We start from the raw sequence: 144,179 nt of genomic DNA on the forward strand, positions 1-144,179 counted from the left end.
AAATGGAAGATTAGATCCTATTCTAACTTTAGGAATTATCAAATTTGTATTCAATTTTTATTTTATTATTCTTAGTAATTATCATTTTTATCTTAATTGTCATTTTTGTCCTGATTTCTTATTGAATGTAATTTCTGTAGGCCTTTTGGCCAAAGAAAATTATGAGATTTCAATAAAAAATAATTTGTAATATCATTTTGAATAGTATTACTGTGATGCATGAATAATTGAACAATAGTATTTATGTTATGTCATACCTAGTGTAATGTACACATTGAATAAACATCCTAGGATAGATGATGTTACAGATGCCTACCTTTGGCATTATAGGCTAGGTCATATTAACAAGAATAAGATAAACAGGTAAATTCAAGGGAAAATCCTTGAAGATAATGATTATGAATCATTACCTATCTGTGAGTCTTATCTACTTGATAAGATGACCAAGTTACCTTTTACTGAAAAAGATAAATGAGCCAATCATGTTCTGGATTTTGTACATACTGATGTATGTGGACCATGAGCACAAGTGCCAAAGGTGGGTATCACTATTTTATTACGTTCACAGATGATCTATCTAGATATGAGTACGTTTACTTAATGAAACATAATTTGAATCATTTGAAATGTTCAAACAATTTCGTAGTGAGGTAGAGAAATAAACTAGAAAGAGCATTAAAACTCTTCTATCTGATCGATGAGGTAAATATCTTTCTAGTGAGTTTCTAACATATCTAGAAGAGAATAAGATTCTCTCACAGCGGACACCTCTTGGAATGCCACAGCAAAATGATGTATTGAAAAGGAGAAATCGAAGCATGTTGGATATGGTTCCATCCATGATAGACTTTTCTAATACGACGATCTTCTTTTGGGGAGATGCACTTGAGTCAGCATGCTATGTACTTAATAGAATTTTGAATAAATCTATGAGCAAAACACCACATGAGATGTGGACGGGACGTAAGCCAGTGCTCTCTCACCTAAGGGTTTGCTGGTGTCCAACTTATGCCAAACATTGAAAACAGACAAGCTTGGAACTAGGTCTGATAAATGTATTTTCATAGGATATCCAAAAGAAACTAAAAAATATTATTTCTATCTTACAGATGAATAAAAGGTGTTCGTCAGCTTTAGGACTGTCTTTATAGAAAAAAAATTCTTTGGGGAAGAAATTAATGCCTCTAAGATTGAACTTGATAAAGTTTAATAGATAGAATAGACACAATCTAGTAAACCCATAGAATCGAATTTGATAGGATCAAATTCGAATCCTGTTGTAGAGGCACCATTAAGGAGATCCGATTGAGTATCGCATCAATCGGATAGATACTACAGTTTCTTGATCCAGAACGATGATCCTATTAAACTTGATGAGAATAATAACATCCGATCACCTATATGGATGCAATGCAGAGGTCCGACTTTAATAAATGGCTTGAAGCTATGAAGTTTGAAATAGAGTCCATGAAGGTCAATGATGTATGGACATTAGTTGATCCATCTGAAGGGATCAAATTCATAAGGTGTAAGTGGATCTTCAAAAAAAAGAGGAGCACAGATGAAAAGATGGAGACCTATAAAGCCCGTCTGATTGTCAAGAATTATCATCAGTGGTATGGTATTAACTATGATAAAATATTTTTCTCCTATGGCAATACTCAAATCAACTCGGATTATGCTTGCGATAGCAGCACATGTGGACTATAAAATCTAATAAATAGATGTAAAAATAGTTTTTCTAAATAGAAAATTGAAAAAAGAAGTGTATATGATACGGTTTGAATATTTCACATCTACAGATGAGTCTAAGGTGGGCAAGCTTCAGAGATCTATCTATGAATTGAAGTAGGCATCTAGGAGTTGAAATATGCATTTTAATAAGGTGATCAGAATGTATGGCTTTGTTAGAAATGAAGAAGAATCCTACACTTACAAATAGGTTAACAATTTTGTGGTTGTATTTCTTATTTTGTATGTGGATGATATTCTTTTAATCGAAAATGACGTCTCTGCATTATAGAGAATAAAAGTTTGGTTATCATCTCAGTTCTCTATGAAGGACTTGCGAGAAGTGTCCTACATCCTAGGGATGAAGATCTATCGAGATAAATCAAAGAGGATACTCAGATTGTCTCAGTCCACATACATAGAAATCATGCTGAAGCGATTCAGCATGAAAAATTCAAGAAAGACTATCTACCAATAGTCCATGGAATTTTTCTTTCGAAAAGAGAATGTCCGATAACTCCTCAAGAAAGAGAGCATATGAATAGAATTTCATATGCTTCGATAGTAGGTTCTATAATATATACCATGACATGTATGAAACTAGACATAACATTCTCACTAGGAGTAGTGAGCAGATACCAATCTGATCTAGGAGAAAATCACCGAAAGGTTGTAAAGATCATCCTTAAGTATTTAAGAAATACTAAGGATCAGTGGCTCATTTATGAAAAATTTGACTTGAAACTAGTGGGGTTCATCGACTATAGCTTTCAGTTAGACCATGACGATAGCAAAAGCATGTCAGGATACATGTTTACCCTCAACGGTGGAGCAATCTACTGAAAAAATTTCAAGCAGCACACCATAGTCGACTTTGTTTGCAAGGTGGAGCATATCGCGGCATCTGATGCTGTGAAGGAAGCTATGTGGTTGTGAAAGTTCATCGATGAGCTCGGAGTGACACCCTCCATTAATGGCCTGTCTTGTTGTACTGCGACTGTATGGAGCCATTGCTCAAGCCAAGGAGCTAAAGTCTCATCACCGTACTAGCATATTTTGCACCGCTACCACCTTATCTAAGAGATCATAGATCAAGGTGACGTCGACCTTCAGAAGATCGACAGAAAGAAGAATCTGACCAACCCATTTACTAAAATCCTTGGAGTCAAGGAGTTCGATGATCATAAGTCAAAGATGGGTATATAATACGGTATCAATTGGCTTTAGTCCAAGTGAGAGTTGTTGGAAATTATGTCCTAAAATCAATCGTCAGTCGGTTGACGGTTGTACTCATATTTGTACATTATATATAAATTTTTATTAATAAATATTATTTGGCCTTTTTATCATATTTTATCCATCTTCTTAGAACTTCTGTGTTGTGATGAAGTTCTCAGAACTATATTTAATTGATAAAAGAGAATTTATCGTTCAATCCTTAAACGTATTCACGATCAAATGATATGTTATTAATAGGACAATAGCGATATCAAGTATAAGTTATTGTATACTATTTAGGTTGGTTGTCTTCTTAATCAAGGAGTGTAGAGATACTGGTATGACATGCAGATGGAATGTAGGAGTACATTCGCATCGAACGTGATCAATTGCGGAGCATTCTACTATCAAAAGTAGCTCACAAAAGATATGGGTATAAATATCCCTCCGATTTGAGATCATCACAAACTGGTAAGTAACTTACTGTACTTTGATGTCAAACTATCTGAATTTTTAATTCAGTGATGGAAGATTTTTAGATGCAGTCAAGTACTTGTCAAGTCGGTGCGTGAGTCAAGATGAGATTGACCCCTTCGAATAAGTAGGAGTTAATGCATCAACGTATTTCAATTTAGTAAAACCTTAATTAGAATAATCCATGTGATAGATTTAAAAGTTAAAATATAATATGGTTGACTATTTCAAGGTTGATAGTTAAATCTTAGGTCACCGTGAGTATTAGGATCAAAGAGATAAATTATACGATAACCATATGTCAGTAGGTTTTTAAATGTAACTTTGCAATCATTTGATCGATTCGGATGTTGGGTCCTATTGCTAGATGGTTATATCGATTAGTATAAAAATTTATTCCTATACTATCGGCTTAACTTTGAACCTATGGGATCATACACATTAGATGTTTCGTTCTGATCAAATGGCTGATCTGGTAAAGAGTCCCACTGGATTGGAACTCTAATGGAGAGTCCATTGGATGAGATTTTATTATTAATGAAGGATTAATTAGTAATTAGATTACTAATTGACTCAATTTGATTGAGTGATGAGGTTCGAATCAAGCCTAATTGAATTGAATTCAGTTTGACTTGAATTAGATTTAATGAGATCAAACCTGATTATAAGAAAAATTAGTTTCTGATTTGATCAGAACTTGGATTTAGTTAATTTTTAATTAGATTAAGAATATATTGAGGAGATTGTATTTCTAATTAGTTTAGGTTTCTTTCTCTCATTGGGTCTAAATCAAATCTAATTTAGATTGGAATCAAATAAGAAACCCTAGAGTTCCAACCACCTGGGATTGTCTCCCTAGCGCATGCCTTAGGACCATGCCACTTATTACATGCAAAAGGAGTTTTGCATGAGGTATTTTGGTGTGAGAAAGGAGGGCACAGAGAGGGGTGAGCGGCACTCATGTGATGAGTCATGATCTTTATTTTCTTTCTGATTTGAATTTGTTTCAAATCAAAGATAAGAAAATAAAAAGAAAATAAATCAGGTTTCATGGGAAAGTACTGGTGGTGCCAAAAATCTTTTCTTTTTCACTTTGAGAAGTTGGTTGGCATGAGAAAGATCTGATTTTTTTCTCACATCATCATAAAACTGGCATTGAATTTTTTGGATGCCATATTTTTTTTGTGGCATGAAATTTGGTGGTACCTCCTCCTAACCCTAATCCCTAGTCCACCTATAAAAAGGGGTCCAATAGTTGGATGCCCCAAGAGAGAATTCTCATAAAAAGAGAAAATTATTTTCTCTAGCCTCACCTCCTTCCCAAGTTCTTCTCCCTTTCAAGAGTGTCTAAGAAATTCGAAGAAGAAAATAGTAAAATCAGTCGTCATAGATCTTCGCGAGCTAGCACTCCTAAGGAGATTGATCAGCAACCGATCTTCGCATGGACGATCTATAGAGGTCGGACACTCTGTGCAGCTATGAGCAATCTAAAGGAGCTCTAATTCATGTGATTAAATTATAAAGATCAGCAACCTACGCACTGATAATGAGTTCTAAATTTGTTAGATCAATCAGATCTAATGGTTAGATCTAATCTAGGATATTGATATGATCGATGTGGATTTTATTATTTTTAGATTTTAATTACATATCTAATCATGTCATAGATCTTAGTAAGGTAGTTTAGATTAGATCTTATGCATGCAATATAGATTAAATTATTTAATCTATGATGTTCCACTGTAAAATTTTTAAAATAGCATGCATAGTACTATCTAGTTTTTCTTCATGCTTGATGGAGAGAATGATTGATCTCATAATCACTTGTGTGAGAATATTGAAAGAAATATTCTCTACAAGTCAATCAAAATTTATATTTTGATAGGTTTTCCTTAAAAATCTTTCAGACTCATGTAATTGATACTTTATAAATAAAAGGTATTTATTTTTCATCATAGGCTGCATCTTACTTATGTAATGATTATGATGAACTCCATAAATTAGGATAATCACTTTAGAGTTATAATGAGATCATACCTATGAGATCTAAAATTTTAAAAACTCTGATTTAGAATATTTCTAGTCATAAGAGCAATGAGTAGAGGATCAATATTCTGGATAGACTGGCACTTCCTATGTATACTCGATAGAGAGGATGGTTGATCTCATAAGCTACTTGTGTGAGATACTAATACAAAGATATTGGTGCTCATTAAAGAATGAGTTCATTGAATTGATCTGATTTAAAAAATATATTATGGAATCAACTGATCCGTCAAAAGATATTTTCTTATAGTGGGAGTTATGCATGTAATCCTTTGATCTGAGACTACCATAGAACCTTGTATACATGAATCTATATTGTGGTTCATACTCATTCATGACTTAGTCATATACAGGATATTCTGAATATAGTGAAATGTGTATGAAGATTGTGAGTAGGTCAACATTGAATCGATCACTCCTGGTAAGAGCAGACCGCATCCTACTTGCTTTAATTGATTGATGATTCAAAAAGTCTTTGATCAAAGAAGGAAGAGAATTAAATAAAGTTTTTAGTATTTTATTCATCGAATCATCATCATAAGATTAAGAGAAATATGAATGTTATATTAGATTCGACAAGGTTCCATATCCAGAGTCATATTCAGGAGGTAGGTTGATCGCAGAATCGAATTGCATGGTAACTTTTCACTGAAGGATATTTTTGATATTTTTATTAAAATTTTATATCTTTTAGATAGACATTATATATTACTAGATGTCTATCTTATCTTATGGGTTTGATCGAATTAAAGAGCTTAATTCGACCACCAATTAAAAAGGGTTCTAATAGCTGAAATCATGTTAGCTCGATTGGACCTAAATTGATTGAATTAAATTCTAATCAAATCAAGTCAACTTATACTCAGATCCACTGCTGGCTCGATGTGAAACTCAATGGATTACACATAGATAAAATTGATCAGGGGTCTAATTGGATTATATCATATTTTCAAGATGAACATGCTAGCACATGTTGCAAACCCTAGCTCCTTGTGTCGAATTGGGTTCGAATTTGGTTCTAGATTGGGCTAATTAAATTTAAATTAATTCAAACCAAATTTAGATTTGAGTTGGATCAACCCTTGATTGGTTGAATCAGAGATGGGTATCACAAAACCAGCATCCTATGCGCCAATAATTTTTTCTTGCACGTGGGGTTTATCTTGTGTGCAAAAGTCAAGTCGGCATCCCATGAGATGGGATGCTCCTTTTCTCATTCCTATCTTTTTGTTCCATGATGAAAAAAATTTATGAAGTTTTGTGATCTGATTTTAGGCACAGGGGATCCTTCTATAGCTAAATCACTTCACGACTTACTCATGAAAATTAGATAAAAGTTAGAAACCTAGCCACCCACATCCATGCGCCTAATATATAAGAGTCCATGTTGTTAAGGACTCTTATCCATTTGTTAGGCCCCATTTTATTTGATTTTTCTTCACACCATCTTTAGGTTAGCACCTCCTTCATGGGCCCTTGGATGGCCAGAGTGTACTGATCAAGGGTGGAGAAAAGTGTCGCCCAAGAGAAGCCTCGCGATGCATCAAAAAAATGAGAAATATTTCTCTGAAGAGTCTTTCTACGTGAAGTAACTCTTGGATTTTTTTTGATATTTGCCATGTGTCACAAACTTTCAGATAGGTGTGTGAAATTGGTGGGAGGCATGAGATTTTTTAGTTGGGTGTGAGTTGACATGTGGAGAGGCAGAGATGTTTCTGATCACATCCCATCACTAACTATAAAAGGGGTCCTGCGTCGGAGATTTAATTCATTCAAAAATCTTAATCTCTTCTTTCTTACATAAGTCTCTCCTTTTATCTAATTATTTCTTTCCTTCCCTTATTAGGATAAGTTCTAAAATAGTAAGGACAAGTCCGATTTTAGGACAAGGGCCTAGGAAGAGAAATAAAGAAAACAAGGAGACAAGAAAGGTAGAGATAGGAAGGCTAGGAGGAGAGGAAGGAGGCCCTGAGGTTCTGCTAGCCAAAAAAATTTTCAGAGTAAGAATTTTAGAGTAAAAATCATCTTAAGGAGTTGGTGTTTTGATCAAAGCCCTATGTGGATCACCCGTTAGAGGGTGAACACTTGGGCACCTGGTGGAGGTTCTATTGGAGTTTTGGAATAAGCATTGTAGGTATTCTTCTATACCTTGAATTTTGTTATAAAAATATTTTATATGATTGTTAATCATCAAGAAGGTGTTGGTTTAAGGGTTTAATATTTAAGATTTCTTAGTTTAAATTTTTGAAATCCATTATGCTTCCACGGTGTATGTTCTTCTTGAAACCCTATAGTGGTATCAGAGCCGATCTTGTTTGGTTCAATCATATATAGACAATATTTATATGATGCATTTTATAATTCATGCTATAAAATAAATTATGCTATGAATTATGCTTTCATATGATGTTATGATTGATGCATGTCTAATCCATCACTTCATCATTCTGAAATAAGATTGTCCTAGCATAATGAGATTATGCTGCAAAGTTATCTTAGGATGATAAATATTCATATGTCACACTGGTACATATAAAATATTTAATATTGATATATATTAATATACATTAGTATTATAAAATTAGAATGCACATGAGACCAATGAAGCCCTCATAAAATTATGTTAAGTAGTAGTGAAAGCAACTATGGCTTAACCAATTCTTAATCAATTGATCAATTGATGTCTAAAAAAGTGCTAAAGGTGGTTCTTTAATTAGTTTTGTTGACTGATCTGGCTAATCTATTAGTGTCTAAAGAAAGCAAAAGGAGGAGCCCCACCTACTTACCTGGCCAATTTGGTTAAGCAATCTTGAAATTGAAAAATCTTATTGTTGAAAATACTACTATAGGCATTTCTTCATGCTTGGTTAATGTTATATCATGAACTATGACAAAGTTTGTTGTATTACCACAAGACTTACTATAGAAACTAATATAATATAATTCTGGTGCACAGAGGATGCTTATGGTAATTTTAGATATACTACTTTGTTCTGTTACCATAAGGACAGTAATATTCGAATTTGACTACATTGAAATGAAGGATCTTACTTTATTAAAATATTATAGCTTGTTGTATTACCACAAAGCTAATAATATTTTAGAAGCTAAGATAAAATTGAGAATTGCATGAGATGCAATTGAAAAGAGTTTTCTACCTATAAACTCATAAGAATTTATTGTGTTACCATAAGATCATTATGAGAAATTAAGGTCTCAATTCCACTAAGATAAATATATAATATATCTCGATCATCACAGTAAAGGATTATGATGTTCGATAAAATAATGAAAGGCATAATTAAATTTTAAAAAAATTTATTTAATTATGCAAGTCATCATGAGTTGTTTGCTTATGTTATGTTCCTTATTTATTATAGATTAAATTCTACAAATAGAATTTTTATTATCATTGTAAGGAATTTTAGATTGCAACAAACTGACCAATCCCAATTACGTAGATTGGTTGAGAAATTTAAAGATTGTACTCACTCAGAAGAAACTCTCTTATATTCTTGATGTCTCTGAACCACAAGAGATTGGGGATGATGCCACTGAGGAGGAGGTATCCATATATAGGATATGAAAAAAAGACAGTTTAACTGTCAAATACATCATACTGGTCTCTATGAGCAATGAATCATAAAGGCAGCATGAGAGCATGGATACTCAATCCACACTTCTTAATCTTAAAAAATTGTATGGAGAACAAAGTAAGACTACTAGGTATGAGATATCTAAGCAGTTATTTCTTACTAGAATGACTGAAGGATCATCCGTGCAAGACCATATCCTCAAGATCATTGACTTGATCACTAGATTGGGTCAATTGGATTTTATGATGGATGGAGAATTGAGTCAGGATTTGATCCTGCAATCTCTCTCTGAATTATTCGCTCAGTGTGTTATGAATTATCATATGAACAAACTGAATACCTCTTTACCTAAGCTGTTAAACATGCTCAAAATGGCTGAGAGCCATATTAAAAAAGATAAGACCCCACTTCTTCTTGTGGATAAAATCTCTAAGAAGAAATCAAGCATAAAGGGTTTAAAGAAAGCATTGAATCCAAAAGGTGGCAAGATGAAGAAAAAGGGAAAGAAAGTCTTCGAACAAGGTACCAGCTTTCACTGTGGCAAGGCAGGACACAAAAAAAATTGCAAGTCTTATCTTGCAACTATAAAGGCTGATGCAAGCGATGCACCAAAAGGTATGTATGAGATACATACAATTTTGTCATTAAATTCTTTTAATTCAGACTCTTGGTATTGGATACCGCCTGCGGTTCTCATATATGCAAGTCATCGCAGGGGCTACAGAATATTAAAGTATTGAAGAAGGGTGACTTCGAGCTCTTTGATGCAGGAGGAGAGTCGATCCAAGCAGAAGCTGTGAAGACATATATCTTGAAGTTACCTTTTGAAAAGATCTTAGAGTTGAAAAACTATTACTATATGCCTAAGATCATTAAGAATATTATTTTTGTACCATTGCTATTGCAACGAGATTTTAAAATAAATGGAAAGAGCAATAGTTTCATAATTTCTTTTTCTAATAAAATTTTCTGTCATGGTATTGTTAATAATGGTCTTCTAATTCTATCTAATAATAATATTTTTCATATTGATGAAAGTAAAAAGTGAAAGAGAGAAGATATAAATAATACTTTACTTTGACCATGTCGACTAGGTCATATAAGTGAAATCAGATTAACAAGTTATACAAAAAAAAATTCTTTGATCCTTATAATTATAAATCATTAAGAACTTATGAATCTTGTCTTATGGGTAAAATGATCAAGACTCCATTTAATGAATATGAAGAAAGAACAAGTGAGTTATTAGGACTAGTACATACTGATGTATGTGATTTTATGACAACTGAAGCCAGAGGAGGATACTCTTATTTCATTATGTTCACTAATAATTTATCTAGATTTGGATATGTATATCTTATGAAAAACAAATCCAAAGCTTTTGATAAATTTAAAGAGCATCAAAGTATGATTGAGAAATAAACTAAAAAAAATATTAAAATCTTTCGATCTGATCGAGGAGGAGAATACTTATCCAATAAATTTTTAAATCATCTTTAAAAAAAATTCTCTCAAAATGGATCCCTCCTTATACACCACAGCTAAATGGTGTAGTAGAAAGGAAGAATCGCACTTTATTAGATATAGTATGGTCCATGATGTGTCTTACAAATTTGTCTATTTCTTTCTGAAGATATGTCCTAAAAATTACTGTCTATATTCTAAAGAGAGTACCTTCAAAATCTATACCAAACACTCCATATGAGATATGGAGAGGAAAGAAGCCTAATCTTAAGTATCTAAAAATATGAGGCTGTCCAGCTTATGTGAAAAAAAATTTTGGACATAAGCTAAGTACTAGGATAGATAAATGCTTATTTGTAGGTTATCTTAAAGAAAGTATGGGATACTTCTTTTACCATCCTACTGAACAAAAGATGTCTGTCAGTAAACATGCTACTTTTATGAAAAAGGAGTTTATACTAGAAAGAGGCAGTGGAAAGAAAATTAAACTTGAAGAAGTTCAAGACCTACAAATAAAGGCATCAGAAAATCCTCAACCAGAAGTACCCACTGATGAGGTATAACTACAAACTACACCTCCTCTCCGAAGGTCGATAGAGTGCAAAATGCACCTCTAAGGTATGGATTCATTATTGAGAATAATGAAGCCCACATCATTGAGAATGATGAACTTTTGACCTATATGGAAGCTGTCATGAGTAAAAACTCAAACAAATAGCTAGAGGCTATGAAATTCGAAGTGGACTCAATGTACTCCAATCAAGTATGGACTTTGGTTGATGCACGTGACCCCTATTGGATGCAAATGGGTCTATAAGAAAAAGATTGGAACAGATGGCCAAGTTAAACTTATAAAGTCAGATTGGTGGCTAAAAATTTCAAACAAAAATAAAATATTGATTATGATAAAATATTCTTACCTGTTGCCATGCTCAAATCTATACAGATTATGCTTGCTATAGCAGCATACCATGATTATGAAATTTGGTAAATAGATGTGAAAACCACCTTTCTTAATGGTTATCATAAGGAAGAGATTTACATGTCTCAGTCAGAAGAATTTATCTCAAAAAAAAGAACAAATCAGGTATGCAAACTTAAAAAATTCATTTATGGATTAAAGCAGATCTCGAAGAGTTGGAACATCCATTTTGATATTACAATCAAAGAGTTTGACTTTATCAAAAATACAAATGAATCTTATGTATACAAGAAAACTAGTGGGAGTGTCATTGTCTTCTTAGTTTTATATGTAGATGACATATTTCTCATTGGGAATGATATACCAATATTACAATCGATTAAGACATGACTATCAAGTAAGCTTTTCATGAAGGATTTGGACGAAGCATCGTATATACTAGGTATAAAGATCTATAGGTATAGATCTAAGAGGATGTTAGACTTGTCCCAATCTAGGTATATAGATCTTATACTAAAAAAATTTAGCATGGATGGAAGTAAAAGAGGTTACTTACCCATAAGTCAAGCATACATTTCTCTAAAAGGATGTCTCCTAAAACATCGAAAGAGAGAAATAGAATAAGTTCTATTCCCAATGCTTTGGCAGTAGGGTCAATCATGTATGCTATGCTATATACCAGACCTGATGTTGCCTATATCTTAGGCATAGTTAGTAGATTTCAGGCTGATCTAGGTAAGAATCATTAAAAAGCAGTAAAAAATATTCTTAAATACTTGAGAAGGACTAAAGATATTTTTCTGATATATGGAGGATCTGATTTAAAACTAGAAGGCTATTCTAACTCTAGTTTTCAATCAGATCCTAATGATAGCAAGTCTACTTCAGGTATATCTTTACTTTAAATGGTAGAGCAATTAGTTGAAAAAATTTTAAGCAGTAGACTGTAGCTGACTCAACCATTGAGGCAGAGTACATAGCTGCAAGTGAAGCTATCAAGAAAGCTATCTAGATGAAGAAGTTCATTACTGAATTGGGTGTCATTCTTGAGATTGAGAATCCAATACCACTTTATTATGATAATACTGGAGTAGTTGTGCAAGCAAAGGAATCGAGGTCTCATCATAAATCTAAGTACATTCTAAGGCGCTTTTACCTCATTCATAAAATAGTCGAAAGACAAGATGTAATCATTGAATGAGTAAATACAAAAAATAATATAACAGATCTGTTCACTAAAGCTCTACCACAGCAGCAGTTCGATCACCACCTCGATTATATGGGGATAAAATATAAAGAAGATTGGCTTTAGTGCAAGTGAGAGATTCAAAAAAATATGCTCTACAAGTCAATCAAAATTTGTATTTTGATAGATTTTTTTTGAAAATCTTTCAGACTCATGTAATTGACATATTATAAATAAAAATTATTTATTTTTCATCATAGGCTGCATCTTACTTATGTAATAATTATAATGAACTCCATAAATCAGGACAATAGCTTTAGGATTATGATGAGATCATATCTATGAGATCTAAAATCTTAAAAATCTTGATTTAAAATATTCTTAATTATAGGAGCATTGAGTAGGGGATCAATATTTCGGATAAACTGGTACTTCCTATGTATCCTCGATGGAGAGGATGGTTGATCTCATAAGCCACTTGTATGAGATACTAATACAAGGATGTGGATGCTCATTAGAGAATGAGTTCACTAAATTAAGTCGATTTAAAAAATATCTTATGGAATCAACTTATCCATCAAAAGATATTTTCTTATAGTGAGAGTTGTACATGTAATTCTTTGATCTGAGACTACCATAGAACCTTGTGTATATGAATCCGTATTTTGGTTCATACTTATTTATGACTTAGTCATGTATGGAGTATTCTGGATATTGTGGAACGTGTATCAAGATTGTGAGTAGATCAACATGGAATCGATCACTCCTGATTAGAGGAGATCGCATCCTACTTGCTCTAATCGATTGATGATTCAGAAAGTCCTTGATCGAAGTAGAATGAGAATTAAAAAGAATTTTTAATCTTTCATTAATCGAATCATCATCGTAAGATTAAGAAAAATATGAATGTGATATTGAATTCGACATAGTTCCATATCCAGAGTCATATTCGGGATGTAGGTTGATCGTAGGATCGAATTGCACGGTAACTTTTCAATGAAGAGTATTTTTGATATTTTTATCAAAATTTTATATTTTTTATATAGATATCATATGTTGCTAGATGTTAATTTTATCTTGTGGGTTTAATCAAATTAAAGAGTTTAATTCGATCGTCAATTAGAAAGGGTTCTAATTGCTGAAATCGAATTAGCTCTATTGGATCTAAATCGGTTAGATTAAATTCTAATCAAATCAAATCAACTTACACTCAGACCTACTGCTGGCTAGATATGAAACCCAATGGGTCACACACAAAGAAAATTAATCAAGAATCTAATTGGATTAGATCATGTTTGCAAGATGAGCATGCAAGCACATGTTACAAATCCTAGCTCCTTGTTTTAAATCGAATTCGAATTTAGTTCCAATTGGGCTAATTAAATATAAATTAATTCAAACCAAATTTTGATCTGAGTTGGGTCAACCCTTGGCTGGTTGAACTAGAGATTGGGCACTACAAAACTAGCATCCCATGCATCAATAATTTTTTCTTGCGTGTGGGATTTATCTTGTGCGCAAAAGTCAAGTCGGCGTCCAATGAGATGGGATGCCCTTTCCTCATTCCTATCTTTTTGTTCCACGATGAAAAAAATCATGTAGCTTTGTGATCTAATTTTAGGCATAGAGGAGTCCTTCTATAGCTAAATCACTTTATGACTTAATCATGAAAATTAGGTAAAAATTGGAAACCTAGCCACCCACATCCATGCGCCTAATATATAAGAGTCCATGTTGTTAAGGACTCTTATCCAAATGTCACGCCCCATTTTATTTGATTTTTCTCCATGCCATCTTCAGGTTAGCACCTCCTTTGTGGGCCCTTGGATGGCTAGAGTGTGCAGATCAAGGGTGGAGAAAAGTGCCGCCCAAGGGAAGCCTCGCGATGCATCAGAAAAATAATGAGAAATATTTCTCCGAAGAGTCTTTCTACATGAAGCAACTCTTAAATTTTTTTTTCGATGTTTGCCATATGTCAGATACTTCCATATGGGCATGTAAAATTGGTGGGAGGCAAGAGATTTTTTGGTTGGATGTGAGTTGATGTGTGGAGAGGATGCGAGATGTTTCTGATCACATCCCATCGCTAACTATAAAAGGGATCCTACGTCAGGGTTTTAATTCATTCAGAAATCCTAATCTCTTCTTTCTTACACAAATCTTTCCTTTTGTCCAATTATTCTCTTCCTTTCTTTGTTAGGACAAGTCTTAAAATAGTAAGGACAAATCTGATTTTAGGACAAGGGTCTAGAAAGATATATAAGGAAGATAAGGAGACAAGAAAAATAGAGATAGGAAGGCTAGGAGGAGAGGAAGGAGACCCTAAGATTCTGTTGCTCAAAAAAATTCTCAAAGTGAGAATTTTAGAGTAGAAATCATCTTAAGGAGTTGATGTTTTGATCAAAGCCCTATGTGGATCACCGTTGGAGAGCGAGCACTTGGGGGCCTGGTGAAGGTTCTGCCAGAGTTTTGGAATAAGCATTGCAGATATTCTTCTATACCTTAAATTTTATTATAAAAATATTTTATATGATTGTTAATCATCAAGGAGATACTGGTTTAAGAGTTTTATATTTAGAATTTCTTAGTTTAAATTTTTGAAATCCATTATGCTTTCGCTATCCATGTTCTTCCTGAAATCCTACAAACATTAATATAAGGATATGGGTGCTTATTGGAGAATAATTTCACTAAATTGACCCATAAAGAGTATATCTGATGGAGTCTTACTAGCATATCAAAAGATAGTTCTCTAGTAGAAGTGGTGTATTTGATCCTTAGACCTGAGATCATCATAGCACCTTATGCATATGAATCTAAGGTTTGGTCTATACCCTAGCATGACTCTTTGAGACATATGCAGTATATTTTGGGCATGGTGAAGTATGCATAAAGGTTGTAAATGATCAACAAAAAATCGATCACTTCTTGTAAGAGGACAGAACATCCTATGTGATCTCATAGGATGATAACTTAGGAAGTCTTTAGCCAAAGTAAGATGAAAATTAGAAAGAGATTCTAATATTTTATCAATCGAGTTTCATCATCAGATTGAAGTACATATGAATAAGTATTTGAGCTTGACATAATTTTATGCTCATGGCTTATCTGGGATATTATGTGATCAAAGGATTAACTTGTATGGTAACTTTTCATAGAAGGTTGTTTTGGTTATTCCACCAAAATTTTACATCTTTTGGATAGTTATGATACGTTGCTAGATGTCAATCTTGGCTTATAGGTTCTTATGAATTTAAAATTTTAATTCAATAATTATTTTAGAAGAGTTCTAATTAATTATAGCACATGGGCTTAATATGTTTTGGGCCTAATTGATTAGAAGAGTTCTAATTAAGTTAAGTAGACATGAGCCTGGACCTACTACTAGCTAGATGTGGAACCCAATAGGTTACATACTTAGAAAATTAGTCATGAACTTATGATTAACCCTTGGAGGATCTAATTGGATTTATATGAAATCCTAATAAAGGCCACAAACATGCTAGCATATGTAAAACTCCACTAATCCTTTAACAACTTTGATTGGTCAAAGGTTGATTAATCAAAGGTTGATATGTCAAAGGTTTGATGCAATCAAACCCTAGCCCTAACAAACTCTCTAACTAACTCTAAGAAAGTTGGGTGCCCAAGAGGACTTCTATGTGTTAAAGAGTTGGTGCGCTCAAAATGGTTTATGTGAAGGAGTTCATATTGAAAAAGAAAAGTTAATGCCCCTCTTGTGAAGCCCATCAAAAGTCTCATGCCCCCTCTTGGAATTAACGCCCCAAGGAGGAATATCTCATGAGAAGATTACACGTCCAAGAGTTGGATGCCCAAGGGGTATTTTCACGTGAAGAAATCCAAGCCTCTCTTACGATCCCACACCCTAAAGTGTTTGGAGCCTAAAAGGATCATGCAAAGATAAGTTCTTGACAAAGGGAGGAAACAAATCAATAAAGGTTCTTAACAAAGGGAGGAAAGAAAGAGATTAGGGTGTGCTAATTTCTTTGAGAAGGAAATCAATTTCCTTGAGAAAGAAAGAGATTAGGGTGTGCTAATTTCTTTGAGAAGGAAATCGATTTCCTTGAGAAGGAATCAAGAAAAGTTGAGGGATAGTTCTTGATTCATTCCTGTGTAGATCACCATTGGAGGATATTCGCTTGGGTGCCTTGTAGATATCAATTAAGAAATCTGAAGATATTCATATTCTTCTTTTTTTTTTTGATTGTTTCTTTTGTGTTTGATTATAATCATCAAGGTGATTTTGGATTTGGGGTTTAGATCATATGTATTCAATCATTGATGCATGATAAAAATTTTAAAATTCCACCTTCCGCTGCACATCCAAATCCTAACATCAAATCCCGGATGGCATCCAGCTCTAGCCATATTAGCACTCCCTCGGAGTCTTGTGGCAACAGTTTGTATTGTTAAGATAAGGACTTTTAGAAGATAATTTACTTTGGATGTTCTTCATTATTTTCTTGAACTTCTCTTTTTCCTGATGTACCACCAGATGGTATGCTCTTCTATTTAGGTGGAGTTCCCTCCTTCTTAGGAGCTTCTTTCATAGGAGTTTTGTTCTTCTTAGGATCTTTGTAGATCTTAGCATTATGCCCTACTACATATAGTTGCTACAGCTAAGACTGCCTTTAGTCATTCTCATCTTGTGAGGGTCTTGCACCCCATCTTCCTCCCTTCTTCTTTTTTTTGGGCTTGCCAAGAGGTAAATTATGTACAGGTGCAACTAGTGTTTCAAAAGAAGAGGGCTCCCATGACTACATACTGGGTATAGGGTTGATAACTAGCTCATATGCCCTTATGAAGGTCTCTTTGATGTACCAATAATCTACATATTACTCAACCTTTTTTTCTAGAGAACATGATCAGTGCCACTGCATGGTTGCAAGGTATACTAGTCAACTTAAACTTCTTACACCCATAAATTTTTTTTTCAAGATCAATAATATAGGTATAATCATAGTGATCCACCTTAAAGCTACTACCTCCATCTCATGTCATATGGCACTGTATGGCCTCCAACTTTGTTAACTCCACATTCTTTTGAATTTTAGGATATATAGGACCATTATACTTCAATGTAGTCTATTTTTCTGCCTAGAATCTCTGCATCATAAGCTTTTTAATAATCACCAGACAAGTGATAGTTTGCTTATCACTGGCTTCTATGGTATAATTATTAAATAATTTATATATATTATTCAATATCATGTCACACCTCGACCTAAGATTGCATGCAAGCATGCACCATAGAGATAACTCTTGTCTAAGCAATTAATCTTTTATTTTCTAATCCAAGTTAGTTAAGGCCTTCATCTTCGGTTTGAATTCAGATTGGGTGAAAGCCCAATCTGCTGTATATAATGCATATTTGAAGTTCTTTTTTTTGGAATAACTTTTTAAAGTTAGCATGTAAAAGCCTCACACAAAACCTGTGATTAGTATTTAGCATCATGCAGTTGAATGTCTAACCTCTAATAAGAGTAGATAAAAGTTAGTAGCTATACTAAAATATTAGGAGTCCTAATAAGAGTAGAAATGTTAGTACCTTCTGTCTATCCGAGATGAATGTCCAACCTCCTTCTTCCATTATTCCTGTCTTGTAAGACATTAGTCAAAAACCACATTCAGCTCTTTTTGCTCTCCACATCAATAATAGCCCATGCAATAGAAAAAATGTTATTATTCCTATCTGTCCTAATAGCTGACAATAGTTGTCATCCCATAACTCCTTTTAAGTGGTACCCATCTAAGCCAATAATAGTTTACATCCATCAAGAAAGCCCCTCTTACAAGTATGGAGATAGACATACAACCTTTGGAACATAAGCCGTTACCCTTGGACAATCATCTGACAAGCATAATACTATCAGGATTAGTCCTCTTAATCACATCACAATACTCTCATAATTTTTATATTGCTCTCTATGTGACTGTGAATGGCTAGCGGTGCATTCTTCTTTACTCTATAGGCTTGAGCCTTGGAGAACTACACCTTAACATTCCTCTTAATCCTTGAACAAATTCTTTAACACTTCATTTGGTATCAATTTTAGTATCTTCCATATAGGCTTCAAACAACCATTTAGAGTTCAGAAGGTGAGTATCAAAATATCTCCATATTTATTTGTGGGTTGAAACTTTCTAATCTGATAAGTAGATACCCTCTATAGGAGGAGGCCAACCATAATTTTTCTTACATACAACCATTACTTTAGATATTTCATTATACTTGTATACATAATCAAAATTTTATTGTATAGGATACTACCTCAAAGCCTTTCTAAACATATTAATTGAAACAAAAACCATTCCCAACATCAGAACTATAGGTTCAAGAAATCTATGACCTCATGGAACTTTGGGAACCTCGAGCAATCCATTTATCCTTCTGATGAGCTACCAATACTTTTGAGCTCATCACTATCACTGAGCTCAGACTTTTTCTCAATAATCTCCTCTTCTTCTACAACTCCTTCCTACTATCCTTGAATATTTGTATCAACAACTAAATCATCAATATGCACTTCAAACAGCTCATCATCCTCGTCAGAATTCAAGAAGTCATCCAAAGGTAGACTATAATAACTATCAGAACTGATTGTGTCATACCTTTCTTCACCTATAGGCTGTTTATCAGGCTTCTACCCTACCCCTACCCTTCATCAAGTTCATGATTCTACCGCCGATCCCACCCCTATTAAGGCTACTACTGCTGCCCCTATTGCTACACTCTAGCTACCTCATCAATCACTTGATGGATGGAAGTGCAAAGGGTGGCTTTACTATATCCAAATCAATCTTATCAATTTCATGTTCTATATATACTACTATATTGCTCTTCCTCTTAAAGATAGCCATCATTTGGAGCACATCTTGATCCGTATATTGAGGCTTTAGTCCCTCTTCCAAAGATTGCCTTAAGACTATATAGTACAATTGTTCTATATTTTGGTAACCAAGATCATTTGTGAAATTTCTTGACTTAATATAACTCATTAAATCTAGGTCATAATTATAATAATAGCTGATGAAGCCACCAATGTCTTGCATGCTAGGAGAGAAATGAAAAAATCTACATGATGGATTTCTAATATAACTAAGTCATCCATTTGGCATACATACATAAAATCATTATTAATATAACATTGTTATAAAACAGTAGTATTATCTAATTTACTTAACATACAATACTATTGCCTGACTTACTTAACAATAGAATACTATTACAACACAATAATGGTCCCCAGCCTCCAACTAACTGATTTTCATCAAGATAATGCTTTATCACAGTAACAATACAATAAAGTAAATAATCATGCCCCATTTACAGATGTAAATTATACTAAACACAAGATCCCATCTTTCTTATGGGTTCTGCAGTAGACCACTACAATTTAACTATGTTAACAATCCTCATGGAAGGTGGCCTCAAAATCTAGGATTGTTGTCTTCCTATCATACCAAAGTCTTAAGAGTTCATATAGTGCAATGATCCCTTGCATTCACTACTTTTAAGTTCTTTAGGTCCACTATCCACTAACACTAAGGCTATAATACCTTCCAATTCATATACATGGTAGCTCCAAAAAAATCCCCACAATTGGTTGACTAGAATCCCCAAAACGTTTTGAGAAAAAAAAATCTTACTACAATCCCCAAACAGGACTCTAAACTATAAATCTCAAGACATTACGAACTCACACACCATATTAATAAAAATAAAAAAATTGCGAGTATGAAAACACGATATCCATGATTATCAAGCACAAATAAGTTTAAAGGAAAATTTTCAAAATCATACATATTCATCATTTTCCTTCCAAGGAATCTCTAATTCAACAATTAGTGCGGAGTCCTGGAAGATGGAATCCCACATGAAGAATTGGAAGGGTTAGAGAGCTCTGGCACTTCAATTTTTCTTCAAAAAATAATCCATTTAATCATTAACCACCCAAAATGAATAGAGTGCATTTTGGTCATTTAGTCTTTTTCGTTAATGTTGTTCAGCTAGATACAGACAATCGGGCCTCTTTGCAATGATTTTAAAGTTTTAGGATCAGTTTGAAACTTTTTAAACTTTTGGAATCAAAGTACAAATGGAGGAAAGTTTAAAGAGTATATCTGTAATTTTTCTTAAAGCACTCTATCCCTTATTATTCATCTATTTACATAGATCTCAAAGACACCATCCTCTATCATTTATCCATTTGTACGGCTCTTAAAGTGCTTTATCTTTCATCACCCATCCACCTACATAGGCTTTAAAGGATAAAGTCATTCATCCACTGACACAAATCTCAAAGTGCTACTTTTTTTCCTTCTTTTCAATTCCTACCAAAACAAGAGCCCTTTGTTAAGTGTTGACCCCAAGGATAATTTTGATGATGACCAAATATTGAAGTATAAAGGGACACTAATACCTTTTGAGTTTTTCTTAAGAATATTTTTATAGATGCAAAGCACCATTGAAATGGGTTGAAATAAATTGAGAACACCTTGAGCCAATGAGACATGAGTTGGAGTCAAATTTCATACAAAAAGATCATTTGAAAGAGATTGAGTCGACTTAAGATGGAATTGAGTCGACTTTAGCACATTTTGAAGATGGCACGTAGGAGTAGCACGGTATCGAGATGACTTGGAACAAGTCGAGTTGATTCCATCTCAGAGAACAAAGAACAACTTTCTGTGGTCTGAGATCGAGTTGACTCAAAATAAAATCGAGTCAACTCAAAATAAAATCGGATTGACTTGAAGTCAGTCTGAGTCAACTCATGAAGCCCTGACAGCTATAACGGCTAGTTCTACAGCGATTCAGATTTTTCACAGAATTCTTTCAATGGCTATATTTTGACTCCAACGGATAAAAATGACTAATTTTGGACTCAAACAACATCAAACTTGATGAGAATCATTCAAATATAAAAGAAAAATCAAGGAAACAAAATGGAGGGACTATTTTTACTATTCAAAGTGAAAAAAAAAAAATCTTTTCAATATTCATTGTGTTCAAGAGAGTTTACCAACTTTCAACCTATTTCTTCTTGACTTTTGTGAGATCATTGAAGAAGTATTCAAGAGTCTTAACTGTAAGCATTCAAGCACTCAACAACCATGCTTCAACGACTTTCAATCTGCTCATTAAAGAAGCTTTAGTATTCTATTATTCTTTTCTTTCATCTTTCATTGTAACTAGCTTCAATTGAATTTTGAAACTAGAGGATAGGCTCATCCAAGCTTGAAAATTAGATTGTAAGCCAAGAGATAGCTTTATATAGGTTGTGGTTGGTGATCCAGTGTAAAACTAACTAGATTTTAGAAAGTGAGCTCGAAAAAACTATCCGACTATAATCTCAGACCTATTATAATGAAATTCTCAAGTAGATCTTGGGAAGTGGATGTAGGTGCTAAGAACATCGAACCACTATAAAAATTATAATATTTATTTTGCTACTTGCTTGCTCTTTTGCTTATCATCTCTTTGCATTTTAGTTTACTTAATTGCATAACTTTCAGTATACATTATCACTTCACTATTTTGCAAAAATAGCACATATCTTATTTAAATTTTTAAAAATCTAATTCAACTCCCTTCCTTTGGGTTGTCTTGCTGGACAATAAGTGGTATCAGAGCCCAGTACTCACTTATATTTGATCTAACAATCAAGAGTTAAGATCAAATGGCAATCCAAATTAGTGCATCTCTTGTCGAAAGGCAATCGACCAATTGTCCATCTTTGTTCAATGGAACAAATTACACTTATTGAAAAGCATACATGCAAATCTACATTCAAGCAGTTGATTATCAATTTTGGAGAGTTATAATCAAATATCCTCACACATCCACAATTAAAGTAGATGGTAAAGATGTTCCTAAATCCGAAGAGGATTGGGATGAGCTTGACATGAAATTGATTGAGTTAAATGCAAAAATTATGAATATTTTATATTGTGTATTAGATGCTAATAAATTCAATAGAATTTCTACTTACATTTCTGCTAAAAAAATTTGAGATAAGTTGGAGGTTATCCATGAGGGTACCAACCAGATTAAAGAATCTAAGATTAATATGCTTATTCATAAATATAAATTATTTAAAATAGAATCAAATGAATATATTATCGATATGTTTACTAGATTTACTGATATCATTAATGATCTAAAAAATTTGAGAAAATCTTACGATAATAGTGAATTTATTCATAAAATTCTTAGATTACTATCAAAGGCGTAGGAGGCCAAAGTCACCGCAATCCAATAAGTCAAACACCTCAACAAGCCACCATTGAAAGAACTTCTTGGTTCTCTCATGACCCATGAGTTAATCATAAAGTAAAATGTTGAAAAAAAAAGTAAAAAGAATAAGACTATCACCCTCAAATCAATCACATTGGAAGATGATGAAAGTGATGAGTCAATTGATGAAGGTGAAGAAGATGATTTAGCATTAATAGCAAGAAAGTTCAAGAGATTCATGAAAAAAAAAGCAAAATTTTAAGAAAAGGCCATTTAAAGGAGAAACGAGCAAAGATAGAGAGAAAGAGAAAGACAAGAAACTTCTTATAAGCTTTGAATGCAAGAAGTTCGATCACTTCAAAATAGATTGCCTCCTTCTCAAGAAATTAAATAAGAAGGTCAAAAAGAAGACAATGATGGCAATATGGAGCGATAGCAAAGACTCAAGCTCCGATAAAGAAACACAAGAAGTGGTCAACCTTTACTTGATGCTTCATCAAGAGGAGGTAAATGCTGAAATTTTTTTAGATTTTACATTCGATGAATTGCAAAAGATATTTTTAGATCTTTTGACTGAATTTAATAACGCAAAATTGAAAAAAAAAAGAACTAAAGAAGCAAAATCTCAATTTGATTCATGAAAAGAAAGAGATTTCGAAAGAAGTTAAAGTTTTAATGGATGAAAATAAGAAAATAAAAGATGAATTGAAAAAGATAAAATCATTTGTTGAAAAATTTATCTTTAGTTCAAAAAAGTTATAGATAATTTTAAATGAATAAAAAGTGATTTTTGACAAAGTCAGTCCAAGATTCAAACCTCAAAAAGAGCAAAAATTATTCAAAATTTTTTTTGTAGATGCCTCATCAAATACCTCTTTAAGCATTATATGTTTTTATTGTGAAAAGATAGGACATAAATCATATGCATGTGATTTTAGAAAGTTGAATGGAAATATGATTAGAAAAGTGTAGGTTCCAAAAGGAACCATGAGAACTAACCTTAAAGGACCCAATATGACTTAGGTACCTAAAACTTCTTGATTTCTTCTTATAGGCATGTCTTGCACCCAAAAGAAGTAAAAAGCTTTGGTATCTTGATAGTGGCTGCTCAAGATATATGACCGGTGATAAATCATACTTTGCCACTTTTGAATCAAAGAATGGACAAATTATTACCTTTGGAGACAATGAAAAGGGGCGCATCATTGGTATTGGTGACAGTCAATTTTCACCCTCTACAATCATTCAAAATGTATTATTAGCAGATGGATTAAAAAAATAACTTACTTAGTATTAGCCAATTTTATGATAAGAGATATAAGGTAATTTTTGAATCATTATTATGCATTGTATCCAGTCTCAATGACAATGGCATCATATTTATTGGATATAGATATGACAATGTATACATGATTGATATAGATGATCTTCATATAAAAAATAGTTAATATTTATTGCAATGGATGCCAAAGTTAGTGAGACTAGTTGATTGTAGTATCATAGATTAGCTCATGTTAATATGGATTTACTTTCAAAGCTTATTAAGAGAGATCTTGTTAAAGATTTATCAAAACTAAAATGTGAAAGAAATCAAATCTGTGATGCTTGTCAAGTTGGAAAACAAAGAAGAAACTCTTTTAAACCAAAAAAATTATTTCAATACTAGACCTTTAGAATTACTTCAAATGGATTTATTTGGCCCAACTAAAACTATGAGTTTAGGAGGTAAAAAATATGGTCTTGTAATTATAGATGATTTCTCACGTTTTACTTGGGTTATGTTTTTAACAAAAAAGATGAAGCATTTTCAGCTTTGCTAAATTTTATTGAAAAACTTTAAATAAAAAAATACATCCATTTTATACATTCGTAATGATCATGACATTAAATTTAAAAATTAATATTTTAAAAATTTTTATAATGATAAAAGAATTGATCATAATCTTTTTATACCTAGAACATCTCAAAAAATGAGATAGTAGAAAGAAAAAATTACACATTAGAAGAAATGGTACACACCATATTATGTGAAAGTAATTTGCCTAGATATTTTTGGATAGAAGCCATTAATACAGCATGTTATATCTTTAATCATGTTTTAATTCAGCCTATTTTAAAGAAAACATCATATGAACTTTGGAAAAAAAAAAGAAACCAAATATAAACTATTTTTATATTTTTGGTTGTAGATGTTTTATACTAAATAATAGAAAGAATAATTTAAAAAAATTTGATATCAAGTCGGATGAGGGTATCTTTTTAGGATACTCCACATCAAGCAAGGCATATAGAGTCTTCAATAAAAGAATCTTTGTTGTTGAAAAATTTATTCATATGATTTTTGATGAATCTAATGATAAATATCCTAGAAAGAAAGATATTTTAGAGAAAAATACTAAAATTTTGAGCAACAAAATGGACAATCTCATACTAAAGAATGATCCTCCCCAAAATGAAGAAGATGATGTAAAGAAGGATGATAAAGAAACGAAGCATAAAGAACTCATTCCAAGCCGAAAGGATGATCTACCTAAAGAGTTGACGTATGCTCGTGGACATTCAAAAGATTTGATTATAAGTGATCCATCTCAAAAGATAAGAACTCATTCTTTTTTAAGAAATATAAATAATTATCTAGCATTTATATCTCAAATTAAACCCAAAACTATTGAAAAGGCTGAAAGTGATCCAAATTGGATAAATACTATGCAAGAAGAACTAAAGTAATTTGAAAGAAATAAAGTTTGGACTTTAATTGAAAGATCCAACAACTATCCAATAATTTTTTGAAACTAAATAGATTTTTAGAAACAAATTAGATAGAAATAAAATTATTGTTAGATATAAAGCTAGAGTGATAGCTAAAGGATATAATCAAGAGGAAGATATTGATTTTGATGAAATCTTTGCTTTAGTTGTAAGATTAGAAGCAATTAGATTGCTATTTGTATTTGCGTATTTCATAGACTTCAAACTTTATCAAATGGATATTAAAAGTATATTTTTAAATGATTATATAACTAAAGAAGTTTATGTAGAACAGCCATCAGAATTTAAAAATCATATTTACGCTAACCATGTTTACAAGTGACACAAGGCACTATATAGTTTAAAATATGCACCTCATCATGGTATGAATGGTTGAGTAAATTTCTATTAAAAAATAAATTCACTAGAGGGAATGTTGATAAAATATATTTTTGAAAAGAAAAAATAATGATTTATTAGTAGTACAAATTTATGTAGATGACATAATTTTTGATGCTACTAATGGATCTCTTTGTGAGGAATTTGTTAAGTTAATACAGGATGAGTTCGAGATGAGTATGATGGGAGAGATGAACTTTTTTTTCAGACTTCAGATTAAAAAAAATGAAGATGGAATCTCTATCAATAAAATAAAATATACAAAAAAAATACTCAAAAAGTTTGAAATAGAGACCTCAAAACCAATGAGCACACTCATAAGTTTCTCTTGTAAGCTTGATAAAGATGAAAGGGATAAAAAAAATTGATACTAAATTGTATAGAGGTATGATAGGATCTCTATTTTATCTTACCACAAATAGGCCAGATATTATACTTAGTGTTTGTATGTATGCCAGATATCAATCAGATTCTAAAGAATCTCACTTAATTACTGTGAAAAGAATATCTAAATATTTATCTGGAACTATAAATATAGGACTATGGTATGATAAGCTATCTCCATTCGAATTAATAGGATATTCTGATACTAATTTTGCTGGTTGCAAACTAGATAGAAAAGCACAAGTGGCACTTGTCAATTTTTTGTTCTTAACTTAATTTCATGGTTTAGTAAGAAATAAAATTCGATAGCATTATCAATAGTCAAAACCGAATATATTGCTGTCAAAAGTTGTTGTGCTCAAATCATATGGATTAAACAACAACTTGAAGATTTTGGTATTAAACTTAACAAAATTCTAATAAGATGTGACAATACAAGTGCCATTACTTAACTAAAAATCTAATTCAATACTTAAAATCGAAATACATTGAAATAAGAGATTATGTTCAAAATAGTGAGGTAATGCTTGAATTCATATACATAGATAAACAACTAGCTGATATTTTTACTAAACCTCTTAATGAGGAGAGGTTTAGTATCATTAGAAGAGATCTAAGGATTTGCTATCACTCAGATTAGATCTCATCCTCTTTACCAAAATTAAATTGATCTAAACTCAAAATAATCAACTTTATCTACATAACCATTGATTGACCTTTTTTGAAAACCTCCAATGTCCCTAGTGCATTAAATAATCAATGAAACAATAATATATTTCAGACTCGTGCTCGAGTCGACTCAAATATAAATTTGAGTCAACTCATGCTCAAGTCGACTCGAGTAAAAATTCGAGTCGACTCATTCATCGGGGCTCAATTTTTTTAAAGGAGTTCTGTAAACCCTATTCACCTTTACCTTTCACTATTTCTTCGAGCCATCTCTCTCCAAACCCACATCGATTCACTCTGACTCCCTCTAAACTCTCTCGATTCTCTCTTTAGTTTACTTTCTTGATGAATCCGAGCTATCCCATGGCACCCAAACCAAATATGTCGGGAGCAAGCATCAGAGGAACTTGCGATCAGTTGAAAAAAGGGCGAAACATTGGCAGGAGGCTTCTGATGGACCATTTGCTCCTTTCCACTCTCCTCCCCCTCTTCCTCGACTGTTCATGGCTATAAGAGTTGTCACAATTGAGAGGAAGGTAGATTTTGGATTTTTGGATGCTGAGCATTTCTGGATTAGCAACTGAATACAGCAACAAGGTTAGAAAAAGATGTGCCCTTTTAAGGTACCAACTTATCCAAATCTTGTACGAGAGTTCTTTAAAAATTTAAGAGGTAATGAAAAATTTGTTGAGTCAATGGTAAAGGGGGTGCAGATTTCTTTATCTGAGGAAAAATTAGGGCAAATCTTAGAAGTGCCTAGGATAGGAATTTGCTATCTAAACTTAGATGACAAAACTAAAGCTTGAAAATATGTATTGGAGAGAAAAAATGTATCAAATATTGAGCAAGTAATTGAAATCAATTATCTATGGAGATGAGGCTACTGCACAGCATAGTCAGCCACATATTCTTTCTTAAAATCAGACATCAAGATTGGGTTGCTAAGAGAGATTTAGCAGTAATGTTCTACTTGATTCAAGGGATTGTGATGAACCTACCCTCAATGATGCTTCAACAAATCAAGAATGCGGCAAATAGATCAAAAGCTTGTCTCCCATACGGCATGGTATTTTCTTTAATTTTCAAAGACTTTTAGATTGATCTTGAGGGAGAAGACTTTAGAGAACTCATGCGTACTAACTATTTTAATGCCAAGACCTTGCATTGCATGAAGATTCATAAGGTTTAGGGCAGATGGGTTCGGATGGAGTCGGGACAAGAGCAGGCTAGAGGAGAAGTTGAGGGTGAAGAGGAAGAGCACTTGGATGATTTTGAGCCACAAGGACCACCCTCTCTTCCTTTTTCAGCTGCTGCATCTGGCTCACCATCAGCAGCAGGCCTCTCTTCAGCACCTCCTCCAATAGTATCACAGTATTTTCTAGCTCTAGCCTCTCCCCACACACCCTCCATGCATGATAAAAGAGGTGTAGAGTAGGCTATGGAGAGGGTGATGAAGAAAATAGAAGAGTTATTTACTGATTTTCAATAGCAGATCAGTCAGAGTCTTGAAGAGCAAAGAGTTTCATCTGAGGGACAGTTTGAGTTTGAGCATCTTAGTCAGCAGACCAATATCTTGTCCCAAAGATTGAAAATTTTAAAAAGTACTCAGAGTAAGACATCTGATTTATCTTAGCAAGTTGAGCGTTTGAATGTGAATGCTGCCAAATTGCAAGAAGAGTTGAGGAGATTGTCATTTCATAGCATAGCTGCATGGAGATTGTCATCACTGCTATTCAGAGGGTTGAGGCATAGATTGATCAGCTCATGGCTCGGATATCTCCACCTACTATCCAGCTTAGACCCTCCCCCAGTCAGCCTCACTCATTTATTATTAGACCCTCCCTTCAGCACCTCTGTTAAACTTGGCACTGGCTTCCCTCCTATCCACCCTGGGCCCTTTGCAAGGATTCGAAGCAAGAGATTGGCACCCTCTTCCTCATCTTCTGAACCCATCATTGAGTTTCCATCAAATGAGGAATAGTTTTCTTAGGGTTAGAAACTAAGTATGTCTTTTAGTTTTTTATGTTTGTTTTAAATGTTATTAAGTATTGTATTGTTTGAATAGCATCTTTTTGTAAATAATACAAACATATTATCTGTGTTTATCTTTGTATTAGTCCTTAATCATGTATTGCTGACAGACTTATGTATTGCTTAAAGTTCCTTTTTGTAAAGTCATACACATATATGAAATTTAATAGTTACTTCTTCAATGCAATGCACTTTTGTTTTATTGTCATTGTACCTTATTGCTTGATTTTGATGATGACAAAAAGGAGAAGAAAAGAAGAGATAAAGAGCTATAATGCAAAATGAATAATGAAAAATTTTGGAATAATGAAAAAGAGCTATAACGCAAAATAAATAATGAAAAACTTTGGATTAAGAACTTTAAAATTTTAAGAGTTTTAAAAATCTCTAAGAGCTTAAATTAAGGGGGAGCACTCCTTGAGGGGGAGAAAAGAGCTCAATTTTTGCAAATCATACTTAATTATATAGAATTGAATATCATGATTAAGTTCCTATAAATTCACTCATACTCTATATCTAGTTTAATTTGAGTGAAATTTGAGTTATTCTTTTGCATATGCTCAATATTTTGTCATCATCAAAAAAGAAAAGATTGTTGACTCCAAAAGTAATTTTGATGACGACTAAATATTGAAGCATAGAGGGATACTAATATCTTTCAAGTTTTTTTTTTAAGAATATTTTTGCAGATATAAAGTACCATTGAAATAGATTGAAATAAATTGAGAACATCTTGAGTTAATGAGACATAAGTTGGAGTCAAATTTCATGCAAAAAGATCATTTGAAGGAGATTAAGCTGACTTAAGATAGAATTGAGCAGACTTTAGCATGCTTTGAAGATGGCACGTAGGAGTAGCATGGTATTGAGACGACTCTGAACAATCAAGTCAACTCAGTCTTAGAGAATAGAGAATAACTTTCTACGGTCTGAGATCGAGTCAACTCAAAATATTTTTGAGTTGACTCAAAACGAAATCGAGTCGACTCGAAGAAAAATCGAGATGACTCGGTCTTAGAGGACAAAAATTATAGAGAGTCATATTTCTGTTGTCTTAGATCGAGCCAACTCGAAAACCATCCGAGTCGACTAGAAGACCAATTGAGTCGATTCGAAGTCAGTCCAAGTCAACTTATAAAGCCTTGGCAGATATAACGGCTAGTTTTGCAGTAGCCCAAATTTTTCATAAAACTCTTCCAACAACTATATTTCATCTCCAACAGACAAAAATGGCTAGTTTTGGACTCAAACAATATTGACCTTGGTGGGAATCATTCAAATATAAAGAAAAAGTCAAGAAAACAAAAAGGAGAGACTGTTTTTACTATTTAAAGTGAAAAAAAGTGACTTTTCAGCATTCATTGTGTTCTAGAGAGTTCACCAACTTCCAACCTACTTCCTCTTGACTTTTGTGAGATCATTGAAAAAGTATTCAAGAGTCTAACTGCAAGCATTCAAGTGTTCAACAATCAAGTTTCATTGACTTCCAATCTACTCATTAAAAGAGCTTTAGTGTTCTATTATTCTTTTCTTTCATCTTTCATTGTAACTAGTTTCAATTAGGTTTTAAAATTAGGGGATAGACTAATTCGAACCTAAAAATTAGATTGTAAGCTAAGGGATAGCATTGTATAGGTTGTGGTTGGTAATTCGATATAAAATCAACTGGATTTTAGATAATAAGTCCGAAAAAACTATCCGACTATAATCTCAGATGGATTATAGTGAAATTTTTAAGTGAATCTTGAGGAGTGGATGTAGGTGCTGAGGGCATCGAATCATCATAAAAATTATAGTGTTTGTTTTGCTACTTGCTTGCTCTTTTGCTCATTATCTTTTTGCATTTTAATTTACTTAATCACATAACTTTCAACACACATTATCACTTCACTATTTTGCAGAAACAACATATCTTATTTAAATTTTTGAAAATCTAATTTACCTTCCCCGCCCTACTCTTGGTTGTCTTGCTGGGCAACATTAAGTTAGTAAGGAGGATAGTTATGAGAGTTTATAAAAATTAAGCTATTAGGTGACCTTCACGTTATAATTCTAATAGAGATAGATGATTGGTCGACATGACAATGATTTTAAAGTTTTGGATTCTAATTGACACTTTTGAACTTGTGAGATCTAAGTATAAATGATCCAAAAATGAATGGGTGTCTTTATAATTTTTTAAAAAGAAAATGTGATGGTACATGATAACAAATGCCAGTACAATTGTTCCCTTAATAACTATTTTTATTGTAGTAGAGAGTCAATAATAAAGAAACATGCTAAAATTATTCAACTATAAAAATAGAAATTCAGTATAATATTTGCTTGCTAAAGTCTTTACCCACATATCTGCTAGCTCCTATGAAGCTTGGCATGGTCTAGTTGGTTGTACTTTCTACTAGTTTTGAATCCTATGTTGTATCAAAAAAAATCTTAAAATACCTTTAAACATCTAAAGTTTTTTGCTGGCCATCACTAGCCTTCTCTATCCCATCCTGTCTTCCTTAATGCTACTTATCTCTCTTCTTACACCTAAAGAAGGCCGACAATTGCCCAAATATCTTATCTTGGGCAATTCACTCTTGCTAGCTCTTTTATCGACTCACATTTCGGCCTCCACCTACTCCACCTTACCTCAACCCCATCCCATCTTATCGATTTTTTCAAGTTCATCCAACTCCATTATTTATCACTACCTCCCCCTCTCACATCCATAACTACCACCACCTTGCCCCTCTGTTCATTGATCCCTAATGATGGGTGTGATAAATGTTTGGCGTATGCAGCTGAATGTTATGCAATGGAATAAAAGTCATGCATGGAATAGGATCACTCTTTTTTCAATATATTCTATAAATCATCTTGAACATATATATATATATATATATATATATATATATATATATATATATATATATATATATATATATATATATATATATATATATATATATATATATATATATATGTTACATTCATAATAGAAGAGATATATATCTATTGGGAAACATCAAGGCTGTGGAAGTATACAACTCTTTGAGAATTTTTATCCTATGCAGCTTTGATCCATATATCTATCTTGCACTTTACCTAGCCCTGAGTGTCCAGCAACTATTGGCTAAGGGTTACACTATAGAAAAATCATATCTTACAAACTTTCCCCCTTTCTCTCAGTTTCTTGTTGGAGAAGAACCCTAATTTAGGCCTGCACAACTACCTTCTCTTGGCATGTGTGGTTAGGATGCCACAACCCTTGGGCTACCACCCATTTGTATAGTGGTGGAAGGTTCGGATCTTTTGTTGGTTGACCCTAACTAGGAATGCCGAGTTCCAGTAGGATTTTGCCAAAGAGGATAAGAAAGAGGAGGTGGCGTTCTTACTTGAATTACCATCTAGAGTCCTTGTACTTTAATTAGGAGACAAAAGAGGGTGCTAGCTACTAGGATGGCCACCCCTATCTTTTAGATATGCACACTCCGAGAGGAAGTGCACCATTTAGGTGGTGTTTAGAAGATAAGAGTTTTAGTTGCTTATCCTTCTGGCTGATCTCCACTTGGATCCCATCCAAGTGACTTAGGGTTGACCTAGATCAAGTCTTAACTCAACTAGCTTAGTCCTTGTATCTAGATTATTTCTCTAGTCCAATCTCTTCTTAATAAAATCTAGATTTTTCTTGATCCAATTTATGAGAGAATTATCAACCAAAATCTCATTTCAATATATCTATAGATAGATAAGACATACTAGATGCATTACGAAAGTAGATCAACTTAGATTTGTACTCACTAAAAACTTGGTCCTGTGAATATGGACACCATTACATATTATTGAACTTCTTGATGTGTAGGATAGATTTCATGGGTCTTTCTATTTTTGCACAAGCTAGGTCATATAATTTAATCCCATATTATTCTAGTGTCCTTGAATTGCTATTGAATATCATATTGTTAAATCTTTAGTCATACAGTTTCATGACTTGCTAGATCCTTGATTTATATTAGATACCCTTCTATCAAAAACTATTTGCACAAAACTTTTTGAAAATAATTAATTATTAACTATAATAATTCATAAAAACAACTATTTACAAAATTTGTCAAGTTGTTTTCTAGCCAAGTTTGATATGCTTGAGCGCATATCATTTCTGATAAAAATACTATCTATTATGATGGTTTTCATATTGGACAGCCTGAGTTGCAGTCACATTTAGATCCACTAAACCATTATACTTCCTATCAAGAACATAATCCAAAGTATCATTATATTGATACATGGGTTTGATTACAAATTTATTGACCTCTACATATAGCAATATGTTATGTCCTTCCGATTAAAGAACCACTTGCAAACTCATGTACCTAGCCAACACCTCTACTCTTTATGGTACTAGATGAGGTGAATTGCTAATGTTGACCATTTTGTCTAATAGCACATTTGACTATTAGTGCAAAGTTTCACCTTAGTGAAGAAGGAACTCCATGAAGTCACTATCCATCTGAGCAGTCTTATGTGATACCCAATCATACCTGTAATTATAGCCATAGTTCAAGTACTTAGAAATATCCAATCCTCTCTAGAAAATATTCCATCCACTTGATCAAATTCTCAAAGTATTTGTGGACTATTTTTGTGGCTCTATAGCTAATGTGAGATACATACCCAATATTGTGTATATAGCCAATTCTTTAGATTGAATGGTCTGAGGTTTTTTGAGAGCTTATAGGAGTCTGAGTTTACACAAATATCTTATACTCTTATGGATTTAGACTTAGGCACCAGGGCTATGTAATTAATGCAGGCCATTCTAAATTAGTTCTTAGAACATAGTTCTTGTTTTCCTGGTGTTATTTTTTGACAAAAGATTTTTTTTAAAAAAAATAATGGTACCAATTTGAGCCATAGATTTTTTAGCAGGTTGTTGCCAACAAACATTGTTAATAAGATATATCTTACATCTTAAAAATCATCAAATTTAGCATGTTTGAGATGGGTTCAGGTTGTATCTTTCATGCAAAAAGATAATTGATCTTATTTTGTAATATCAATGATTATATCGCACTTTTCACAAATCTCAAAGCATTCTAAATCTTTTTATTCATGTACTTGCATGGATCTCAAAGCAATCATTGCACGATCCAAAAGTAAATTCATGCAAAAGAACTTAATCATACAACCCCTGTCCTTCTAAGATATATTACATAATTCGATATAGAATAAGGTAAGCAATGGTAGAAAAATGCTAATAAGGTGAGGCCAAGAAGCCTTTTCTTCTATTTAGCTAGTATTGGACGATCATGATCGGTCAGATCCCAGGCCTTAGATATACTAATATTAAACTGGATCTACTCGACCACAGATTGTTTTGTATTTTGAGAACCGGCTCTAGAAAGGATGCGATTTTTGGTTGGCACTGCTTTTCATATTGGTGGTTGGTACGAGAGGCACAAACGAGTCGAGCTGCTTGCTAACTATTCAAGTTCGATTCGAGATTAAGCTCCATTCGATTTGATTATTATCAAGCTCGAATAATTTGAATAATTTTTCGAGTCGATCTCAAGTAGAAAATTACTCGACTCGAAAGCTCACGAGTTCATTTGAATTTATATATATTTTAAATAATAATATTTTTATTTATAATATATATATTATTAGTAGGTTAGATTTGAATTTGAGCTATGGTTTGGATAATATTTGAATAAAATTGATCTCAAATTTTATATTTTTTTATTAAATGGAATTCGAGTTTGAAATATTTTTGATGAATTTTGAGTCAAATTACGAATCCAAACCCTTTAGAGTCAAGCTCGTCCCGCCGGCTGCCCAACTCGGCTCGGCCCCATCGCTTCCCTAGTTGGTACCATCGCCATTCGGAAAGCCGACATTTTCCCATCATTTGGCCATAACTCAGAAGCGGGAAACCCACTTGGTACTGGTGTCGCGATTCTAAAGCCCGGAGTCGAAGAAAATTTAAATGAAGTGACGAAAGGTAAACCCTAACGCTAAACTCCTCGGTGGTCTCGGGACCTCCGCTTCTCTTCGCTCTCATGGATGTCGACCCAAATTTCTCCTTGCTTCTTCGAAATCTCAAGATGGATGATCCGTGGATCCTTCCGAAGACGTGGGAGTCGATACCCTCCGAGAGCGGAGCTGCTAGATCTGGCGATGCCGGTCGCGGACCTCAAGATCCGATCTACGATTCTTCTTCCGTTTCCGTAAGTGATTTTTTTTCTCCTTTTGTCCTTTTGATGTCCCTTCTTCCTTTTTGGTACAATTCCGACGAAACTTTGAGATCGTTTCTTATTTTGCTGTGAAATAAAAACTTTTCTTTTCGATTTTTTTAGTATATTCCTTTCATGCTTTTGTTTCTTGAATGGACATGGCTGAGTCGGAAGAGCGTCCAATTGACCTTGATTATTAGGTTAGAAATGTGGTCAATAAATGTTATTACTTGGAATTGTTTTCAGAAGAAGGCGAGATACAGATTTAGAAGGCATTGTTGGAAGTAGAAAAAATGGGTTGAAGAAGAGAGAGACAGAAGCAACCATCGTAAGGTAGGGATAAGGATAAATTACAGAATGGGAACCAACTATATTTGATATGGGGCTGGTGAAATTCAAATGTGTTGGTATGCACCATGGAGATTTTGGGGCATCGAGTTTTGCTAAGAAATTGAAGAAACAAGGAAATTATTGTAGAAAAAATAGTTAACCATGATGTGATCAACATATTTGATTACTTGGGTGAGGGTTGCCATCGGGCAGGACCGTTTTCAATGAAGTGGAAGCTTGTGCTTATTAGGAAATGTAAATCATGTTTTTGGGCTCTATAAATTGATTTAGCAGTGGAAGGGGATGCATATAGTGTTATTATTTATGTCAAGGAAATGCTGTCCTTTTTTGTTCTTTTATAATTTTCTGGATGAAATATTTGTCCCTGGCGGCAGGATGCTGCTATTTTTTGTATTTTCAGAACAATAAATGGATGGTGGACCGGTTTGCTAGAAATAGGGTTTTGTAGAAAAACACAATTACGGGTTCTTGTTGGTCCAACATTATCTTGCATTGTTATGCTATCTATGCAGTAGATTTGTACATTACTAACAAGAAAAGCTGCATTAAATCTTCGTATGACCAGCATGGAATCTTTCTTATGTCAATCTTAGCATCCTTATCTATGATTTATTTCATGAATTGGATCCTAATCCAGTAATTTGGTGATTGAGACAGAAGTATGAGAACCTTCAATTTTTTGCATCAAACACTTTACCTACAAGTACTTGACATTACAATTATCTGCTTTGCCTTTTCTGCAGCGAAGGTACATTTATGCTTGGTTCAGTGCCTTTTTTAACTTCATAAGCTGACCACATAGTTCCATCATAGCAATACAAATTGAATAATTTTCTTGCAGGATGCTGTCTTGGTGCGGTTGGTTATAAATGCTCTACAAGGTGTGAAGTCAGCTCTTGCTGAAATTGAGAAGCTCTCAGCAGCATTTTGTTCGAGCCCAGCAGATAGAACTATTCATCGGGTTCCTAGTTTGTGGTGTCGATCATTGAGCACTAATGCTTTGGGAAAGATTCTTAAATCTATATATCATTCAGGTCTTCTGGTTTTTTTCCTCCAGAAGTTCATAAACTTTTATCTTGGCGAGAGTCAAGCTATAATGACAGAAAATAGAGACAAAGATGAGGAAGTTGAAGATCTAAACAATCTCAAGTTTGCAGAAAATCTTCTAAGACCACTGTCCAAGGAAGTTCACCATAAAAATGAATTGGGTATGCACCCTCCTTACAGTCTGGTTAATCAGGCATTTTCAGTAGCAGTCAAGAAAGTTTTGGAAGGATACTTTTGTGCCTTTGGTACTTTATTGGCATCAATGAAATTAAGGCGTGCAATTAAAAGTCCTGATGCCTGTGCAAAATTTTCTGATGGAGCTGTCAATCTCATGCTTGCTGTTCATTCTGAAATCACTGTTCTGGAGGTTTACTTGCACACCAAGGAACTAAGAACACACATTGAGTCTCTTGGAAATATCTGCTTCCCCAAGTTTGCAGATCTTGGCCTGTCTGGAAAGGATTTAACAGTCGATGCTAAGTTAGAGTTTCATAACTTCCCAAGAGGTGCAGATCTACTTACATATTTGTATGTTCAGCTCCGAGTAAGCCTGATAAAACTGTTTCCTCTTTTTGGTTTCTTTCCAGTATTTTTTTTCTTATTTATGATTTTTTTTAATATGTTCATCTGCATCTTTTACTTTTTGCTGAGCATGCCTTGCAATTTGTTTTGAGTACGGTGGTCATATTTATATTTGTATGAGTCTGCCATTAGCAGTGTCAATGTGTCGCAGGATTTCTTTTGTCACTATAATATCCACAAAAATTAACATTAATGTATTATCAACTCTAAATCTAAATCATATATAGGAGCTAAATTATCATGTTTTATATAAGCAACCTGCGATTTCAAACCTATGAAAGTTACCCGGAAGTCAATCTTAATCTTTAGAAAGAAACTTCCTATTGTTTATTTCAACAAAGGAACTAAGAAAAAATCTATCAACAGATTTAGCGATCTTCAATGAGTGATTCTGGTTCATGCTAGTTGGCATTGAGGCAATTTCAGTTGCAACGATGAACCTACTTTAGCCTTTCAATTGTTGTACTATCATTGCTTGTGGCAGGCTGAATTTCATTGTTGATTGCTTACTATTATATAAACTTAGTGATTACCTTCTAGTCCTTGGTTTTAGCGAGTTGATGACTTCTCAATTGGAATTTTTCCTCATAATTACATTGAGAGATCAACACCTTCACAAACTGCTCAGCCAAACTGGTGTCTCGTCAATCATAGCATCTCTCTAGGTCAACTAGATGACACATTAAAATCTGTAAAATGCTGATGATCTGGTTGAATATTCTTCTTCTCATGAAATATGATTTTTGATCCAATCAAAAGCCAAATCTTTGACTAGGTGTCCTGTTCATCTTTGGGCTTCTTTATTCTCGTCTTGTGAATGAGCTCACAATTGACGATGCTTGTGTTCATAATCAGGTGGATGGTAAGCTGCCCAGATAAGAGGGTATATTCTGTTACCAATTCTTCTTACTCACATTTGTTCATGCTTGTTCTTTCTACTCTTCCCTTTTCTCCCTTACCGTAAATTGTTGTTAGAAGGGACAATATTTAGTAATAGACAAGGGCATTGCAGTTTTGGACTTATGTTACAACAGAGACTAGCTTATGCTTCAACTTTTGCTTTCTTATTAAGCTTTTAATGCTGTCATCATGCTTTCTATTTGAGTCACATCGAAGTAGACAATTTCTTTTTGCTACTTTCATATTTTTTGTTTCATTTTGTTATTGCATAACGTCTTTTAGGATCTACCATTAGTAAATTTTTGTTAGACCTACCAAGCATACTAATATTTTCATAGATAGTTCTTCTTCTTCTTCTTATTTTTTGGAATAATCACCAACTTATTTTCATGATGAATTCATTTTCATTCATTTTCTTGGTCCAAGCAACTATAGAAAATTGATGTGATGCTCATTTGTCTACTTCTAGCTTCACTTGAGCATGACATTGGGAAAAATGAGAGATCTTCAATCCCATGGCAAAGATGGCCATTGTGCATGTGCAGTTCCTATATTTTAAAATGATAAGAGGTTTTTGTTTATGGTGGTTGACATAAAATCTTTTTTCATCCTTATAGTTATGTAGTCTATGTTATCGTTACTGTAACATGTACAAACTTAAAGAGGATCCTTTTGCTTGTCCAAAGTGCTATTGTTGAGTATTCTTTGTCTAGGAACTTAGGTAACCATCATTTTGCTCTTTTTCTAATGCTCTATTAATGACATTATTGTCTTTCGTAAGTAGCGTGCCATATCGGGTGCTATAGAGCATCGAATATTAACTTGGTAGGGCATTGGGATCGGTATGGGACTCAATATGCCTCTTACACCCTTACATCATACTATTTATCGTGCTAGCTTCAATAGTGTACCACACGAGGTTTTTTCATTTGGTATTGGTACCTGTGATGGTTAGGTACCGGTATTGTATGGCATTGGTTCGGCACCGTACCAACACCTAGCGTAAAATTTCTTCAATTAGCGTACAATATGGTATTGGTATAGTGTATCGATAAGGCATGCCGGAGCCAAAACGGAGCGTAGTTCTTTTTTAATTTCTTCAATCTTTTATGTTTATTGATGTTGTATGAAGTTTTTGAGTGAGTTGAGCATTAATTTGATATTTTTTGAGATGTTTTGATGTGTGGTTTCTTTTTTTCTTTTTTACATGCTTCTTACTTATAAAATGACCATAATTTCAATGGTAAATATATAATTAAAGTACATAAATCGTTGTCTTCATAAAGAAAATCAATAAAATGCAGAATATAAAGTTAATTTAAATACATACCGACATCTAAAATGTGATGTCTCTTGTAGATGGCAGGGTCATCTTCGTATATAGGGTGCTCAATCCAATGCTCTATTCATGTGGTCCTTTACTTCCGCAAGTTCATCGGACTGCCATAAGGTATGTAGCTGAGATAGTCCCTATCCGTGCTATGGGTGATGGTGTTGCTTTGTGAGGAGTCATTTGCCCCATACTTATAGCTGTGTAGCGATCCATTCGAATGTGCGAGCAACAAATTTCGACTTGTAAGGTGCTTTAGGTTTCATAGGATAGTAGCCACTGGTGGATGACTCATCTGAAGAACCATGTCCATAGGGGAAGTAGCTAGCCTGTGGGCAATAGGATTCCATATAGGATTTTGAATTTGACCATGTGCTATGTCATCTGTGGCAGCCTCGCATCCTCCACGAACTCGAGGACCTCATCTTTAGTATGCAATCGTATCCTTGTGTTTTTTGGGGCGTGCATTGTGGTTCTTATCTTGTGTGGCATGAATGACCAAGACTCTTTGGTGAATCAATGACCATCGCAGGGTTGTGAGTCATATATGGTGGTCTGATATCCTCCCTGGCCGCTAGATGCATCATTGCTGCTACTCCCATGTGATGATTTGCGCATGTGGTCATGTAGGGGCTCCCTGTTTGAATCCAATTCCATTCTCCCCAGTGGGGCTTTGCCTTTGCGAGTAGTTGCTTTCTTTCTTGTTATGCCTTGCTTTACATAGCTCTAATGGGAGGATCAACCATGCCCTCTTGACTAACTGGATTGGGTAGCGTGGTGGCCTTATCTGAGTATCTCTCAATCAAAGTGTTGGAAGGAAGTCTTAAATATGGAGCCATGTGACTAACTCATCTGAAGTACCATATCCATAAGGGAAGTGGCTAGCCTATGGGTAATAGGATCCCGTGTAGGATTTTGAATTTGACCATATGCTATGTCATCTGTAGCAGTAGCCTCATATCCTCCATGAACTGGTGGACCCCATCTATTATATGCAATCCTATCCTTGTGGTCTCTGGGTCGTGCATTGTGGTTCTTATCCTATGTGGCACGAATGACTAAGACTCTTCGATGATCAATGACCATCGTGGGGTTGCAAGTCAGATATGGTGGTCTGATATCCTCCTTGGCCACCGGATGCATGATCGCTACTACTCCTGTCTGATGATCTATGCACCTGGTCATGTGAGGGCTCCCTAGTGTTTGAATCTAACTCCACTCTCCCTAGTGGGGCTTTGCCTTTGCCTTTTTGGGTAGCTGCTTTTTTTCTTGTTATTCCCTTTTCTGCATAGCTCTAATGGGAGGATCAACTTGACTAATTGGGATCGGATAGCGAGGTGGCCTCGTCTGAGTATCTCTCAATCAAAGCACTGGAAAGAAGTCTCAGATATGGAGCCATGTGACGATTGGCTGACCATCGACTTCTTTGGCTTGTCTACTGCATGTGAGTGTGGGATATTACATTCTATCCATTGCTTTGCATCCATCCTAGCCTTTTTGGCTACAAGCTGGCTGGTCGTGGAGGCCACCATAGCTCGTCGAGCTTTGGCTACTGCTGCTGGCCATGAAGCCAATGAATCATCGAATCCTCGTTGTATTGGAGATCCTTCCTTAATTACCAAGCAACGATCTCTTATAATTGATGTTGCACGAGTCCTTGATGAAGCAAAAATGATGAAGTTTGACAAAGACAATTTTTACCATGTTGAGCTTAGTCACTTGTAAATGTAAATATGAGTATGCTAATACTTTGTAATACATCAAATTCAACATTACACAAAATGGATTCATTAATTTAAGATAAATACATGAAACTTTCTACTAATCCCATGTGGAATGCTTTTGGTGCTCGCAAGCATCCGAGTCCTGTTCATAATTAGATCTTGAATATGATGCCAATCTTGATACTGAACCAATTCATGTTGCCCATTTTGTATTTGATATTGTTTGACATAGTCTTCCTGATAGTACTTTGGGAAAGAGATTAGCCATCCTTGCTCAGGATAATAAGAGGTACTGTGATATTGTGGCCCTAGAAAGTACCCATATAAATACTATATATGAGAATATTCCTTAGGATACGACCATTGGGAGTATACATTTGAATCATACGTAGAGGGAGAAGGGCTATGTTATGCATTTTCACTATCTGAAGTGCCAACACGGAAGGAGCCCACGAACCGAGCTTCCTCCCTCCACCCTCCCAGCAACGATGCTAATGCATTAGCAGCAGAAAGAAAAAGGTGAAGTTCTTTCTTCCTCCAGCAGCAAGCCAAAGGCTAAAGCATCATCGAAAAAAAAAAAAGAGGGCATGCCCAATTGGGATGGCCATATCAGTGCATGACCTGATCGAGATGGAGGTAGGATGGCTGGGACAGGGGGACAAAAGTGAGTTTTGAGGTCCCGTACCCGTCTTGCATCCCATGATCTCATTGGAGTGGGACTGTACGGCCAGGATAGCCCTGACCCCACTGGTATTTCAATCCTTGGCTGCTCCTACTTTTCATTTTTGTCGATTTCCCTTCTTGAGGACCTACCGAATACGGCTTCTGCCCATTAGGCAGAAATATCTGGTTGGTTAACTAAAATTTACCTACCTTTGTATATCGTTTCATTCGTATGTTTTTTCATCATCTTCTTAAAATCATATAATAAATATTAAGTTTTAGAAAATGCCTCATCTTTAAGATCTAAGTTTGCTAGCTCTTTTGCACTATAAAGCTGTTTGATCCACTTGTTAATTGTGTCATGCCCAAGAAAATTCAACACTATTGATGCATGGTCTTGAGTGTGCTGGAGGTGCAAGGGGATTCAGATTGAGTGCTTGTGTAGGAATGTCAAGAATTTTCTTCCACTACCACCTAGTGTTAGTGTTGAATGGGTGGACTGTCCAAACTGAACTTCACTCAGACCTGCTCATCTTGCTGGTTCACATCAGCAATCTTTTGAAAGAAGGTTGCAGACTTGAGGCCTGGGGGATGCTTAGTGCCTAGGCAATAGGCTGGTGTCTATTTAGGTAGTTGGAAGTCAAGGTGCTGAAATATAATAATTTAGTAAGGGAAAATGTATAATAATATTTATTAATCCAAAAGATGAAACATAACATCTCAAATAAAATGTGTTGTCAATGGAAAGTACTAATTTGGCAACAAGTAATATGATTGATAAAATTAATCTCGTAACCAGACTTGATGCTACAAATTTAAGGCAGGTGTTTGGGTGGTGTAATATGGTTTTAAAATGTTCCCCAACAATGAGTGTCTGGTTCAAGCTATCCTTTCTTGCATCATGATCGACTAATGTTGTGCATTTTATACTGTTAGGGGTATAAATGAGCCAAGCTTGAGTGAGCTAGGCCTAGCTCAAGTAGGGATCGCAATGGGTTGGGTTTGGGTTAGGGTTGGCCAATACCTGTAACCATCCTACAATTAAAAAATTCATATCCATACCCACATGATACCTACCTTAATTTGAGTCGGGTCAAGTAGTGGTGTGGGTTGAATAGATAACATGGTAAGGAACTCATCATGCAAACATTATAACATAATTGTATCTTTGAAAGGGGGGTTTTTGGATTAAGATTATATCAGATTGGATTCAGGACGGGGCATTTCATTATCCATACCCGATTCGAATCCACTTCGGGTATTTTATCGTGAACACATATCCGCCTCGAGTTTTAATCAGGTTGGATAAAATCCACCTCATTTGGGTCTGGTTAGGTATCTAATTGAACGGTTACAATTGCTTTCTCTAAGCTCAAGCTCAGTTCATTTTGCAATCAAGTTGCGATCGACCCAACTTATTCAATTTTGAGTTGAACTTGAGTTCATGAGTTGCTTGTTTAAGAGATTTCACGAGAACTTGAGGTTTTTTAAGTAAGGTTTGCCAAATCGGTACTGGAGGGTATATTGGTCAGCAATTGGTCTAGAATGGTATAGGTTTGTACCATGCCATTTTGGAGCATATGGAATAGGAAGAGTCGGAGAGGGATGGGGAGAGGGATACGGAGAGCAGAGGGAGAAAAGGAGAGAGGAAGAGTGAGGGAGGGAGGAAAAGGTGGGTTGAGGGAAACCTTAACTTGAGCGAGAGAGAGAAGAGAGAGGGGGGGGAGGAGGAAGGGGAGGGTTGAGGGAAACCCTAACCCATGGAGTGGGAAAGAGGGATGGAGAGAGAGGGGGGAAGGTTTGAAGAGAGAGAGAGAGGAACTTACTAGTGTTCCTAAGAGAGAAAGGAAGCATTTGAGAGACATTATGGGCGGTTGTTGAGGGGGGGTTTGCTTGCGAGCCGGGGGGAGGGGGCACCTCTTGATACATCACGATGGGGTGGGGCCAACTTGTCACCTAAACCATTTTGGATTTAATAAATCAACTAGAGGCACAAGCTGACAATGGTTTTTAAGCAAACCAGAGGTGGAGAGGGATTTTATAACTGACCCAATCCAACCCAGTTGAATTAATCTAAATTGGTATTTGTTTGGTTTAGTATAGGCCGAACCGCCTGCTTTGGGTTCGGCCAGCAAAGAATGCTTTCAAGGCTTTTTTTTTATATACTTTGATTTAATTATCATTATTATATCTTAATTTAATATTTGAAATATATTATATTTATATAAATTATGTCAATAAATATAAAAATATTTTTATATATAAAGTAATTTTTGAAGTAGTATATCATATAACATAATTTATTTATTTAGTTACATTCACTTAATCGAGTTGAGATTAAGCGAGCTAAGTCTACCTCTATTTTAGGTCATTTGCTAATCAATCGGGTTGAATTTTGAGCTAAACACTAGGTAGCTCGTGAATAACTCAATTATTTGAGATCCATTTATACCGTTCCACTATGAATAGGCAACATAATCTTTAAACCAAAGATTCAGGCCCTAGTGGGACGTCCTGTGGGACATCAGGATGGGGTACTATTCCATGTGTCGGGATAGAGCCGTCTCGTTAGCATCTTAGTGTCCCGATCGGGACGTCTTGAGACATCCTTTGCTTAAGTCTCGGAATGGGATGGGATGGTGGTGCGTCCTGTTCTATGAAAAAATTGGGACAGCCTCATCCCACGGGATTTAAAATCTTGCTTCAAACCATGTTATCTCCTTCCCTATCTTTCATCTTGCTTTCACAACTAATTAATTTTTGAATTAAGACTATAACTTTAGTGCTCTAGTGGTTTTAACTTAATAATCCTACGTCTCAACAAAGGTTCGAAATTTCGGTCAAGGACCCCATATCATACCATTTTTGTACATTGTTGTTACATATGGTACGGGGTTGGTTTGGCATATTGATACTTGATAGTGCACCAAACTAGACTAGTCAGTTAGTAGCACAACTCAACACATCGAAATGGGATAAATGCCCTTGGCTTGGAAAGAAAGGCTTAAAATCTTTTGGTTCTCCTAGCATCCTATTCGAAGTCCTCACTCCCCATCATCGACAATGATAATGGCCTGGCTAGGTAAGTCTAAAGTTCCCATCTCTCTCTTTTGACGCCCTGTTTGAAGCTCTTGATCCTTGTAGCCTCCTCTAGCTCTCCTCCGCCTTGTTGGACACCTTGAACTTGTTCAAAGCCCTAGTCCTCATTGCCTCCTTGACCTTTTCGGACGGTTGGAACATGTTCAAAGTTCTCGGTTTCCATTGCCTCCTCCTTCGGCCTCTATCCTACCATTGTCAGATGCCTCTCTCTCCATGTTCAGTCTCTCTCTCTCTCTCTCAGGTGAGTCTGGAGTTTCCCCCTCTCCTTCTTCATCTCCCTCTCTCTCCTTCTTCCTCTCCCACTGTCCCTCCCTTTCCTTCTCCTTCCCTTGGTCCTAGTATGCTTCCATATAGTATGGACCGGTATGGTACTGCACTGTCCTAGTCGTTGGTCGTCATGACTGTCAGTAGTTATTTGGCTTACTTTGGTTGTGATTATTATGACATGTATAATCCAACGCATTTCACCATTCTTTAGAGCATGAAAATTAATGCAACAGCTATAGTGATCCTTTTTTTCATTTTTTTTGTGAAATGATGGATTCAACGGTGGATTGCTGTCTGATGGAAAATACAACACATTTTGATTGCCTAGATGATATATGCAAGTGGAAAAGAAAATTATTGGGCAGTTGTAGAAAATCAAATCTATCCAGTAGTTTTGCAAACATTTCTATGAGTATTTATGTGCCCATGGAGCTCATATGAAAGAAATTGGTGACTGTTTTGTATTTTGCAATTTTTACATTTATACTAATTTTTGACCATGTGTTATATGCTTGTATTCAAAGTCTGCAGAAATTTAGGGCACAAACTTGATATCAGAAGTACTAGTAATTAATTGCTTATATTTCCATTTAATTTGGTATAATGCATGGGATATATGCTATTAGCAGTTTGACTTAGTCCTAGATTTCGTATTATTTTTTCCTAATGTTATTTAAGAGTGAAGTAAAGCCAAATTAGTGGCATGTTTTAGTGGAAATACAGCTTATTATGTTGATGACATTATTCTTATGGTATTCTTTGCGTATTTCATTCATACTAGTAGTTTTTGTAAGCTGCACAATCTAACCTACGTCAAATGTGAAATGCAATTTCTGTAGTAAAGGCTGACAATTCTTATTTATTATTTTATTTTTAGGATGCTGATCCAGTTCATCATCCACTTCTTAACTTTCTCTTTGTTCACTCATTCGAACCATACTATGGCTTCATTAAATCATGGATTTATCGAGCTACCATTGATGATCCTTATGAAGAGTTTTTTGTAGATTATTTACCAACTTCAAATGGTCCAGTTGGCTCTCCTAGTGACCTCTCTTTAATATTCATCAAGGTAGTACATTTTCATTTCCTCTTTCTTTCTGTTTGGAGTCTAAATATAGGTAATTGGTATGGAACATCCTTTTCATGAGTGCATAGAAATTCGTATAACACATTTTTTGAGGATATTGAATATATGGAAGGTCTAATATATATTCTATTACTTATTTCTAACTGTGTGGAAGGTTGAAATTCAGGAGCGAGATTGTGTATCAATGCCTTGTTTTCTGAAAGATGTTTGTCGTCCCCTTCTCCGAGCTGGACAACAGCTTCAAGTTCTTGTGAAACTTCTTAATTTATGCAGTGTTTCTGTCACTCGGGAAGGAGCTCATATGCATTGCGATATTACAAATATTGTGGAAATGCTTCCGTATTGGTCTGGCACATCAAGTGACTCAACATTTGTCTTGAACTCCCTAGCTTTTACCAAAATCAGAGTAGAAGACTTAATGCATAAGAGGGACACTCTTTACAAAATGATGCTGGAAAGGCTTCAAAGTTTTTTCTCAAATTTTAATGTTAGAAATCGACAGATCAATCGCAATGTAAGAACCATATTCTCTTTGCTGATCACTCCTTTGGTGTTTGTTCACTTGTGACATAGATTCATTATTACTGACGGCCAAATTATTGGTCTAAACTTCTTGTTTTGGCTTTCTTTCAGCTGTATGGCTATGATGAGACCTTATGTCAATTTTGAAGAATTATATCATCGCTTTTCTAATCTGAGTTTGCTGTTAAAAGTTGATAAAGATGAGCTATAATGACATTTATTGCTATATTTTGATGCTTCTAATGTGCTATTGGACTTCAATTTCTCATGCAGTTGTGGTGTAATCCATTAACTTGGGCGTTAGTTGTGGTCCAACCGAGCTATTAGGGACCTCCAAAAGCATCACATTACTAGCTTGCCCTAGATTGTAATAATGGAGAGGGGACAGACTGTTTGAGCAGCCTCTGAAATGTGAACCCTATCTTCTAGCACTCTCTGTGTTCAACATGTCTTCTTCTTCTTTCCAGTATTTGGCACTTACTCCTATCTTGTGTACATATTGCTCATATTTTCTTGGAGAACATAATATTCTGTTGTGAAATCAGGTGTTAGTGATCTTTCCTGTAGGTCTATGATCACCTTAAGGGACACGCTAGTAAATAGTACAATATCAGATGGTGATTTCAGGCTCATTATTGAAAACATGGCATCAGGACTAATGAAAGAAGAATGCCCAAATTCTTGAAAGAGCAATTCTCTTTCAAGATTGCTCTTTCTAGAATTGCTTACTGATGGAACTTTTATTGGCTTCTAGAGTATTTGCAGATTGTTACAATAAATTGGAAGATTTTTTTGTTCAATGGAAACATGCTTTCCTTAAAACAAGTCAAGCAAATGGAATAGCAATATATGCATGTGAGGGTGAGGTTTTTGTAGAATTTTGCTAGCTGGTGATGTGCTCTTGGTCAAGGTTCACTGTTTTGGAACTGGACTCCATATCGATACCATCCTATTATAATGTTGGTATGCAGTCCAGTTTGGGATGGTACGGCAAACTATGCTCCTGATTGAATAACAATATGATTAACTCCAGAATTGTTGTCTACCAACTATGAGGGCATGTGGCTTTTGACTTTAACTTTTATTGGTTCTTTATTTTCTTTGTTTTATTTTTTTTGCGATATGCCTCTAAGGTATGGAATTTATGATCAAGTGAAAAGCTGCTAAGGTGGCTAGGCGTTTTTCAGTTGGTAGGGACTGAACTACCCAGTGATTATTCAACTCAAAAATTGTTGTCCATCATCTATGAGGGAATGTGGCTTTGGATTTTAATTTTGTGGTTCTTTGTTTTTCTTTATTTTCTTATTTTATGTTTTTGTGATACGATACTAAGATATTGAATTTTATGATCGATGAAAACTGCTAAGATGGCTAGGTGTTCCTCAGTTGATTGGCAGCCTGCCTGCCTGGGAACAGCCTAGGTGCCTAGACAGACAACTTAGATAGTTCATCTTTTAAATGGGCAAAAAAATTGTTTAAAAAGGCCTAACACACTTAACCTTCTTTTTCTTTAGCCCTGCATGTAAATTATCAAATACATCATTATAGTATGATGGGAGATAAGATTAATTAAAACCATCGTATGTTTTTGTCACATAGTAATCGACCATATAAGAGTGGTACATGATAACAAAAGCAATCTGTTAAAAGGTAAATTTGAAAAATATTAGTTTGCTAAGTCCGACAAAAATTATAAAGCTGATAAGCCATAATTGAAATTCTGTATTTGCATTCCCATAAAAAGGTGATCGCAACAAGGAGGTAAACAGAGAACAAATTAGAAGAAAAAGAAAAATAGACAAGATTAGGGATTGAAAGGAGAAGAAAAGAGGAAGGAGCAAAGAAAAGGTAGGATCTCTCAAATGAGAAGGGGAAGAATGAGATGAATAACATGAAAAGATAAGGGGAAGAAAAGAAGGAAAAGAATATGAGAAATAAAAAGATTTGGGATCCTTTGGGTAGTCAAAACGAATGTTGACAACCTACTGGAGGGCTATCAGCTATTGAAAGCCTATTGATGAGCTTGAGAAGAGGTCTTAGGAACTCATTGGTTCGTGGGAAGAATTTTTTATCCCAGGAAGCTACTTTCTGGAAGTAGGATTTTGGCATGTTTGGTTGATCATGGGAAAGTGACTTATTGTAGAGTAGCTTATGTTTGGTTGAACATCTATTTTCCTAAAAAATTATGTAAAATACCTATTATACCCTTAGTAGATATAAGACCATATCTTTTTTTTTTTTGCTCATAAACTTTATATTAATATTACTATTATATTTATATTAATATAAATATAATATAAATATATTATAATATAATATTAGACTATAATAATTTATTGTGTTAATATAATACCAATATATATTAATATAATATATATTAATATAAATATTATATTAATATTCAGAACAATATTATATTAGTAAATATTAAAATAATATTAAAATATAATAAATATTATAATATTAATATTATATTCATAAAAATATTAGGATAATATTAATATAATATTATATCACTTTAGTATTTTATCCCAGCCATCTATTGATATTTTGTAAAATCTTAGTCGTGGATTTAAAGGGATATTTTGAGAAGGAAAAAAGTAGCACCACTTCCCATCCTATGGGAAGTGCCAAAACCCATCTCTCCGATGGATTTTCACTTCCTATGAAATGTGGGAAGTAACATTCCATGGGAAGAGCTTTTTTCACTCTCTTTCTTCTTAAAATTTCAACCAAACAAGAGGCCCCCTCTCCACTTTCTAGGAAGTGTCGCTTCCCTCCACTTCCCGTCAACCAAATGGGTCCTAGAGGCTTAGATGGCTGGTGGAGGGCTATGCAGCTAAGGAATAAGCAAAGTGAAACTATATCTTACGATATTTCACTCCTAATTTATTTATAATAATTTTATCCCAGTCACAACTCATAGCAGTGAAAACGAAGTATACAAGAAAGAAGAAAAGTAGGAAGCCTGCGTACTTCAAATTATATGCTGTGTCTATATTGGATACGTATTGAATGCAGTACTCATTGGATACTTCATAGATATGTCTGATACTTGTGTAAAGTATTGTATTTATCAAAATTGAAAACACTTTGGATACTTTGGATACACAGGAGAAACTTCACAGTACATCCAAAAATGAGGGGGAATGATGTTTTCTTTCTTTCTTTAATATTAACCTTTTAATGGTGATCGATCAATTTAGTAGTCTATAATGTTAATTTTAAATTATGAAGCATAGTTGTAACCCCCCACCCCACTCCCCCCACCAAAAAAGAAAAAAAAAGAAGTATAGATTGGAGTCTGTCGATTTGGATGAATGATGACTGAATGATGAGATTGTAAAAGCTGATGATATCATGTAAAGTGTGGGCTATGCTATTTTTATGGCCTACCATGCTTGATGGATGATTTTTTAACATTAATGAATATGCATTATATTTGGATATGTATCTATGCTTGTATGAGTGTATGAAGTACATATATATATTCATTGACATATCATAGCTGTATCACATCCTACTTTTTCAAGGTGTGTTGTATTGCTGCATCCTTGTCCTATATCTGTGTCCATTCTTCACAGGTAGAAAACCAAAAAACAAAAGGAGTATATATGTCTTTTAATATAAGATTGCCTATTTGGCCACTACCTAGGCTGTCTAGGCTCTCAAAGTGCATAGAAAAAATATTATTTATCCAGAGGAAACTAACTGAAGCCTTGCTACACAAATCAGGAAACTGGGGTTTGCTTACATTTCTTTCATTTTCAAGTTGATCTGTATGCTATGTCCTATATGATTCTTCTTTGAATGATTAGGAAATTGTGTAGTACTGGTTATATTGTTGCAAGTGTATGCTTGCAGTCTGTTTTGATTGTTTTGCCATCTTGTTTCTTGGTATCACATGGTGCATTGTCCCCATAAAACTGATTACTACTTTGTAAGATCCCTGTATTATTGTTAATGTGATTGCACACTATTGTTTAATTGTTCATGTTTGTAGAGTAGCTTTTCTTTTGTTTTAACTGAAGGAATTTTCTTTAGGTAATTCCTTTTGCTAGCACACCTAGCTTGCTTGGTAAAAGAAGAGATGTAAATGACCTGAGTTTTTTGGCTTCTGATGAGGACTTTATTTTCTCTGGCATTGCTGATGAAGAAGAAGCTGCCAAAATGTAAGATTCATCTTTCTAGTTTTTTCTTTTCAAAATTTTCTCCAACAAACAGGATTTTGGTCAGCTTGTCTCTGTCTGAATGCCAAACCCCTCCACCAATGAACCTGTTTCTGGTTTTATCAGTTGACATATTTTTGATTCTGGAGACTCTATCTTATATATATATATATTTTAAGGTTGCCTATTGTGTGCTTTTTTCCATTTTATTGTAGTATTGTTGTGTGAATACATTGAGCTGTTTTCTGATTTCAGGCCAGCAGTTCGAAGAGAGGAGGATGCTTCTTATGCATCTGAGGATTCTTCATATGAGTTGGAACCATTAAAATCTTTAGAATGTTCTTCTTCATATAGTTCTGTAGAGGAAAATGAACCTGAGGTGTTTTTTAGGTTACATGATAATGTATCACAGCCAGAAAAATTTCTGCTTTCAAATCTATCCACATGTTATACCACTGAAAATATACTAGAGAACTCTCTTGAAACTGAAAGGTCATGTTCTCAGATTTTGTGTCAAAATAATCATAGTAGAATGGTTCCTTTCTTTCCTCTATCCAACCAGGCTTATGAGGACGAGAAGTTGATTCAGATTCCTGTTCCCATTCAATCAGGGAACGTACAAAGTGCTAAACTGTCAGATTCTGTACATGAAGGTTATCATTCTGGTAGATGCTGGCCATTAGGAGGACTTCCGAAAAATCCATTTTACAACTATAGGAACTATATGGGTCCAAAAGAACCACACTGCTCTGAGAATAGCCTACGGATGACAGATGGGAACACAGAAACCCCAGAAAGGGAAGAATCAATTTTCAGTGAAGTGTTCATTCCATTCAACTTGAGGTCAGATACAGATAATAAGGTAAAATTTATGAATAGCAGAGATGGACATCTTTCTTTGCATATTCACAAATTATGGAATTCCGAGGACTATCATGATCTCAGCACTAACCCCATGGTGACAAAATCTGCTTGGTTTCGGAAAGCTCACAACTTGAGAAATGGAGTACTCACAAAAAATGAGGGATCCTATCTCCCATACTTTGACTTCTCATCTGTGCTACTTCCTTGTAAGGCTTCTTCTGGGAGCGTGTTTTCCGGTTCTGGACATGGTTTTCAAGTCGAGCCTCCAGTTGTGAGCTCTGGTGTTTCTGCTGTACAAGTGAATGGAATTTCTGAAGGCCATATGCAAGATAGTGTGGCAAATCTATCAGTTTCAAGTCCTGTTTGTTCATTATCAGAGGAAAACCATGTATCAGGGATTCTTCCACAAAGTGCTTTTGGTGGTGCAGCGTGGGTGCAATCGTTACAGTATTCTGGTGAAGACACCATGCTCAGTTCTAGAGAGACATTGGATGGTTCTGCAATATTTGAGATGCCACTTTTTGTCGCTATTGACAAATGCATACTACAAGAAATCTTGCTTCAGTATCCTTATGATTAACACTTTTATTTACATAGACAACAGTTTTCTGGTTCAGCATGATATCTGCTGGTTTGTCCTATTGCCAGCATTTTGGAGTGATCATATCCCTTGCATGTAAAAGTGCCCTTTTCTTTAGCAGGTTTTATATATAGTTAAGCTTTTTGGTTCATGATACAGGTTTTAGATAGCATGTTATCTATCCTGATAATATGACTTTTTTTTTTCATCTTTTGCTGGTGAGTTGGGTGCCAATTGACCATTCTTTTTTTATATGTTGCATAACCTTGGTAGATAGGGAAACATAGGCTATTTCCTGTTTTCTACATTTCATATGTTACATTTTTTTTGCTGATCCAGTATGCTATAATATTAAATGCTTATATATGTCTAATGGTTTAAGTTATTAATATCTGTACAGGTTCCACAAAATATGGCCCTAAATTAAGGGTGGAATGGAGCAAAAAGATTCATGTAGCCAACCCCAACTAGTTGTTAATTTAGTTAAGTTGAGTTGTAGGTTTAAGTTAGCTGGAGTTTAGTTGTTTGGTCATCAGGATCATGGTCATGTAATCTGATTGGACTCCTTCCAATTGATTTCTTTTTTCTTGACCTTATGATTGCACAAGTGATTGATTTCCAAAGCTTGCACAATACAATTGGATGATTTCTTGTATTCTAAGATTGACATTTTGATTTGTTAAGATGCTTTGCTCAAAAACAAATGTTTCTTTCATGAAGGTTCGGAAACCGGGATTGAATCCTGTCATTGAATATTTGCAGTTTTATCTTATTAATGGATTAAATTAATGATAAAGAATTTTGTGCAATCTGAACATATTGCTTGATCAAGTGTAGAAAGTAGATCCTTTTTACTTATTATTCATGGAAGCAGAGGGTAAGAGCTATTCAAGAATAATGATTATTTGCTTGGGTTAGACTGAAAAGAAAATCATAGAAATTTAAAGGCATAATATTATGCGAGGCTTGGATTAAAGAGACTACCATGGAAAATGCAAAAACAGATATATGATTCAGCTTTTGAAAATCGTAATTGGGATGCAAATTATGTGACTCATCTATGACCTGCTGATTCCTTGCTGATGAGTTTCTATTAGCTTGTTTCCATCATTAGCTGCTATGTGGTCATCTGAATGATGATAATATGAACTGTTGCTACACAGAGATTCCATTCTGTATGCCTTAACTAAACTAGGTATAAATATGTCAGCAACTTCACTATTAAGTTTCTTGATGAAGGATTTGATCTGCACGAACATTTATTGGCATTGCGGCGTTACCATTTTATGGAACTAGCAGACTGGGCGGATTCATTCCTTAAGTCTCTTTGCAATCAAGTACTCTCTTAGTTCTAACTTATGAGAACCATCAAGTCCCATAAAATCATTCTAGTTATTTGATTGATAGGAACCAAGTAAATTTCTTGATGATTTAAATTGTTTCCTATTTCTGTTTTGCAAGAAATGGTCTGTTGTTGAGCCAGAGCAGAAACTAGCAGAAATCCAAGGGCTCCTTGAGTTGGCTTTGCAGAGATCTTCATGTGAGACTGACCAATACAAGGAAAGATTATTTGTCTACATAAAGGGACAGAATACAATGCCTCTGTCAACTTCCATAACTGGTACATATCTTATTTCTCAAAGTATGTAGCCATTCAATTACTTATTAGTTGAGGGCTTAGAGTCTCTTGTTAATCATTTTAAATTTTTTAATGTATCAATTCAAATTGCAGGCATCCATGTGTTTGATTTTATGTTGTTGGGCTACAGAGTTGACTGGCCTGTCAGTATCATTGTGACACAAGATGCATTAAAAATATACGCTGAGATATTTGGTTATCTTGTTCAAGTCAGACTTGCTGTTTTTTCTTTAGCTGATGTATGGTACTGTTTAAAGGTAATAATTTCTAATCTTTCCTTTTGTCCCAGTTCTCATTATGCTAATAGATGTAATTACTATCCTACTGTGGAGAGTCATTGAAGGCTATTTCTTTATTCTTTCGATGATTCTTTGGTTACTGAGGATAGTAATGCTAATGGCATGTATACCTTAGCCCATAACCTTGACGTTTAGTCCCAGTAATATGGGTTTGACTAACAGATATATATTTATCACAAGATAACTAACCATAAGAAGATTATAAACTTGCACTTCGAACTTACCTGTTTTTTCTTCTTTGGTAAGGATTATCTTGTCATTTTTTAATATCCCTGGTTATAATTAAGGAATTCTTTTATAAAAACTGCAGGCAATACATATTACAAGGAATTTTGACATATTATAAATTTTCTATATGGTTTCATTCTTGATATCATTAATTTATCCTTCTATAGTTTTGAGATTTATCTTTTCTTATAACCAACACTTTTGAGTTTTGATAGTTCCTCAGGTCATCCCGGCAGTAAAGAAGAATAACATTCCATACAATAAGCATCCTTGCTTTGAACATACAACATTTGTAGCTTTTACTTTTCTAAAAGATGCTTATGGAAATTATTGAAGGGTTTCTCTGGAAATGGACTCTGCCGCTTGATTGGAAGGAAACTTCAAGACTATTTTATTTGCTTGCATTAATTTCTCGACCTCTATGTATCACCTCCATTTTTGTTTAGCCCCATTGAAGCTCAGCACCTCCATAGGAAAAGATTACATAATAAAGAAATCAGGTCAATGTCATGTTTTCTTGTATATAGAGCTTGTATCATCACTCCCTAACTTTGTTTGAATAATTATTTCCAGGAACAAAAAATTTCAGGATTGTAATTTTCCTTTTTGTCATTATTTGCTTCATAAGTGAAAATTTTCGATCATGGGAGTTAAAAATTTGGGAAATTCTTAAGCTGTTTTTTCTTCTGTAAAATTATATAAGAAGGTGGAAGCATAAATAGGGATGGCAGACTCTCAATAAGGGAAGGCATAGGTGTCATAGTATAAGGATTTCCATCAATTTTTCCAAAATGTTTAGAACTGTAAGAATTTATTGTGAATACAAAAGGATATAGATGTGACAATTGGAAGTTACTAAATTTATTATCAATCACAAATTTCATATGCCAATTATGCACAAATCTTAATGGTTAGTGTAAAATACAATATCTTGCCATCCTTAGGTTTGGGAATTGAGTTCATGCATTCCATGTGAGAATGCAGAAAGAAATCCATGTTACTTCCATTTGAGCATGGAATAATCAAAGCCTAGTCTGCATGCCTCGCATGGTAGGTATAACAGCATGCTTCTAACAAAAATAAGTGTGCTTGTCTGAAAAAACAAAGCAAAAAGAAAAAAGTTATGGGTAGCTCATGAATCTCTTAGTATGGTCCATCATTTTGTTATAGTCCTATGAATAGCCCTATGGAAAAGCGAAAATAATCAATGATTGCACAATTTTATTGAGATTACTATGATTTTTTTTTATAGTTGGACAACTACCTTATTGAATATTTCTCGATGGGATGATTTATACTATCTCACTGTTCAATTGTAATGAAATATCATACCCAAGAAATATTCTAGTATTAAATTGAAACTCCCTAGAATATTTCCAATTTTGTCCATGAGGTTCCAGTTTTCGTGGCTCCATTTTTTTGTTTCCAAAAACATGCTTTGTGCATCTTTTCGGCTCAGATCTTGCATTGAACTCATACGGCAAGGTTTCAAGAAGAGACAGTGTGCAAGTCAAATATCTCCATCGACATGCATAGCATGTGGCAAATTCTAGTACCCTAGAAACAAGCATTAGTATTATCTTAGTGGTCCATATCTATGGAACAAGGATTCAAAAACCATTAGAATGGGAAGGTATGACCAATCAAGATTTTAAATCCTATAGGACAAAGGTGTCATGGTTTTTTTATGGAACGATATGCCCCGTTGTTCCGTTCTGTCCCAACAGCAGTCTCGGTCATGCATTCCAGTTGATATGCTCCATCTTTCTCCCCTTCTTTCCTTTCTTTCTTTCTTTTTTTTTTTACTTTCTTTTCTTTCCGTTTCTTTCTTTTTCTTCTCCCTTTCTTTTTTTTCATTTTTGTTCTTCTTTCCTTTCATTTTTCCCTATTCTTCAGCATTCCTTCATTCCTCTTTCTTCTTCTCTCTATACAAGGATGGCTTTTGGAGTCTTGAGCCCGTCCCGGTCTCGTTTTCTTATAGGAATAGGATGGGGCGGTTGGGATGCCCTCCGTGCCCCCAGGATATAAAACCTTGCGACCAATATCACACCATTTCAATACGAAATCTGCATCGACACGGATATAGTGACGTTGAAAACCTTGCACACTAGCACATAGTAGTGTACAACAGATGCACAACGTCTATACCTTACTGACTATGTCGGTGCACGCGAGCAGGTTCCTAAAGCTATCAATTTCAGTATGTATCATTGGTACTGGTACTCTATCAATATTATATTATTCTGACCAAACAATATATTTAATGCATGGTATACAATGCTGGACCAAACCTCCTAGATCATGAACCAGGACAGTTCATGGTCTTGATATGAGTTTATGCTTGAACCATTCCTTACTGGCTTGGTTACCAAACTATTTAGAACCAACCTGTTCGGAGCAATTTGGCTTGGTAAGGGACTTGTATCCATTCAAGGCCTCAATTATTGAGGTTGAAAGGGCCCGACGCCTTTTTCTCCTCCTGTTTTAAGGTAAGAGAGGAGAAAGAGAGGAGAGGAGAGAGGGAGAGAATGGAAGGATGAACAGGACGTTAGATCTAGATACCATCTTCCATTTTCTTTTTTCTGTTACATCACATAAATGGCAAGATATTAAAAAATTATGGGATAATGCAAAATTTTGTACTTTGGCATAATTTCATCACAAGGAAGCTTAAAAAATTGGAAAAAATATATTTTTTGGCTTAAAAAATTGGAATTTTTTTTTTTTGGATGTGTTGGTACTTTCAATACAGTACCAATACTGTACTGTGCCGTATCGGTCTCCTCTAGGTATCCATCCTATGCGGAGACTGCAAACCTTAATTTAAAGTGTTGCTATCAAGGGTTAGAGTATTGGCATAGAACTCATCTGCTATGTAAATTGGGGCACTAATTCTTTGTTAGATTATCTTCTCATAAATTGAATATATATGTTTGATTTGCTGTAATGCTTTTGCCAAATGATACTGATTTGTGTAAACATTAAAAAATTGCATTACTTTTGTTATGTTGGCCTGTTTAGTGATAGAGTAGGACGTTGTTGTCATCTCCATAAGGAATGAATGGAGGGAAGAAGAAAAGGACCAAGGAAACTAACCAACATAAGTGTCCAACCTAAAGAGCGCTGCATAAAATTATGACAGGGTGTCATTCTGATTAACTCTTTTTACTTGATTATACACACACAAACACCATGATGACATTTTCTTCCAGACCACTTCCTTAAGTCATGTTTTGTGGGGTCCTCTTGAAACCTTGGCTGTATCTGAGTTATTGTTATCTGCCTGTGAATGTAGTTAGAGTCCTCTTATAGGCTTAGTTTATGGTTGATCGATCACATTTGCCATATAAATGTCATAAATGAGTACAATATCTGAACTGATCACCTGATGTTGGTACTTAACAGGCCTTGATGCCTTCAATTTATCGCAGTCGACATAAGAATTCTCATGTAATGATGGACTTCAACATCTTAATGAAAATGAGGTAATTGGAGCAGTCTTTTCTTTTTTTATTTTTTATTTTTTTTATTTGTAGTAGCTGCATTCTCTTTCAATGTGTTTCATGTGAGCTATTTCCGTGTCCTCCTTTGGTATTATAGCAGTTAGCATTTCTATATGTTATATCTGGATGTATCTCAGCAATTCTTTTTTTTAGTTCATAATTGAAAACCTCTTCCATCCTTTTTTCACCTAATGTTGATCAGACTACAGTAGTAGGTGCCTTCTGCGCAGCTGATGTGTCCACCCTGTTGATCTTTCATGCTTGCGCTCTGGCAACACCATTTAATCTCAGTTTTTCTTGTCCTTTCCTTCATCCTTTTTCGACAACAGCAACCCCCTTGTTGTATTTGAGCTTTTTAGAACGTTATTGCACATAGAGGATAGGCTCCAGTTGGGGGAATGGGACAGTTTTTATATATTATGGCTGGAGGATTGGTAGCATTCAGATGAGCCAAGTGGAGCCGAGTATCATGTTGTTTAGGCTTGTCTTGTTATGTAAAGGGGGTAAATAAAATTCATTCAAGCTTTGGGGTAGGTTCATGCTTGTCTCATTTGTCATGTGAACCAAGCTTGAACAAGCTTTTTATCAAGCTGAGCCAAGCTCATATTCATCTTTGTGAGCTTAAGTTGTTCAAACTAGCTCTTTTGTGAGCCTAACTTTAAAAATGATCCGAAATCAGCTCATTTCTTAGCTGAAATGATCTTGAATGAACGATTATCAAGCTGATCCTTCATGAATAGGTTGGTTCTTTTGTGGCCCTAAGGATTGCAATTTTTCCTTTCAAAATAGTTGTCTACAATTTGATTGGACTTTTGGCTCATAATTTCTACTGTTAGAGAATACAATTTCCTACATTAAATTATTCCTTCTCCCTCGTCCTATAGGCTATTGTTGAGGGTAAAGTTAGGGTGTTGCACCAGGTTCATGAGCCTTAAACCACCTAATTAATAAGCCATGTCCTTTTAGCCCCTAACCAATCCTCTAGGTAAGTTTCTCTCTTGCTCAAATTTGCCATGGCTAAGAACATAGGGTTGATACAAGATTGAGAGCCTAAAGAAACATCCTTCATGGGTCGTGGGGATCCAAATTGTTGGGGTAATGCTTCTTGATTTTATTTTGTGTCTGTAGTTCCAATTGAAGGAAAAACTAGGACAGCATGCATGCTAGAACAATATAAATTTTCATATATGCAGCGGAAGCATATTTATCTAACATGCATCATCTAGATCTCATCTCATGAGATCATCTCTATCATGTTTTTAAAATCTATATGTTGGAATTTTGTAAGGTGCGCATGCATGTGGATTTCAAAAACTTCTTTTCAAAATAACGCAGCGAAAAAGGAGATTAAAACTTCTTTTAATCTAGAACATATGTGCATAAAAACAAAGCACATAGGATCTAGTTCATATGCAGAAATTAACTCATGCTGATTTTATGCTGAAATTAAATATGTGATCGGATCACATATCTATTTCGTTAATCCTTTCTTCAATCTGAATCTGGAAGAAGATGGATTCTCCCTTAGCCACACAAACGTCTAGCCTCTATAGGTATTCACTTAAGATCAGTCTGGATTGATCCTCTTTGGTGTAGATCTTTCTTCTCCAAGAACGATTTTTCTGCAAATTTGAACCAAACTTGGATCTTTTGATCAACTCTTGATCTCTCCTTGATCTTCCTTTCCTCTTCTTCTTCTTCTTGATCTTTCTTTTCTTGATCCTCGAAGCAACCAAGACCAGCAATCAGCAAGAAAGAGGAGACGCCCAAGCTTGTTGGGTGTTGGATGATGGTGGACATCCAAGCTTTTTGGATGTGTGAACCAAAGGGAGAAGAGAGGAGGGTGTGGGGCTGTTTGGGAGGCTTGGAGCTTTTTGAAAATATGATGTAAAACACTTGGGGGAGGGCCTTTTAAATAGAGAAGCAATTGGAGTCCTAACCAAAACCAAATCAGCTACTTAATGAGTCCTAATCGCATTAGGACTCCTTGTTTCCCTCATGCTTTGACCATGCCCAAGTGAACCAAGGGTTGGTGCCCTTTAGGGCTCTCTCTCACATGCCAACCAGAGGAGGTGCGCCCCTCCCTTGTTTTTCACGCCTTCATCAAGTGGGCATGCCCATATTTGATCAAATCAAGTGGCACCCCATCCAATTAAATCAAGAAATTAATTAGGGGATTGGACTTTTAATTTACATGATCCAAAATTCTAGGCACCCAACATTTGGAGTCCAATGAACTAATTCATTTAGGTTCTTAATAGGTAATTAACTCGAATTAATTCTTATCAAATAAGTAATTCCAGTCTAAAGAGGAATTGGATTCAATCTTGTGCTAGCAAGGTCATCTTAAACCCAATTGAAACTTTTTAAGTCCAATTGTTTAATCCATATCAAATTTCTTTGTTGTGTGATCTCATAGATTCAATTCTATCTGATAGTGAGATATATCATAATCTCTATCATAGTATCATTGAAATTCTTTTTAATGATCAGAATGATTCAACTCTAACTGAACAAGGATCATCGATCTTGAACAATCCTAGTGAGCTCTCACAATCTACTAGTGACACCTAGCAGTATGTAGTGGTAATCCAGCAGAATCGAAAAAGAATCTCAAGGTGTAGTTTCTATGTGATTCAGTCTTTTTATCGTGAGTCCTGACTAGATGACAGGTCATGGATTAATTGTCAAACCTCATCATCAGTTATATGATAGATTTGATTAGCTCAAATTTAATTGTGATTCTCATAAAAATTTTTTCATCAATCACGCTATTGTGGTCACAGACTTATGGACTTAGCCTTTCAAATCTCAAAGAATCATTTTTTTTTATCAAGGTCGATAGATTCTTTCTAGATGCGCATCCTACTACAGTGGATCAATTATCGCCAACATGCACTATAAGGATTCAAAGAGGTTATGTTTATATGCAGTCAAACTCCAGCAGTCTTACTGTGAGCAATCATGCCATCGTAGATCAAAAGATCATTCACATAACTATAGCATCGAGATGATCGCTGATGATTGAATAGAAATCCACATGATCTCTCGTATGGTCATGCTCAATATTAGTTCTTTAAAATTATCTGTATTTTGTCACTCAGTATCTCTACACTGTAGATTGAAAACTCATCTACCTCGAAGGAAGTGATCTGTGTGTCGATCTATCCGGATCGATCACCGTCCTCATGATGATATTTTGATCGAAAGTAATTTAAGAATTACTTATACATGCTTCTAATTCTTAATACCTTGAGAATGTATATCATAAGCATTAATTCCATGAACGATTCAAAGGTACATCACACTTGAATAAAAATAAAATATGCCCTTTTATTGATCAAATCAATATTTTAAGTACAAATTTGTATCTTAGAGTATGACAATTTGTCAGTCATATTGGCTTATAGGATATACATCCAACATTATATGCAGCAAATAAAATTTTATTAAAATAAAAACATGAAGATCTCATCTTCATCTTTGCATGGGTAGTTATTCACCGTAAATGATGATCGTGGATATTTTTTTGATTTTTTTTTTTAAGTCGCACAAGCGTTCGGCCTCTATAGGTATCCACGGGATAGATCTAGGAAGGCTCCTCTTTGTTTCTTCACCAAGAAACCAGCAAGCAACTTCAAGGAAGAAGGAAGAAGACGAGAGAATTCTCAAATCAGCACCTCGAACCTTGGCGTATAGAAGAAAGAAGACGCCCAATCTTTGGGCATGAAAACCAAGATGCCCAATCCTTGGGCGTGGGCATGAGGAAGAGAGGGAGAGTGGAGCGTGGAGAGCTAGGGAGGCTAGGGTTTTTGGTCACTTTCTTATTTTTTATGTCTTTAGAGATCACATCTCAAGCCCCTTTTATAGGCCAAAAAGAGTCCAACTTGGTTTAGAAATTTGATCAAATCAGATCCTTATCTCATAAGGAATCCAAAATCAATTTTTATTAGGACTCTTGGGGCGCCCCCACTTGCTCTCCTTGATGCCAAAACCAGATGGGGTGTGCGCCCCATCTTTCTGTTCTAATTCCTTGTCGTAGTAAGTCAAGGGGCCATGGATCCAATCCATTTGGGCTTAAGCCTAATTTCTTCCAACTTTATTTATGAGGCAAAACCAACTCTTGGCTGCCCATAATGCTTGCAATTGACTTGGTCCAATCTCCATCTCATAGGAATTTAAGTGTAAAGAGGACTTGGGTTTAACCATGTGCTAGCATAGTATTTTTAAATCCAATAGAATTTCTCAAATTTTTAACCCAATTGGACCATGTGAGTCTAATTGATTAATTTTAGATCAAATCCCTTGTTGTGTGAACCCATAGGTTCAATTCTGTCTAGTAGTAGAATATATTGTGATTTCCATCAACAATATCATTGAAACTCTTTTCAATGGATTGAAATCCTTTTCAATTCAGTCAATTTGAGAATTATCGTTCATCAGAATAATTCTCAATTGATCCTACAATCCATCAGTGACATTTAGCAGTATGTAGTGGTATTTAGTAGAACTGAATAGATGAACCTCTAGGTGCAATTGCCATGTAATCCGGTTCTTTTATCGTGAGTTTCGACAAGACCAAGGTTATGGATAACTCATTAATCTGATCTTGTCATATATAAGATTCAATCAATCTAAGTTCTTAGTGAATTCTCATGAAAATTTCTTTCCATCATTCACACTTGCCACGGTCATGGACTTTCGAACTCAGTTTCATGATCCTCATAGGACTTCTCTCTAACTATCAGAATTGATAGATCCCTTATAGGTGCACACCCTATTCTTACAATGAATCTACTGCAGTCAAATATACCTCCAAATTTCGTATGACTAGGAGATCGAGTTATGGTGTAGTCAAATTACAGCAATCTCATTGTGAATAGCTGAGGTACTACAGGTCGAAGAACTATTCACACTACTGTAGCATCGAGTATGTTACGACGAGAAGGTAGTTATTGGTCACGCTCAATACCTTTATTCTCTAACAAGCATCTGCACTCTCGCTCAGTGTCTCCACACTGTAGATTCGAGACTCATCTACCCATAAGGAAGCGATCCATGCACCAATTTATCTGGATCGATCACCGTCTCCGTGATGATCCTATGATCGGGAGCAGTTTATTAATTAACCACCAATGATACATACCTCAAATTTTTAACTCTTGAGAATATGTGTCATCTTGTTAATTCATTGGACGATTCATAGACATATTACACAATATGAACGAATAAATAATCCGAATTTTATTTCATTAATAAGTCAAGGTTATAAACTATGCCCTTAGAATGATTATATGTGTCGGCCTAATTAGCTTCTAAGGCATACATCTAAGCACCAATTAATTAATTTTATATAGTTGATGTCAAGGTTTTACGTCATGGTGGGATGGGTGGTATCTTGGCTATCCCATCTTATTCTTGTGAGAAAATGGGATTTGGATGGAGTTGGGATTCTAAAATCCATCCATGCGGGGAGAGAAGAAGAAAGAAGAAAGAAAGAATGGAAGAAAAGATGAAGAAAAGAAAAAAGTGAAAGGAAAGAAGAAGAAAAATGGAGGAAAGAAAAAGAAAAATGAAAGAAAGAAAGGAAGGGAGAAGAAAAAGAAAGGAAGGGAGGAGAAAAAGAAAAGAAGAAAGAAAGAAGAAAGAAAGGATAGAGAAAGAAGAAGAAAAAGAAAAAAAAGAAAGAAAGGGATAAGAAAAGAAAGAAAAAGAAAAAGAAAGAAAGGAAGGTAGAAGAAAAAAAAAAGAAATGGAGGAAAGAAAGGACAATAGAAATAAAGGAAGAAAGAAAAAAGGAAAGAAGAAGGGGAGAAAGATAGAGGATATCCTGTAGGATGTATGATTGGGACTGTTGCTGGGATGGGACAAGATAGTAGGATGTCCTGTTCTATTGAGAAATTGGGAGACTTCCGTTCCATGGGATTTAAAAACTTGATTGATGTGACAATCTTAAGATTTGATGCTAATGCTGTAGAAAATCTTGAAAGAGGCAAGTTAAGAAGAGATGGTTAAGGAAGTGAATACGAGGGAGTAAATGAATAATGAGAAGAATGAAATATAGCAACCTAAACCACTTGAGAACATGGAAATCCACTCAAAGCTTCAAAGCTTCACTAAAAGGAATTTACTCTGTAAATTCTGCTATCTTAGTAGCCTAAGGGATGCAAAGTAACTTCATGATGGCTGAAAAAAACAGCAATAGAAAGCTGCTCCCAGCATGGCGGCATCACTAAATGTCAAAGCAATAGTTATTGAAGCCCTTAAGTACTTATATTTACACAACCAAGATCCACTAACTGTTTTACTTCATCTCTGTGCACCTGTCAATATCTTGGCCCTACCTTCTGTACAGGAACCTAATTTGGTCATCTTAAAGAGCTGGAAGTTTTATAGGATAAGCTTCACCGAGGTAACAATATCTTTCTGAAGTTAATAACATTGTGTTGTTGGCGAAACTTTCTTTTAACTCCATGTGGAGGATTGTCTTGACATCTTACTGCTTTTAGCTTTTGACCGAAACTTTTGTTCTAACAATGGCCTCATATATCTATGTATGCCATATTAACTTGCATGTTATCTCATGCCATATTAGCTTGTATGCTTCATGCCATATTAAACAGAAACCATATACATTTATCCATTCCATTATCTTATTTATAGAAGTTCCAACATTAAGCAGCTTGAGCTTACTATGTTGTTCTCATTATTTCTAGGCAACAAATAAATCACTTTGTTTCTACACTCCAACAATATGTTCACTCCCAATTATCAGATGTGTCATGGTGCCGGTTTCAACATTCCCTCAAGCGTCAGGTATAAATACTTGTTTGGCATCTAATGCCATCTAGCTTAATTACTTAATTTATGTCCTTGCTATTTCTACTCACTTACACTGTACAAATACTTGAATGGTTCTAACAATGAGGGTAGGCTCCCATGATAACATACTTTCTGCCAGCAAGTCGGTACCTTGTGATGATATAGGTCATTATGGGTGGTATATACCCACTGGTATGGGGCCATACCAACCAGTACTTGAATCCCTGCTTTGTGGAGTGATTTTCACCTTATGCATTAATGTCAGAAAGGATTTACATGCTTCATGTTGAATGAGGAAAGCTGATTGTTTTGTCGTAGTAAACATGTGTCCTCATTCATCTTATGGGTTACGACAGGATACTTTTTAAGATGCCTAAGGGGGGGGGGGGCAATAGTTGGTTGGTTTTGCTTATTGTCGAATATGTCAACTTCTTAATGCTTAAGTATCGCCTTACAATTTCTCGCTTCAACATATATGGTTTTTGTTTAACACACATTGAAGATTGTCAATACAGACAAGTGAATCCTGGGTATTTGAACTTCTCGAGGGAAGAAGGAACGAAAGAGAGACAAAAACAAAAGCAAGAAGGTGAAATAGAAGAGGACAAGGGAGCAATGAAAACAAAAAAGGGAAGCCACTAATAAGGCAAGCATAAGTAGAAATTAAAGCAAGAAGGGAAGGTGAAGAAGAAGATGAGAAGGAAAAATACATGAGAAGGGTAAGGGATAAGTAGATGCAAGAGAAGAGAGGAAGATGAGATAGCAATATTGGTGATTGGTAGAAGGGGGAATGATGAACGAACAGGAGTATTGGAGCTACTTCTCTTATTCTAGAACATAGGTTTATTCAAAAGTGCAGGAGAAGTGAGGTCGTAACTTATATTAACTTCTATATGGTTCATGAAGATCCTGAATTTTACACACTATTCTATGCGTTTTAAAGCAAACTACAGTTTAGCTGTCATTTATAGCTTCCAATTGAACAACAAGGTTCTGCATATTTGAAATAAACACCTGTCTGGATAGTCTTTTAATTTGGACATATGGAAAAAATGTAACATAATTATGAATAAAGTAAAAGAAAAGAAAGTGAAAAGCTAGAAATAAGAAGAGTGAAGCAAAGTATTTTGACCATCCACACCTTTATTGTATTAGATTGTTAGGGCACACCTCAGTAGTAAGACAGAATGACCAAAGTACCCCGAGTGGATGATTGAGCATGACATGCTTTAAAATGTGCAAAGACCGTCCAACAAGGTCCAAACAGATTGTTTGAACAGATATATTGAAACCATAAGAAAAAATATCTTGAATCTCTATCCTTTCAAGATTGTAAATATTGAAAATTAGTGGGTTGAAATGTCAGCTCTTTCTTTAGTTCTATCCAGGTTTTGAACCGTCTCGAATTGGATGGTTTAGGCTGTGTCGAACTGTATCGATGGGAAATTAGTCCGGTTTCAATGTACAAAATGGCACGACGGAGTCTCAGAGGGAGGGAGAAAAAGGAGAGGAAGAGAGGGGGGAGAAGGAGAAGAGAGCAAGGGAGGGCCTCTGGCGGCCGTCGGAGGCCATCCGAGGTCTGTCGAGCTTGGTAATGGTGGAGAAAGGGGAGGAGAGAGGGGGGAGGTCAGGAGATTGGGGTTACGGATCACCGGAGGGATGCTGATGTTGACGTGACTTCTCCGACGGTCGGTGAGCGAGCGTTGAGGGTGGTCGAGGCCAGACGAGCTGATGAAGGCTTCCGTTTCATTTTTTTTTGTGGTTTTTAACGAGCGAAGTCGGCAACTTGGTTGCTGTATACCTCATTCTTTTTCAAAAAAATTCAGTTGAAGTCGGCAAATCGTTTACCGATTTTAGCCGATTTTTTTTTTTAAATAAGGTGAAGTTGGCAACGCAATTGCAGACTTTGCCCGTTTTAACCCAAAAAAAATTGAACAGGGGCGAACCCCTATTTCGAATCCGGCCTCCTTTGCTCTCCAACCTCGGCCGCCCCTTGGCCACCCTTCGCTTTCTCGGAGTTAGCTCATCGGTCGTCGTAGAGCTTGCGGTGGCATCGCCGCCCGTCCGGAATCCTCCGAGGGCCTCCAGTAATCCGATGAGTTCTCATCCTCTCTTCTTCCCTCCCTCCGGCCTTATCGAGCTCAGAAGCTCGAGGCCCTCTTTTCCTCTCCCTCTTCCCCCCTCTCCTCTCCCTCTCCCTCTCCCTCTCTTCCTCTCCTTCTCCCCCGCTCTCTTCCTCTCTTTCTTCTCCCTCTTCCCTTCTTTGCCATGTCGGTTCGCACCGATTTGGTCCGATATGGATCCGTACCGACTCGTACTGCAGGCCGGCTTACATGGGTCCCGGTTCTGGCTATGAAAACTTTGGTTCTATCTTAAGGAGGCAAGGTTTTGGTAAACATCCTGATTTACTTGAAAACCTATGGATGATGGTGGAATTTATGTTTGATTTTTCTCAACTTTTATTTTCTACATTTGTGTCAAAGTGCTAAGCATCAAAATTAAAATTTCAAATAAATCAAACTTTCTGAAAAAGCTAATACTTAATGCCTATAATAAAGAACAAATTTTAAGAAAGTGATGCATAATTATATAGGATAAAGCAATACAATATCCAATACAACATCCCATCCCATCTCAGCATCCTCTTCTGACCTCGAAGTCCCTCGCCTTATCGTCTACTTCTCTAGCGCCTTCGCCATCTCCGTCATTGACCACATCTAGCTCCGCATGCTCCGCTGCGAGGATGGCGATGGCCCCAATGCCCTCATTGTCCTTTCCGACCTCCTCTCTTCTTCGGTCTTCCCGTTCGACCACCTTCCTAGCCTCTGGCACCAGTTTAGGGCCGGCCCATTTTGATAGCTCTATCCAACATGTCTTTAATAAGTTTTGGTTGCATTATTGGTAGCTGATGAACTTGATCTGCTCTTGTAGCCACTTCTCCATCAAATCCCTCTAAACAATATAAATTAGAAACACTATAGATCAGGCTGATTTGAAATTTGTGTGGCAGCTTTATCAAATTAGCATTTGAAGTAAGTTTCTTCAACACTTTACATGGGCCGAATTTCCTTGATTTAAGTTTGTGACAAGTGTCTTTCAAAACCTTTCTCACCTCAGATGCACAAGTACCAAATCACTCTCTTCAAAGTCTTGGACCTATCGATGTTGATTGGCAATAGTGGCATAAGCTTCATTTCTGGCTTATAAGGCTGCTCTTACTTCCTCATGGATCTGCTAAATGTGTTTTGCAAAGGTCTCTCTATCATCACTTGCTCAAGCTTCCTGTGGCAATGACACTAAATCAAGCACATGTAGTTAAGCCTATACGCTACTTCAAAAGGTGTCTTCTTTATGGTTTTATTAACTGAATTATTGTAAGAAAATTCAATTTGGGGTATACCAAAGTCCTAGGTCGTCACATTATTGTCAACAAGACATCTTAACATGTTACCTAAACTCCGATTAATTGCTTTTGTTTGACCATCTGTTTGTGTGTGGCACGTGCTCGACTATTTAGTTTGAGTCCCAGGTTTCCTTCATGAAGTTCTCGAAAAGTGCCCCATGAACTTGACACCTGTCAGACACCATGGAAGTTGGAACACCATATAGCCTTACCACTTATCTAAAAAATAACTCAGCAACATCTATAGCATCAGCAATTTTAGACTATGGAATAAAGTATGCCATGTTTGAATATTGGTCCACTACAACAAAAATGGAGTCATTTCCCTTTGTAGTCTTAGAAAGACCCAATGCATGGGGCTTCTGGTTCAGGAAAAGGAGCATACAAGTATTTTTAGATTTCCCTGTGCTAAATCGGAAAGCTGAACACCTCTGCACTAGTTTGTCTGCATCTTTATACATTTTCGGCCAATAATAACAATGAGCCACCATTGCCAATGCTTTTTCCCTGCCAAACGTTTTCTGAAGCCATTACCATGATGTTCTCTTGTTATCTTCTCGTATAAAGACCCCTTTGGAATGCATAACTGACTTCCCTTGAACAAAAAGCCATCATGCAACCTGTACGGCAATTTTTTTGAATTTTCTGGCTCTTGTAATTCATCAATAATCTAGTAGAAATATGAATCAGTTTTATATTGATGTTTCATCTCTTCAAAGCCTATAATTTGTCATCCTTGTTTGAAGTAAAGATTGTCTACTCAATGCATCCACCACTATACTTGATTCTCTAGTTTTGTATTTTAGTGAAAAATTGAACTCATCAAGAAAAGAATTTTGCCTTGCATAATGTTCATTAAGCATTTTTTCAGAATTCAAATACCACAACGCCTGATGATCTGAATAAACCACAAACTCCCGTTAAGCGAAATAATGTTGCCAATGATGAATAGCCCGCATCAAAGCATAAAACTTTAAGTCAAGGGTGGAATGCCGTCGTTTAGAATCAAATAACTTCTTGCTGAAAAATTCCATTGGCCTTCCAGCTTAGTTGAGAAAAGCCCCAGTTCCCACATGCGATGCATCACACTCCCCAATGAACTTCTCAAAATGTGGCAGTGTTAGAACTGTTGCTTTTGTCATCAAAGTCTTGTTTTGTTCAAAGATTCTGTGCAGAATTTGACCATTCAAAATTGTTCTTCAAGCATTTAGTTATAGGACTCGTAATGGAGCTGTAATTCTTTATGGACCTCCTATAAAATGAGGCTAACCTATGAAAATTTCAAATTTTTTTGATTGATTGCGGAGTTGGTCACTTCATAATGGTACGTACTTTATTAGGATTTGGTTTCAATTTATCTGCTGAAACTATAAATCCTAGAAATACTACTTCGTTGCACCATAAAGAGCATTTCTTCAAGTTTATAAAAAGCTTCTCCCTACGGAGCACCTCTAAAACTTTGTGCAGCTGAATCAAATGCTTCTCTTTGGCTTGACTATAAATTAAAATGTCATCAAAATAAACAATGACAAACGATTTCAAGAAAGGTTTTAGTACCTCAGTCATAACCCTCAAAAATGTGCTTGGTAGAAAGGCCAAAAAGCATCAATAATCACTCATAGAGCCCATCCAGTGTTTTGTATGTAGCCTTTCATTCATCACCACTCAATTTGATTTGGTGATAACCACATTGCAAGTCAATCTTAGAAAATACTATGGAACCAGCCAACTGATCAAGCATATCTTCTAGGCAAGAATGGGAAATCTGTATTTGACAGTGATTTTGTTCATAACACAGCTGTCCACACACATCTTCCAAGAACCATCCTTCTTAGGAGTAAGGCTGGACAAGCACATGGCTTTTGCTTTTATTTATTATTTTAGCAAGCAACTCTTCAACCTGTCTTTGCATCTTAGCTTGTCGCATAGCTGACATTTGATAAGCTAGTAGATTTGGTAATGATTTCCTGGAACCAAATCAAGGGCATGTTGGATGCTTCTCATGTGCAGTGAACCCTTTGGCAAATCATCACTAACCAGCTCTTCAAACTCTTTTAATATTTGCTGAATTTCAACACGATGTTCATGTGATTCTCCAATCTGGTCACCCTTTACCAGTTTGCTAACCAATGCATACATAACTCCTATTTCTATACTCAGCTTCAGATTTTTCAGCTGATAAAATTCCATTAATGTTGTTGCTTGTAGAAAAACTAGCAACTTCTTCTTTAACTTCTTCCTTAAGATGATGCAAGTTATACTTCTTATTACCTCTATATAATAAGTATTAGGCTCAGTACGATGATCCATGTCATGATCACATAACCATGGTTTGCCTATAAGAATATGACTAGCATCTATTGACATGATATCACACAAAGCTTCATCATCAAGTTCACCACCCATTGTAAGTTTGACCAAGCATCGAAATGTAACTGGTATCTTATTTCCCCTTTTAAGCCACTTGATTCTGTAGGGATGAGGATGCTTCTCAGTAGGCAAGTTCAGCTTTTCCACTGCATCCTTTGAATTAACATTCTCCATGCTTCCCTCATCGATTATTAGATCGCATAACTTGCCACCACAGGGAACACATGTCCTAATAATGCTATGTTGCCGTCAATCTTTCCCTTCATCTGTGAAATCAACTTTTTCACTCTCATCAATATATTCATCATAAACAAGTTCTGGAGTCTCCTCTACTTCTTCAAACTCATGTAAGTTCACCCTTCGCTGTGCACAAGCATAAGAGTTGTGTCCCCTTTCACCCCAAGTAAAACACCGAATTTGTGACCTGTTGTCCACTTTAAAAGTACGAGGTCTACAAATGTTTTCTGCTTCATATCACAGTGCATTCATTCCCTTGTCAATATTTGTCATGCTTCCCCAACTTGCTTTGTTGGTTGTGACAACCCCATGACCGCTCCGCTGGGCTGTTTGATCATTTCGAGAGGCTCAAATAGCATTAGTATTACTTTGTAAGCTACCATTAGCCCTATCCTACATTAGTCTTCTTGCACCTCAATGTACCACTCATTTTCCAGCCATTAAACCGTATTGTTGATAATCTTCAAGATTAAAAAAATGGACCACTCACATCTCTTCTCTAACGGACTGATTGAAGCTGGCAAGGTAGCAGGAAGCCATTTGCTAGTTAGTCTCATGTAAACCAACCCTAGAATAAAGGTTATTGCACTCTGAAGTATATTCCTCTACTCACATTATTTTGCTTTAGTAAGTGAAATTTCTCATACAAGTCTATTGCATGTGTTCCCAAGTGCAGATTTCGGCTTGCCTTTACTTGCACGTTCCTCTTCAACTCTCTTCCACCATTGAATTGCAGTGTCCTTCATTTTAACCTTAACAAACAGCAGCTTCCTAATTTCTGCCATTGGTTTCCATTCAAAATAATTCTCTAGGCTTGCTTCCCAATCTAAATAATCTCTTGCATGCATCTTTCCCAGAAAATCAGCAACTTCGATCTTGATTTCACCACTATTTAAATCAAGGGCATCTTCTAACTGCTCTTCCAATCCAACTCATTCTACATGACATATAGGTCCAGCATCATGAAAAGGGTTTTCATCTTCTTCATCGTCACTTTCATCCTCAAGACCTCCTAGCATGTCTAAGGGATTGTGGTCACTTTCCAGATTCTCCATATGGGCTCCCACATGTTCCTGCCATTGTAAATCTTGGACAGTCTGTGATAAATTTTCAATCATACGCCAATTCTGTTTGCTGATGTTGATTTCCCCTTCGAAGGCCTCTACCACATCGAACCATGGTTTATAAACAAGATCCTAATGGAACCTTCAGATCCTTTTGCTTTGATACCACTTTGATGTAGTGCTGAAAGTTAAAAACAGTGAATGGACAGCAAAACAGGACTTAAAATTCAGCAAGATTGAACGAAGAACAAGGACAATAGATTTTAGGGTTTGTAAACCACTTTTGAAACAAGAGTAAGACAGCTTCTTAATTTGAGTCTAAAAGACTTTTTGTACTAGAGTTACTGCAGCTCTCTAATCCTAGCCCTTGATGATAAATAATCCCATCTAATCTTAGCCATTGAAACTCATTAAAAGTCACATGCTACTCACATGACTAGTTAATATAACTAGAGACAAAATTACTGATCATAAACTAAACTAATCAAAAGAACAAATTAAAAGTAGCTCATTAATTAAACTTCTTAGATGTCTCCTGCATTAGATGGTTTGCTTGCCTTGGACTCCTTGGATGCTCCTGCATCAACTCTTGATTGGAGTTTAGTTAGTGAATCTATAGTGTTCCTTTTTGGTGGCATGTGTATGATCACAGCTACTACGTTAGGGTTTGAGGTTTGCTTCTTATTTTTCTGTTTTTATGTCTGTGACTGGTTTAAAAGTTTGGTGTTAAAGTGTCAGATTACTTCATAATAAGAAAATGGACAAAATCAGGTTTAAAAACAGAACAGATGTGCTCAGGCTGAATCAAATATTTTCTCAATTCATCCATGATACTGAATTTACCTTATAATGCATCTCTTATTTTTAACAAAAGGATTGTGGCTACAGCAGATCTCATCTGTCTTAGCATTGATCTATTGAAATATGCAAACTAGATGCTAAATAAATGAAAAGAAGTACCAGTTTTCTTGCAAATGTGTGCCAATCATCGGTCACTCATATTTTCTGCACTACTTTGTGATCGAGCTATATGTGCTAAATAAATGGTTAGAGCTGGTCCAAGGATGAGCTATATGTGCTCAATAAGTAATCACTTATGAGCATTAACTTGACACTCGTAACATTTTAAATACTTTGATCATACACTTTCTACCACTTAATGCAGATATATCTTTTATTTTGAGGTTGTAAATGTCGAAATTGCTCCTTTAAGTACTTCAAAATCAGGTTTAATGTGATGTTGCTTAATATTCTGGTTGTCTTACCATAATCATTTTCCTTAATGTTTATTTAGATATTTGTTTTTTTTTTTTTTATGGATGATGTTTTTATAGGTCAAAGACATACTGGACTTAGAATCAGTGCACATGTCATATCTTGCTGATGCGTTGCACATGTAAGTAAATAATATTCCTAAATATGAGTATTTTTTTTCAAAGGCAAGATATTTTATTGCATTGAATGTAATGATTTCATCAATGCTTATGTAATCTCACTTCATGTAAAAATATTAGCATTATCTAACATATTTTCTTATGTCGCATTTTATTTTTGGATGGAGTATTTTTGTGAACTATGGGTTTTGGTAGGTCAATAATTTATTTCATGGATAACTTCCATTGGGCATCCATTGTAGAAACAAAATTTATAAGCAGTTCACAGAAAAATAGCTTATTGCTATTTTCAGCTTCTCTTCTGGTTATGAACACCATATCATTTGCTTATGGATAATTATATAGACCGTGAACTATGTTTTCCATACCTATCGTTACCTGCTTGATTAGTTTGTTACTTATTCTCTTTATGTTTGTTGTTCTATGCTTGGATTGTTTATTTCCATTCCATGGCTAACTATGATAAACTCTTGCTTCCAGTATTCTCTTCCCATTTTTGTCCATTGCTGACTGTCTCCTTGTTAGCCATGGTTGTCTCTTGCCATGATACCTGATTGAATCCAGTGCTACCAAACAATGTCTCTCTACTTCCTAATATCTCTTTTTTCTTGTCTCTTCTTTTCCTCCTTTTAAGACTTAAACCCCTGACCTGGATGACATCTAGCAGCTAAAAACACCAGACAGGTAAAAGTGTCTTGGTAGAAAATCATTTTTAGAAATGATTGAAATATGGTTGGAAATGTGATGGGGAGGCATGGTAGGAGCATGGTTCAGGGTGTCTAGCGAGGAGTGTTTCCTCCAAGTCTGGTGGAAGATCAGGAAAATTAGATGGGGTAATAGGAGATATCAGTCCTACTCCATAATTTTCCATACTTTGATTAAAGAAGAAACAGTTTTTTCAAATTGTACTGTTTCTCCTTTTTCTTTGCTACTGTGTAGTGATAATGATTCTTCTATATTTGTGTTTCACAGACTATTGCTCATCTTTGTGGGTTAGTGATATTCTACAACTCAACCAAGCCTTGGACCCAAACTAGTTGGTGTTGGCTGGGTAGTGATTCTGTTAGATGCAAACACAATTTACTAGTTCTGACTCATTTCAGTGAAACTTACGTTTTTCCTTCCAGATGTTTTTTGTCTGTTGAGACAAAACCAGTAGCTCTTATCATCAAAAACATTTTACAATGTGCATTGGACTTTCGGCACTGTTTCACTGGAGGTGATTTGGATGATCCGGCCAATGGTGCAGATTCATTGAACTTGCGATCTCAGATGAACTTTTCTCAGGTAATATATATATATATATATATATATATATATATATTTTTTTTTTTTTTTTTTTTCCAGTTGTATGTCACCATTTTCTTCATGAAGTTAACATTATCAAATAAGCTGTGGTTTGGGTGATATGTGGAAGTAAATGAGGAAATTTGCATCTCATAACCATTGGAAAGAGCTTGCATTATCTGGAGAATTTTGATAAATCCCATTACTCATCTTCAAAGTGTATCAATTAACCAAGAAATTTGTGGTCCAAGTTGTGTTTTTTCACTATACCTTTTATGGTTATAGGTTGACAGAGATATTTGTATTTGATTCTATGATGTTATAATTTAGAGGTTTATAATAAATTACAAATTGCAGTTATCCTTCGTTGGTCATCTGATGCCCTCCTCTCCAAGCAAAACAATGAGTTTGTGGAAGTTTCTCTCTTTTTTCTTAAAAGGATAATTTTGTTCATGAACAGAATACTGTAATTACCCAAGTACCCAACTGAGTACATCTTCAAATTTCCAAAGACCTTGGAGCCTTCAAGAAATATGGGAAAATGTGGTAGAAGCAATAGAAACTAAATTAGGTAGACATGATTGGGATTTGTTGGTAATTTTGTAGATTTCTATTGTCTTGTGCAAGTTTTTCACCTTTGATTGTATTTTGTTTGAATGGCTGTTATCTCTAATGCTACAGGTCTTTGCTATCAAAACTACATTTGAGAAAAACATTAGGGATCTGTACCTCCTATATCTCAAGTCTCCAAAATATGGTGAATTTAATTTTTGCCGTTTTTGGGGCTATCTCAACTACAATGATTATTATTCCAATACCTTCAATAAAGAAATGGGCTACTTTTATATGAGTTGATATCCAGAAATGCAGATTGTGACAGTTGCTGTTGAATTGCTTACACTAGTGATATCAGGAGATTTCTTACACAGCGAGGAAGCAGACATGCAGACTGAGGTCTCAATATACATGTGATATCGAGTTCATGGATTATAGAAACCCATCCTCACAATTTGTATAATAATTAATGAGTTTCTTCGAGATGGTCTTCTAGTAAACTTAACAATTTTAGCTTGAGATTCAAAAAGAACATGCATATTTTGTTGGATAAGTTCTTGGAATGCTGCTTGGATTCTGCCCTTGTTACATTGGAGAAATGGTGCTTGTGACTTGGAAAGCGCGGTTTCTGGTTTTATTACATGACATTGCCGGCTTGCGTCAATATATTAACCTATGATTGATTCTAGTACACTGATGTAGTAGTTCAAGCAGACGGTCACTCACTAAGGAAATCAGTCAGAGTTACCGTCCAGGATCCTGTGTGCACAGCTAAAGCAACTATGTATGTATGCTGCCTTGTCTTTAGTGGACTGAATGTTTGATAAAATTGAAGGACAAGGTTTAAACATGAGTTTTGTTTCGGCCTTTTTTTTGTGTAAAATTTTTATTGAGTGCTTTATGTAATACTTTTGTAATTTATAATACATATTTGGTTTTTTTTTTTATCAAAAGATCTACAAGTGCGGAATGATTGAATATTTCTGGTCCGTTGTGACATTGATGTCACGTAAAAGCAAATCTCATAGTATTTGTATTTTTAAAGGACAGATTACCTTGGAGGCATCTAATAATGCAGGCACTTCATGCAATGCATATAATGTAGATGAATGAGGTCCAACGGCTTGATGAATCACTGTACAACTAGAACTAGTTGATTGATAAAACACCAGTATTGACCTATATAATTTGAGGGAAAAAGAGGATTGAAATTTGGAGGAAATATTTTAACGTTTTTCATATTAGATTTTCAAAAGCAATTCAAAATCTTTTCTTCTTTTTAATAATGACGAGGTAGGTTGGTTTAAAGGACATACTATATCTAGGGGTGTGCAAAATAAACAAACTGGAAATATGAGCCAAACCAGTCATTTTGCTTTGATTTAAATCAATTTTTTCTACAGTTGGTTAGGTTTCGGTTTGAAAAATTTGCCAACCCGAAAAAAAGCTGATTTGGTTTCGATTTGAATTTTTGAAAAACCAATCTACGTAGAGAGAGAGAGAGAGACCTCTTTTCAATCAGATGTGTAGCTAGATCCAATTGGATTTTTTACCATTTGCGCGGTGCGAAAGTCAGCGCCCCGAGCCACTCCAACGATACTGTTGCTGTTTGAGTTGAGGGAAAAATGCATTCAGCTAGGTATGGTGCTGAATTTCTGCACCGCACGCGGTGCACAAAAAATTGCTCATAAGACGAAATTCTTATCGCACCGCGCACGGTGCAGAACGAGCGGGCCCCAGGGATGGGAGGCCACGCATGCTCAAGGCCCCAAGCCCTTCATTTTGAGCGCTTGCCCTCTCTCTCAGACCTCTTGGTTGAACCCCTTCACCTCTCACTCTCCGTCTCTCTACAGCGGGCCCTCCAACATCTCTCATTGGAGCTCTCTCTCTCTCTCTCTCTCTGTGGAACCTTCTTTCTCTCTCCACAAACCTCTCTTTCTATGTGTGTGTGTGTTTGAAGCCCTCCATCATCTCTCTCCATATTAGTCTCTTCTCCAACATTAGATTTTTTACATATTTATGATTAATTTTAAAAAAATTATCAAAATAATATCGAGCTAAAATTATTTAAGAAAATACTGTTCAGAAGAAAATCATGCTTTCAAAATGTGACTTTTTTGAGGTGGACAAGAGAAATAAAGTCTTATTTATATTTCTTGAAAGTACGATTTTTTTCGCTAACTCACCAACCTGATCGCCAGGTGGGAGCAGATGGATAAGAGAAATGAGGCCTTATTTACATCCTCATTTATTTTACTTTATTAACTTTAAAATATAAATATAAATAAATAAATATCTTTTTATTTAAAATCAATAAAAATATTAAAAAAATTAAAATTCTTAAGGATAAGAAGTTAAAAATTGGATTTTCGTTCAAATTTTTTTATAAATCCGAAACTTTTAAAACATTCTTCTTCAGAACGAATAGATTAAAGGGTCTTAAAATTTATTAAAAATCATTTTATGACTCACTAACATTCAAAGACCAAGTACCATCAATTTTGGTTTCAAGAAAATATATATTTTATATAGCCCTCAATATAGATGCTAGTTTCCTGACTTAAAAAATTTTCAGGATCCGTAACGATAGATAGTTACAAATTGTGCTCAACTGGCTTCAACAAATTTTGACAGGATAAATTTAATTCAAAGTAGTTTATAATTTAAATAAAGAAATATAAATAAGGCACCGAAACAGAAAATAGGGAGGACACAGAAATAGGGAGAACACAGAAAGAATAAGGAAATATAAATAAAACACCGAAATAGGGAGGACACATAAAAGAAAGAGGATACATGGGAAAGTCGCTCACCTTATCAAAGGGCGACTTATAAAGCTGTCCTATTAAAGGGTGACTGATTTCTCTGACCCACCTGGTCCCTACCTGACGGTCAGATTGGTGAGTTGGCAAAGAAAGTCGTCTTTTGAAAGGATGAGGTATTTTCGCAAATAATTTGGGCTCGACATTCTTTTGATAATTTTTTTTAAAATTAACGGTAAACCCGCAAAAATTCTCCCAAACACTCTACCTCTCTCTATCTCTAACCCAAAGGAAGCCTGACCCCCTACCTCTCTCTCTTTTTCTTATCGGAAGGAAGCCCACTCTCTCTCTCTCTCTATTCAAACCGCCCACTGCTCTCTTTCTTTCAAACCACCTGTCTCTCTCTGTGTTTTAGCTAGGGAAAGCTTTCCTCTCTCTCACAACTTTGCTGTCCCTATGTCCCCCTTTCTCACTTGCCCAGAAGGCCTTTCTCTCTTGCCCAGAAGGAAGAGGAGAGCAACCCCTCTCTCTCTCTCTCTCTCTCTCTCTCGCATAGGGAAAGACCTCCAAACATCAAACTATCATTAGCTGTTTGTTGGAATCCATCCTTCTTCCTCCTAGCAATGTACCTCGCGCTCCCTCTTATTGGTGACAGGAAAAATAGGAAGTAGCAACAGCTTAACTCTATTATTTATTTACTTCTCATATACTGCGCTTAGCTTAACTTTATTATTTGTTTTTATTAGCATTAGTTATATTGAATTACATTGTAGATGAAAGAAGAAAGTATGTGTGATGATAACATGACAACCATCTTTAGCACACTTGATTGTGTTGCAGATGGAGGAAGCAATATGGCTAATTATGTATCCTTTGATAACACTCCCATATCCAATGATCAAGTAGGCATGCCAACTCAGCTAGTAGATAGTGTAAATGAGAGGAAGAGCAATCATCATTTGATTACAATACTTATTTTTTAGCATTGTATGAAGGCATGATCCCCGATATATTAGAAGAAGTAATGGGAGCATATAACCAATACACATGTCACAAAGGGTTTGATTTTTGGAAGGGATCATCTTATTAATTTTTCACAAGAAATGAAATCATTAGACAAGAATACACATATTACAAATAAAGGATATATAAACCTAAGATCAATATGCCAGTTGATGGAGAAGCTTGTGTAGAACCTAATACAAGGGGGCACAGAGCATCCTCACTAGATGCAAAGCAACAATATACATTAGAAAGATTGAAGCTGGCAAGTGGAAGGTCACGATGTTTGTTGATATTCACAATCATGAGCTCATACACAGTCCATTTAAACTTGCTTCTTTTGATCACATAGAAATATTATCATAGAAGATAAAAAATTTATAAGGATTTTATATGAGCAAAATATTTCTACTTAACAAATTATGGGTGCTATCTTATAATTACATAAGGATATATGTGATGTAAGCTTTACTAGAAAAGATCTATACAATTTTAGATCCAATCCTCGAAAATAGTTATTCAATATTGACCTTCAACAAACAATCATTTCCAATAGCCGAGAATCCAACCTTCTTTTGTGCTATCCCATTAGATACCGACAATAGTATATAAAATATTTTTTAGATTAATTGGAAGTCCAAAATGTCTCACCAATACTTCGGTAATGTGGTTACTTTCGACTCCACATATATGATGAATAAATATAACATACTTTTTGCATCATATGTTAGTGCTAACATCCAATCTTCCAAACTTTTCTAAAGATCTATAGTAAGAACCTAAAATGCATCTTAATCGATGAAGACCCGGCCATGAAAAAGGCAAGTGAGCAAGTATTCCCTAATACTATCCCCAATTTTGTAAGTAACATATTATGAAGAAATCATGGATTGTTTGACTATTCTGTTCAATACAAATGATGGATTGAAGAAAGGTCTTCACTATTGCATCAATGACTCAATTTCTCTATAACAATTTGAGCATTGGTGGAATGCACTTATCAAAAAGAACTCATTGGAGTCCAACACTTACATTGAGCATCTATTCAGCAAACGAGACTAGTAGGTACCTGAATGCTACAAGTATATATTCACTTCCATATCTACAACAGAATGCAGTAAAAGTACTCATTGTTCAAGGATTTTCTAAACAATCATGTGTGATTTTAAGTTTATGGGTTACTATGAAGTGCTTCAATATGAAGTAGTCTTGGAAAGCTAGTATGATAAAAAAGGATGAGGACTTCCTTATGATGCATGCATAGTCAACTTTATGGCCTAGGTATCTAATTAAAAAGCATGCTCTTAACTTGTATACTAGAAATATATTTAAGGTGTTTAGGGAGCAGCTCAGAATGATCACTATGTATACACTTGTATTATATAATTGGGATCAATGCTTCTAATGGGCATTTGAATAAGAGAACACCAAACTGCATAAGATGTATCCTATCAAATGAGAATTTTACATATACTTATCTAATGTTTGAATTTAGTGGTATTTTATGCTCATATCTTATGACTCCTTATTCATCTAAAAATTAATTACATCTTTTCATATTACATATTAAAGTATTGGATAAAATATATAAAGGAAGGAGATGTGAAACAAAATGAAGGCAACTAAAAGTCAAGAGGACATGATATCAAGAACTATAAGATTTAATTGACTAGGCAAAATGCTTTTAAGATTAGCATGCAATGATTGTACCTTCTATGAAATATATGATCTTGCTATGAAGGATGTGGAGTTTGCGATCATAAAAGTATGTACACTGAAAAAGAATCTATTGAAAGAACAAAGTGTTAGTATGCTTTTAAAGAATAAAGCAAAGCATGAAAAAATAAGTGTACACAGAACACAGTTTGTACACTATACTTTTGGTGCCTGTGACCCATGTAACAAAGTAGAAATAAACAAGTGTTAAATAGACCTTTCTTAAAGATCCTCAAATTCTAAATTGTAAAGGTTGCAAGAAAGTTAGCATATTCAAGCACCTAATAGAGACTATATCAAAAAAATAAGAGACATGCAAAAAATATTATCAAAAGGATCGTAATATTCGAATTAGCAAGACAAAGTTAAGCCCAAGCTACATTCTCTAAAATACTTATTGTTGTACATTAATGATAGTTTCTTTATGTATTTTAGCATCATTGTTACTAATCCAATGATTAATTTTGATGAATACAAAATATTCGAATATATATTTTGATATTAATGAGTTGATGAAGTTCTCGAGTAGATGATTTTGAAAAGCTAAAATCATTCCAGAAAAGCTTATATTGATTGACAAGTTTTAGAGATAAAAAAGGATGATTGGATAAAGTTACATTATAAATAATCAAGAAAAAAGAACGTAGAGTCGACCCTTAGTTCAAAAGAGTCAACTTTGGGATATTTTTTTTAAGTGGCACAGACTTAGAGTCGACCTCTATTTAAGTACGAGTCGACTCTCTTAATTGGATAGAATATAGAAGTTTAGTGCCAGACCTCAAGTCAACCCCTACTTGACTACAAGCCGACTCTCTAAAAAAAGATAAAAAAATATTTCTATAGAACAATGCTCAAGCCAACTCATACTTGACTACAAGCTGACTCATAGTTACTCGAATCGATCCCTACTTGATCTTGTGTCGACTCAACTGCGGATGATAGTAATAACAGCTAGTTTTGTAGAAGATCTAATTTTTTTAAATAATTTTAAATGACTAGTTTTTCATCCTCAATGGCTAGAAATGGCTAGTTTGATTTTTTTAAAAAGTATTTAAAGGTATTCAAACTTGATTAAAATAAGAGAGAAGTGCCAAGAGAAAGAAAAAGAAAGACAAAAGCTAAGTTTGAGCCAAAAGCATTCAAAAGAGCTGAGAGCAATCAATTTTTTGAAGACTTAAAAGAGTTTCTTTATGCATTGATTGAAGAAGCTTCCTCAACATATTCTCTGAAGAGCTTCATCAAATTTTATTTGCCCTATTAGGAGCTTTTATTATGTTTACATTTGTATTTCTCATTTCTACTATAAGCAAAGTTTCAATTGGGATTGATATATACTTGAGGAAAGGCTAGTCCAAGCCTAAAATTGGATTGTGCTTTGAGTGAGAAAGCTTGGAAGAGGCTTTGCAAAAAAGATTTTGATTGGTGAGAGCAGAAAATCAACTAGATTTAGATTGTGAGTCTAAAAAATAATCTTGCTATAATCTATATAGAGATTATAGTGAAATTTTCAAGTGAGGCTTGGGAGTGGACATAGATACTAGCTTTGACACCAAATCGCTAAAGACCTTTGGCATTGTGTGTGGCTTCTCTTTAGCTTACATTGTATCTTAATTGCTCATTTACTTTAGCATTTCTTACTTTGTATCTTCTCACAACACTTCATATATTCTAAAATTTGTGCATAATAAATTTTAAATTTTTAAAAAATTAATTTATCTCTCCTCTTGGATTGTCTCTTTGGGCAATAAGTGGTATCAAAGCTTGATACTTTGCTCAATTTAATCTAATAATTAAGAGTCAAAGATCGAATGACAATCCAAATTGATGCATTTCTTGTCGAAAGGCAATCCACCAATAGACTACCCATATTTAATGGCACAATTTATACTTATTAGAAAGTACATATGTGTATATTTATTCAAATACTTGATTATAATTTTTGGAGTGTCATAATCAATGGCCCACAACCATGATAGATAGCATTGTCACACCCAAATCGGAAAAGAATTAGGATGACTTAGATAAAAGAATGGTTCAATTGAATACTAAAGCTATGAATATTCTTTATTATTCTTTGGATGTAAATGAATTCAATAGAATTTTTACCTATATTTTTACTAAGAAAATATGGGATAGATTAGAGGTTACCCATGAAGGTACCACAAGTAAAAGAGTCTAAAATTAATAGACTTGTGCATAGATATCAATTATTTAAGATAGAGCAAGATGATCTATTATCAATATATTTACTAGATTTATTGATATTATTAATGGTCTTAAGAGCTTAAGCAAATCTTGTTTTAATAGTGAACTTGTGTGAAAAATCTTTAGGTTACTTCCAAAAGCTTGGGAAGCAAAAGTTATTGATAAGTCGACTCTGTGGTTTGAGTGGATGGAGCCAAAGAAGTGTAGTACTCTTGTTGTTCTATTAGCTTAGTCACAATATCAACTCTTTCTCTGTCTCTATCTGATTCCTCTCTTTCTCCTCCTTTTTGGGTCCAATGACCTTTGATTTTGATGTATCCTATTCTTCTGAGAGAGTGGTCATTGTAGGCGTCAAAATATTGTAGATTCTTTGAGGGTTCTCTTTCTAGGATGATTCCAAACTTCTTAAATACGAGGGTTAGGAATACCCCATATGATAGAGCATGCTTGGCATGGAAAACTACCTCTCGCATTACCTTGATTATGAGAGCTAGAAGATTGAAAGGAGTTTCCTTGACAATGCATTGCATGATGATGGCATCTCCTTCAGCATGAAGTCAAAATGTCCAACTCTAGGAATGAAGATCCTAGCAGTCATGTGACGTAACAATCTCATTTCAACTGACAGTCAGCTAGTAAGGATTTTTTCAAATGCAACCACATCTTCTCTTTCCAAAGTAGTCTTCAATACACTGCATTTGTCCTTTGATATGTCTGCTTGAGTTGTGGGTGCTTGAAGAAGGTAGCCAAGGGAAGCAGTGTTCAAAAGAATTTAACCTCTTTTACCTCGGATTCAACTATGCTTCCTCTCACTTTATCATTCTCATAAAACTCTTTGACTAGGTTGGGGTGAGTAGATAGGTTCAAAGTACATAAAAATTTTCAATCGAAACTCTTAATTTTTCTTCCGATCTCAAAACTTTTTTTATCTATGAATCCAAAATCTATGTTCCCTTTAGTACTTACTGACATTGAGGACAAAGGAATGATTTGATTTGGAGAGGGAGAGGAGGAGGTGGTTCTGCTTGCTATGATGGAGGCAAAGACGATGCCCAGGGTTGAGGAGGTGGGTGAGATGGTGCTTTGGCCCAAGAGGATGAAGGAGTGACCCATCTTGCACCCATTTCCTCCCTTGGATCCAATCTAAATTTTGTCCTCCTCTCCTCCAATGATGATCCATGATTGTGCATTCTTGGTGGAGGATGCTGGCACGGTCTCTTCATCTGATAAGCGAGCTGTTTCTTTAGAGCCATTTGAACAACGAAATCTCCCACAAATCTATAGAAAGGGTCAAAGCACAAACTATTTTGTGGGACAAAGTGTTGGATTTCATCATCACATGGTGATAGATATGCATGTAGAAATTTTAAAAATTTTAAACATAAATAAAGTATGCAGCATAAATAAAAATTTTTATATTACTTCAATATTGTTTTAGGACAACTGTTCAATATAACGTTCTATCATTATGTCAGGACAATCTTATATCAGAATAATATTAAAATAATTTATTAATTAGATCTAATCTAATCTAACATGCATAGAGATCAAATCTCATAATCCAAGTATCATCATATATGCAAGATAAAATCTAAAAAGATCTGAATTTTATCTTTATACGAGTAGATCTTCACAGCAATCCAATGATCTAATGATCTGAGGATATCTTCGAGGTTCCTTTATAGCTGTACAAGTATCTGACCTCTACAGATATCCATCGAGATAGATCTGATCAGGAGATCTCGATCTCATCGGGATGCTAGCTTCTTTGCAGAGATCGCTTCCTAAATTATCGAATCGGTTTGATCTTTTGATTCTCTTCTCAAAAGAATCAAATAAATCTATAGGAGGAACTTAAAATTAGATCAAATATGATTTTTTTTCTACTTTTTTCTTCTCAAAAAAAAAATCAAGATCTACAAAAAAAAAAGAGATTAGATTTCTTGTTCTTCCTTCTTATCTAATCCTTAGACTAGATTTAAGGAGAGAAAGAGGAGAACCATCCATCCCATGGATCAAGAAAATTAAATCAGATCAAATCTGATTTAATCATGTCCAAATCTTGGACATCTTTAGAGGAGAGGGAGAAGGAGACATGTCCAACTCTTGGATATAAGAAAAAGATAGGGATTTACCTCTAACAACCAACCTTTGGTTGTAATATAGAGGAGATAAGAAGGGAGAGGAAGCACCCATCCTTGACTCTATATTGAAGAAGCCTAATGCCAACTTGATCCAACGTCTATAAGCCTTGGGCGTCCCCTCTTGATCTCCATGCAAATCCCCTTTATGTGGCATCCCTAATAGATAGATCTCATCTAGTGTAGAGTTGCCCCATATCCCACCTATTTAAATATTCAAATGGGGCTAGGGTTTGTTGGGGATATGTTGAGATAGAGTAGGACTCTATCTCCTTATCTTAGTTGGCTGCCCACCCTCTTTCCTCCCTTGAATTTCTCCATGCCCCTCTTGCCAACGTGAAACCTCTTTCTCATGAATACATGGGCATGAGAAATCTGATAGGGTGTGGGGTTTTATGATCTGATCACCTCATTTGATTTAGTCAAGGATTAAGTCCAAGTCTAAGTGTTATTTGGAATCCAATCTAGATTAGGTTAAGTCCAATCCTATTAGACTAATGAAATCTAATCTAAGTCAAAATCAAATTATATCTAATCAAATTAAATTTGATTTAAATTGACTATGACCTAATCTAGATCAAACATGGATAAAGATTAGATCAAACCTAGTCTAAATAGTTTTGGATCAAGTATTCATTAGGTCTAATCTTATTAAATTTATGAAACCTAATTTGAATCAAATTCAAACCAAAATTAATCAAATTAAATCTGATTTAATTTAATTAAGACCCAATCCTAATATTTAATCAAATTAAATAATATGCAATAATTATAATTTAGTTCTCCTATAACTTACTAACTCTTAGTAAGTCCTCAATGTAACTTTTATATTTTAGTCCAATTATCAATAAAATTGATAACTAAGACCACTTGTGATTTATGATTCGAAATCATGATTCAACAGTCCAATCAGTCAGGACTCTTTTATGTGTGACCCCATAGATTCTATTCTATCTGGTAGTGAAAAATATTTTAATTTTCATCAAAATATCATTAAAACTTTTTTCAATGGATTGAAATAATTCTAACTCACCAATTGAGAATTATTGACCATCAAAATAAATCTTGTTGGTCCACAATCCATCAATGATGTCTAGCAGTATATAGTGACAATCCAGCAGGACAGAAAGATGAACCTCTAGGTGTAGTTACCATGTGATTCAGTTCTTCTATCATGAGTCCTGACAAGATGGAGATTATGAAAAACTCATCAAACCTCATCATCTGTCATATGTAAAATTTAATCAGCTTGAGTTCAAATCATGAAATCTCATGAAAATTCTTTTTCATATTCACTATGTCATGGCCATGGTCTTATAAACTCGACTTCAAAAATTATATAGGACTACTCCTTAACTATCAAGATCGATAGATCCCTTTTAAGTATGCACCCTACTCCTACAGTGAATCTACTGTAGCCAACATACATCGTCAGGATCTAAATAGATAGGAGACCAAGTTTATGTGCAGTCAAACTACAATAATCTTTTTATGAGTAGCCGAGGCACCATAGGTCTAAGGATCACTCACATAATTACAGCATCGAGAATGTCACTGATGAAAAGTAGACATCCAAGCAACTTCTCATATTGACCATACTCAGCACTCTTATTTTCTAACAAGCATCTGTACTCTTGCTCAGTGTCTCCATACTGTAGATTTGAGACTCATCGATCCATAAAGAAGCGATCCATGCACCAACCTATCTGGATCGATCACCATCTCTCTGATGATCTTAGGATCGAGAGTAGTTTATAAATTAACCACCAATGATATATGCCTCAAATTTCAACTCTTAAGAATATGTGTCATCATCTTGTTAATTTATTGGATGATTCATGGACACATATGCTACATAAATAAAATTAGCTATCTTAATTAATTAAGTCAAGTACAAAATTATGTTCTAGAAAAAATTAATGTATCGGTCTGATTGGCTTCTAAGACATACATCTAACACAAAAGGCTTGCAAAGAGATGGCTTGGAGGGTTGAAGTAAAATAGTGAATAGGGTCACCTAAGGCTTCCATGTTAAAGATTAGATCCTGACATCTAAGTCAACTCAATTTATAGGTGAGTCGGCTTAGTCGGAGGTCGACTAAGATTTTAGGTTAATCGGCTAATGGTGGGTCGATTAAGATTTTAAGTTAGCCGGCTTAGTCTGGAATAGAACATATTTCAGAAATAGACTTTTTAAAGAATGATACAATAAATCAAGTAATGTTTAATCCTCATCAAAATCAATCACATGCATATGTGAATATATATTCCAACAAGCATAAATTTGATGAAACAATCATTCACAAAACTGATTTAGAATAACTTGGCCATTAATGAAATTTGCTTGAAAGAAATTGACCATATGGATCATAAAGCCCTAATTCTTTTCTAATCAAATAAAAATTTTCTTTACTTAAAGGTTTTGTAAAAATATCTATAATTTAATTATTAGTTGATACAATTCAAGCATTACATCATTGTTTTATATATAATTTCTAATGAAATGATATCTAATTTTTAAATATTTTGATCTTGAATGTTGAATTAGATTTTTAGTTAGATTTATAGCATTTTATAAAAATTTTGTTATAAGTTATATCATAATCTTTTAGTTATTATTTGATCCACAAAAGTTGAGCACAACGTCTTTCAATCGTAATATATTCAGCTTCTAGAGTAGAGAATATTACTAAATTTTATTTCTTGCTAAACCATGAGATCAAATTAACTCTTAAAAATTGACAAGTATCACTTATATTTTTCTATCTAATTTACATGCATCAAAATCAGTATAAAAAAACAACCAATTAAATTTGAAGAGGATTATTACGAAAACCATAAACCAGTATTTTGTGTGTCAATCAGATATCTAATACTTCTTTTAACAGCTATTATATGTGATTCTTGAGGATTAGATTGATAACACACATATATAAATACTAAATATAATATCAGATTTACTAATTGTTAAGTAAAGTAGTAATCCAATCATACCTCTATATAGCTTTGGATTTATTGCTTTGCCTTTTATATCTTGATTAAGCTTGCAAACTTGAGCTCATAAGGATGCTAATATCTTTGACATTCTCCATACCAATTCTTTAAAGAGTTTCTTTATATACTTACTTTGGTTGATGAAGATCTCCTCATTTGATTGCTTGATTTGGAGTCCAAAAAAGAAAATTCATCCATTATACTTATCTCGAACTCTCTTTATATTAGTCTAGTAAATTCTTCATATAAAAGCTCATTAGTAGCAACAAAAATTATGTTATCAATATAGATTTAGATAATTAAAAGATCATTTGATTTTCTTTTAATGAAATGAGTTATGCCTATATTTTTTTTAAAATTTATTTTTAAGTAAAAATTTACGTAACCTATCATATCATACTTTTGGAGCTTGTTTTAAACCATATAAAACTTTGTTCAATTTGAAAATATGATTTGAAAATTCATAATTTTTAAAATTTGAAGGTTATTCTATATAAACTTTCTTTGTAATATATCCATTTCAAAATATACTTTTTACATCCATTTAAAAAATTTTAAAGTCCATGAAATATGTAAAAGCCAAGGGCAATCTAACAGTTTCAGGTCTAGCAATTGATGCAAATATTTCATCAAAATCAATTTTTTTTCTTGATTATATCATTGTGCAACTAATTTAGCTTTGTTTCTAATTATACTACCTTTCTTATCCAATTTATTTTGAAAAATCTATTTTATACCTATTACAGGATAGTTTTTAGGTCTTTCAACTTAGTTCCAAATATTATTCTTTTCAAATTAGTTTAATTCTTCTTGCATAGTTACAATCCAACTTGTATTATTTTTAGCTTCAAGAACAGCTACGGGTTCAATGTGTGAAATAAATGCTAAATGATTTAATACTTCTTTAATTGATGCTCTAGTTATAATTCATGGAGATAGATCACCTATGATGAGTTCTTTAGGATGACTATGAGCATACCTCCATTTTTTTGATAGATCATGTACACTTTGTTGAGTGGAGGATTGAAGCCCATCCATTTCTTCATTCTCATTTTCTTATTTATCATCTTAATCTTGAGAAGGAGGTTCTTTTAGTCATATTTCTTTTCTTTTCTTTTTAACTGTACTTGCATCATCATCTATTTCTACTTCTTTTGATTTAAAAATGTTAGTTTCATCAAATATAACATGAATTGACTCTTCTACTGAAGATAAAATCATAGGGGTTTCATGCATGTATTTTAAAATTTTTAAGTAAAAGCAAATTAGATTAAACATTTTAATCTACTATGCAAGCATAAGATTTGATCTTAAAACCAGCTACATAAGGATCTATGACATGATATATATAGCATGCGTAAAATCTGAACTCTATAATCAGCAAGCATGGATTAAAACAATGCATGTAGTAGATTGTATCCATAACTACTTAAGTTCCAAACCCAATACTTGAGCACAGGATCACCACAACTATCAACATGGATCTGAGGTCCTTCTAGTTGCTCATAGCCGCACAGGATGTCCAACCTTAATAGGATGCCCACTTGAAGTCCTGAAGCTGATCAACCTCCCGGGAGTACTAGCTCGTGCAGAGGCAACGTGATGGTTGATTCACACACCTTCATCGAACCACTCAGACTATTCCAGAGGAAAAGAAGACTTTTTGGAGGATCAAATGGAGGAGGAAGAAAATAAAATAGAAACTTCACTTCCCAAAATCCCTACACTAAGGATTTAGAAACCCTCTCCCTAAAGGAAACCTCACACCCCAGAGGAAGTAGCTATCCTCTGTTACACGCTCAAAAGACCCTTCCCACTCTCAGTTTCATGTGCCCACTCAGATTATCTCATGGTAAATCCTTCTCCGATGTTGCACAAAAGAGACCCCTTCTTAAGGGTGGGCATCCAAGAGGTTAGGATAGGATAAAGCAAAGGTTGTTTTCATTCAAGTTTAAATAAGGGTTTATCCTTATCACAATTCAAACCAGTACCTAACAAATAGATTTACTTGCTATAAGTTTCCTTGTAACATTTATACTTAACAAATATCACTGGTTGTAAAATTCATTGCACCAATTATACTCTATAATAAGATTCACAATGCTAAGTGAGCCCTGTATTTCTATCTTTGAGAAGAATATTTAGCTTGCTTGAGAGAATACTGTAGGAAAGCGCAGGGGTTGCATACATGCATTTTAAAAATTTTTCAGCGAAAGAATATTAGATTAAACTATTTAATCTATAAATATATGTATAAGATCTAATCTTAAAATTCTTATAAATAGATTGATGACATAAATTTATATGCATAAAAATTTGAATCTAAAATAATAAGTATTTGAACAAGAACAGCAATTAGTGATAGATCTAATCTACCACTACAAGGGTTTCAAAACTAATACTTGAGCGTGGGTAGTCAAACTCTACAATTGAGAATATAGATCTAAAAGTCCTCTCTGATCGCTCGTAGCCACATAAATATTCGACCTCTACGGATGGTCCACACGAAGTTCTCAGACCGATCAGCCCTCCGTGGGAGTACTAGCTCGTGCAGTCGGCTTCTGATGGTAAATCTGATTTGATCTCTTCCTTCGATCACCTTGGACCTTTTTGATGTCAAAGATAAAGTAGAGAAAGATACTGAATGATAGAGAAAAATCTGATGAAGACTCTCTTCTCTATGATTTATCTCTCACCTAAAATCTTAGAACAGTTCTAGGTCGCTCACCCGAGAGGAGATCAGTCACCTCTTTTATTCATGCCAAGGAGGAAGAAAACCCACCTAATCCTAATATCCCAAAGAAATATTTTTGATCCTCTTTCTCTCTGACATCTCATGATAAAAAGTTCTCTTCATTTGGTGCACAAAATTATAGCCTTTTTATGGTTGTCGCACAAACTAGATAAGATAGGATAAGGATTGGTTTGTTGCAATTCAAACCATTTTGAATTTTAATTTGAGTTCAACTTTTTCTTATCCTTATCTAACTTAAAGAGGGACTTACCAAAAAAAATTAGGTATAAAAATCTATTGGAAAGACTTCTTTTCTCATACACAATGGGCACCTTCAGAAACTGCCGACGTGTGGAAGGATATGGATAAGGTTTTAAGTTGAAATTCAAACCAATTTGAATTCAAATCAAAATCAATCAATTTCTATCCTTAATAGGTAAAAAAAGAAGAATTATTTTTTTATTTTTTCATATACAAACTAATTTTATGTGGTGAGAAAAGGGATGAGACAATTTAGGTGGCGCAAGGGATAGAGTCCTATTCATTTGGGACTCTAGGGTTTAACCAATTAAAATTTTTTCAAACCCAATCCAATTAAATTCAAATAAAACATGATGAACCTAATCTAATTAGAATTTTATAATTTTAATTAAATTTGATCAAATTAATAAATTAATTGGGCCATAGATCCGATCAAATCAGGATCATTTCTCCTTATCGATTAGGTCATCTCATAACCTAATCAGACTTGATCTGATTGAATCAAATTCAATCAGACTTGATCCAGACTTTAATGCTCAATCAAATTAAACTAATTAGTGATCTAATTACTAATTAATCTTCTATTAATGATAGAGTTTAAGTCTAGTAGGACTTTTCTCTAGAGTCCCTATCCAGTGAGACTCTTCAGCAGAGTCCCCATCCAATGAAACTCTTCACCAAAGTCTTCATTGACTGAGACTCTTTAGATTAGCCATATGATCAGAGAAAAACTTCTAATGTATGTGATCCCATAGGTTTAAATCTAAATCGATAGTACAGAAATTGATTCTTGTACCAATCGGAATAACCATCTAGCAATGGTATCCGATGTCTGGATAGGTCGAATGTATGCAAAGCAACACTCAAGAACCTATTTGGATATAGTTATTGTATAATTTATCCCTTTGACCTTTAGTGCTAGGATGACTTAGAGTATAAACTATCAACTCTTAATCGTACATTCATTATGTGTCTCAACCCGATAAATCCTATGACTCTCATAAGGATTGCCTTGGTCAAGATTTTACTAAATTAAAATATAAAGCATTCTCTCCAATCTCTTGAAGTGGTCAATTCCATCTTGACTCATGCACTGACTTCACAAGTACTTGACTATGCCCAGAAACCTTCCGATCTTGAATTAGAAATTTAGGTAGTCCAACATCAAAGCATAGTGAGTTGCTTGTAAGTCACTGTGGCGATTTCAGGTCAGAGAGACACTTACCCATATCCCTTTGGAGTGACTCTTGATAGCAGAGTGCTCCAGAGTTGGTCATATTCAGTGAAATGTACTCTTACTTTCACCTGCATACCATACCAGCGTCTCCACGCTCCTTGGTTAAGAGGACAACCAACCTATATGGCACACAACGACCTACACTTGATATGTCTATCATCTTAGTAATAGCATATCATTTGATCGCGAACTCATTTAAGGACTAAACGATAAATCTTCTTTTATCGATTTAAATTAGTCCTAAAGACTTTCATCATAATATAGAAATTCGATATAGAAGATGACAAGCTTATGATGAAAATTATCAAATAATATTTTATTAATTAATTCATATACAATTATATCAAATAGCACAACCATCAATAGACTGACGATTGACTTTGAGATATATTTTTTAACAAGTCCACTTGTACTAAATCCAATTAGTACAGTATCATATATCCATCTTCATTTTGTGATCTTTGAACTCCTTTATCGCAAGGGCTTTAGTTAATGGGTCAGTCAGATTATCCTTTCCATCGATCTTCTAAAGGTCAATGTTACGTCGATCCACGATTTTTCAAACAAGATGGTAGCGATGCAGAATATGCTTTGTTCGCTGATGTGCCTTCGGCTATTTTGCTTGAGCTATGGCTCCAGTACTATCGCAATAAAGCAAAACTGGACTATCGATGGAGGGTGCCACTCCAAGCTCGGTGATGAATTTTTTCAGCCACACAGCTTCCTTTGCAGCATCGGATGCTGCAATGTACTCCACTTCGCAAACAGAATCGGCTATGGTGTGCTGCTTGAAACTTTTCCAGCAGATAGCTCTACCATTTAGGATAAAGATGTATCCCGATACGCTTTTGCTATCGTCATGATCTGACTGAAAATTAAAATCAGTGTATCCCATGCGTTTCAAGTCAGGTTCCCTATAAATGAGCCATTGGTCTTTAGTATTTCTCAAATACTTAAGGATGATTTTTGTAACCTTTCAATGGTTCTCATCCAGATTTGATTGGTATCTGCTCACTACTCCTAGTGAGTACACCACATTCGGTCTTGTATATGTCATGGCATATATTATAGAATCCACTACCAAGGCATATGAAATTTTATTCATATGCTCTCTCTCTTGAGGGGTTGTCGGACAATCCTTCTTCTAAAAAAAATTTTATAGCCTATCAGAAGATAGCCTTTCTTAAAATTCTCCATGCTGAACCATTTCAGCATGGTATCTATGTACATTGATTGGGAGAGTCTGAGCAGCCTCTTAGATCTATCCCTATAGATCTTCATCCCTAGGATGTAGGTTGCTTCTCCTAGATCCTTCATGAAGAATTGTGATGATAGCCATACTTTTATTCCCTGTAATGCAGGGACATCATTCTAAATTAAGAGAATATCATCCACATATAAAATAAAAAATATAATTACTGAACCATTAGCTCTCTTATATATACAGGGTTCTTCTCTGTTCTTAATGAAGCCATACATTCTGATCACCTTATCAAAACGTATGTTCCAACTCCGAGATGCTTGCTTCAATTCATAAATAGATCTTTGAAGCTTGTACATCTTGGACTCATCTGTAGATGTGAACCCTTTAGATTGCATCATATACACCTCTTCATTCAGCTTTCTATTTAGAAAAGCTGGTTTCACATCCATTTGTCAGACTTCATAGTCTAGGTATGCTGCTATCGCAAGCATGATCCGAATGGATTTGAGCATTGCCGCAGGAGAGAACGTCTCATCATAGTCAATACCATAACATTGATGATATCCTTTGGCAACCAAATGGACTTTATAGGTCTCAACCTTCCTGTCTGCGTCTCTTTTCTTTTTGAAGATCCACTTACATCCTAGGAGTTTTATCTCTTCAGGTGGATCAATTAATGTCCATACATTATTGATCTTCATGGACTCTATTTTGAATTTCATGGCTTTAAGCCATTTCTTAGAGTCGGACCTCTGCATTGCATTCATATAGGTGACTAGATCCTCATTGTTCTCATCGAGCTTAACAGGATCTCTATCCCAGACCAAAAAACTTAGGTATCTGTCTGGCTGACATGGTACTCTATCGGATCATCTTAAGGATATTTGTATATTGAGCTCTGAATTTGATCTTATCAAATCCGATTCAGATTCAGTTACTGGTGTCGGTTATTTTACCTGTCGAACTTCGTCAAGCTTGACTTTAGAGGTATTTGTTCCTTCACTAAGATTTTTTTTTTCAAAAAGTGTGCCTTACTACTGACAAATACCTTTTGTTCAGCAGGAAAGTAAAAGTAGTATCCCTTCATTTCCTTAGGATACCCTATAAAATTATACTTATCTGACCTAGGTCTGAGCTTATCGATTTGTAATCATTTGATATAAGCCGGACACCCCCAGACCTTAAGGTAAGTGAGGTTTGGCCTATGTCCTAATCATATCTCATATGGTGTTTTACTAATTGGCTTGTTTAGAATATTATTGAGCACAAAATAGGCTGTCTCAAGTGCATATCTTCAAAAAGAGATCGACAGACTTGCAAACTCCATCATGGCCCGAACCATATCCAACAAGATTCGATTTCTTCTTTCTGAGACACCATTATGCTATGGTGTCCTTGGAGGAGTCCATTGTGAGAGAATCCCATTCTCTCTAAGATATGTCAGAAATTCATTGGAAAGGTATTCAACCTCTCGATCAGACCAAGAGTCTTAATATATTTTTCAGTTTATTTTTCTACTTCATTACGAAATTATTTGAATATTTTAAATGATTCGGATTTATGTTTCATCAAGTAGACATACCTATATCTAGATAGGTCATCTGTGAACATAATGAAATAGCTATACCCTCCTCTGTGAATGTACTAATGTTCATAGGTCTACAAACATCACTATGTATTAGACCTAAAACTTCACTAGCTCGTTCATCTTTTTCAGTAAAAGATGACTTAGTCATCTTTCCAAGAAAACAAGACTCACAGATCGACAATGATTCACAATCATTGATATTAAGGATACCCTCTTGTGCTCACCTGTTTATCCTGCTTTTGTTAATATGATCGAGCCTGTAATATCAAAGGTAGGCATCAGTGACATTATCTAACTTTGGATGTTTATTTGGAGTGTATATTACACTCATAGGCTGTGACAATATAGAGATGCCATTTCTTAATTTCCTTGTATTATTGTAACATCATTCGTAATGATATCACAATAATTATTCTTTATTGATAAATTATAATCATTTTTGGTCAAAAGACCAACAGAGATTATATTCATCAAGAAAGATGGACAATAGTGACAATCACTTAAAATGATACTATTAGACTTGAAAACAAGCTCGATGACTCCTAAAGCCCGGATTAGAACTTGACTTCCATCTCCTATATTTAGGAATCTCTCATCATTTTTAAATTTTTTACTAACTTAAAGTCTTTCCAATGAATTGCATATGTGAATTAAACTTTTGGTATCCAATACCCAGGTAGTAGTGTCATAGATGAAGAAATTACAAGGTATTATCATATAAGCATCTTGATCAACAACTAATTGCTCGTTTCTCTTTAGCCTATTTGGATCATAGTCTGCTTGACTCAATTCAGTCTTAAACTTTTTAGCTAGATTGGGCTCAAGATCATTATTCAACTTTCGATACTGGCTATCAAAGTTGGATCCAATAAGCTCATCACTATCAAACAGTGAGTGGAGAGATAAATTACTAGCCATTTCTGAAAATAAAAAAAATATAGATCTAATTAGTATATGAATTAATCAAGCCTAAAGATATGAACTTTAGTCTAAAAGTTTTTTTACTGTTTTATATGAATTGATAGCCTTTACCTCCAATTTGGGAAATTATCTTAATTTCTTAGCGGATACTAGAATCCACACAGACTGCATACAGGCCCGAGTATGGCTCGATCAACCCATATGCATCTATGGATAGGTTCTTAACCAATTATTTTTTAAAATAATTTTTAGTAATTAGTTTTTTCCTAGATTTCATTTCAATGGGCGATGGGCCTCCACTGAAAGTCTTGGTTAGATCCAACCATTAACATGAATCTACTTAGTGATTCTAACTAATGAATAATCAGATCTGAGAATGGCTCACCAACCCAACCATTCATCAGATAGTATAATAAAGTCATCATATGATGAATAATAATTCTATTATTCAGAGAAACATCAGATGGATGGTACCTGCAATATCAATCAGAAATAATGGATCTATTATCATTCACCTTAATGGGATGCTATGATCTAGTTATCACCATAACTAGCTCATTTTATAGACCTAATAATTTAAAGAATTTGATTAACATAATTTATCAGAATTAAATACATAGGTCAACTAATCTCAATTCTCCCATTGATTTCACCAAGTCAGATCAGGATGGACTAGAAATAAATCAATCCAATCGATAAGTCATTAGTCCTCCTACTGACTTCATCAAATCATGTCGAGGATAAAGATAAGTCAAACTAGGAGCACCTAAATCAATCAAATTGATTTTTGAGATAGCATGGGTTAATCCTAATCATTAAGCGATCTGATCAAAACTTGATTCACCATATTGGCCAGATAAATGAGATCGATGGGAGGGATATGCCATTAACACATCATAGACTCAATCTATACGAGTAGCTCTCAATTAATGACCACCGATCAAGACTGCCAAACTTATCTTAGACATCAACTGGTTAATCAATTTCAATTGGATTTACTTATGGATTTAGGTTCGATCGCTGAGCTCAAGATCAAAGTCTATTTGAGTCTAATCAAAGACATGGACTCGATCAATTACAACTATTATATTGGTTCTAAAAAAATTCTGATTTAATCTAATTTTTCTTCTTAATCTATTTGATCTTGGATTCTAACCCTAGATCCAACCCAATTAGGAAGACCTGATCAAGCTAACTCATAAACCCATCACCCATATTTTATGCGAATGATATTAGATCTTTAATTCATAATTTTAGATCTAATAAGTTTAACTTAATTCTCAATTAAGTTTGAGGCTGTGGGTAGGGGTTCAGTATGTGAAAATAGTTTCAAATTTTATAAAATATTTTTATAATTAATTTTATGCACAATCATTTAGATCTAAAACTTGAATTGGCTCACCCCTGGATTGAGCCTACTTATCACAATGGATCGACTAAGTTTTGACACATAGTTGACTCATTGATGATGAACTATTAATCATAATTTTTAGTCTGTAATAATGAGTCAGCTCAACAGAAATTGAACCGAGGAACTAAGATCTTGAGTCGACCCAAATAATACTGAGTCAACTTAACAGGTGAACTACAATAATTATATTAATTTTAGATCAAAATAATTTTACATAAATAGTAATAAAATCAATCATAAATTATTTTAAAATTATTCTAAATATATTCATGATTCTAGATTTTATTGACAAAGATTAGATGCAACTACTTTTCATAAAATGTATCATATACACAATCTTAAGATTTTGAGAAAAATAAAATTTTCTTTTTCCATTCATCTTCATGGGATATAGTCATAATGGCATCCCTACACATCATAAGAAGATCCAATTGAATGAAAAAAAGAGATCTAATCTCTATTACCTCTTATGATCGGATGACCTGGTGAAAACCCAATCTGATTACTTCGCTACTCAGATCATCTATCTAAATAATTTAGATCTAATTTAAATTATTTTAAATTTTATTATTATATTTTGATCATATCAAAATCAAATAATAATCATCATAAATAAATTTTTTATGCTTTAAATTAAAATTAGATTTTATAAAGATCAGCACAAATTAGGACAACCTTTGCACTATAAGGGGTAAACCTTACAGCAGGACAATCTTATATCAGTTTGTGTGATCAGATCTATAACTACTTTTAGATTTAAATATTATATTCAGATCTAATCTAAATTAAATTATAGATCTATATGCATATAATATCATATCATATCGAATTGTGACTCTGATACCACTGTAGAAAAGTGCAGGAGTTCATACATACATTTCAAAAATTTTTTAGCAGAAGAATATTAGATTAAACTATTTAATTTATAAATATATATAAGATTTGATCTTAATACTCTTATAAATAGATTGATGATATGAATTTATATACATAAAAATCTGAATCTAAAATGACAAGCATTTGAACAAGAACAGCAATTAGTGATAGATCTAATCTACCACTACAAGGATTCCAAAATCAATACCTGAGTGTGGGTAGTCAAACTCCATAATTGAGAATATAGATTTGAAAGTCCTCTCTGATCACTCATAGCCTCATAAATATCCGACCTCTATGGATGGTCCACACGAAGTCCTCAGACCGATCAGCCCTCTGTGGGAGTGCTAGCTCGCGCAGTCGACTTCTGATAGCAAATTTGATTTGATCTCTTTCTTTGCTCACCTCAGACCTTTTTGATATCAAAGATAGAGTAGAGAAATATGCTAGATAGTAGAGAAAAATCTGATGAAGTGTCTCTTCTCTATGGTTTTTCTCTCACCCAAAATCCTAGAACAGTTCTGGGTCGCTCACCCGAGAGGAGATCAGTCTCCTCTTTTGTTTATGCCAAGGAAGAAGGAAACCCACCCAATCCTTATATCTCAAAGAAGTATTTTCAACCCTCTTTCTCTCTGGTATCTCACAGTGAAAATATCTCTTCATTTGGTGCACAAAATTGTAGCCTTTTTATGGTTGTCATATAAACCAGATAAGACAGGATAAGGGCTGGAGTTTGTTGCAATTCAAATCATTTTAAATTTCAATTTAAGTCTAATTTTTTGCATCTTTATCTAACTTAAAGTGAGACATATCAAAAAAAATTCAGTATAAAAATCAATTAGAAAGACTTCTTTTTCTCGTACATAATGGGCACCTTTAGAAACTGCCGACGTATGGAAGGATATCAATAAAGTTTTAAGTTGAAATTCAAACTAATTTGAATTCAAATCAAAATCAATCAATTTCTATCCTTAATAAATGACAAAAGAAGGATTATTTTTTAATTTTCTCATATACAAACTAATTTTGTGTGGTGAGAAAAGGCATGAGATAATTTAGGTGGCGCAAGGGATAGAGTCCTATTGATTTGGGACTCTAGGATTTAATCAATTGGATTTCTTTCAAACCCAATCCAATTAAATCTAAATAAAATATGATGAACCTAATATAATTAGACTTCTATAATATTAATTAAATTTAATCAAATTAATAAATTAATTAAGCTATAGACCCAATCAAATCAGGATTATTTCTCCCTTACCGATTAGGTCATCTCATAACCTAATCAAACTTGACCTGATTGAATCAAATTCAATCAGACTTAATCTAGACTTTAATACTCAATTAAATTAAGCTAATTAATGATCTAATTATTAATTAATCTTTTATTAATGATAAGTCCAAGTTTAGTGAGACTCTTCTTTAGAGTCCCCATCCAATGGGACTCTTCAGCAGAGTCCCCGTCCAGTGGGACTCTTCACCAGAGTCCCATTGACTGAGACTCTTTAGATTAGCCATGTAATCAAAGAGAAACTTCTAATGTGTGTGACCTCATAGGTTCAAACCTAAGTCGGTAGCATAGAAGTTGATTTCTGTACCAATCGGAATAACCATCTAGCAATGGTATTCAACATTCGGATAGGTGAATGTATGCAAAGCAACACTCAAGAACCTATTTGGATATAGTTACTGTATAATTCATCCCTTTAACCTTTGATGCTAGGATGACTTAGAGTTTAAACTGTCAACTCTTAATAGTACATCCATTAGGTGTCTCAATCTGATAAATCCTATGATTCCTCACAAGGATTGTCCTGACCAAGGTCTTATTAAATTGAAACACAAAGCATTCTTTTCAATCTCTTAAAGTGATCAATTCCACCTTGACTCATGCACCGACTCCACAAGTACTTGACTATATCTAAAAACCTTCCGATCTTGAATTAAAAATTCAGATAGTCCAGTACCAAAGCACAGTGAGTTACTTGTAAATCATCATGGTGATCTCAGATCGGAGGAACATTTATACCCATATCCCTTCGGAGTGACTCTTGACAGTAGAGTGCTCCGAAGTTGGTCACGTTCAGTAAAATATACTCTTACATTTTACTTGCATGCGATACCAGCGTCTCCACTCTTCTTGGTTAAGAGGATAACTAACCTATATGACACACAATGACCTACACTTGATATGACTATCATCCTAGTAATAGTATATCATTTGGTCACGAATTCATTTAAGGACTAAACGATAAATTCTTCTTTATCGATTTAAATTAGTCCTAAGGACTTTTATTATAATACAGAAGTTCGATATAGAAGATGTACAAGCTTATGATGAAAATTATCAAATAAATATTTTATTAATTAATTTATATACAATTACATCAAATAGAACAACTGTCAATAGACTGACGATTGACTTTGGGATATATTTTCCAACAAATATACAACTTATAAAATGGATGATTTGTCACAATCAATAATGAGCTAGAACATCTCTTACGTGCCAATGACATACACTATCATGCCAATCATATACAACATATTTTGCATTTCACTCAAATATAAATATGTTCCAAATGACATACACTAGGACACTTCCAAAATAAAACTTTGTACAACAAGATTGTAAGACAACAATCCAAAAAAGAAACACAGTAATGGAATACGTATAATAAATATAATAATGCCCCTTTTCAACCCTTCATTGTGATCGTAGCAAAATATTTGACAGAGAACCTACTGGGATTCTGTGGTGCCCTCATAGCCTTGGAGGTGGCCATAGGTAGAGTCGGTGCGATAGACTCTAGGTTCGCTAAAATGGAAGTGGTCCTAGGGTGGAGGCATGTTGTGCAGGATCTGGTACCATACGGTGCAGCAGGAAGAAAGAGAAAATAAAATAAGAAACATAATATAAATACATGGATTGGCCTCAAGCCTACCTCCACGGGGTATGTAAGCTTCACTATGAGAGATAAAATACAACCAATACAAGAGAAACTCACCACTCAAATCTTGTACAAAAGTCTCTCAATAAAAAGCCCCAAAATCCTCACAAAAGTTCTCTAAAACCTCTCTTAAAGTCTTTTTGCACCTCTAGGACATCACCAACTATCCAACATAATAAATGGCTCATCAATCAGGGCTATATAGGCTTTAGAATCTCAAAAATACTATTACAGTAGGAATATTGAGTCTTAATCAATCCCAGAATTATCCGTGGCCGTCCGATCGTGATCGACTCACACTAGAATCATCCAATCGTGCACTACAACCTTCGATCACATCCAAAGTCATCCTTAGCTGTTTGATCAAGAATACCTTGCTCTAGAGCCATCGAATCATAAAAAAAATGCCCATGGACTGTGTTATTAGTCCATGCGGCCTCCATGCACTGCGGTCCACGATGGACTGCACTAGGCACTGGGTCGGGTACCTGCATGCATGCTGGGCCCACTCACACACTAGGTTGTGCATGCCTACGCACGTATGTGTTTGCCAGACAACTGCGCCGCTGTCGGCCTCCACTGCCTCATGCATCGTGCCACCTGCTCTAAACTTCTTTCGTACGTATCTTCACCATCTGGACTCTGTTTGGGCTGTTCTTGAGCTCGTTGGACTTCGTTCGTTATCCTGAACCTCACTGTAGGCTTAGTGTGGATCGAATCTTGAGGTATCAAATCTCAACAATCTCTATGACTCAATATTTGACCTTTATATTGTTGGAAATAGTATTCCAAAGCCAATCGTCAGTCTGTTGACGGTTGTGCTCATTTTTGTATTTATACATGAATTATGAATTAATAAAAATTATTTTGGTATTTTTCATCATAAAATATTTCATCTTCTAATGAACTCCTATGTTGTGGTGAAATCCTTAGGACTATTAGACTCGACAAAGGAGGATTTATTGTTTAGTCCTTAAATCTGTTCACGACTAAATGATACGTTGTTACTAAGGACGACAATGTTTATCAAGTATAGATCATTGTGTGTTATATAGGTTGGTTGTCCTCTTAACCAATGAGTGTGGAGACACTGGTATGGCATACAGGTGAGATGTAAGGGTACATCTGCACTGAACGTGACTGACTCTGGAGCTATTTCTGCTGTCAAGATTTGCTCCAATGGGATATGGGTATAAATATCCCTCCGACCTGAGACTGCCACGGTGACTTGCAAGCAACTCACTACACTTAGGCATTGGACTATCTGAAATTTTAATTCAGTGATGGAAGGCTGCTGGGTGTAGTCAAGTACTTGACTTGTCGGTGCGTGTGTCAAGATGGGATTGACCATTCCAATTTAGGAGCTGTGTACAGTCGTATTTTAATTTAGCAAAACCTTGACCAGGGTAGTCCTTGTGAGGAGTCACAGGACTGTTTGAGTTGAGCACGATTCAGATGATCTGATCAGGGTTAACAGTTTAACCTTGAGTCATCCTAAACATAGGGGTCAAAAGGATGAATTATACATTAACCACATTCATGTAGGTTCTGAGTGTTGTGATTGTGACTCTTTGACCTATCCGGACATCGGGTACCATTGCTAGATGGTCACTTTGATTAGTACAGGAATTGGTTCCTGTGCTACCGGCTTAGGTTCGAACCTGCGGGGTCACACACATTAGAGGTTCCTATCTGATCTGATGGCGATGTAGAATCCTACATATTTGAGACTCAGTAATCGAGAATTAGGATTCTCTGATCATGAGTTCCACACATTATAGGTATCGGGGTCAAGAGTCCCACTGGTTGGGACTTTTCGATCAGGGTTATATATCGATGAATTCTGATGTCCGATTGCCCATCAGATTTGGACTCAGTATTTATGAAAGATTTAATTAGTGATTTGATCGCTAATTAACTTAATTTAAATGAGTAATTATTTTTGGATCAAGTCCAATTGAATTGGATTCAGTTGGGTTTGACCCGATTAGGTTAAGAGTTGACCTAATCGTCAAGATGGTTTGGTCCCTGATTTGATCAGAGGTTGAGCTTAGTCAATTCCTGATTTGATTAAGATTTTATTGAGATTAATTAAGTCTAATTAAGTTAGGTTTAAATTAGTCTAATTGGACCTAACTTATTTGGTTCAATTAGGTTGGTTTAAATAATTAAACCACCTTGACCCAATCTCCATGCACCACCTCACTTCCATTGCACCCATTTGAATTCATGAGAAGGAACTTCTCATGAATTATTTTCTCACGCCAAGCCCTCTCCACGCCCCACTTTAATGTGCCATATGAATGGATAAGGATGATTGGTTGGCCATTCAAATTCAAAATAAAATTTGAATTTGAATGGGCAATCAATCTTTGCACCTTATCCATTTTTTTACGTCCCATTTATTACATGAGAAAAAGTTTCTCATGAAATCACTTCATGCACAATTTAAGCCACGCCTCACACCTTTAGTGGATAAGGGATGAGTTGGTATCCATTTGAATTCAAAATTTGATTTGAATTCAAATGTGCAATTACTCATCTTTATCTTTTCTTTTGGATAAGATGTTTGACGTTGTTATAAAAGGAGGAGAAAAGTGGGGCGTGCAAGAAGAAGATTTTTAGAAAAAAATTTTGGGGTGTGAGAAGTCTTGTGCATGAGAAGAAAGTTCATATCCTTCCAAGAGAAAAAAAAGAAAAGAAAGAAAAGTGGGTGCAAGGTTTCGGTGAGTTTCCTAGAGCTTTAGCCTGGGGTTCAGGAAGTGAGAAAGTGAGCTACGAGTGTCGTGAGCCTACAAAATTTTAGGAAGATCTTTAACATCCTCTCAAATACGTCTGTTGATGATCTGAAATATCTGAAGAATCGACAGACATTGATCGAAGGAGTTCGATCAGCATCGACTGTCAAAAGGGCTCTACAACGAGCTAGCACTCGTGAGGAGTCGATCAGACTGGGAGCTTCATGTGGACGATCCGCAGAGGTCAGACACACTGTGTGGCTGCATCACAATGATTAGACTCTCCCAACGATAATCAGATTGCGGCGATCTACTACCCGCACAAAGGTATTGCGTTCTGAACACATTACAGTAAAGTGTTTACTGTTCGAATTTGAATTTTAAATTTAAATGCATGCATGCTATATATCATATTTAGATCCTAGTGTAGGATAAATTTATATTAATTAATTAGATTAATTAATATTTTTCCACTGTAAAATCATAATTTTGAAAAAAATTTAAAATTACCATTTTACCCCTGCACTGAATTTCGCTTCAAATAGTATCATAGCAGGTTCTTAGATATGATATATATATTTGCATGCGTAGATTAAGTTATAATCTAAAAGTTTAAATTTAAAATTTAAAATTTAAAATTTAAAATTTGAATTTTGAAAGTTGTTCGAAATTCAAAATTCAAAAATTTGAAATTTAAAATTTAAAATTTGAATTTTGAAAGTTATTCGAAATTCAAAATTCAAAAATTTAAAATTCAAAATTCAAAATTTAAAATTTAAAATTTGGGTGAAATTTCAAATTTGAAATTCAAAATTTAAAATTCAAAATTTGAAATTCAAAATTTAAAATTCAAAAATTTAAAATTTGTTTAAAATTTAAAATTCAAAATTTAAAATTTGAAATTTAAATTTAAATTTTAAAATTGGTATATTTAGATATACTTGATCTAACTAGCAAGTAATCGAATTGGGTTGGTTCCATGGCCGTCCGGTCATAAGAGAAAAGTAGGATTTAAAGGCCCTCTCCTCCCATTCGATGGGGTCTCCTATGGCGGTAGGGGTGCCGCTACAATTATATCCCATGCAGATGAAGCAGTGAAAGAAATTAAGATGTAAAGGTTCAATTGTAAAATTTATCATGAATGTGTTAGATTAGATCTAAAGAAATATTCATGATTTATTTTGATTGAGTTATTTTTTATTATGTAATTAGCAATAGGATTGCTATTTATGAAATGTGCTGATCTATTTGTGAAATGAGTCAACATATTTGGTGAACAAAAAATAAAACTTTTTAAATTTAAAAATTATTTTCAAAATGCCAAACCCTGACCCATCAGTCCAAATACTTAATTAAAAGAATTAAGTGTTGTCTAGTAGGTCTAGAATTATGAATTAAGACCTAAGACAATTGCATAAATTTATGGGTCAATGGGTTAGATGGATTAGGTCCATAATTGGGTTAGACCTAAGGTTAGCTTAAAGAAATGGACTAAATTAGAGTAATTAGTCAAATCTAATCAAAAGTTAAATTAGATTAAGTCAAGGATACTCTAGACTCAACTCCAATAGTTGTAGTTGAATGGGTCCATGTCTTTAACTAGACCAAGATGGACTTAATTCATGGCTACGCGGTGGAACCCTATTTACTAAGTTGATCAAATTAAAACTAATGAACCAGTTGGTGTCTAAGATAAGTTTGACTAGTGGTTTTTAAGCGGGAGCTACTCGCAGTGATTCGATCTCTGACGAGTTAATGGCTTATCCCCACCACTGATCTCACTTACCTAGCCAACTTGATGAATTAGATTTTGATTAGATCACTTGGTGATTAGGGCTTACCCATGTTATTAGGTAAATCAGTTTGACTGATTTAGGTGCTCCTAATGCCAGCTTTAATTAAATTTTTTTTAATCTGACTTGGTGAAGTCAGTGGGAGGATTGAAATTGGCTGGATTTTTTCTTCTCATCTATCTTTTAATAAAATCCTCAAAAATTATTAGCTCCTTAAAAATGATTAAGTTATATTGATAACTAAGTCATTGCCTCCCATTAAGTGAGTGATAATGAGTCCATTAATTTAATAATCATTGGAGGCTCAAAGGCCTGGTGCTTATTGACTAATAGAATTATCATTCATAATATGATAATTTGGTTTGAGTCTTTCTGATGGTGGTCAGGTTGGCCGGCCAAAGTCAGGCCTGATCATTTATTGATCCGATTCATCAAATCAAATTATGTTAATGGTTGGACCTAACCAGATCTTTTCAGTGGAGGTCAAAGCCTACTGATTAGGTTCTGGGGCAAAATCAATTACTAGAAGTTGTTTAGAGAAACAACTGGTTATGAACCTACCCATAGATGCACATGGATTGACCAACCAAAGTTGGGCTCGTGTGTAGTCTGTGTGGATTCTAGTACCCACTAAAAAATTAAAGTAATTCCTCGAATTGGAGGTTGAGGCTACCAGTTTGTAAAAATACTGGGAGAAACTTTAGACTAAAGTCCAAATCTTTAGTATTTATAATTTATGTACTAATAGAGGTCTGGTTTTCCTTTATGCAGCTATGGCCATTACCCTGTCGCTCCGGTCATTATTAGATAATGACAAGCTCATGGGACCTAATTTCGATAGCTGGTATCGAAAATTAAAAATCATCCTTGAGTATGAGTGGATCCTTTATGTAGTAACGGATCTGGCACCTGAGGAACCAGCCCCGAACGTTAGAGGGACGGTCCGAGACACTTATCAGAAGTGGCTCAACGATCGCACCACCGTTCGGTGCATTATGCTGGTGGCAATGAATGATGAGTTCAGTCGCAGGTTCGAGAACGTCCAGCCACAGGAGATGCTTCAAATGTTGAACGACTCCTTTGGCACACCTGACGACGTTGAAAGGCACAAAACTAGTTGTGCCATTTTCAATGCTCGGATGAGGGATGGAGCCTCAGTCACTGATCATGTACTGTACATGATCGAAATGATTGAGCACCTAACTAAACTGGGCTTTCCCCTGCACGAGCAGCTCGGTAAGGATGCGATCCTTAATTCATTGCCCAAGTCCTTCCTCCCCTTCCTTACTCATTTTCGGATGACAAAGCCTGCAGTGAACTACCATGGATTGTTGGGGTTGCTGCAGAACTTTGAGAAGGACCATCAGCTCTATAAGGAGTCGATAAATATTATGGGAGGATCTTCTTCTGGTCGTCGATCCTTTAAGAAAGGGAAGAAGAACAAGAAGAAGAAGAAAAGAAGGTGCAGCCGCATGCTGGGATGTCTGCACAGGGTCAGAACAAGAAATGCAAGCCCGACCAGAGCCAGGCAGAGTGCTTCTTTTGCAAGAAGCAGGGGCATTGGAAGAGGAACTGTCTCTATACATTGCCTTCCTGGACCCGAATAGACCGAAGAAGAAGCATGGTACTTATATGATAACACCTTGTAACTTTTTCATTTGTGATACTACTGCCTGGGTATTGGATATCGGAAGCCCTTATCATATTTGCAATTCGATGCTGGGTCTGTAGGTCAGTAGGAGATTTGATGAAGGCGAGAGGTTCCTGAATGTTGAAGATGGAAGCAAAGTTCCAGTTCTAGCATTAGGAATCATGAATCTTGTAATCAATTCTCGAAACGTAATTCTGAGTGAATGTCACTATTGTCCAAGCTTTTTATTAAATATTATTTCTGTAGGCCTTTTGGCCATGAACGGTTATCAATTTTTAATAAAAAAAATATTTGCAATATTATTTTGAATGGTGTTACAATGTTTTTTGGATAACTTAATAATAGAATTTATTTTCTATCACAACCTGTTAATGTGGTTCAAACCTTCGGTAAATGCCTTAGAATAGATAATGTGTCAGAAGTCTACCTTTGGCACTATAGGCTAGGTCATATCAATAAGAACAGGATAAACAGGTTGGCTCAAGAAGAAATTCTTGAAGTAAGTGATTATGAATCACTTCCAACCTGTGAGTCCTGTCTTCTTGGTAAATGACCAAATCATCTTTTACTGAAAAAGGTGAGCGAGCCAGTGAACTCTTGGGTCTGGTATATTCTGATGTATGTGGACCCATGAGCTCAAGTGCAAGAGGTGGATATTTCTACTTCATAACCTTCACAGACGACCTATCGAGGTATGGGTATATCTATTTAATGAAGCATAAGTCGGAGTCATTTGAAATGTTCAAACTATTCCGAAATGAGGTAGAAAAACAAACTAGAAAGTGTATTAAAACTCTTCGATCTGATCGAGGAGGTGAATACCTTTCCAATGATTTTCTGACATATCTTGGGGAGAATGGGATTCTCTCTCAGTGGACTCCTCCTGGAACACTACAACATAATGGTGTATCTGAAAGGAAGAATCGGACCTTGTTGGACATGGTTTGATCCATGATGGGGTTTGTTGGTCTGTCGATCTCTCTCTGGAGATATGCGCTCGAATCAGTTTGTTACCTTCTAAATAGAGTTTCGAGTAAGTCTGTAACCAAAAGCCATATGAGATATGGATAGGACGTAAGCCAGTACTCTCGCACCTTAGGGTTTGGAGGTGTCCGACTTATGTTAAACGTTTAATTACAGACAAGCTAGGACCTAGGTCTGACAAGTTAATTTTATAGGGTATCCAAAAGAGACCAAAGGATATTATTTGTACTTGGCTGATGAGCAAAAGGTGTTTGTCAGCCTTAAGGCAATCTTTTTTGAAAAGAAGTTCCTTGGTGAAGGGACTGTTGCCTCTAAGATCAAACTTGACGAAGTTCGGCAGGTGGAAAAACCGACACAAGTTGCTGAACTTGAACCGGATTTGGTTAGATCAGATTCGGAGCCTATTGTTCAAGCACCCTTAAGGTGATCTGGTAGAGTACTACGTCAACCAGACAGATACTATGGTTTCTTGGTCCGGGACGGCGATCCTATCGAACTTGATGAAAACGATGAGGATCCGATCACCTACGTGGATGTAATGCAGAGACCCGACTCTGAGAAATGGCTGGAGGCCATGAAATCCGAAATGGAGTCCATGAAGGTCAACGATGTGTGGACATTGGTTGACCCACCCGAAGGAGTAAAACCCATAGGGTGTAAGTGGGTCTTCAAGAGGAAGAGAGGCACAGACGGAAAGGTGGAAACCTATAAAGCCCATCTGGTTGCCAAGGAATATCGTCAATGTTATGGTATAGACTATGATGAGATGTTTTTTCCTGTGGCAATGCTCAAATCCATTCGGATTATGCTTGCGATAGCTGTCCATCTAGACTATGAAATCTGACAGATGGATGTGAAGATAGCTTTTCTAAATGGAGAGCAGCATGAAGAGGTGTATATGATACAACCTGAAGGATTCACATCCACAGATGAGTCTAAGGTGTGCAGGCTACAGAGGTCCATTTATGGACTTAAGCAGGCATCACAGAGTTGGAACATACGTTTTGATAAGACGATCAAGACGTATGGCTTCGTTAAGAACGGAGAAGAGCCATGCATTTATAAGTGGGCTAATGGTCCAGTAGTAATATTTCTTGTATTGTATGTGAATGAATTCTCTTAATCGAAAATGATATCCCTGCATTACAGGGAATAAAGATTTGACTGTCGTCACAGTTCTCCATGAAGGATCTGGAAGAAGCTTCCTACATCCTAGGGATGAGGATCTATAGGGATAGATCTAAAAGGTTGCTTGGTTTATCTCAGTCCACGTACATTGATACTATGCTGAAGAGGTTCAGATGGACAATTTCAAGAAAGGCTATCTTCCGATGGGTCATGGAATTTCTCTCTCGAAGAGGGATTGTCCGACAACACCTCAAGAGAGAGAGCGTATGGGTAGGATTCCATATGCTTCGACAGTGGGATCTATCATGTATGCCATGATATGTACATGACCAGATGTGGCATACTCACTAGGGGTAGTGAGTAGATACCAATCTGATCCAGGGAGAATCACTGAAAGGTTGTTAAAACCATCCTGAAGTATTTAAGAAATACTAAGGACCAGTGGCTTGTTTATGGTGAATCAGACTTGAGACTTATAGGGTTTACCGACTCTAGTTTTCAGTCTGATTACGATGACAGCAAAAGTGTGTCGGGATTTATTTTTACCCTTAATGGTGGGGCTATCTGCTGGAAAGTTTCAAGTAGCACACAGTGGCTGATTCAGTTTGTGAGGTGGAATATGTCGCTGCATCAGATGCTGCCAAAGAAGCGGTGTGGCTGAGGAAATTCATCATCGAGCTTGGAGTAGCACCCTTCCTTGTTAGTCCTGTTCTGCTCTACTGTGACAGCTCTGGAGCTATTGCTCAGGCGAAGGAACCAAAGGCACATCAACGGATGAAGCATATTCTACGCCACTACCATCTCATCTGGGAAATTGTGGATCGAGGTGATGTCGACCTTCAGAAGATCGACGGAAGGAAATTTGGCCGACCCATTCACTAAAGCCATTGCAGTGAAGGAGTTCGACAACTACAAGTCGAAGATGGGTATTAGATACTGCACCGATTGGCTTTAGGCCAAGTGGAGATTGTTGGAATAGTATCCCAAAGTCAATCATCAGCCTATTGACGGTTATGTTCATTTTTGTATTTGTACATGAATTATGAATTAATAAAAATTATTTTGGTATTTTTCATCAAAAAATATTTCATCTTCTAATGAACTCCTATGTTGTGGTGAAGTCCTTAGGACTATTTAGACTCAACAAAGGAGGATTTATCGTTTAGTCCTTAAATCTGTTCGCGACCAAATAATACGTTGTTACAAGGACGATAACGTTTATCAAGCATAGGTCGTTGTGTGCCATATAGGTTGGTTGTCCTCTTAACTAATGAGTGTGGAGACACTGGTATGGCATACAGGTGAGATGTAAGGGTACATCTGCACTGAACGTGACCGACTCTGGAGCTATTTCTGCTGTCAAGATTTGCTTCGATGGGATATGGGTATAAATATCCCTCTGACCTGAGACCGCCATGGTGACTTGCAAGCAACTCACTGCACTGGACTACCTGAATTTTTAATTCAGTGATGGAAGGCTGCTGGGTGTAGTCAAGTACTTGACTTGTCAGTGCATGTGTCAAGATGGGATTGACCACTCCCGTTTAGGAGCTGTGTACAGTCGTGTTTCAATTTAGCAAAACCTTGGCCAGGGTAGTCCTTGTGAGGAGTCACAGGACTATTTGAGTTGAGCATGATTCGGATGATCTGATCAGGGTTGACAGTTTAACCCTGAGTCGTCCTAAACACAGGGGTCAAAAGATGAATTATACAGTAACCATATTCATGTAGGTTCTGAGTGTTGTGATTGCGACTCTTCGACTTATCCAGACATCGAGTACCATTGCTAGATGGTCACTTCGATTAGTACAGGAATTGGTTCCTGTGCTACCAGCTTAGGTTCGAACCTGCAGGGTCGCACACATTAGAGGTTCCTATCTGATCTGATGGCTGATGTAGAATCCTATATGTTTGGGACTCAGTGATCAAGAATCAAGATTCTCTGATCATGAGTTCTACACATTATGGGTACCGGGGTCAAGAGTCCCACTGGTTGAGACTTTTCGATCAGGGTTACATATCGATGAATTCTGATGTCCGATTGTCCATCGGATTTGGACTCAGTATTTATGAGAGATTTAATTAGTGATTTGATCATTAATTAACTCAATTTAATTGAGTAATTATTTTTGGATCAAGTCCAATTGAATTGGATTCAGTTGGGTTTGATCCGATTAGGTTAAGAGTTGACCTAATCGTCAAGATGGTTTGGTCCCTGATTTGATCAGGGGTTGGGCTTAGTCAATTTCTGATTTGATTAAAATTTTATTGAGTCTAATTAAGCCTAATTAAGTTGGGTTTAAATTAGTCTAATTGGACCTAACTTATTTGGTTCAATTAGGTTGGTTTAAATAATTAAACCACCTTGACCCAATCTCCATGTGCCACCTCACTTCCATTGCACCCATTTGAATTCATGAGAAGGAACTTCTCATGAATTATTTTCTCATGCCAAGCCCTCTCCACGCCCCACTTTAATGTGCCATATGAGTGGATAAGGATGATTGGTTGGCCATTCAAATTCAAAATAAAGTTTGAATTTGAATGGGCAATCAATCTTTGCACCTTATCCTTTTTTTTACGCCCCATTTATTATATGAGAAAAGGTTTCTCATGAAATCACTCCATGCACAATTTAAGCCACGCCTCATGCCTTTAATGGATAAGGGATGAGTTGGTGTTCATTTGAATTCAAACTTTGATTTGAATTCAAATATGTAATTACTCATCTTTATCCTTTCTTTTGGATAAGATGTTTGACGTTGTTATAAAAGGAGGAGAAAAGTGGGGCATGCAAGAAGAAGATTTTTAAAAAAAAATTTTGCGACGTGAGAAATCTTGTGCGTGAGAAGGAAGTTCATATCCTTTCAAGAAAAAAAGAAAGAAAAGAAAGAAAAATGGGTGCAAGGTTTCTAGTGAGTTCCCTAGAGTTTTAGCCTGGGGTTCGGGAAGTGAGAAAGTGAGCTACGAATGTCGTGAGCCCACAAAATTTTAGAAAGATCTTCAACATCCTCTCAAGTATGTCTGTTGATGATTTGAAGTATCTGAAGAATCGACAGACATCGATCGAAAGAGTTCGATCAGCATCGGCCGTCAAAAGGGCTCTACAACGAGCTAGCACTCGTGAGGAGTCGATCAGACTGAGAGCTTCGTGTGGATGATCTGCAGAGCCAGACATACTGTGTGGCTGCATCACGATGATCAGACTCTCTCAATGGTGATCAGATTATGGCGATCTACTACCCGCACAAAGGTATTGTGTTCTGAACACATTACAGTAAAGTGTTTACTGTTCGAATTTGAATTTCAAATTTAAATGCATGCATGCTATATATCATATTTAGATCCTAGTGTAGGATAAATTCATATTAATTAATTAGATTAATTAATATTTTTTTATTATAAAATCATAATTTTAAAAAAGTTTTAAAATTATCATTTTACCCCTGCACTGAATTTTGCTTCATATATATCTCTGAGAGCCTGTGATCTGTCTCCCCCTCATGCTCTAGGGCATGCTGTTATCTCATAGATGGGCAAATATGGGAGTCGAGCCAAGCCACTCGATCCTATCTCCATCATGGGCTGTGTCCACTCTAACCAGAGATCTGCTCGGGGTATCATCCTGCAGCAATAGGACTCTCACTCTGTGACATCGCATCTCGTCCTCTTGAGTCTCCCGTCTAGTACTCGATCTACCTCCACCTGAAGCTCTACCTCGCTCTGGGCTCCTCCTGGCTCCTGAAGCTCCACCTAGCACTGGGCTCCCCACCAGGTAGTAATATCCTCTCATCCTCTTCTTTTCCTCCAGAGTAACCTTATTGCTATGTAACACCTTCAAGATTTCTCTACTAGCTACCATCCTATAGCTTCTCGAATTCAGTCTGCTCAGTGAGATAAGATTCTTCCTAAAATTGAGTATGTATCGGATCTCTCTTAATTTTCTCACTGCACCATCATGTGTCCTCTAGCTGACCATCCTAATATCTTTGATCGCACAACTTGATCTATCCGACAGATAAACAGTGCCCTCATTGCTCTCCAGGGAGTCAAACTGCTCCTCTCTGCAACGTACATGATAGGTGCATGTAGAATCTAAAATTCACTGCTGAAAAGAAGTAGATACCTCATCAGATATCTCTAGAATATCATCCTCTGACTCGCTACTGGCCATCACTGTAGTGGCCTTTGTTTGATCCCTGAGTTGAGGGCAATCTCTGGCTAGGTGCTCCAACTTATCATATTGATAACATCTGATCTTGCTCAAGTCCCTCATCTTGAACTTGGATTGCCCTCGTCATGATCTTCTGTCGCTATGTCTGCCACCTTTTGCTCCTTCAGAAATCACCAAAGCTGAGCTGCCACCTAAGCTCGAAGTTGGGTTCTTCCTCATGAGAACCTCATTCTGAAAAATCATCATGGTGACCTCATCCATCTTGATGGTGCTTTTCTCCACTAGAAGAGCAGTCACCAAGGACTCATACGAAAGGAGAAGCGATGCTAGCAAGATCAGTGCCCTGATCTTCTCTTCAACTTTCTCGCCAACGCTAAGGAGGTCGGTGAGGATCTTTTGGAAGTGACTGAGATGCTTTTGTATATTTTATCCCTCAATCATTCACAGCTGGTAGAACTATCTCTAGAAGAAGAGGATGTTGGTGAGAGACTTCGTCATGCACAACTCCTCGAGCTTCGATCACAATATCATCAAAAAAATTTTGCCAAGCATATGGATCACCATCTCATCCGCTAGGTATAAGTGGATTGTACTCACCACCTACATCTGGAGCCATCTCCAATCCTGTACCTCCATGGTTGTTGGCTTCTCTTCGCATAAGAGAGCATCAATCAACCCTTACTGGATGAGCACGTCTTTCACCCTCTCCTGCCACAAGAAGAAATTATTCTTTCCATCAAACCTATTGATCTCCACCTTGATTATGCTTGCCTTCTCTATCTTCTATCTCGATCACCACCATCGCAACCTATGCTCTGATATCACTTTGCTCTGATACCAATTGTTGTGCAGGATCCGGTACCACATAGTGCAGCAGAAAAAAAGAAGAAATAAAATAAGAAATATAATACAAATATGTGGATCGATCTCAAGCCACCTCCATAGGGCATATAAGCTTCACTATGAGAGAGAAAAATAGAATCAATATAAGAGGAACTCACCACTTAATCCTTGTATAAGAGTCTCTCAATAAGAAGCCCCAAAATCCTTATAAAAATTTATTAAAATCTCTTTTGAAGCTTTCTATACCTCCAAGATGTCACCAGGTATCCAACGCAATAAATAGCTCATCAATCGAATCTATATAAGCTCTAAAATCTCAAAAATATTGTTATAGTAGGAATACCAAGTTCCAATCAATCTTAGAACCATCCTTGGCCATTTGATCATGATCAGCTTGCACTAAAGCCATCCAATCATGCATTACAGCCTCTGATCACACCTGATCACGTTTGGGGTCATCCTTAGCCATTTGATCATGAATGGCTCACTCCAGAGCCATCGAAACGTGAAAAAAATGTCTGTGGACCGCACGTGGACTTCATGATTGGTCCATGCGGCCTCCATGGACCACCCAGCACCCTACAATCTATAGTGGACCATGCAGGGTGCTGGGCTTGGGCACCTGCGTGCGCTCTGGGCTAGCCCGTGCGTGTGCCCGCACTGGGACCGCCCATGCACTGGGCCGTGTGTGCTTGTGCGTAAGCATTCATTGGGCCAGGCTGCACCACTGTCTGCCTCCACTATCTCATGCATCGTGCCACCTGTTTCAAGCTTATTTCACCTATATCTTCACCATCTGACTCCATTTGGGCTATTCTTGAGCTCGTTGGACTCTGTTCATCATCTTAGACCTCGCTGTATGTTGCTCCTAGATTGATTTTGATGATTACAAAGCAGATTGAAGGGATACAAATAATTTTAAATTGAAAAAGTTCTTATGCTCTTCAGGGGCAAAATCATAATTTCACTAAAATCCTAATTTGATAGTATCATTTGGTAGAACAAATGATTAGTAATCTATTGGTGAAAGTTTCATTGTGTTTGGACTTATATTTTTGAAGTTATGAAGGTTTGGAGTGTATGAGTCGACTCATGAGTCAACTCATGGCACTATGAGCTGATTGGCACGCAAAAATTCCCCTTGGCACGCTAGTTTTCTGGCTTGGCACGACCTGTGAGTCGACTCATGAGTCGACCCACAAGGCATGAGTCGACTCATGAGTCGACCCCTGCTGATTTGAGTCAAGAATTTCCAGAAACTCATTCTCTGGTCTTTGCAACAGAAGTCGACTCATGAGTCGACTCCTGAAGCATGAGTCGACTCATGAGTCGACCCCTGCGACGGAAAATATCCGCAACGACTAGTTTTTTGCCCGTTTTAATTGCCTTTTATGCTTCCTAAAAATGCTCTAACGGCTCTTTTTCTGCCTAATATGTTTTCTCTTGTTTCTTAATGCTATAAAATATTTCAAAAGGTGAAAATACAATATACAATTGAGAGGATCCAAAATACACGAGGTGATCAACGAGATACTCGAGAGAAAAAGAAAAGAGGATCCAAAATCTACACGAGAGAGAGACAGAAGATCCACAATATACACGAGAGATTGTGAAAAAGAAAAGCAAGAGCATTCAAAGAGAGGATTTTTCAAGCCTATTGTTCAACCTTGATCAAGAGATCTTTCAAAGCCTTCAAGAAGTCTTCAATCAAAGATCATCCTCTTCTCAAGCATTCATTCAAGCGTTCATCCACCTTGAGAAAATCCAAAAAGGGTTTCTTCATTTGAGTAAAGTATTTTTTATTGTTATATTCGCTCATTTAAGGAGCTGTTATTATATTAATTTATGCTCTAAATTTTTTTACTCTTTGTAAGTAATTGTTCTTGTTTTTGGAAGATTTCCAAAAAAGGAAAGGTTGATCCGAACCTAAAATGGAGTGTTTTGGGTTGATTTGTACCCGAGAAACAAGTAGACTAGCTCGGGATAGCTAGTGTCGGAGTTTCCGATATTTTGTATTCGGGTTGAATACAAGTATAGTGGATTGAAATTCCCAAGTAGGAACTTGGGGAGTGGATGTAGGTGCAAGGTTGGCACCGAACCACTATAAATTCTTGTGTTTGTGGTGTGCTTTATTGTTTCTCTTTATTTCTTTATTACATCCTTGCATTCCTGCTTTTGGTAATTAATATTGAATTAAAGTCTTTATTTTGTTCATCATAAGTAATTAATTAAGTCTAAAATTTTTAGAAACCCAATTCACCCCCCCTCTTGGGTTGCATAGCTGGGCAACAAGTGGTATCAGAGCCCGGTGCTCTAGCCCTTCTTTGATCTAACAATCAAAGAGCCAAAGATCTATGGCAACCCATGTCGGTACTTCTCTAGCCGAGGGGCAATCAACAAACCGACCTCCACTTTTCAATGGGTCTAATTACACCTATTGGAAAGCTCGGATGAAGATATTCATACAAGCACTCGACTATGATATGTGGAGTATCATAGTGAACGGTCCTCACACACCCACCAAGATTATAGATGGTGAGGAGTCAACCAAACCGAGAAAGAATGGGATGAGGTTGATAAGAAATTGGCACAATTAAATGCCAAAGCCATGAATGTTCTTTATTGTGCACTAGATGCAAGTGAATTTAATCGCATTTCTACTTGTGCATCTGCTAAAGAAATATGGGATAGGTTAGAAGTAACCCATGAGGGAACAAATCAAGTAAAAGAGTCTAAAATAAACATGCTTGTACATAAATATGAATTGTTCAAAATAGAGCATGATGAGTCCATAACTGCTATGTTTACTCGGTTTACTGATATAATTAATGGTTTGAAGAGTCTTGGCAAATCTTATACTAACAGTGAGCTTGTAAGGAAGATTCTCAGGTCATTGCCAAGAACTTGGGAAGCCAAGGTGACTGCCATCCAAGAAGCAAAGGACTTGAAACTCTACCTCTAGAAGAGCTTCTTGGATCCTTGATGACTCATGAACTTAGCATGAAGCAACATCAAGAGGATGAAGTCAAAAAAAAAAGAACCATTGCCCTCAAATCCACAACTTCGCCTGATTATGAAACGGATGACACTGAAGATGAAGAACAGGATGAAGAGATGGCACTCATCACCCGGAGATTCAAGAAGTTCCTAAGAAAAAGGAAACAGGGGATGAGAAAGAAGTTCACAAAAGGGGAACAAAGCAAAGAGAAAGAGAAAGATCAACCCCTTATATGCTACGAGTGCAAGAAGCTGGGACATTTCAGATCCGAATATCCACAACTGAAGAAAGGTCCCAAAAAGTTCAAAAAGAAAGCAATGATGGTGACTTGGAGTACGAGTGATGACTCAAGCTCCGACGAGAAAACCTCAACAGAACAAGCCAACCTGTGCCTGATGGCACACGAAAATGAGGTAACTTCTGAATCCACTAGTGAATTTACTTTTGAAGAATTGCATGAAGCATTCTATGATTCAATTGATGAATTAAAGAAACTAGGAAAGAAAAACAAAGAACTGAAATTGGAAAATCAGTCCTTAGTGAAACAAGCTAAAAACCTTTCAATTGAAAAATCCACCTTGATTCAAGAAAATCAAAACTTAAAGAATGAAATTAACAAGCTGAAACCTATAGTAGATAAGTTCACCTTAAGTTCAAACAAACTAAATATGATCCTTGATAATCAGAAAGCTATATATGATAAAGCTGGACTTGGCTATAAACCTCTGAAGAAACAAAAGTTTCTGAAGGATATTTATGTAAATTATTCAAGTAACAAGTCTACAAATATTACTTGTTTCAAATGTGGAAGAATAGGACATAAATCATACACATGTCTTATTAACAAATATGCAAACACAAAGAAAATATGGGTTCCAAAAGGAACCATTTTGACTAACCTAAAAGGACCCGAGAAAGCTTGGGTACCTAAGACAGAAACTTGACCTTTACTTGCAGGTGTGTCTAGCATCCCAAGAAGGAAACAGGAAATGGTATCTTGACAGTGGATGCTCGAGACACATGACTGGTGATGAATCACAATTCATCACGCTTGATGCTAAGGATGGAGGGATGGTCACCTTTGGAGATAATGGCAAAGGAAAGATCATCGGGATAGGAAGAATGAGGGTGTTGATGATGCAGATCCACTAATAGAAGGTTTGAAGGAGATCACTCTAAAAGATTCAGCAACTCCAGAAGACAAGGATCAAGAAGACGAACAAAATGAGAGAGGTGAAGAAACTCAAGAACAACCTCAAGGTACAAATGACCTACCCAAGGAATGGAGGTATGTTTACAACCACCCTAAGGAGTTAATTATTGGTGATCCTATGCATGGGGTAAAAACCCGTTCTTCACTTAGAGATGTAGTTAATCATTGTGCTTTTGTATCTCAACTTGAACCTAAAACTTTTGAAGAAGCTGAAAATGATCATAACTGGATTAATGCTATGCAAGAGGAACTTAATCAATTTGAAAGAAATAATGTTTGGACCTTAGTATCAAGACCTAAAGATTATTCAATAATTGGCACAAAATGGGTCTTTAGAAATAAATTAGATGAGCATGGAAATGTAATTAGAAATAAAGCAAGACTGGTTGCTAAGGGATATAATCAAGAAGAAGGAATTAATTTTGATGAAACCTTTGCACCTGTTGCTAGATTAGAAGCTATTAGACTTCTACTTGCATATGCTTGCTTTATGAAATTCAAATTATTTCAAATGGATGTTAAAAGTGCATTTTTAAATGGATATATCGCTGAAGAAGTATATGTAGAACAACCCCCTGGATTTGAAAATCATGCTTTTCCTAATCATGTCTTTAGATTAAATAAAGCTTTATATGGATTAAAACAAGCACCTAGAGCATGGTATGAAAGGCTAAGCAAATTTCTATTAAATAATGGTTTTACAAGAGGTAATGTAGATACAACCCTATTTATTAAAAGAAATCAAAATGATATGCTAATTATACAAATTTATGTTGATGACATAATTTTTGGGTCTACTAATGAATCCCTTTGTCAAGACTTTGCTAAGCTTATGCAGGGGGAGTTCGAGATGAGCATGATGGAGAACTCACCTTCTTCCTCGGACTCCAAATCAAACAATCAAAAGAGGGAATCTCCATCACCCAAAGCAAGTACACCAAGAAACTACTCAAAAGATTTGGAATGGAGAACTGCAAACCAATTGGCACACCAATGAGTCCCTCATGTAAGCTTGACAAGGATGATGAAGGTAAATGTGTAGACTTAAAATACTATAGAGGTATGATTGGCTCATTATTATATTTAACTGCAAGTAGGCCTGATATCATGTTTAGTGTTTGTTTATGTGCTAGATATCAATCTAATCCTAAAGAATCTCATTTAAATGCTGTTAAAAGAATCCTTAGATACTTAAATGGTACTCAAACTCTAGGGTTATGGTACTCTAAGGACTCACAAATTAATTTATTAGGATATTCAGATGCTGATTTTGCTGGATGTAAATTAGATAGAAAAAGCACAAGTGGAACTTGCCAATTTCTTGGAGTTAACCTAATATCATGGTTTAGCAAGAAACAAAATTCGGTGGCACTGTCTACGGCTGAGGCCGAATACATTGCAGTCGGAAGCTGTTGTGCTCAAATCTTGTGGATTAAGCAACAACTCGAAGACTTTGGAATCAAACTTAATGAAACACCAATAAGATGTGACAACACAAGTGCCATAAATCTATCTAAAAATCCAATTCAACACTCAAGATCCAAACATATTGAAATAAGACATCATTTTATAAGAGAACATGTTCAAAACAAAAATATTATTCTTGAATATGTTTGCACTGAAAACCAATTAGCTGATATCTTTACAAAGGCCCTTAGTAAGGATAGATTCTGTGAAATTAGGAGAAATCTAGGAATTCTAGATCCATATGCCTAAATTTTTTCTCAATTTCCAAGAATTGATGTCAAATATTCTTAGAGCTCAATTTCCAACATCTATCCTGGTCCCAAAAGCTCAAATTTATCATTCTAAAAACTTATCATTGAGCAAAATTCCTTCACTCAAAATTTCAAATTTTTCTGGAATTTATTCATATTTTTCCTGATTTTCTGAACCTCATGAGTCGACCCCCATGAGTCGACTCAATGGCAAACTTGTAAATCCCACCAACTTCCCACGGGTTCATTGTTTTTAAACTGGAACCCTGTTCGTGAGACGACTCATCTTCTCATCGTCCTCCTTCCAAAAGCCGTCTTCTCCAACTCTTTTTGCTCCAAATCCAAGGATTTATTTCGAGGCAATTCTCCCTCCTCCTCTCCACCAAAAATCGCCACCTTAGAAAGGGATTTTTTGTGCTTTCTCGCATTGGCTCGGTTGGAACGTGCCCTAGCACTTCACCGATCTTCCAAAATCCACTTCTTTTCTCACCAAAATCCTTCTTCACTCTCTTGTGATCCCTCCTCCACTCATTCAAGTCTCCTTGCCTGCTACTATATTGAATATGGCTCCGAAGATGAAACTTCCCCAAAGAAGAAAGTCAATCCGTGAGCCTGAAAAAATTGTCCGAAAGAAAAGGCATGCTCAGTCTTCCACTGATCCCACTCCAGCTTCAGTATCTGCTCAAGGTCCCTCTCAATCCTTTCTAAGCCCCAGTAAGAATCCTCTTTCAGATAGAAAAGTCAAAACCGGGAAGAATATAGATTTTCGGTTCTTTGAGAAAGAGGGCTTTACTTTTGCAAGTAAGATTAAAAACCAAGGATGGGAACTCTACTGCTCCCTTAAGGAAGTCACCTATGTTGACCTAGTTAGAGAATTCTACCAGAACCTACATTATGGAAATGGGTCAGTGACTTCAACAGTCAAGGGAATTGATATCTGCTTGGATTCTAGGATATTGGGAGAAATACTTCAATTGCCTAGTGAAGGTTACTCTTATATGGAACTCCCAGTAAAAGAAGAGGGGATCAGAATTATTTTAGGAGAAACTTATTCAGAAAGTTTAAATAAATTGGAAGCAAAGATTTTGTCTATTGAGATGAGGATCCTGCATCAGATGGTAACAAAGCTCTTCTTTCCTAGGAGTGGTAGGCATGATCTACTATCTGGCAGAGATGTATGTATCATGTTTCATGTCATCACTCAGACCCCCCTGAACCTCCCTGCACTTATGATAGAGGCCATGAGAGAAACTTTGAACAGATCCAAGGCACACTTGCCTTATGGTATGGCCCTTACTAGAGTATTTAGGAGGTTTGGAGTTAGCTGTGAGGGGGAGGCACCTACCAAGCTATCTCATGTGGACACTTTCAACCAACACAGCCTGCACCGAATGGGATTTACAAAGACTGATGGTGGTTGGATCAAGGGATCTGAGGAGAGAACTGAAGAGAGAACTGAAGATAGAGCTGAAGACAGAACTGAAGGCAGAGTAGAAGAAGAAGGTCCATCATCTCCTGTCCATGACTTCAGGGCAGCATCACCAGATATCCAGTTCATTCCTCATACAGAGGCTGGCCCTTCAGAGTTTACTAGGATGCCCACACCAGTGTATCAGCCAGAGAGCAGAGCACCACATTCAGATTTCAGACTGGCTGATGATCAGATCGAGTATATATCACAGCGTGTGGCTTCTCTGCTATCTAGTCAGTGAGTAGTACTTCTTTTGCACCAGGAGCCACCTCTTCTGATCAGACCATTACTCCCCACATCTCCACTGTGTTTCAGATGTTATCAGATCAGTCCATCCGGATCCAGCAGCTTGAGGACACAGTCTGGAGACTGACTGGCAGAGTTCTAGACTTGCAGGGGCAAGTCCTTGCATTGGCCCATCCCAAGCCACAGGAGTCAACTATTGAGGTCACAGATCTCACTGCAGAGGCTGGCAGGCTCAGAGGAGCACTAGAAGGTGGATATGAATTACTGAGGAAAGAGATCCGAGGATCGAGTGGGCATGCTACCACTCAGTTTACTGCTCTACTTCAATCTGTTTCCAGAGCACTGAACGTACTTGATTCTATCAGACTCACCCTTTCTGTTCAGTCCTTAGCATCTCAGCGTTCTCAGCCTCCCAGTTCATCTCGTTCTCCTGCTCGTGCCAGAGGAAGACGGGGTAGAGGACGCACTTCTGATCCATCAGCTTCTCATACCATATCTGATGACTCCGATCTATGACTTGTCTTGATCATTATTAGATCCTAGGAGTTAGTGTTTTGTTCTAGGATCTGTATTTTGGGGCCATGTATTGACAATTAGCTGGTTGATTATTATAATATGAACTATGTATTGAAACAATTATGATTTTAATGGAATCATCTTTTACTTATATTTCTACCTTTTGTAATGATGTTGATCATATTTTGGTTATATATATATTCTCTTGTTGAAATATTGTCTTCTCTTTGTTGTTGTTTGCTGTTGATAATTGCTATATTAAGGGGGAGCAAACATCTGTGATAAACTCTAAAGGGGGAGAAATTAAAGAATGTTTCAGAAAAAGGAGAAGTTAACCATGTCTGATGATGTCAAAAAGGGGGAGAAATTAAATAAAAAGCAACTCATTAAAAGCAAAACCCTAAATTATGAGAAAAAGGGGAGAAATTAAACAAAAAGTAACTCATCAAAAGCAAAACCTTAAAAGCAAAACCCTAAATTATGAGAAATTTGGCATCAAACAGAAATTAAACAAAAAGCAATTCAATTATGAGCAATTAAAGAAAAAGCAACCCATCAAAAGCAAAACTAAAATTATGAGAAATTAATTGAAGAATTTAAAGAACAATATCAAAAGTACAATGCTAAGTACAATGCAATTATGTAACTTTTAAATTACTTCTTTACATATGCTCTGATTTACTTTAAAAATTTAAATATGCTCTGATATACTTCAAAATTCCAACTTACTCTGATACATCTTAAAATTTTTTTAACTTGCTCTGATACATCATAAATTTTGTTCTGATACATTATAAAATTTTCTCTGATACATTGTAAAATTATTTTTCTTGCTCCGATACATTGCAAAATTTATTTTTCTCTTGCTCTGATATATCTTAAACTCAAAATGAGCTAATACACTTTCAAAATCAACTCTTAAACATGCTTTGGCACACATAATTATTTTTTTTTTGTATCAAAAGCAATTAAAGCACATAATTAATTTTTGCTCTGATGCTAAAACTAAAATCAAATGAAAATAAGCAAATTTTCAAAATACAACTTGCTCTGATAACAAAAACAAGTTTTCTGCTCTAACACCAAAATCACATATTCCAATGAGCATATCTTCAAATCTTTAAGAAGATGGATAAACTATTTTTGTATATGATCATTTATATTACATGCCAAAAGAATCTTACTCTTTTCAAGTATATAAATGTATAATGCATTCTTTTGAAATTATTGATTCACATAAATGCTTTTGTTCAAATATTTTGTCATCATCAAAAAGGGGAGATTGTTGCTCCTAGATTGATTTTGATGATTACAAAGCAGATTGAAGGGATACAAATAATTTTAAATTGAAAAAGTCCTTATGCTCTTCAGGGGCAAAATTGTAATTTTACTAAAATCCTAATTTGATAGTATCATTTGGTAGAACAAATGATTAGTAATCTATTGGTGAAAATTTCATTGTGTTTGGACTTATATTTTTGAAGTTATGAAGGTTTGGAGTGCATGAGTCGACTCATGAGTCAACTCATGGCACTATGAGCTGATTGGCACGCAAAAATTCCCCTTGGCACGTTAGTTTTCTGGCTTGGCACGACCTGTGAGTCGACTCATGAGTCGACCCCTGCTGATTTGAGCCAAAATTTCCAGAAACTCATTCTCTGGTCTTTGCAACAGAAGTCGACTCATGAGTCGACTCCTGAAGCATGAGTCGACTCATGAGTCGACCCCTGCGACGGAAAATATCCGCAACGACTAGTTTTTTGCCCGTTTTAATTGCCTTTTATGCTTCTAAAAATACTCTAACGGCTCTTTTTCTGCCTAATATATTTTCTCTTGTTTCTTAATGCTATAAAATATTTCAAAAGGTGAAAATACAATATACAATTGAGAGGATCCAAAATACACGAGGTGATCAACGAGATACTCGAGAGAAAAAGAAAAGAGGATCCAAAATCTACACGAGAGAGAGACAGAAGATCCACAATATACACGAGAGATTGTGAAAAAGAAAAGCAAGAGCATTCAAAGAGAGGATTTTTCAAGCCTATTGTTCAACCTTGATCAAGAGATCTTTCAAAGCCTTCAAGAAGTCTTCAATCAAAGATCATCCTCTTCTCAAGCATTCATTCAAGCGTTCATCCACCTTGAGAAAATCCAAAAAGGGTTTCTTCATTTGAATAAAGTATTTTTTATTGTTATATTCGCTCATTTAAGGAGCTGTTATTGTATTAATTTGTGCTCTAAATTTTCTTACTCTTTGTAAGTAATTGTTCTTGTTTTTGGAGGATTTTCAAAACAAGGAAAGGTTGATCCGAACCTGAAATCGGAGTGTTTTGGGTTGACTTGTACCCGGAAAATAAGTAGACTAGCTCGGGATAGCTAGTGTCGGAGTTTCCGACGTTTTGTATTCGGGTTGAATACAAGTATAGTGGATTGAAATTCCCAAGTAGGAACTTGGGGAGTGGATGTAGGTGCAAGGTTGGCACCGAACCACTATAAATCTTTGTTTGTGGTGTGCTTTATTGTTTCTCTTTATTTCTTTATTACATCCTTGCATTCCTGCTTTTGGTAATTAATATTGAATTAAAGTCTTTGTTTTGTTCATCATAAGTAATTAATTAAGCCTAAAATTTTTAGAAACCCAATTCACCCCCCTCTTGGGTTGCATAGCTGGGCAACACTGTAGGCTCAGTGTAGACCAAATTTAAGGTATCAAATCTCAACAAAGTGGAGTATAGCTTCCACAGGCTTGAGGTTTATGCTGGTGAGGACTTCGAGGAGTTTGGTTGGGGCTCTGGATACTTGGGACAAAAGGTGGAGTGAGGATTCAAGCAAAGAGATTCTGCCATCAGTGGAGTCACTTGGATCCGGAAGGAGTCGACTTGGATCAGCTTAAGCTAGCTCAGACTCTTGAGAGAGCAGGCTCAAAGGCCAAACAAAGAGTAGCATATCATGGCACGCTGCTGGCATAGCAGTTGACTGACTTGGGGTTTGACCGAGTTGGCTCGAGTTGCGGAATAGAACAGTACGGGATTTCTATTTGGGCTTGGGATTGGTTTTGATCCTAGGGTTTTAAGGTCTGTTTGGTGGGTTTTAAGGAGACTAACTCCAGGTGTGAGTGCATATGATCTGATCATGGATATATATGGATTTGGGTGAGTGCATTTGGGTTAGTTCAAAAAATTTTTCAGCTAGGATTTATTAGGGTTTTATTGAGATGCACAGGGGTTTCATGCATGCATTTCAAAAATTTTTACAGTAAAAAATATTAGATTAAACTATTTAATCTATAAATATATTCATAAGATTTGATCTTAAAACTCTTACAAACTGATCTATGATATGAATTTATATGCATAAAAATCTGAATTTAAAATAATAAGTATGTGAACCAAAAATCAACATTTAGTAATAGATCTAATCAACTACTATCAGGATTTCGAATCTAATACCTGAGTATGGGTAGTCGAACTCTATGATCAGAATGTAAATCCAAAAGTTTTCTCTGATCGCTCACAGTCGCACAAGCATCCGACCTCTACGGATGGTCTACACAAAGCCTTCGAACCGATCAGCCCTCTGCGGGAGTGCTAGCTCGTGCAGTCGGCTTCTGCTGGCGGATCTGATTTGATCTTCTTTTTTAATCATCTTGGATCTTTTCAATATCGAAGATAGATCAGAGAAGGATACTAGATGGTGGAGGAAAAGTGGATGAAGATTTTTTTCTCTTTGATTTTTCCTCATCAAGAAATCTTAGAACAGTTCTAGGTCTCTCACCCGATAGGAGATCGGTCTCCTCCTTTGTTTATGCCAAAGAAGATAGAAATCCATCTAAAACTCATTCCCCAAGAAAGGTATTCAGCCCCTCTTTCCCTCAGCAATCTCACGGTGAAAACCTCAGAGTTTTTGATGCACAACAAGAAGGCTTTTTATGGTTGTCACACACATGGGATTAGATAGGATAAGGACTAGAGTTTTTTGCAATTCAAAATATTTTGAATTTTAATCTAACTCTAATTTTTTCTCACTTTTATCTGATTAAAAAGGGACCTACTAGAAGATTTTGGGCATCAAAAACATATGGGAGCTCCTCCTTTTCTTCACACAAAACAGGCTCCTTCACAAGGCACCGACGAGTGGGATGATAGGGATAGGTTTTTGAGTTTAAATTCGAACCTTTTGAATTCAATTTAAAACAAACCTAATCCACTCCAAATAGGGAGACAAAGAGGGGTTTAGCTTCATATTTTTTCATGTACAAACTGATTTTGAGTGATGAGAAAAAGGGTGAGTCTTTCTGAGTGGCGCAAGGGAGAGAGTCCCAAATGAGGATTTAACCAATTAGATTTTTTTTAAATTCAATCCAATTAGACCCAAATAAAATATGATGAACCTAACCTAATTAGGCTCTAATAATCTTAATTAAATTCAATCAAATCAGTAAATTAATTGAGCTATAGATCCAATCAAATTAAGATCATTTCTCCCTTACTGATTAGGTCATCTCATAACCTAATCAGACCTGACCTGATTGAATCTAATTTAATCAGACTTGATCCAGACTTTAATGCTCAATCAAATTGAGTTAATTAATGATCTGATCATTAATTAATCCTTCATTAATGATAGAATCCCAGTCCAATGGGACTCTTCAGCAGAGCTCCGTCTAGTGGGACTCTTCAGCAGAGTCTCCATCCAGTGGTACTCTTCACGAGAGTCTCAGTCTAGTGAGACTCTTCAGATTAGTTATTTGATCGGAGAGAAACTTCTAATGTGTGTAACCTCATAGGTTTGAACCTAAGTCGGTAGCACAGGAACAGATTTCTGTACCAATTGGAGCAACCATCTAGCAATGGTATCCGACATCCGGATAGGCCGAATATATGCATAGCAATACTCAAGAACCTACTTGGATATAGTTACCATATAATTTATCCCTTTGACCTTAATGCTAGGATGACTTAGAGTTTAAACTATCAACTCTTAACAGTACCTCCATTATTTGTCTCAACCTAATAAATTCTGTGACTCTTCACAAGGATTGCTCTGGCCAAGGTCTTACTAAATTGAAACATAAAGCATTCTCTCCAATCTTTTGGAGTGGTCAATTTCATCTTGACTCATGCACCAACTTCACAAGTACTTGACTGTGTCCAAAAAGCTTTCGATCCTAAATTAAAAATTTAGGTAATCCTATACTAAAGCATAGTGAGTTGCTTGCAAGTCACCGTGGTGATCTCAGATTTGAAGGACACTTATACTCATATCCCTTTGGAGTGACTCTTATAGTAGAGTACTTCGAAGTTGGTCACGTTCAGCAAAATGTACTCCTACATTTCGCCTGTATGCCATGCCAGCATCTCAACGCTCCTTAGTTAAGAGGACAACCAACTTATATGGTACACAATGATCTACACTTGATATGTCTATCATTTTAGTAATAGTATATCATTTGGTTACGAACTCATTTAAGGATTAAATGATAAATTCTTCTTTATCAATTTAAAATATTCCTAAGGACTTTCATCATAACACAGAAGTTTGATATAGAAGATGTACAAGCTTATGATAAAAAATTATTAAATAAATATTTTATTAATTAATTTATATATAATTATATCAATTAGCACAACTGTCAACAGGTTGATGATTAACTTTGGGATATATTTTTCAATAACTCTCACTTGTACTAAAGCCAATCGGTACAGTATCGTATACCCATCTTCATTTTGTGATCTTCAAACTCCTTTACCATAAGGGCTTTAGTGAATGGGTCGTCAGGTTCTCCTTTCCATCGATCTTCTGATGGTCGATGTCATCTCGCTCTATGATCTCTCGGATAAGATGGTAGCGATGCAGAATATGCTTCATCTGCTAATGTGCCTTTGGCTCCTTTGCCTGAGCTATGGCTTCAGTACTGTCGTAGTAAAGTAAAACTGGACCATCAATGGAGGATGCCACTCCTAGCTCGGTGATGAACTTTGTCAGTCACACTGCTTCCTTTGCAGCATTGGATGCCACGATATATTTCATCTCGCATACTGAATCGATTACGGTGTACTGTTTGAAACTTTTCTAGCAGACAGTCCCACCATTTAGGATAAAGATGTATCCCGACGTGCATTTGCTATCGTCATGATTTGACTGAAAATTAGAATTAATATATCCCACGAGTTTCAAGTTAGGTTCTCTATAAATGAGCCATTGGTCCTTAGTATTTCTCAATACTTAAGGATAGTTTTTGCAATCTTTCAATGGTTCTCATCCGGATCTAATTGGTATATGCTCACTACTCCTAGTGAGTATGCCACATCCAGTCTCGTATATATCATGGCATACAGTATAGAATCCACTGTCGAGGCATATAGAATGATACTCATACACTCTCTCTCTTGAGGGATTGTCGGACAATCCTTCTTCGAGAGAGAAATTTTATGGCCTATCGAAAAATAACCTTCCTTGAAATTCTCCACGCTGAACCGTTTCAGTATGGTATCTATATACGTTGATTGCGAGAGTCCAAGCAGCCTCTTAGATCTGTCCCTATAGATCTTCATCCCTAGGATGTAGGCTGCTTCTCGTAGATCCTTCATGGAGATTACGATGAGCCACAATTTTATTCTCTATAATACAGGGACATCATTTTCGATTAAGAGAATATCATCTACATACAAAATAAGAAATATAATTACCGAACCATTAGCCCACTTATATATACAGGATTTCTCTCTGTTCTTAACAAAGCCATACATTTTGATCACCTTATCAAAATGTATGTTCCAACTCAGAGACGCTTGCTTCAATCCATAAATAGATCTCTGAAGCTTGCACACCTTGGACTTGTCTGTAGATGTAAACCCTTCAGGTTGCATTATATACACCTCTTCGTTCAACTCTTCATTTAGGAAAGCTGTCTTCACATCTATTTACCAGACTTCATAGTCCAGGTATGTATCACAAGTATGATCCGACTGGACTTGAGCATTGTCATAGGAGAGAACATCTCATCATTGTTAACACCATAATGCTGACGATACCCCTTGGCAACCAGATGAGCTTTATAGGTCTCCACCTTTTTGTCTGCACTCTTTTCTCTTTTGAAGATCCACTTACACCCTATGAGTTTTATCCCTTCAGGTGGATCAACCAATGTCCACACATTGTTGATCTTCATGGACTCCATTTCAAATTTCATGGCTTCTAGCCATTTCTCAGAGTCGGACCTATGCATTGCATCCATATGGGTGACTAGATCTTCGTTGTTCTTATCGAGCTCAACAGGATTTCCATCCCAAACTAAGAAACCTAAGTATCTGTCTAGCTGACGTAGTATTCTACCAGATCGCCTTAAGGATGTTTGTATATTGGGCTCTAAATTTGATCTTATCAAATTTGATTCAGATTCAGCCACTGGTGTAGGTTCTTCTACTTGTCGAATTTTATCAAGTTCGACTTTAGAGATACTTATTCCTTCACTAAGAAACTCCTTTTTCAAAAAGTGTACCTTACTGCTGACAAATACTTTTTGTTCAGTAGAGAGGTAAAAGTAATATCCCTCATTTTCTTGAGGTACCCTACAAAATTATACTTATCGGATTTAGGTCTGAGCTTGTCAGTTTGCAATCATTTGATATAAATCGGACAACCCCAGACCTTAAGATAAGCGAGGTTCGGCCTATGTCCTGACCATATCTCATATGATGTTTTACTAACTGACTTGCTTAAAATATTATTGAGCACAAAACAGGCTGTCTCAAGTGTATATCTCCAAAAAGAGATTGGCAGACTTGCAAACCCCGTTATAGACTGAACTATATCCAATAAGGTTCGATTCTTTCTTTCTGAGACACCATTATGCTGTGGTATCCCTAGAGGAGTCTATTGTAAGAGAATCTCATTCTCTCCAAGATATGTCAGAAATTCGCTGAAAAGGTATTCACCCTCTTGGTCAGACCGAAGAGTTTTAATACCTTTTTTAATTTATTTTTCTACTTCATTACGAAATCATTTAAACATTTCAAATGATTCCAACTTGTGTTTCAACAAGTAGACATACCTATACCTACATAGGTCATCTATGAATGTAATGAAATAGCTATACCTTCTTCTGACACTAATGTTCATAGGTGCACAAATATCATTATGTATTAAACCTAAAATTTCACTAGCTTGTTCACTTTTTTCAGTAAAAGGTGACTTAGTTATCTTCTCAAGAGGACAAGACTCAAAAGTCGGCAATGATTCACAATCATTGATATTGAGGATGCTCTCTTGTGCTAACTTGTTTATTCTGCTCTTGTTAATATGACCGAGCCTGCAATGTCAAAGTAATAGGGTCAGGATGCTGTCGTTAGGACACCATGATTATCAATCAAATTTTAACTTTAATAAAAATAAAAAATATGTAGAAAGTAGTGAGTCAGATTGAATCCACAGAGAAGGCAGAATTTTGATTTGAAATCTTTGATTTTACAAAAATAAAATTTTGGAGAAAGCAATTTAAGTTGGAAAATAAAAATTAAAAGTGTAAAAAATAAATCAGATATTAAGATCTACTAACTAGATCCTAGCATCTACTTGCAATAAAAATAAATAATAAAAATTTAAAAAATATAAAAATAAATTGATACTAAGTCTACTAATTAGAACCTAGCATCTATGTACAAAAAAATAAAAGACAGGAGTTTAAAGTGCAGAAAAATAAATTTTACATTAATTAAAATTAAAATTTAAGTATAAAAAATTTAAAAAAATAATAAAAATAAAATAAAAATAAAACTATAACAAGGATCTAAAGTTGATCAGCTAAGCTTCATCAAAAAGATAGTTGATGATCTCTCTATCTTCCGTCACACTCCATAGAGCGAACCGACTTCTCTCCTTCTTTTTTTTGGGTTCCTAAAGCTATTTAATTTTTTTTATTTTTTTATATTTTTTATTTAATTTTTTACTCACAGAGCCTATTTTCGAACCTCCTATTTATAGATGAATTTTTTATAATTTTTTGGTAGGAAAAGGAGTCTTAAAATCCTTAGAAATCATATTAATCTCCTTAGGAATATTCCTAGCCGTCGGATGGAGCTTGAATTGCCCAGATCTGATCAAAATCCATAGTTTTAATCCTTATCAAAGTCGGATCGAACCATAGTGTTCGATCATGCCTGAAATTGATTTTGGACTATCGGATCGTGCTAATAATCTCTTATTCTCAGTTGGAAGCATCCTAAGCCGTCGGATCTCATGATGGATTCATTTTTGACGGTCCGATCGTGCAAAAAAAATTCTCTTATAATCCAGCAACGAACAGTAGCCGTTGGATCGATCTTCAGATTAAATCTCAGCCATTGGATGGTGCAAAATAGCTTTCGCTGCCCGTAGGCCGCACCTGTGGATAGCGTAGCATTTTCGGTGGACTGCGCCCTGGCTTTGTGGATCGAGCGGCCGATCCACCATACACCGAAGGCTATTTTCTTTATTTTTTAGAGTATTTTAGCTTCGTTTTTGCTTCGATTTTTTACCTGAAAAATTAAAAAAAATATGTATTAAATTTTTCAATTTTTTTTTTATTTTGGTGTTTAAATTGCTCAATTAAATTAACATCTATTTTTTTATAAATATATCTAATTTCATATTTTTTTCAAAATCACTTATTTTTTAAGAAAATTCAATAAATTCATGAAATTAGGGTTTTTACGAAGATGTTAGCATAATAAATTATCAAAAATATCTATAATAAATATAAAAATATACCACTTATCACACTCTCCAACTTGAACTTTGCTCGTCTTCGAGTAAAGAAAGAATTTAGAATTAAGTATCGTTTAACTTAAAATTTCAAATTTGACCAAATAATTTTTAAAAGACCACTGATGTTCAGTAGAGTGTGAATAAGATATTCATTAGATATTAATACTAGTAAATATGAGAGTTAAACTAAGAATACTAAATTTTTTTTGAATTTTTTCAAATTATCCCTACCTTTATCTCCAAATCATTCACCTTCATATGGACAATATATTGTTACTTTCGTCCTTCATTTATTGATTGATTTTTTTCTCTCTCTCTTTTTTTTTTTAAAATGTTGTACTGCTATTGAGTGTCTTAACCCCTTAAGCTTTTTGTTTGACCCATGTAGCAAGTTTTCAGTCAATGACTCCCAAATCAGATGACTTTAGGACACTAGGTATAAAATATCCCTCGAACCTATTTGATCGAATCAAATATGTTATGAGTTAAAACTAGCTTTACAACAAAACTTTTTGCCCTTTATACCTTTTGATGTGAAACTCAATGCTTGCTTAGGCAAAGAGATCCGATTACTCAGCATGAAGTACTTGAAAACTTTTTTTTTGAATATATGAAGAAACATATAGTTACTTTACACAAGCCCATAAGAAGTAAACTCTTCTTTGATACTGGTAGAAAAATTTAGAAATACTCAAAGAAAACTATTTAAATTCTTAACTTAACTCTTTATTGAGTTTTCTCAATACTTGATCCCTCAATATCTCACAAACTCTCTGATCTGTACATCAATTTTCTTTTAAAATTGCTTGGTTTAACTTGATTCTTAAGTATAATCAGATGCTTAAATACTAAATACTAACTTACTTGAGGACTTTAAATTTTTTTTTTTATTCTCTCCCCCCCACTTAATCAATATTGTCCTCAATGGAGTAGAAAAAATGAACGATGCATATAAAGAGAAAGAAAAGGAGAGATATCACCTGATCCATTAGTCTTTTCAAAACTGATTCTCCCCCCAACTTAGCCAAGATTATTTTTAGATTCCTACAAAAGACACAAAGCAAGACTCGATTATCCTAAATAAAATACAAAAGAAAGTAAAGGCAAAAGCAAAAATTGAAAACTTGAAAACTGGGTTGCCTCCCAGGAAGTGCTAAGTTTACCGTCTTCAGTCAGACCATATCAATTCTTACTTATCCTGTGTCAAATACTGGATTGATAAATTTAATAGTTTTGGATTGCCAATCTCAAGAAGATGGCCTTTGATAAATTTTAATATTTTATTACCAATCTTCAAAATGTATTTCATACCCTCATTTTTAATTGTAGTAAGATAATTTTCAAATCCTTATTTGTTGAGAATTTCTTCTATTTGTTCTTCTAAAATGCTCATGAATTGAGTTTTTAGTTTAGGAGTTAAGTTCGATGCAATGGATACTGGAAGGATGCCATTTAATTCTAAACATGGATTCTCAAGTGTAACTGAGGATGATTTCAATTCTGGAGGGGATGGCGATTCTAAAGAAGAAGAACCGACTTCTAGGGCTGAAGAAAATGGGACTTTGGGTCTATATGTCTTGGGTAACTCATCCGCTTTCTTCTTTTCTTTGTCTTTTCTGCTTAGATAGTAGCAATTTCTGGCTCTGGTTCTTCTATCGGGTTAGTCTCAGTTCTAATCTCTTCTTCCAAATTTTTATTTGGGCTAGCATCGGTACTAGCTTCTCTCACCTGATCTTGGTATGAGTCCTTAAGAATCCTATCACTTCTAAGTTCAGTAATTGCTTTGGCATTTTCAAATTGAAGATTCTTAGATGGGACATTGGATTGATGACTAGGTCCAAGTGGTTGATGAGTGGATGGGTTGTTCCTAGGATTTGGTACTGGTTGGCTTGGGAGTTGACCTAGTTCTCTTCTCATGGTAGACTCAGCAAATTATCTTATTTGTGCTTCTAGCCTAGTGATAGATTATTGTTGGGTCATGATCAATTGTTGTAGTTGGTTTAATCTATCATCAGCTAGATTAGTTTGTTGAGGAGGCCGGTATGGTGGCTGATTTTGATATGGTGGCTAGATAAATTGACTAGACTGACCTCTATTGTAGGCATAATTTGGTATGGAGGCCTACTTTGAAAGTTTTGCAAAGAAAGAATTTGGGTCTGAGCTTGAGTCTGTTGAGGTCTCTAAGAAAAATTAGGATGGTTCCTCCAGCCTGAATTATATGTGTTAGAGAATGGATCATTGACAGGTTTGGAGTAACTTTGGACAGCTTGAATTTGTTTTTGAATGAAAGATGGAAACTGTGCAGCCGTGGGACATTCGCTCACATGATGGGCCAGACTAGCAAGATAGAATAAATCTCTTGATAATTAGGTGGGGGTGTGTATTGTGCAGGAGATTGTTGACCTAATGCTAGGAACTGATCAAATTTCTGAGCAAGAAGGTCGACTTTATCTAATCTTGGGCTATTAGGTTTAGATTGGCCTTAGGACTAGAGTCTGTTTGCTTGATCTCAAAAATTTCTATCCACTTTTGGTGAGGGATTGATCTTTCTAGGAGGATAATGAAGCATGATTGATTGAATTTTCACTCAAAGTTTCAAATAAAGTGTAGGCTTCATCCTCACTTTTACTCATAAATGCATCCCCACAAGATCATCTACCATCTGTCTGTATTGGTCACCTAAACCCTCATAAAAAGCTTGAATAATTTGCCACTTAGATAGACCATGGTGTGGGCATTTTCTAAGAAGTTTCTTAAGTCTCTCCCATGATTCATGAATTTGTTCTCCGGGAAGCTGAGCAAATCCAGTGATGGCTCACCTCATGGTGTTGGTTCGATCTATGAGATAGAATTTCTTAAGAAACTCATGCCGCATTTCAGCCCAAGTTTGGATTGGTCTCCTATTGTGCCAAGCCAGTATTTGGGAATAAGGTCAATCTAAGTGCATCATCAGTAAAATTTTAAATTTTCACCATGGAACAAATTTCTAAGAACTCATCCAGATGCTTGTAAGGATCTTCATTAGTATTCCCATAGAAAGATGAGAGCATCTGGATTGTGGTCGACTTGATCTCATAGTGGCTTGTAGGGATATCAGGTAAGTGGATATAAGTGATGGGTTATAGGTGGAAGGAATAAAATATTCTTTCATCTGCCTGGGTGGTTCTCTAGGATCTCCAGCCATTTGATTTTCAGGTTTAATATGAATCAACTGTTCAATCTCAGGATTGGGTTCAACAAGGTCAGGATAGAGAGATCTTCTACCTTGCATATACCAGTGCAAACCCTAATGTATGATTCAAGTTTTGTTTTTGTTTCATTTTTTTTTAAGAGAAAAAGGAGAGAGAAGAAAGAAAGAGCCCTAGACCTAGATACGTAAGGTGGGAAGAATTAGTTGTAGTTTAGTGTTAATTATAATCAAGTTAGCAAATAATTAAACCGAAACACCTATGGGTTTCTTAGACCTAACAGTTCGATATAGAGTGGCTTAGCTTAAATGCAAATTGGGTTTGTTCTCACTTCCTTCAACTAGCCAGGTAAGAGGTGGGATCTTGGGGGTCCCCCCGTTGCTTGCCTTAGACACCAATTGAATTGGCTAGGTAAGCTAACGGAACCAATTAAATAACCATAAATCTACTTAGGCTGAGCCTTTATAACCTCTAGCCTTAGACATCAGTTTCAGGAGTGAGTCTGGACTTACTTTGCACTTGACTTGACCACAATACTTAGAACTAAACTCGATTAATACTAGGGGCCAATGTCTACTTGATTTTATTTAGGCTAGGGTTAATGTGGGATGCTGGTTGATTATTTTTGGACCAAGAGAGGGTGATAAAATTTCTACCTTATCTTATTATGGGTGTTGTCCTTAAATTGATTTGAGATGAATATGCACAATCAATTTCAAACAAGGATTCTATGCAACTAAATTAGATGCATGAAACTAATAAAACTTGAAAGCTTACCTTGTCTCCAGCGATCACCAAAAATAAATTTACAATGATGAATGCTCTTAAAAATTAAGTTTCTACTCTTGTCATGCAATTTTTTATTAGATTTATGTGGATAAATTTTAGGTTAAAAAAATAATAATTAATACTAAAAAAAATAGTTAAGGCTAGGGTTAGGATTGATCTCACCAACTTGGAAGCTTTCTATCTCTTTTTTTTTTTTTTTTTGAATTTTTTTTTACAAAAAGATAAAAAAAGTTAGTAAGCAATAGTCATAAGAAAACCAAAGAAATTAAACATTAAAATTGGTGCCTTTCCGACAACGGTGCCAAAAATTTGATAGGATCAAGATGCTGTTATTAGGACACCATGATTATCAATCAAATTCTGACTTCAAAAAAAATTAAAAATATATAGAAAGTAGTGAGTTGGGTCGAATCCACAGAGAAGGCAGGATTTTGATTTAAAATCTTTGATTTTACAAAAAGAAAATAAAATTTTGAAGAAAGTAATTTAAGTCAGAAAATAAAAATTAAAAGTATGAAAAATAAATTGGATACTAGGATCTACTAACTAGATCCTAGCATCTACTTACAACAAAAATAAATAATAAAAATTTAAAAAGCATAAAAATAAATTGGTACTAAGATCTACTAATTAGATCCTAGCATCTACGTGCAAAAAAATAAAAGACAAAAATTTAAAGTGTAGAAAAATAAATTTTGTATTAATTAAAATTAAAATTTAAGTTAAAAAATTTAAAAGAAATAATAAAATAAAATAAAAATAAAACTATAATAAAGATCTGAAGTTGATCAGTCAAGCCTCGTCGGAAAGATGGTTGATGACCTCTCCATCTTCGTCGTACTCCGTAGAGCGAATCGACTTCTCTCCTTCTTTTCCTTGGGTCTCTAAAACTATTTAATTTTTTTTTATTTTTTTATACTTTCTACTCAATTTTTTTACTCACAAAGCTTATTCCCGGACTCTCTATTTATAGATAAATTTTTTATAATTTTTTGGTAGGTAAAGGAGTCCTAAAACCCTTAGAAATCATATTAATCTCCTTAGGAATATTCCTGGCCGTTAGATGGAGCTTGAACCGCCCAGATCTGATCAAAATCCATAGTTTTAATCCTTATCAAAGTTGGATTGAACCACAGCCGTTTGATTGCATCTGGGATTGGTTTTGGACTGTTGGATCGCACTGATAATCTCTTATTCTCAGTCGGAAGCATCCTCAACCGTTGGATCTCATGATGGATTCATTTTCGACCGTCCGATCGCATAAAAAAAAATCCTCTTATAAACCGACAATGAACAACAGCCGTTGGATCGATCTTTCGATTAAATCTCAGCTGTTGGATGATACAAAATACCTTTCGTTGCCCGTAGACCACACTTGTGGACCGCATAACATTTTCGATGGATCGTGCCTGGCTCTGTGGACCGAGCGGTCAGTCCACCATACATCGAAGGCTATTTTTTTTATTTTTTTAGGATATTTTAGCTCTATTTTTGCTTTAATTTTTACCTAAAAAATTAAAAAAATATGTATTAAATTTTTAAATTTTTTTTTTCATTTTGATGTTTAAATTGCTTAATTAAATTAACATCTATTTTTTTATAAATATATCTAATTTCATATTTTTTTCAAAATCACTTATTTTTTAAGAAAATTCAATAAATTCATGAAATTAAGATTTTTAAGAAGATGTTAGCATTATAAATTATCAAAAATACCTACAATAAATGTAAAAATATATCACTTATCATAAAGGTAGGCATCTATGATATTATCTAACTTTGAATGTTTATTTAGAGTGTACATTATACTCACAGGCTGTGACAAAACATAGATGCCATTTCTTAATTATCCTCATATTATTGTAACATCATTAATAATGATATCACAATAATTATTTTTTATATTGATAAACTATAACCATCTTTAGCCAAAAGACTAACAGAGATTATATTCATCAAGAAAGATGGACAATAGTGACAATCGCTCAAAATGATACTATTAGATTTGAAAACAAGCTCGACGACTCCTAAAGTCAGAATTGTAACTTGGCTTCCATCTCCTACATTCAGAAATCTCTCATCGTTCTCCAATTTTCTACTTACTTGAAGTCCTTGTAATGAATTGCATATGTGAACTAGACTTTCGGAGAAGGATATTTAATCGAAGAAGAACTTCTTTAGGAGTTTCTCCATGTGTTTCCTTACTTCCCCACCATAACTCCAACACATGCAATCCACGTGCTGGCTTATTTCATTCTTTTTCTTTTTTTCATTGAAAAATTTCATCCTTAAAATTTTTTTGATCTGTGCTTTTGAAAATTAGGATTCATGATACTAATCTTATCCTCGAATATTTTGATTTTCCAATCCTTGATGTATTTTAAATTATTCATAAGGCAAAAGTCAATACCATGAGGCTTGATCTGAATTGGAACTATTCTTTCTTGTAATTAAAATCAAAATCAATATCTTAATTCTAGATAAGGATATTAAGTTTTTCATCAAAACTTTAACTGCTCTTGACTCAATCAATTTATCTCAAGATCATAAACAAACTCTAATCTGCTCTTAGTAAATGAACAATCTCATAATCTTTTTATCATAAGAGGAGTATAAGCTTCAAATTTAGAAGAAAAAAAATCTGCCCACAAATATTCCAACTCTAAGATAAAAAATTGATGGTCCACTAATTAAAGACTTAGGATGCTAGAAAAATTTTCTTAACATGGTAGATAGGAGAGCTACTTGCGAAAAATTATATAATGACACTCATAATAATCTAGAATAAAAAATATTATCTTTCTCATTATCAATAAATTTTCTCTATAAGAAATATTGAATTATATTATCTATCATAAATTTTTAATTCAAAAAATTAATTTTGCTGACTAGCTCAAAATAATCCGGATCACCATGCTTCCACTACGCACTCTGACCTAAGCCGTCAAAATTTCTTAGATTCAAAAAATAATTTTCACCAAAATATTACTCTATATTATAAATAGAAAGGATCTAAAATTTTAAATTCCAATTACAGTCAAAGATAAACTTTGATTCTCATCCTTAATTTTGCTTGGAGCACAACGATCTTGATTAACCCTAGTTTAATATCACATTCAAAACCATCATATAGGTTTGCTATAATCCAACATGAATTAAATTTGAATTCTCTTATCAATTCATTTAGACAATTCTAAATCAAAGTCCGATAAGCAAATTCAATAAGAAAAACTTTCTGATGCACCACCAAGTTTAGTACTTCAATCAAAATATATAAGAAAAATCGACTCAATCATCTCTTCTAAAGTTTCTCCCATTGAGATCTTTGACATCTATCAAAATCCTTCCTTAACAATCATGCAAGTCTCTTAAGATCAAATCTCCATGCCATATTGGAAATCAGTTTATAAATCCATAATTTTAAATTACAATTTTACATATGTCCCAAAATCTTGAATAGATACAAATAGGTCTTTTATCTTGATCTAAAGATAGCAATCAAGGATTTTACTAGTAACCTCAGCAAAAATGATAAAAAATCCCTTGATCAATTTATAAACTCGAACTTTGAAATGAAGTTTTATACACTATCTCTAATAGATATAAATATGATCTATTATTTGGATGTAAAGATGACAATCAAAATTATTAATGATTCCACCAATGTGAATACTCTATGATTTCAAAATAAAATTAATTTCTTTCATTAAAAACAAACTTATTTTCAATATTCCCAAATGTTCTTTTCTCATAATGTTGATTTATACATGACCTATATACTAAGTTTAACCTCAAAGAATATTCCAATTAGATGTCATAAAAAACTTTTTTTAGTCCAACCTTAAACAGTATTTTATGAATAAAACTTTATCTTGTCACTAAATAATTAATTTTAAAATTAAGAGCAACATCACAGTATTCTTTCGTATCAAATTTGAGCTTGCTATTCACTCAAACTATTAATGATCAAATTAATAATCACAATGCATGATAAAATATCATGATCATTCTTTTTGTAATCACTTTAGATCAAAATCCAACTAATCATAATATGATCCATAAATTGTCTATCATATATCAAATCCTATGAATTATTATTCTTTTAAAATTTTTCCATATATATTCATAAAGTTCAATAAAAAATCATGAAGATAACTTATACTGCAATCATCATAGATCTACATTCCAATATCCCCAGTGCTACCCACCTACCTCATTCTATGTTTGATTCTCTGTGTCATAATTTATCCTCTTATGCTCTGATACCATATTAACTTCATATCTTAGATTTGAGATCACAAGTCAAGGTTCATGGCAACCACTGCATCTTATGGAGAACTCTTCCCACAATCATGCAAGATATCACATCACAATATCATAAAATAATGATAGAAAAAAATTTAAATAATTAATGTGCCATCTTAATTTAAATAACTAAATCTAATATCTTACAGAATAATATTCTATAGTTTTTCATCAACTTCAATAAATCCTAATCTAGAAAAGATATCAAATTCTACTAATCAAAATAAGATCTATTTGAATTTAGTCTTTTCAAAATTTATTTTTAAATTCATAAATCAATTTCTTTTCAAGCATCCAGTTCACCTCGACAGTCATGAACTAATTAAAGTACCAGCATATAACTTCTACTAGTAGGGTATCAAATTATCAGCGTTTAACCACTCCACTAATAGGGTATCAAAATATCAGCACACAACCTTCACTAGCAAGGCATCAAGGTATCAGTATTTAACCACCCCACTAGTAGGATATCAAACTACAAGTGTATAACCTTTACTAGTAGAGTATCAAATTTTTAGCATTTAACCACTCCATTGGCAGGGTGTCAAGGTACCACCATACAATTCCTCCACTGGCAGGGTATCTCAATACTAGTGCACAACTTCCCCCGACAGGGTATTGAAATACCAATGCATTACTTCCATTGGTAGGATATCGAAATATCCATGCACAAACCCCATTGGTAGGGTTGGATACATAGTTAGGCTATGAGTCAAAATCCATCTTAGATTAAAAATACTTTTTCATATTTCACTTTGAAAAGTCATAAACCATATGGCATCAAAATCAATTGATATAATCCAAAGTAAAATCAATATGATCGATCATAAATCATTTGACATATTGAGAAAGGACATATTCGGCAATCCAAAATACTATGCATTGAATTTATAAATCATAAATAATTCAATACAAAATATATTTTATAATTTATTGATAAATCTAAAAAAATATAACATTATTTATCTCTTCAATTTATAAATCATGTTGTAGTATCCCACTGCTGGACATCTACTTGTCGAGATATCTACACCCCTATCATAATTAAGTCCAATAATTAGAAAGAATACAGATAATTAAGAAAGACAAGATTGATGGATAATTATACTCAATGATTTGGATTGATCCACTCATCTAGCTTCATTCGATCAAGATTAGATTAGGATATAGATAGTTCAACATAGATCAAGAGTGATTAAAGCAATAGTATTTGACAAGAGTTATGGTGGAGGCGAGTACGATGCTTGATGATCAGATGTCAGTTTGATCAAATAACTTTATTTCATTATGATCAAATTAAGATATGATTGATTTCATAGAAATCAAATAGATCAAATCTTGTGGTATCTGAATCTGACCAAGGTAGGTGCTGGGATGCTGTTCAGCAATCGTGGATTAGGTTTCTTTATCAAGCTCGATCAAAATCATCAAAATAAAATTCTTTAATCAATTTTAGAAAGATAAAATTCATGTAGGAAGAGACAATCTAGAGAGAGCCGCTTTTAGTGAAAAAAACTTATAGAGAGAGGAAGTGAGATTTTTCTAGAGAGAAAGTAGAGAGAGAAACTAGAGAGTTAAAGTAGTGAGAGAAACACTTTTAGGAAGAGAAAGAGAGAGGAAAGAGGGAAGAGAGAGAATCTCTCTCCTCTTTTTTTTTTTTTCTTTTCTCTTTTTCTTCTTTTCTTCTTCTCTCTCTTTTTCTTTTTCTTTCTTCCCTCTTCCTTTCTTCTTAAAGGAACAAGGGAATCCTTTTTCTCCTTATTCCCAAAGCTAAGAGGTCCCCCTCCTAGTCAGCAACACTTGTTGCCAGAATAGCATGCCACGACAGTGACCGATGACCCATGTCTGGTGACCTATGATGGCCAATAATATTGGAAAATAAAAAAAGAAGCATGAATAAGACAAGGGATTTGATAATTGGAATTTTTGTAGAATTTTTGGCAGAAATTTTGGCTAAAATTCAAGCTTAGGAACCATGGAAGATTGAGAAGAAAAACAATTAGAGGGATTTACTTGGGCTTTGATGGGAATTGCTCCGATTTCCAATAGCCAAAATAAGATTAAACCATCGATAATCCTAGAAGAAAAAAAGGAGAAAAGGGCACCAAACTTTGGTGATTTTTTTAGTAAGAAAAACCAAGAGTTTTGATACCTTTAAATAGGTCTCTAAGGGAAGAACTAGAGATTGATTCTGATTTGGATTTTCGAGTGGATTAAGGACATTCCATCGAAGAAGAACTTCTTCAAGAGTTTCTAGCTTTGTGTGTTTCCCTACCTCCCCACCGTAACTCCAGCACGTGCAACACACTTGCTGGTTTATTTCATTCTTTTTCTTTTTTTTTGTCAATGATTTAAAAGTCATGCTGGGTATTGCACATTCATTGAGAAGTCCCAAGATTGGATACCTACTTGAAGTTGATGTTTATCAACAACATCACCCTATAGGATGCCCATATCCACATCAAAAACAACTTACAGCCTTGACATCGAGGCCCATGTCATCTACTTTTATATGAATAGGGGGAATATACTTGTGCTTCCCATCTACCTTTATTTGCCCAAGGAAGAATTAGTGGACTATGGTTTTTGTGCTTTGTTTGGCATATCCACATATGGTTCTCATTAGGAGAATTTTGAGGATGACCTTGCTTCTTTGCCTATCCAATCACTCCTTTGGAAGATGTGAAAGCTAAGAATTATCATTGAAGACATTGATTGGCAAAGTTGGTATATATAGGCTTGGCAATTCTAGACACAGGTCTAGTTTTCTTTGATTGTCATCATTTGTAGCATGGTCATAAAAGTGGCATTATAGAATAGTGAAAGAAATGGCACTGTGGCATAGACATCTCATCCTTTACCCTGCAGGCAGCCATCAACAAATTGAAGCTTCCAACCATCCATATCAGCAATGATGTAGACTTTTCATGCCATTTTGCCTAACTAGTTTAAATACAACATAAATTCTAAAATGATGAAACATGTAGGGAACAACAACACATGATATTGCTCTGCTAGACATTTGATTTTCAAAATTGGCCCTTCCAAAGTTGCAAGCGACTCCTCTATACTCTACTCCAAAAATAGAGATGAAATGTCTAAAATATCTTTCACTAAGACCTTTCAATGGTGAAACCTGAGCTGAAATATCTTTCACCCAAGCTGAAATATCTTTCACTAAGCCCTTCTTCAAAATCTATTTTTTCAGGGTTTGTTCCTCAGGGATTGGGAAGAGAGAAAAAATAAGAAAAAAATTATTTTCTTCTTTATCTTTCTTCTATATATTCATCTCCTCCAGAAGTCCATCTTCAACCTCTGAAAAAGTTTCAGAGATTTAA

The 144,179-nt window shown here is 35.2% G+C and overlaps 1 protein-coding gene across 8 annotated transcripts; it reads left to right on the forward strand.

Annotated features, from left to right (window-relative positions):
- The first annotated feature begins 35,003 nt into the window (after nt 1-35,003).
- On the forward strand, nt 35,004-76,317 carry LOC105061295 (uncharacterized). 8 transcript variants are annotated; one of them, XM_073261853.1, is made up of 15 exons: nt 35,015-35,115; nt 35,219-35,341; nt 36,540-37,289; nt 46,188-46,382; nt 46,555-46,914; nt 50,967-51,094; nt 51,347-52,519; nt 53,731-53,872; nt 53,997-54,156; nt 54,268-54,431; nt 58,107-58,186; nt 64,921-65,020; nt 73,435-73,496; nt 74,622-74,781; nt 75,463-76,316. In XM_073261853.1, exons 2-15 carry the CDS (start codon nt 35,219-35,221, stop codon nt 75,634-75,636), a joined length of 3,771 nt encoding a protein of 1,256 aa, XP_073117954.1. In that variant the 5' UTR covers nt 35,015-35,115; the 3' UTR covers nt 75,637-76,316. The 8 variants fall into 8 exon arrangements, with proteins under 8 accessions (XP_073117962.1, XP_073117960.1, XP_073117955.1 ...); XM_073261863.1 differs by lacking the exon at nt 35,015-35,115 and adding an exon at nt 36,356-36,446 and having other exon boundaries at nt 35,295-35,341; nt 75,463-76,317; XM_073261854.1 differs by lacking the exon at nt 75,463-76,316 and adding an exon at nt 75,139-75,449 and having other exon boundaries at nt 35,006-35,341.
- The last annotated feature ends 67,862 nt before the right edge of the window (nt 76,318-144,179 follow it).

This window comes from Elaeis guineensis, chromosome 1 (genome assembly GCF_000442705.2).
Source record: "Elaeis guineensis isolate ETL-2024a chromosome 1, EG11, whole genome shotgun sequence".
Taxonomy (NCBI): Eukaryota; Viridiplantae; Streptophyta; class Magnoliopsida; order Arecales; family Arecaceae; genus Elaeis; species Elaeis guineensis.

What these genes read in the sequence shown, in the direction of transcription:
- LOC105061295 (XM_073261845.1), top strand. Translation starts at nt 35,174, where the DNA reads ATGGATGTCGACCCAAATTTCTCCTTGCTTCTTCGAAATCTCAAGATG. An exon ending in TTAAGTCTCTTTGCAATCAA is followed by an intron (nt 53,873 to 53,996) that starts GTACTCTCTTAG and finishes CTGTTTTGCAAG; the next exon opens with AAATGGTCTGTTGTTGAGCC. An exon ending in AACATTCCCTCAAGCGTCAG is followed by an intron (nt 65,021 to 73,434) that starts GTATAAATACTT and finishes ATGTTTTTATAG; the next exon opens with GTCAAAGACATACTGGACTT.